This window comes from Gopherus evgoodei, chromosome 4 (genome assembly GCF_007399415.2).
Source record: "Gopherus evgoodei ecotype Sinaloan lineage chromosome 4, rGopEvg1_v1.p, whole genome shotgun sequence".
NCBI classification, from domain to species: domain Eukaryota; kingdom Metazoa; phylum Chordata; order Testudines; family Testudinidae; genus Gopherus; species Gopherus evgoodei.
Window position 1 is genome coordinate 149,092,024 of NC_044325.1, and position 105,847 is coordinate 149,197,870.

Consider the following 105,847-nt stretch of genomic DNA (forward strand, 5'->3'; position numbering starts at 1 on the left):
CTGCAGACTAAACAATCCCAGTTCCCTCAGACTCTCCTCATAAGTCATGTGCTCCAGCCCCCTAATAATTTTTGTTGCCCTTCGCTGGACTCTTTCCAATTTTTCCACAGCTTTCTTGTAGTGTGGGGCCTATAACTGGACACAGTACTCCAGATGAGGCCTCACCAATGTCAAATAGAGGGGAATGATCACATCCCTCAATCTACTGGCAATACCCCTACTTATACAGCCCAAAATGCCATTAGCCTTCTTGGCAACAAGGGCACACTGTTGACTCATATCCAGCTTCTCGTCCACTGTATCCCCTAGGTCCTTTTTTGCAGAACTGCTTCCTAGCCATTCAGTCCCTAGTCTGTAACAGTGAATGGGATTCTTCCGTCCTAAGTGCAAGACTCTGCACTTGTCTTTGTTGAACCTCATAAGGTTTCTTTTGGCCCAATTCTCTAATTTGTCTAGGTCCCTCTGTATCCTATCCCTACCCTCCAGCATATCTACCACTCCTCCCAGTTTAGTGTCATCTGCAAACTTGCTGAGAGTGCAGTCCGCACCATTCTTCAGATCATTAATCAAGATTTTGAACAAAACCGGCACCAAGATCGATCCTTGGGGCACTTGAAACTGGCTGCCAACTAGACATGGAGCCACTGATCACTACCGGTTGAGCCCAACGATCTAGCGAGCTTTCTATCCACCTTATAGTCCATTCATCCAGCCAATACTTCTTTAACTTGCCGGCAAGAATACTGTGGGAGACCGTATCAAAAGCTTTGCTAAAGTCAAGGAATAACACATCCACTGCTTTTCCCTCATCCACAGAGCTAGTTATCTCATCATAGAAGGCAACTAGGTTAGTCAGGCATGACTTGCCCTTGATGAATCCATGCTGACTGTTCCTGATCACTTTCCTCTTCTCTAAGTGCTCCAGATTGATTCCTTGAGGACCTGCTCCATGATTTTTCCAGGGACTGAAGTGAAGCTGACTGGCCTGTTGTTCCCCAGATCCTCCTTCTTCCCTTTTTTAAAGATGGGAACTACATTAGCCTTTTTCCAGTCATCTGGGACCACCCCCAATTGCCATGAGTTTTCAAAGATAATGGCCAATGGCTCTGCAATCACATCCGCCAACTCCTTTAGCACCCTTGGATGCAGCGCATTTGGCCCCATGGACCAGTTTTTCTAAATAGTCCCAAACCACTTCTTTCTCCACAGAGGGTTGGTCACCTCCTCCCCATACTGTGCTGCCCAGTGCAGCAGTCTGGGAGCTGACCTTGTTCGTGAAGACAGAGGCAAAAAAAGCATGGATTTCATCAGCTTTTTCCACATCCTCTGTCATTAGGTTGCCTCCTTCATTCAGTAAGGGGTCCGCACTTTCCTTGACTTTCTTCTTGTTACTAACATACCTGAAGAAACCCTTCTTGTTACTCTTAACATCTCTTGCTAGCTGAAACTCCAAATGTGATTTGGCCTTCCTGATTTCACTCCTGCATGTCTGAGCAATATTTTTATACTCCTCCCAGGTCATTTGTCCAATCTTCCATTTCTTGTAAGCTTCTTTTTTGTGTTTAAGATCAGCAAGGATTTCACTGTTAAATCAAGCTGGTCACCTGCCATATTTACTATTCTTTCTATACATCGGGATGGTTTGTTCTTGCAACCTCAATAAGGATTCTTTAAAATACAGCCAGCTCTCCTAGATTCCTTTCCCCCTCATGTTATTCTCCCAGGGGATCCTCCCCATCAGTTCCCTGAGGGAGTCAAAATCTGCTTTTCTGAAGTCCAGGGTCCATATTCTGCTGCTCTCCTTTCTTCCTTGTGTCAGGATCCTGAACTTGACCATCTTATGGTGCCCATCCACTTTTGCTTCCCCTACTAATTCTTCCCGGTTTGTGAGCAGCAGGTCTAGAAGAGCTCTGCCCCTAGTTGGTTCCTCCAGCACTTGCACCAGGAAATTGTCCCCTACACTTTCCAAAAACTCCCTGGATTGTCTGTGCACTGCTGTATTGCTTTCCCAGCAGATATTAGGGTGATTAAAGTCTCCCATGAGAACCAGGGCCTGCGATCTAGTAGCTTCTGCTAGTTGCCTGAAGAAAGTCTTGTCTACCTCATCCCCCTGGTCTGGTGGTCTATAGCAGACTTCCACCACAACATCACCTTTGTTGCTCACACTCCTAAACTTAATCCAGAGACTCTCAGGATTTTCTGCTGTTTCATACCGGAGTTCTGAGCAGTCATACTCCTCTTTTACATACAATGCAACTTCTCCGCCTTTTCTGTCCTGCCTGTTCTTCCTGAACAGTTTATATCCATCCATGACAGTACTCCAGTCATGTGAGTTATCCCATCAAGTCTCTGTTATTCCAATCACATCATAGTTCCTTGACTGTGCCAGAACTTCCAGTTGTCCGTGCATGTTACCCAGTCTTCTTGCATTTGTGTATAAGCACTTAAAATAACTTGCTGATTGTCCTGCTTTCTCAGTCTGAGACAGAAGTCCTCCTCTCTTGCACTCTCCTGCTCGTGCTTCTTCTCGGTATCCCATTTCCCCACTTACCTCAGGGCTTTGGTCTCCTTCCCCCGGTGAACCTAGTTTAAAGCCTTCCTCACTAGGTTAGCCAGTCTGCTTGCGAAGATGCTTTTCCCTGTCTTCGTTAGGTGGAGCCCATCTCTGCCTAGCACTCCTCCTTCTTGGAACACCATCCCATGGTCGAAGAATCCAAAGCCATCTCTCCAGCACCACCTGCGTAGCCATCTGTTGACTTCCACAATTCGACAGTCTCTACCCAGGCCTTTTCTCTGCACAAGGAGGATGGACGAGAACATCACTTGCACCTCAAACTCCTTTATCCTTCTTCCCAGAGCCACGTAATCTGCAGTGATCTGCTCAAGTGATTCTTGGCAGTATCATTGGTGCCCACAAGGAGAAGCAGGAAGGGGTAGCTATCTGAGGGCTTGATGTGTCTTGGCAATCTCTCCGTCACATCATGACTCCTAGCTCCTGGCAAGCAGCAGACCTTCTTGGTCGGTGTGGCAGATAGATGACTCAGTCCCCCTGAGGAGGGAGTCCCCACCACCATCACCACCCACCTTCTTCTCTTGGGAGCGGTGGTCGTGGAACCCTCATCCGTAGGACAGTGCATCTCATGCCTTCCAATTGGTGGAGTCTCCTTTTGCTCCCTTCCCTCAGATGTATCATCTAGTCTACTCTCCGCATTAGTACCTGTGGAGAGAACATGAAAACGGTTGCTCACCTGTATCTCCATTGCTGGTATATGGATGGTCCTCTTTCTTCTTCTGGAGGTCACATGCTGCCAAATTTCTTCACCATCCCTCTGTGCCCTCTGCACAGCCTGCTCCAATTCTTCAGAACGTTGTGCCTGTAGAAGCATATCCTGACATCTGTCCAGGAAATCTTCATTTTCTCTTATGCAACACAGGGTCGATACTTGTTTCTCCAGACCTTGAACCTTCTCTTCCAATATGGAGACCAGCTTGCACTTTGTACAGCGAAAGTCGCTTCTGTCCTGTGGAAGAAAGACACGCATGGCAGAACCTGAGCAGGTTACATCAGCTGAACGCTCACATTCCATAATTTCTTCCTTCTAAGAGCTTCCTCAGCTGTTGCAGCAACTCACAGAAGCCAGCGAGATGAAAGCCTCAGTGGGCTCTCCCCAGGCAAACTCCCTCTGTTAGCCTCCACTGTTCGCTGCTCAGCTGGTTCACTGCTGACTGCTTTTTTATAACAGTCAGGGCCATTCAAGGCCAACCAGGAACAAACCACTCCCAATTCACACTTCTCAAACAAACAATCAAGCACATGGTCAAACTAACAAACTGACATACTCTGGCTGTGCAGTGCCCATCACAAGGGGAGCCTTTGCATGCTATGGGTCTACAAATAGTAATGATGATGGGGTATGGCAGCAGATCCGTATGTGCTTGATTATGTTCTAACCTTCGTTACGTACCACTGATATGAACAGAGCAATTTCAGCCTTCAGCCACCTAGTGAAAGATTTATTTCCAGACATGACCATCTTTACGTTCTGTGTTTGTGCAGCACCTAGCACAGTGGGGGACTGGTCCATGACCAGGGATCCTAGGTGCTACTGCAATAGAATAGTAGGGGCTGAAGCAAGGCAACAACCAGCACTGATACGATTCCGGCTGCAGTTTACCTTTTAATGGTATTTCTTGTGCCCACTCAACCCAGCCATAAGTCATGGAGATGTCATGATCAAAGTAAGAATTTAGCTAGGTAGATGAGACTAACAGAGAAAGGGCATTTGTGTACTGATGACAGCTGAGAGAGAAAACAGCAGCTGTTTAAACTATTGGGGGGACGGCTCATAGTTGGGATATTAGGCTATCTGTTAACAACCTGGGCTGAGGCTTACAAAGGCAAGGAAAGAATTTGACCATTTCACATTTAGGGTGCTGAGTAACAGTTTCTGAACAAAAACGGACTAGTGGGAGTTAGGCCAGTTATTGGCTACCACCTGGGATTCACTGGCTACTCAATTTGTCTTTCAGTCCAGTGAGAGCAAATTTCTTCCTGTCACTGGCTCAGGGCAACACAGTTCAGCCAGTCCCCCACCCAGACACCTCCAGCACATGCTCATGTGTGTGTGAGAGAGAGTGGAAGCCTGCCAGCTCCACCCTTCCCTGACTCCCATCCATGCAGGGCTGCTATTGCCTTCTGGCCTATTGCTTACATGGGCTCCAAGGGACAGAGCTAGTATAGCCTTGATGTGGTCCTTGTTTGTGCCCCCTCACTGTCAGCACTTGCCAAGAGGGTGGGCGGCTTCAAGCTTTGCAGGGCTGATTCCCTCAGAATAGGCTTATCCACACAATGTGAGCTGGTGCAGTACAGCCTGTCGCAGGGCTGGGAGGTACTTCACATACAGCATTGATACAGCACTTGTAGAAGGCTGGAGCTGAGTCATTTGCTTCTGATTTGTGAATATCTGAACAGTCAGAATTTGTGTTGCCACCTCTGGTGATTTATTCGCCAGTCACAATATCTGATTTTTTTATTAAAGCTCCAGCTCCTGGAGTACTGTGATTAAGAGAGATTCTCACTTTTTGCTTGCAAAAAGTATATTTCCAGCCTTCATGGCTACAGAGAAATACCTGAAAACATGACACCGAGTGACCTAGAAACCACACAGCAAAGAAAAAGAATCCAGCTTTATTATTTGTTAAAAATCTCATGATTTTCAGGGCCTGACTAGTGATTTTTGAACACCCAGGGCTAATAACATCATAGAGAAAGGACATGATCTCCCAGTGCTGCTGCCACAAGAAAGCAAAGTGCAGTCATGGGTGGGGCTCTGGGCTGCCCCAGGCCCTGACAAAGTGGAGGAGGCATCAGGGTCCAGGCAGGTTTGGGATCTACTCCGTGGTTTTCAGCCCCTCTGCAATGAGGTTGAGTTCGTAGCACCAGGTTTCATAGCGATAGGCTATGCGGATCTGAGCTACATTTGTCTTCCAGATGTTGTTGCCTTCGGGCCCCTCCTCACGGTAATTCTCCCCCAGGAATTTGGTCTTCTCCTGGCAGAGACAAGGGAGTAGAATGAAAGGCACTGCATGGATCTATGCCCTCATTTCCCTCTGACAGCTTCCCTCTGCAGGATCCCGGCTGCCCATGCTGTGCACAGGTTAGCGCTGGCAGGCCTCTGCAGCCTCCCAGAGAAGCTGCTTCTGTGTCTCAAATTCCCTTTAGCACCAGGTCTGAGGTGTCACTCTCCGAACAGGCAGAGCCATCGCTCCAGCTCCCCCACCCACTCTGATGCACACATGGAGACAGCTGCAGGAAGGGACATCCTCACTGCCAGGCCACTAGCGAACTGCTGAGCAGGTGGTCCCTCCCCCAGGGAGATGTGGCAGACAGACAGACATACCTCATGGGACAGACCACACTGCAGGACACTGTTCCTGGCAATCTCACACATGTCACAGGTGCTGAGTTTGAAGACTTGGGCAGCAATGGCATATTCCTCCATCAGGGGCTCCTAGAGCAACACAAGAATCAGCTCTTTGCCTATGGGGGTGCAGCAGGCATTCCCATTACTCTGTTACAGCAGTGCCCAGGGCCCTCTCAGAGCAGGGCCCCATTGTGCTGGGTGCTGTACAAATAGCTCCCATGTCCCCATACTGAAGTGCAACGGAAGGACCGAGTGGTATTTCCATGCCCAGGCCTGCCCTGGCACCATACCTTGGTGTAGTGGAACTGCATGGGGTCGTCCGTGGAAAGAGAGACCATCAGGCCTTTCTGGTGGAAGTCCAGCAGTGGGTTTTTGGCGTATTCAAGGAAGAGGCTGTTGTTGCTGAGCGGGGACATAGCAATGGGGATTTGGGCAAGAAAATACAGGTACTGCAGCACAGGACTCTGAAAGGAAGAGCATGGCCGTCTTCAGGACAGAGGTGGGGAGCAGGGCGGTGGCAGATTCTGCTGCTTCTCCACTACCTACAGTCCAACCCTTCCATGCCCTGGCAAAGAGAGCTGGGAGGCAGAGCTCACAGCTGCTTTCCGAGAAGGGGAGGGTCAGTCACTGTCCCATAAAACCACAGAGAGTAGATCTGGGCTTTGCTCTTGGCTTAAGCCAATTGGTTCCTCCATGGTCTGTGCACCCTGCAAGCACAGATTCCCACCTCCTCAGCATTTTCTCCAAGCAGACGGCCCAGAGCAGGGATCTCAGTGCTGGGGAACACGTAGTGCTCCAGGTGGGGGGCTGTGTTTGAGTGACATGGGACAGCATATTACAGTTCAGTGTGTAAAAGTCATGTGGAGTGGGGCTATGGCACCAGACTGGGGCTCAGGAAACCTAGGTTCAATTGCCAGCCCTGTCACACACACCTCCAGGTTGGTCTGGGCAAGTCACTTATTGTCTGCGTGCGGGCCCCAGCCCTGCAGGGCCAGTGGGAGGGTATGAAGCAAGAGCCACTGGCATTGGCTGTGAAGATGGGCCTTGGCCAGACCATCCCCCTGCACCGCTGGAGCCATGCAGCTCATAAGAGTGGGGGCGGGGGCAGGGGGGAATGACATTAAGCGACTCTCCCCCATACTCACCTTCTTTAGGTTCAGGCCATGGGAGATATTATCTGCTGTCATGAAGGCTGCGAGCAGGTGGGTGATGGCCCCGGCTTCCCCGCAGTGGGGTCGGAACAGGAAGGTGTTCATGCCGCGTTCCCTATGTATAGACAGCAATACAGTAACCCCTGTGTATGATGGAAACCTCTCCAAGCCAGGGGCTGCAGCAGCACCTCCAGCACCCCTAGTTCCAGCACCTAAACATGGGGCTAATGCAGGGAGTAGGAGGGCATTGCTAGGTGGGAGCTGAAGCTGAGTTGGAAGCCCACTTCCAGGGAGGGACCCCAAGAGCCTAGTCAGACCCTCTTCCAGGGCCGAGATCCCCAGAGCCTAGCCAGACCTGCTCCCAGGGACAGGACCCCCAGAGCCCAGCTAGACCCGCTCACAGGGAGAGGACCCCCAGAGCTCAGCCCAGCCCAGCCCCAGGCCTCAGTGTTTGCCCTTTATTCTCCCTAGTGCGTTCAGACTGGGTGCAAGGGACAGTCTCAGCTGAGCCCAGGTGTTTGCCACAATTGCTCATGTCTCCCCGCTATCAAGGAAGCTTCAAAAATGGCTGGCTCTGGGCTCCCCCACTGGCCAATCTCCACCCTGGAAGCACAGACCCCAGCAGATCTGCCCTAGCACCACCTGCACAGCACGAACACAGGTCCCTTTGTGCTTCTGCCAGAGGCAACTCACAGCCAGCATCCCCTCCCTCCATATGGGGCGCAATGCCCATGTGATGCATGGCTAGAAAGGGTTAAACATCCTGCAAAATAAATAACCCTCAAAAGACACTGTGAGGAGATAATGTTTGTGTTTTTGTGTAGTTACATATGTATGAGTAAGGTCCACAATGTAATCAACAGTCCCTGTCTATGCTGTATTCTGATAATTCAGAGGTCAAAAGAACATCCTATAATTTAAATGAATTGTAAACACGGGATATCTCTGTATTCATCTCTCTTTGAAATGTATAGCAAATAATCTGTGAATGATGGAGGAACAAGCAAATTGCCTTATATTAATTCTATAGCTAAGTACTGGTGATGGACCTCCTTCAAAGTCATGCTAATTACCTTTCAAATTCCAACTTGTCAAAAGACATGAAATTGTATAAAAGATTCTCGGGTCCCGATTCTAACATTTCAGATCTGCTTAGGCTTCATCAGGGGAAGTTTGAGTCACAAGACTGAGGTCCCAGTTATGCTGGTACGCCCTGAATATGATCTTTGAATATTGGACTATAACCTATGAACTATTTCTGAAAGAACTCTTTGAAACTACAAAGCTCACCATCTATGCGATTAATCTGAACATCAGTGAACTGAACTCATGTCTGTATGTATATTGATCTTTTAACCCCACACTCTCTCTTTTGTTTTTGAACAAAGTTTAGTTTAGTTATTAAGAATTGTCTGTAGTGTGTATTTAGGTAAGATCTGGAATATTCAATAACCTGGGAGGTAATGTGTCTGATCCTTTGGCATAGGTAGAACCTTTTATTTTATATGATGAAATAAGATTTTCAGTCATTTTCATCATATTTGACATGGGTACCCAGATGGAGGCCTGAGACTGGATTACTTTAAGGCAGTGGATCTCAAACTTTTGTACTGGTGACCCCTTTCACATAGCAAGCCTCAGTTTGATCCCCACCCCCTAATAAATTAAAAACACTTTTTAATATATTTAACACTATTATATATGCTGGAGGCAAAACAGGGTTTGGGTGGAGGTTGACAGCTCACAACTCCTCACATAATAACCTCATGACCCCCTGAGGATCCCAACCCCCAGTTTGAGAACCCTTGCTTTAAGGGAATTGTGTTGTTTGGACTTCTGTGTCACCGTTAAGGTAGTAAAGAAGCTGGTTTATGCTGGCCTGATAAATCTAAGTATTGGAATATCCACCAGTTTTATGGGGATTGTCTGTCCCAATCTTTGCACCTTTCCCTAATTGAGTGACCACAGCTGGCCCCCACTAGGACCTGGTCACAGCCCATGAACTAGGTCCCCACCAGAGGGCACCAGCAGCACAGATCCCCCATGCAGTGACCCACCTGCGGAGGTTGTTGAGCACCGTGATGTTGGCGTACATGTAGTACAGGTAGTAGGTGTAGGACGGGTTCTTCTCATGGCTCCACTTGTCCGGCTTGGGGCTCTTGGTGGAAAACATGTGCCCACTGTGCTTGGACTCGTCGTCCACGCTATCAAAGCCAGTGATCTGCTGGCGCAAGCAGACAGGAGTGGGTCAGGCCCACCGCCCTCCCCTGGCTCCTAGGGCTCTCCCAATTGAGTGGGTGCTGTGAGCAAAGCCAGACGTCACCTCCCTCCTCATGGGCTAAGCAACCTCGGACACCCATCTCCCCGACCCAGGACACACGGCACTGAGTGCCTGACACCACCCTCATCCCAAGCACCACAGCACATGCAGTGCAGGAGGGGCCCAGCTCCCCCAGCACATCCCCTGCCCACCCTGCTCAGAACCCCATGCAGAGCCTGGCACATGCAGAGCAGGAGGGGTGCCAGGCTCCACCTGCTAGCCTGGGCCCCTCTTAATGGCCTAGCACCAGGCAACTCAGAAGGGAGCTTGCTCACTCATCTCACAGGCCTCCCTCTCCTGCCACTTCCCAACCCCAACCCATTTTTCTGGTTGAGGCCAGAGCAGGGAGGGTGGAAGGCCGACTTTCCCGACCTGTGAGGGAGGGCTCGGTGCTAATGCTGAGCTTACCAGTATGGCAGATAGTGGTGGGGTCTGAGCCCCAGAGGCACCACCCCTCCCCTCAGCACTTCGTCAGGCCCAGGCCTCTCTGTGCAGCACTCACGTGTCGCAGGAATACGCTCAGCTCCTTGTTGGCCTGAGGACTGATTGTTGCTTCAAACACAGGCACAAAAATATTCTCCAGCATCTTCCCAAAGTGGGGGAGGAAGTTCTTGGCCCTGAACACGTCGCTGGGGACAGAGACCAGGGTTAGCCTCCAGCAGGAGAGCTGCACAGCTCCCAGCATGGACAGAACACCTCCTCCTGCGGCCCCTCTACAGATGCCCCACAGCTGCCACGTCAGTAAGTCAGTATGTTCCTGCTGCCGCCAGCCTTGCCCCAACACCCGGAATCTCACCCCATGGCACGTACTAAATCCTGGGCACTTGGATCATCCACTTCATGTTGGGGGAGTAGACCCTGTGCCTGTTGAACCAGCTGGCCAGCTTGGGCCACTCCTCCGGCGAGCGCCCATAGATGGACAGGCGGGGTTCCGCGTGCTGGTACTTCGCATCCTCCAAGTCAGAGCCGACTTCCTGCAGATGCAAGGGTGCAGGTGGTCACGTGTGCCCCACTCACATGGCTGGAACTTGGCATACTGTGGGCACACAGGCTCCTTCCTGCTGCGTTGGGTGCCTCTTGTGTCCCGCCTATCCCCCCTCCCGCTCACCTTGATCAGTGTGGCAAAGTACTCGCCGTCGATGGTGTTTTCTGTCTTCAGATAGAGGTCACGCAGCTCACTGGCTCCCACCGGGTTGTACTTGTCATTAAACTTGTCAAAGCGCTGGAAGGTCTGGCGTCCCTGGGGTGCAAATCAGGGTCAAAGCCGAGGGCAGATAATGCTTCATGGACCTAAAGGGGCAGGATGCAATGGACTAAGGCCTCGCTGGAGAGGAGAGGTTAACCCCAATTCTAGAGAAGAACATTGGCCACCCTGCCATGGGACAGAGCTGGTGCAGTATGTGCCTGGGGAGGGGTCCCGGGTGACAGAAGGCATGTGATGGAGTGTCCCTAGAAGAAGTAGGTGAGGGTGCCCATGGGTCATGTGAGAACATGGCCCTGCGGGAGGGCAGGCATGGAACGTCTTACAGCAGAGGCCAACAGACTCACAGCGTGAACATCCAGGGAATCCACCGTCAGGTCATAGGGGTGCATGTCGAGCTGCTGGAAGAGCTGCTTCAGGGTGAGTTTCTTGCCCTTGGCGTCATACACGACCCTCTCTGCATCCACACGGTACGACTTCTTGATGAAGTGCAGCAGGTGCTTCTGGTTCATGCAGGCCGCAGCATGAATGTGGGTGTCCACCTGCGAGGCAGAGGGGAGCCATCAGTCTAGCCAAGGGCCAGGTGGTTAGGAGGCCGGGCAGCTGGGCCCATAGAACGGAATGCTGCTGACACTGACTGCAGCCATAGCAAGTCTACCCTGGCATCAGGGAGCACATCAGCCTGGATCCCAGTAAGCGATGGTAACTACTAGGGGCTAGCAGGGGGTACACTCTGTGCCTGCACCCCAGCCACATCTCTGCACACTCATGCCTCCAGGGGTGACCCAGGGTCTGCTCAGGGGTCACAACAGCTTGTGCTGCCCCATAGAGAGGTGCGAGATGGGGAAAGCTTCCTGAGCAGCACCAGCGTCTGCACCCCCTGCCCTATGGCGGAAGGAGTCAAGGCAGAGCCTGCATGCCCCTGGCTCAGCCCATCTGACAGGCCAGCAATGTCTGTGCATCTGTCCCAGGCCCTCACCTTCCTGCAGTTGTAAAAATCCCGATGAGGGTTGTTCTTCAGCTCCTTCAGCTCCTCCATCTCATTCAGCATCTCGTGCACACTGAACTTGGAGGAGAGGAACTTCAGACGCCGATGAGCGTAGGTTTTCCTGACAGAGACAAAGGTTCAGAACCCAGGCGCATTCAGGCCCAGCTGAGTGCACGGGACCTGGGGATGCTGCAGGTGGTGCAAACAAGGGCACGGCTGCCACGCAGCTCACATATGTCATGAAATTCCTGCTGTAATGACCTGAATCCTATAGTGCCAGTGGCTGGGCAGTGTCAGCATCGTGACAAACTCCTCCAGGCCAGGTTTCAGTCCTAGAGGGGGCCCAGCCATGGAGGCCTGCAGCAGGGCTGGGCTCCTCTGGGCACCAGGGGCCTGGCAGGTATTGCTGGGGGCCTGGCCAGCCCCTCTGAATGAAGTGGGAACTGGTGTCCTGCCTGAGGGCTGCAAAGTTCTGCAGTGCACAGACCCTGGCAGTGCTGGAGCACAGCTGGACTGGGGCCCCCTGACATCCCTCTGTGTGACAGGGCGGGGGCCTGGCTGGGCACTTACATGGGTCCCTGTGCAATCAGGGCGAGGAGGAAGTTCATGTCATCGAGGAAGTCCTCGAGGTTGGGGTAGGGCAGGTCCTTGGGTTTCCCTCGTCTGGCAGCCGCTGTGTCGGCATAGACGTAGACCACACCGCTCTGCATGCAGACGCAGTAGCCCAGGTCCTCGGGCAGATTGTCCGACCGGAAAGGGTCCTCACCCTCCTTCACAGGGGGGCTGAACACTGTCCCGAAGGCAGAGTGCAGGTAAGCAATGGGCCTGGCAGGCCAGCCTCTGCCACATGGCTGTACTCCAGGGCTGAGGGAAGAGTCAGCACCGGCCTGCTCATGAACACAGGTAGCACACCCTGGAACCCAAGGCCAGGCCAATGACTGCTCAACATGGGGCCCAGACAGACACAGGCTGCTGCTGCCAATGTGATCCTATGGGGACCCTTCCCTGCCCCAGTGCCTGGACTGCTCCTTTCCTCTCCAGTGTTGGAGCTGACATCCCAGCTCTCTGGCTGCTGAGTTTCTCCAGGCCTGCGAGGCCTGAGCAAGAGCACCGCTTGCCCAGAGACACAAATTGCTGGTGGAGCTCTGACAGCCCTGGAGGGATCTGGGGCATGGAAATGAACAAGTGTATGTGGGGGACCCCGCAGCCACAAGAGATCTGTTTTCACATAGTGCCTTCCTAGCTGCTTTGGCCAAGCTTGCTGCACTCAGCAAGGGACAGATCCCTTCCTCAGCCTCACAGCATCCTGGGAGGAATCACACCAGGCGAGACAGGACAAGTCACGCTCCAGTGTGAGCGCCAGCGGAAGATGGTTCACAAGGCAGCAGGATACCTTCTCACCCCACTGGGAGCGTGGCAGAGTTAAGGCATTCAGAGGGGCTCCACTCCCCTCACATCATGGGGTCAGTCTCTGCAGGAGACTGGTTCCAAGCTGGTGAGGCTGCATTCCTGTAGCCTCAACAACAGGAGTCATTTCCTCCAGATAGATGCAGGTTCAGCACCCCAGGCACTGCTACTGGGGACACCCCCTCGCCTGCACAGCCCTGGGCTCCCCAGCTGTTCTTCAAAGGCTTCCTGTTTGTGCTGGTTGTGAGTTACCCTGGAAGTCATCGCTGCTAGGTACCTGGGCCGTGCCCATCATCGGCTTGCCAAACCTCGCCTTCTATGTTGCGCAGATACTGGGACGGGGTCTTGGGGAACCTCTGAAACGATTTCTGCATGTATTTCTCCCGGATGCACAAAGCCCGGTAGAGGCCTCTGCAGACAACTTCAAAATCCTCAATTGTGACCTGCAAGAGTTTTTTGTTGAGGACATTGGTGTGTGCACCATGTGGGGGCCTGCCCTGGGCCTGTGGGAGCTCCTGGCCCTGCTGGGATGCACAGACAGACATGCTTGCTGTGCACGTACTGGAGAACAGTTGAATCAAGGCAAGGCCTGGGTTCCCCTGGAGCCCGCCCCCACATGCCTGGCCCAAGCAGTCAGCCTGGCAGCCATTCTCCAAGCCCTGCCCTTTCAGCCTGGCTGACAGCATTGTGTGCAGCTCAGTGGCCAGGGCCAATGGGAAAGGTCCTTGCTGAGATAGAAGGAAAGCCCCAGAGGCCAAGACAAGCCATTAGAGGCACTGTCCTGAGGCGCAACTCCCAGCTGCTATCTGACATCTCACTCTGAAGCTGCAGCCTAGGGTGCTGCAGGGGCTATTTTAGGAGCACAAGCTGGTCCCGCTTCAATTTCATCTGATCTGGCACATCTAATTTACTGCAGAAGGCAAGTGTTGTGTGGGCAGCCCCAGGAGGTAAGCCCAGGTCTCTGGCGATCGACAGGAGCAGGGGATTACTACCCAGCAGCTGCAGTGACTGGCTGGGACCATGGCTAGGGAGTGATTCTGGAGCAGCCATCTCAGTGCACTGGGGAGTGTGTTGCCAGAAGAACCTGTAACCCACCCCATCCTGTAATAGCCCCTGCTTTTGTTGCTTGGCCCCAAGCTGATCCAAGATGGTGGGGCTGCACCTGCGCATGGTGGGGCTGAGGTGAAAGGGGCCTCTCTGTGATTCTCCACAGGCAGTCACTGAACCAGGTGCGTGCACGCAATTCACACGGTGACAGAGCTCAGCGAATGCACAGTCACAGCCTTGCATTTCTGCCCCCCTGTCCTGGCCTGGTGACTGGCTGGAGGTACTAAGGGGTCTCAGCAACTGTTCCATCTGCCACCCTCCAGCATCTCTTCTTGAGGGGCCACAAGGGCCCTGTGCCTTCCCAGCCATCCCACTGAGAAGAGCCCATGAGTTTCTCTGCCACATACATTGGCTTGCACCTTTGGGATCAGTAGGGAATTAGCAGGGTGCTGCCATCTACCCAGACTGAGCTGGGAGAAGTGGCCTCTCCTATGCATTTAAACAAGGGGTACTCATGTGCACATTCCCAGCTCCCAGGTGACAGCAGGGATTGAGGCAAGCAGCCAGGAGAGAGGAGTGCAGAGGACATGGAGTGGGAGACCAGGAGAGCAAATGGCGCTAAGATGTGGGAGGGAGCGAGGCACACTGGAGCTTACCCCTGAGGCATAGTCCCCTGTGATCTGCACACGCTGGAAGTCGGGCACAGACTGGTACAGTGGTGAGGCAGCAATGAACTCCTCAATGGTGGATAGTTTGGTTGCAGAAGTTTCAGCAATGGGCAGAGCCAGTGCAATTGTCTTCAGGGAAATCCGCTTCTTCCTGCGAAGGAGGCGGGGACCACCTCAGCCTGGGCACTGGCAGCATCATGTGCCTTGCAGCCATGGCAGGGCCCTGCCCAGCTCTAGGGGTCAAAGGGCTAAGCCCAGGTGTTCAAAGGGAAATAGTGCAATTAGCAGCATGTCCTTTCCTGTTTCAGCGCAAACCTGGGCTGTCTGCACAGATAGGACAGTACAATCCAATGCCTCGGCCATCCCAGATGCTGTTTGTCTCCTTGGGCCAAGCCATGGGATAGCCTGGCTGGCGAGGGACATGTTCCCGCTCCTGTTCCAGGTCTGCCAAAGGGTGGGGTGGGGGAGGCAGAGGCTACAGCAGAAGCTTTGGTCCCACAAACTTGGCTCTCCGGAAGTCAGAGCTTCATGATGTTTCCAGCCATAGCAGGGGTTTGCAACTTTTAATTTGACACTAATCCTAGATTATTGTCTGGAATAACTGGACGCTGTCTGAGTACTTGCATGGCCCTTGTCACCACAGTCTCTGAATGCCTCACAGTCACTAGTGGGGGTTGCCCCTCTGCCCCCGTGCAGCAAGGTTGGTAAAGCTAAGTGACTGGCCCAAGGGCACACAGGGCATCTGTGGTGGAGCCTGGACCAGGCCCCTCATCTCGAGGCCCAACCCAGCACTTGTCTCTGGGGAGCAGTGGCTGAATGCACCAGCCTGTGGGCGATGCTCAGGCAGCATGATGAGACCTGCAGCACAGAGCGACTGGACAGACAGGCTGTATGTATGTATGGCCGGAGTCAGTCAGGTCTTTCAAACACTTTCACAGGAAATACCCATCTCTTACAACAGGACAACACTCCTGGGGCCACCAGACACCAGCATCTACGGAGGAGTGTGTGCTGGAGGCAGGGAGGCTGCTTGGGCATGTAATGTGATAGAGCAGCTGGAAACAAACAGCATGAGCTGTCCAGCAGGCTCTCCATGGCCATGGCCAGGGAACCTCTAGCCAGACAGACAGTGGCCAGCCCAGGTTGTCCCAGGGGGTTCACTGAGATATTCCCAAGCCATAGTTAAAGTTTCCATCCTCTTCTCCTGGTATAAGGGCATACAGAGGCAGGGCAGGGCCCACAGCTGGGGGCTAGCAGGGCCAGGACAGGTGTCAGAGGTGGGAAGCTTTCAGCCTGTCTCTCCCCACAGTGCCCCAGGCCTACTGCCCCCCACCCAGCTCTCACCGCTTGTCAGCCGTGGCTGTGGTCTCCTGGTGGATCATGTGCTCCCTCATTTCATGGTGCAAGATGGGGCAGATTTCTTCTACGTCAAAAGGTGAGATCTCATGCCTGCTGTCCTCATCCTTCACCTCAGAGGCAAAGACCTTCTCAGCGAAGAAGCGCATCGCCTCATCCATCTCTGCAGGGAGAAGGTGCCCTGGTGACCTGGCCAGTCTGCACCCAGCCACCCATGACAAGGCAGGACTCCTCCCACCGAGCAGGATGAGGTGCTCCAACCCCCATACTCACCTGGCAGAGCGAAACTCAGCTTTGGTCCCTTCTGCCTGCACTTCATCTCCCAGCAGGGCTGGGTGTCCCAGCCACCCAGTACAGGAGAGCAAGGGAACAGCAATTGTCTTCATGCTAATCTCTCAGGGCCTGTCATGGGCTAAGTGGGGCGAGAGACTTGTCCTGACTAGGGTGACCAGATGTCCCGATTTTATAGGGGTAGGCCCAATTTTGGGGGCTTTTTCATATATAGGCACCCATTACCCCAACCCCTTTCCCAATTTTTTACATTTGCTATCTAGTCACCATAGTCCTGACTTCATCCAACTCCACAGGCAATGCTTGCTTGGGGCAGATCCAGAGCCGAGGGGAAGGCTGGGGCTGAGCGGGGAACAAGTCCATGGGCAGGGGACTTAGTGGAGGTGGACGCAGAAGGGACAGGCATGTAGGAGAACACACAGGAGGGGAGTGAGAGTTAGCACATGCCCCTCCCTGACCTCCCAGCTGGGTGCTGCTCTCCTCATGTTACCTACACACAGCGTCCAAGGTAGGATGGAGGCAGTGATAAGGATGAAGATGGACATAGAGCTGCTCCCCAAGTGGTATATGGAACATGACAAGGGACTATACGCTCCTGAATGGTGTGGAGAAAGTGACTAGGGAAGTGTTATTTACCTCTTCATATAACTCATGAATCAGGGGTCACCCAATTAAATTATTAGTCTGCAGGTTTAAAACAACAACAAGGAATTACTTCCTCACACAACGCACAGTCAGCCTGTGGAACTCATTGCCAGGGGCTCTTGTGAAATCCAAAAGTACAACTGGGTGCAAAAAAGAACTGGATGAGTTCATGGAGGCTAGGGTAATTAAGGGCTATTAGCTGAGATGGTCAGGGACTCAGCCTCATGCTCTGGGCGTCCTTAAGCCTTGGACTGCCAGAAGCTGGAACTGGATGACAGGGGATGGAGCATGTGATAGTTGCCCTGTTCTGTTCATAGCCTCTGGCACCGGCCACTGTCAGAGACAGGACACTGGGCTACATGGGCCATTGGTCTGACCTGGTGTGGCTATTTTTATATTCACTTGACCCTGAGGGTAGGGCTGGGAGAGCAGGAATTTCCCTGCTGCTGCTCCAGGGACCTTGTCGAGCAGGTGGGACTCGACATTTGCTAAAGACGATCCAGCCTGAACTGGTAGAGCTGGTGCCTATGCTCAGCGCCATGGACATGATTTGGTGGTGGTCCTACTCTGTGCCATTCAGGGCCTTCCACAAATGAGGGATGAATGGCGCTGGCGGTTGGCTGCCCCAGACACCTCATTGCCATTTGGTTGTGCTCCACACTCTGGGGCCAGAAGCTGGGGCCGCTGGAGTTTCTGGCCTGTTTTGCTCCATGGGGCTGGAAGCGCTAGGTGAGGGACTGCTGGCCCCCCACTGACACTCAGTGGGGTTTTTGGTTGGCCCTCGCCAGTGCTTTATTCGTAATGGGACTAATGGAGCACTGGCCCCTCACCCAGTGTCAAAGGAAAGGGGAAGAGCCAAATCAGGAGTCTGAAACTGACAGTCCCCAGGGCCAATGGGGAGAGGTCAGCGTTCCAGGTCAGCCCGATTGACAAGGCAGACAGGCGAATGAGGGAGTTAGGAGCCTGGGTCCCAACCTCCGAGTGCGCTGGAGCTGCCTGAGGCAGCGCAGGGCTGAGCTAAGGGGAGAGCAGGGGCGGGAGCTGGGCCGGGGGCAGAGCCAGAAAGGAGCAGCCCAGAGAGCAGAGCCGGGCCGGGAGCAGAGCCGCTCCGGCCAGAGGGGCGGCCCGGGGAGCTGCACCGGAGGCAGAGCCGCGCCGGGCAGAGGGGCGGCCCGGGGAGCTGCGCCGGAGCAGAGCTGCGCCGAGCAGAGGGGCGCCCCGGGGAGCTGCGCCGGAGGCAGGAGCTGGGGCCATCTGTAGCCAAGTGTGGTGAGCAGCTGGGGAGCGCGAAGGGGGACCCCAGTGCAGGGCAGTGCAGTGCAGAGGGCCCAGTGCAGGGCGAGGTCACCAGCCAAGGGGTGTCACAGGCCGGACTGGGAGGGGGCAACGGTGGGGGAAGGGCCCTGCCACCTAGAGCCTGAGGGCAGCCCCGGGTTGCCAACTTTCTGACCAAACAAAATAAAAAACCGAACACTCTTGCCCCGCCCCTTCCCCAAGGCCCCGCCCCACTCACTCCATCTCCCCACCCCACCCCCACCCTCACTCAGTCGCTCATTTTCACTGGGCAGGGCCCTTTCTCAACCGGGTGTTTGGCTGAAAACTGGCAACCCACCAGCAGCGTCCCTGCCTTTTTTCTGTTTATTGGTTGCTGTTTAATCAATCGTGTTTGCTTTGAACTCTATGTAATGAGCAGTGGTTGGGGACGTGGCCGGGGCGGGGAGAGCACCTGCCATGGGGACACCCTAGCCACTGTCCTAAGTGACCACAACAAGACTGGGATCCAGCCCCCCAGGGATCCTTGGCCCATCCTTGTCGGGGTTAAGAGGACTCTGCCGCATAGGAGGAAGGAAGGGGACCCTCAAGGGCAGGCAGGCTCCTGAGTAAAGGGAATAGGAGTGAGGACTCAGACCCTTTAGCTAGCCAGTTCCACAAGGGTGGTGTATGTGATTGCCAACTCTCCAGGATTGCCCTGCAGTGTCCACAAATTAAAAATTAATTTTCCATTAACGATTTTGTGTTGATGAAACCTCCAGGAACAGGGCAGGCCTTAGGTAAAATGGCACCTGGGGTGAACTAGCATTTTGGTGCTCCTGACCCCTGCGGGCATGGTGCCCCCTTTTGTCCCTGGCCTCCATAGACTCCCCACCTGCACCCCCAAACCCTGCACTCCCTTGCGATCTGCATCTCCAACCCCTGCCCCTCTCTTGCACCCGAACCCCTGCATTGTGCCCCCTTTGCCCCTAAGCCCTGAACCCCTCTGCTGCACCCATGTGGGAAAACTGCCCTGGATGCATGAAGCAGCTGGCATTGCTGCTTGCTCTCCCCCCCCCAAACACTGCTCCTCCATGCACCTGTGGGGGCTGTGAGAGGGAAGCAAGGACCGGCATCACGGCTCCCTGCATCCAGATCACTTTCCCCTCCTGGGCTGTGTAAGAGCTTGGTGTTGCTCCTCGCTCCCCCATTCACAGCCCCCTGGGGCAGGATGCAGCAGAACATCGGGGGAAGTATCTGTGCATCACTGCTTGTCCATGGCATCCCTGGGCAGTTGCTTGGTGGCCTGCCCCTAAGGCTTGCCCTGTCCAGGAATAGGTCCAGCCAAAATTGGCAACCACATAGGCCAGAAAAGTCCCCACGACAGCAGAACCATTCCTTGGCTTACATCTAGAAAAGTGTTTCCTTAAGCTACCAGATGTTATAGCAACAATGGAGCTTGCAGAAACAGCCACCTGGGAGCCAAACCAATGAGCTCCTCTACCCCTCAATGTGCAGCTCAAGATTGCTGGAAGGGAAAGGGGCCTGTGCAGGAGGCCAGCATAACTATGCACAACTGACATGCCACGTAAAGCTGCAAGGCATTAGCAAGGACTCAGCCACTTCTAGGGGGTTGAAGCAGTGTCTGGCCTCCTCATGGCCCACTGCGGGCCACAGCCACCTTGGAACAGCTCCAGAAAGTGAATGTTCCCTGGACCTAACCGCCCCACAGTGAGCCTGGGCAGCCCATGAATGGGAGCTGAGCAGCCCATGAATTTGATGTATGGCAGGAGGGATGTGAACTGTGATGCGCAGAAGGCTGGAGGATGGCCTGTGCTGGGGATATGCACATGCAACACCTCTTCATAGATGTACAATGAGCAGGTGATGAGGTGCCAGGACTGGGCCCCAACTGCATGACAGGAACAACTGAACTGGGGGAGTTCCTGCTCTGAACCCACAGCTTCTACTCGGACATGGCCTCAGCGAGGCAGCAGCATTTTATCCTCGGCATTTGAATTTCAGCTCTAAGGTTCCACCCTTGAGAGACGGCTGCTGAGGCAACCTTGTTCCCAGCAGCTACAAGCTCCTGGGGCAAAGAGGCTCATGCTCAACTCTGCATCCAGCAGCAGCATCACTGTAAATTCAGGAGTTGTGTCCATTTCTCAGCAGTTCTGGTTTTGCTATATAAGCAGCTCCAGATCTATGTGACACAAGGGCCAGGGAGTGGTGAGTTGCCGTGAACCTGAGGGATGACACTGAGTTGTTGTAGCTAGTTGCATTCTCGTTATCAGAATAAATGCAACTTCTGAACCACTACTCTGCTCAAATCTTGCTGGCAGATGGGGACACTGGGTGTGTGGGTTTCCCAGCATTTGCAGATGATCAGTTTGTCCTCACCATGTCCACAGTAGAAGGGGAGGGTGCAAGGGGCTGCGCATTGTGGCCCCCTGACCTGGATAAAGGAGACTAAGGCTCTGCTCTTGGTCCCAGTCAAGTCTGTGGATTGACTGCAGCGAGAGCAGGAGGTGGCCAGAGAATGCTAGGTTAGCATGAGTCACACAGCAGAGAAGTGAGGTGCCTGTTAGATTTGGGAGAAAACTGATGTTTCCTGGCATGTACTGCTGAGAAATGACTACTTCTTGAACTGTTAACATATTGCCATTGTCATTTGTCTATTGGCTATTTCTAGTGATAATTTGTCTGATTCATACCCCAGCAGCCACACAAGGAAGGGCCAGTAATATTCATGTTTCTCGTCTGCTGTTGGAGGTAAAATAAAAACAAACAGATGATCAGCTCTCACAAGTCCCCAGATGCATCTCCCTCCCATCAATATTAGCATTATAGGGACAATCCCGATATTCAGGGCTTTTTCTTATATAAGTGCCTATTAGCCCTCACCCCCGTCCGGATTTTTCACACTTGCTATCTGGTCACCCTACAGTACGCTGAGCCATTAACCTAGCACAGCCTTACACACCTCGCTATACCTGGGATGCGGGCAGACCCGTGTAGCACTTGGTACTAAGGCTAGTCTGATAAATGCTGGAGGCTTGATGAGTGATGGAGGAGCAGGAAGGATTTTCAGTCCTGAGCTACCAAGTCAGCTCCTTACCCTTGCTGCAAACTCTTCACGTTTCTGCTCCACGTTCTCCCCAAGCCACAAATCATTTCTTGCTAGTTTAACGTGAGAAGAGCATCACAGCTTCACTCAGTGTCCAAATCTGCAGGAGCACATTGCTTCTCTACTTGCCAGACAGAACAACAGGGAATCTCCAGTAGCTCCAATTCTTTTTGCCCACCCTCTCTCTCTTCAGATACATTCATGATACAGCCAGACATTTGGCTTCAGCTGGGGTGCTGGCATCAGGCACAACTGCAAGTTGAGTGTTAGGACTGAGCCCAGTTTGCTTTACCACCCCTCTACATGCTCAGCAGGTCCTAGTTCTGGGACCTGTCCACTGGCTTTGCCTTCTGCATGGTGGTATCCACTCACCTGGCCATTTAATTCAGTGCATTTATTTGCAGTCGTGCGTCTCCCTTATTTGGCCTATCATCCTGTACATCTTCTATGTGAAATCCTGGCTCCATTAAAATCAACCGCAAAACTCCCCTTGACTTCAGTAGGGCCAGGATTTCACCTTGTGTCTGTGCCATCTACAATGTAGCATGTAGCTGCCTCTTTATCCCCAAACAAAAAGCAAGAGACCCCCTTTAAGCTTTGGTTGCTGCCATCTGCATCACCAGAAAATAATGGGCACATCAAGATAGACTTTGCAGTTTACAAAGAGAACTCTCTGGCTGCTCACCTCATTGGCTTTTCTTAGACCTACCTGCAACTTTCACTTGTGGCATCTTTGCTACAAGCTGTTGGAGCCCCAAGTAACCACTGCAGTGAGGGAGTGCGGGCGGCTGAGTAAAGCTGCACAACAGCCTAACACAAATTTTACTGCTCTATATCCCTGTGTAACCAGAGTCCCCTCTCTAAAAGGAGAGGAGGGATCAGATGTGGAACTATTTAAAGTTGCAGCCAAGAGCAGTCTCAGTGAAACAGGTGAAGCCGAAGGCCAGCATCAACTTTATTGACCCTGAAGTACCAGAAAGCTAATGCAGAACTTAGAGTCTGTGCCACCAGGAGACAATTCCTGGAATTATTCATCATGCCCTTTTGACTTGGCAAATGTTGACATTATTCCGATATTATTTGACTTAGCAAATACTGGAATTAAAGAGATGTTCCTGTTTAAAGAAACACCTGGAATGCGTACAGCACAGTATGCTGACAAAATCACTCTTCAGCTTCTGACTCAGCAGTGTGGGGAACTGTGCTGCCTGGGCAACAGGGGGAGCAGACAATACTGGTCTGTAATGGGCCCAGCTGCTGGCTTTGTTTTTATTTATTGGGGAAGGGGTTAAAAGAAACTGAATTAAAATTAGTACAGCTCAAGCAAAACATTCATGGCTAAACTTGTCATAGTCACACAGCTTGTGATTGTGTAACAGAGAAGAAAACAGACTGACCAGTTCTCCTGCGAGAAGACCTTATTGTTTTATTATTTGCATTACTGTGGGCCCTAGAGACATCAGCTGAGTTCAGGAGCCCATCGTGCTACACACTGTGCATACACATAGTGACACTACCCCAAGGAGCTTACAGTCTAAACAGCTGGATGGTCTAAAGGAAGTATTATCCACATTTTGCAGATGGGGAACTGAGACAGGGAGAATAAATTATTTATCCAAGGTCACACAGGAAGCCTACAGCAGAAGTGCCACCAGTCCAGCACCTTCACAAATCATTTCCAAGTCACTCAAAGAACCTTTCAGAAACATTTCATTCAAGTTCTGTGGGTGTCACTGCTTCTCATGTTAATCCTCAGCTGGGTTATAATCAAGATACTCTCAGGGGCTCTTGGACTATATCACTGATTTTTACACTCTCCAGTTATCTTCCATGATGGTACATTGGGACCTGCCCTTTGCCAAAGACTCTTGGCAAATGAGTTGCTTTACTTGCCTGCAAATGAACATGCAGCTGGCAATCAGGAGAATGGTGGGATGGTCCGTCTCATGTTATGATTATTTATTTGTATTACCTTAGCACCTGGGAGCCTCATCATGACCCAGACCCTATTGTCAATCAAGAGAGATTTCTATGCTCTCTCCTCGGGCCTGGGCTTTATGATCTTGGTCTAAGACACTGTGAGATATAGAAGACTGCTGACTAAAGCCAGGGCTTGCACTGCTTCCTTCTATCCCTGCTCCTTTGATTAAGCTTTATAAATAATAAAATCTGAGACTTGGTTTTAGGAACCCAGACCCCACATCACCGTCTGGATGATTCTTTTATTTAAATCCTATAAAACCAATGTCTCCTGCACATTATTACCCTATAAAGGCTTCATTTGCTTAAAATCTTTTTGGATTGGATGTCAAGGTCAGAGGATTCACATCAGAAACCAAGAATGACTTTGAAGGCTGAAATTTCTTCTTTTTCCTATGATCTCTCAGTCCTCTCACTGTTTTAAACTGAAAAGTCAGTGCAGCTGAGCTCCGATAGGGTCATCTGCAGAAACATTAGTAGGGATGTGTTATGTGATACAATACTCAGAATTAAATCTTCATTAAGTTGAAACACTGAACATGAAAGTGTGATCTTTCCGTTTTTATCCAGCTGTGAACTTTTTCAGCCTTTGGTCTGCATCACCGGTGAGCCATTTACTCTCAGCATTAAGCAGCCTTCCCAGGCACAGGCCTCAGAAACCCAGCACTAAATTCCTAATAGGCTTGCTTGCTCCTGGCTGCTCCTCAGCACAGGCCTCCTTACAAGGGAGGAGGCTGAAACATTTTATCAGACACTAGGGTAGATCTTAGCTTTTAGCAACATCCTTTGCCCCGGTCTTGCTGCCTCTAGGAGCACCTGTTGCCAGATGAGGTGTCCAAATCTGGACCCTTGGCTGACAGTTTTGTCAGGCAAGCCAAAAGTCAGCTTAAGTTGTCAGAGAAATATTACATTTCCATTAATTTCATAGACACACCCCGGCTTGTGAATGATGTGATGAAATTAGCGCAGTAGGTCCTCACCAGCACACTGGGCCAGTTATTAGCACTAATTCCCGGAGAGAATTCCTCTCAGCCATGCGCTATTCATTGACCAGATTCCTCAGCTATGGGCTGAGCCTGTTCAGTTAAATGGCCTTGCATCCCACCCTGCAACATAAGCCAATTAGATCCCAGAAGGAGGTCAGTAACAGTCAGAGGGCCAGACCAGAGTCCTGCTAGAGTAAAGATTTCTCTATAGCACCAGAAATAAAATGTGTTCTACAGTAAACTTCACCTAAACATGCCACATAGCTCTCTCAATGTCTTATGAGCTTAATTTACACTAACATCAATCCCTGCTGCTTCACTGTTGTGTCATCTCTACTCAGATTGCAACCCTCAGCTCCAAATTTTACAACAATAGTTGCCCCCATGGGAGCTGGGACTTGCTGTGTGATTGTCACATACTCCAAATTCTGTTGTGCCTGTTTGGAGAGTGAGGAAAATAAGTACAAGTGATAGGCCTCATCCGACCTACTTATTTTGGGGGATATCAAATAGCCATGCAGCTAAGCTTGACTTTGCATGACCTTGAAGGCTACAGGGATGGCTGGAATTAGCAGCAAACACTGGCATAAGTCCATTACTCAGAAAGAACTTGAAACCAGCACACTCTTCACATGCAGCGGCCACCACCCAGCAGGCTGGATTTCAGTCTGGTATGAAGCAAAAGGCTGCACAAGAAGGCAAGGCACATGATCCCACTTGAAAGAGGCAGCTTCCTCCATCCATGTCTTCACAACCCACCTTGACTTTAACACTCTGCTAAGGTACAGCGCTCTCAGGAATTACAGTGAACAGTAAGCGTATGGAGGGAGAGCAGTAGACTCCAAACCTCCCACAAAGCTCACAAATGTGATTCCTAAAGATGGAAAAATAAATGTTTTAACATAGTCTTCTTCTGCATGACCAGAGAGGTTTGGGGTGCATTTAGATGGGGAGCTCCGTAGAGTGGCTGTACAGAAGTGAGAATTGTCAGCATTTAAATAATGGCCTAAGTTTCTTTGAAAATGGAACCACACACCAGCACTCTTGCAGCAGTGACAAATATGGCATAAAAGCCTAATCAGGCAGAGTTCAGCCTTGTCTCACTTGTCTGTGATACTGTGGTTTCAGTGATTCATGCTACTTGGTTTCATGCATAGAGGTAATATGCTGAAACACTGAAGTTACAAAAATTCTAATTGGAATTGAGATAATGTTTTTTTAAAACAGCCAAGATAATTAACTCCTGAAAAAGATTCTCAATTCCTCATCAGTTGGACTCTTTAAAACAAGGTTGAATGACTTCCTAAAAGATACACACTAGTTCAACCACAAGTTATTGGGCTTGATGGTGTCACTTATGTAGCAGGCAAAATGAATTCTTCAAGTGCTTGCTCATATTGATTCCAATTAGGTGTGCGCACGCCATGTGCATGATCGTCGGAAGATTTTACCCTAGCAACACTCGGTGGGTTGGCTGAGGCGCCCCCTGGAGTGGCACCCTTATGGCGCCGGATATATGCCCCTGCCGAACCAGCACCCCCTCAGTTCCTTCTTACCGGCCATGATGGTCATTGAAACTGTGGAGTGCAGCTTAGCTGATCTCCACTTCCCTAGCTCTTAGCTCGTTTATACTTGTAGACAGTTGTTATAGAGTAGTTGTTGTTAGTTTCTAATTGTAGTTAATAGTAGTTATTGTTGTTAGTGTACATAGTAATTGGGGGTAAGGGATTTCTCCCCATCCCTCCCTACCCGGGCTCATGCCTAGGTCTCTGGGTTTCAAACTGTGCTCAGCCTGCCTTAAGCCAATGCCTACGGGAGACCCCCACGACTCCTGTTTGAAGTGCCTGGGGGAATCCCATCAATCAGATAAGTGCCACATTTATAAGGCATTCAAGCCTCGGACAAAAAAGGAGTGGGACTTTCGTTTGAAGCAGCTCCTTATGGAAGCGGCACTTAGCCCAATGTCCTCGGCTCCGCGCCGAGACCTGGTGCTGTTGGTCCGAAGCGCGCCTCCGGCACTGGAAACAACAGCTTCACAACCCAGAACCGGCAAAGACTCCCGGCACCGGACATCTCCAGCACTGCTACCAGCGTGACACCACTTGATGTCTCTGGGACCCAAGAAGCAGCACAAGCAACTTGCTGCTCCTTTACAGTTGCCGGCACTGCCTGTGCCTCCCTTGGAGCAGCGTCCTGTCCCGGACCGCCCCGCAAAGGCTCCAACTCGGGCACTGTTGATTCTGGCGCCAGAAGCACCGTTGAATCCGGTGCACATAAGCTCCCCGGTGTGTACTGTAGTCGAGCTCAGCCTACCTTCCACCCCGGAGACTTTCTCCACGACACGTGACCTGATTGCGTTCACTGAGCTGGGACCAGCGCAACCTTTGGTACCGCCAGTGCTGGCTGTTCCCTCAGAAGAGAAGCCCTCCATGATGCGCACTCCGTCGCAGAACAAGAGGGGTTGGCACTGATCTTGGTCCCAATCCAGGTCGCGGTCCCGATCTCAAGGTTGGTCTCATCCACAGCACCACTCGTAGTCCTGGCACTGATCACCATCTTGGTGCCGGTTGCACTTTTGATGCCGCTCTGCCTCACAAAGATCTCCTTCCCGGTACAATTGGTACTGGTCCAGATCCTGGCACCAATCGACTTGACGTCGATCCCGGCAATCACTCCGCCCGTAGATCTTTGTTGAGATCCAGATCTGCCTCTTGGCACCGACACGACTGTTGGTCCCGATCCAGGTTGCGGTACCGTTCAAGACCGTGGCACCAATCTCCATCTGCATAGCGCGAGGCACCAAGGCAGGACAGTGCGACCCAGCATGAGTGGGCGGCTCCATCTTGGCCGTCCCGCCCTAACTTGAGGGCGTCCCAAGTGGAAAGTGGATACCATGTCCATGACCAAGACGTGGACGGCACTAGCCAAAGGCATGATAAAGGGCAGGATCCCGCTCAGGGACCTCCACAATGGTCCTTTTGGACCCCCTGGGCATACCATCAAGCCCAACGTGTCCCCTTGGGGGCTTCTTGCTCTGCCCACTCAGAACCCTGGGTCTTGGAGGCCACTGTCAGTGGCCCCCCCCCAGGGGGGCTCGGAGGCGACAGCCCTACCCTCAGCTCAGGCCCGTGCCCCTAGCATGGTGGACCTAGGGCAGCTGGATCCCCCCCCAGCAAGACTTGCCTCAAGACCCGTTAGTCCCTCCTTGTCTTCGCCTGACGAGGCAGTAGTGGGTACATCCTCCTCTGGTCCCCCACCTCTATGCACACCAAGACTTGCTTCGCAAGGTGGCACAAAACATGAACCTCCAGGTGGAGGTGGTGGTGGTGGTCAAGGATCCGGTAGTCGACATTTTATCTGATGATACCCCAACACATATAGCCCTGCTGTTTATTCTGATCATCCAGACTAATGTCCATACAATTTGGCAATCTCCGGCGTCTATTCCTCCCACTGCCAAGGGAGTGGGGAGGAAGTACTTGATCATCTCCAAAGACTACGAGTACCTGTATATTCGCCCCCAACCATACTCCCTTGTCGTACAGTCCGTTAATGACATGGAAAGACACGGCCAACAAGCTCCTGCTCCTAAATCCAAGAACGCTAGGCGCCTGGATTTGTTCAGGCGCAAGATATATTCTACTGGCGGCCTACAACTCAAAGTGGCTAATCAGCAGACCCTCTTGAGTTGCTATAATTACAATACCGGGAACTCGATGGGAAAGTTCAAAGAATTTATTCCTCAGAAGTCCAGGGGGGAGTTCGGGGCCTTACTGGAGGTGGGCAAGAAAGTAGCCAGGACATCTCTGCAAGCCTCAATAGAGGCAGCAGACTTGGCAGCTAGGAGTCTGGTCTTGGGCATAGCTATGTGCCGCAGTTCGTGGCGGCTGGTCTCCGGTCTCCCGCCGGAACCGCAGCAAACTATTCAGGACCTGCCCTTTGATGGCCATGGTCTATTTTCAGACAAAACTGATTCCAGAGTCTGAAGGATAACCAGGCCATCATTGGGCATGCATACCTTGGTGACGCAACATAGGCCCTTCCGACCCCAACCACAGCGCACCTACCATAACCCTCAGCCAAGACAGAACTTCTCTAGAAGATGTGGCCAGGGTGGTAGGAGGAGACAATCTGGTCCTCAGATGGGCCAGAACCAGGCCCCATCCCCCAACCACTAGCAGGGTCCAAACAAAATTTTTGAAGGTGCGCCCGAGGGCGGAGCACAAATCTCCTTCCAGGATCCTTTCCCATCTTTCACCAACCGGCTGTCCTATTTCCTCTCTGTGCGGTCCTGCATAATGTCGGACCGCTGGGTCCTACGTATAGTGGAAAGTGGGTACCACCTTCAATTTGTTTTGTCCCCCCCCTCCCATCCTCCCTCCCCATCCCTCTTCAGGGACCCCTCTCATGAGCAACTCCTCCTACAGGAGGTGCAAATGCTAACTATCACAACTATAGAGGAGGTTCCAAAGATACTAAGGAGCAGGAGGTTTTACTCCCACTACGTCCTAATCCCCAAGGCAAAGCGGGGGCACTACGGCCCATTCTGGACCTGCCCGGGCTCAACAAATTCATGGTAAAGTTGAAGTTCTGCATGGTTTCCCTGGGGACCATTATTCCTTCCCTGGTACCTGGAGACTGGTATGCCACCCTCGACATGAAAGACACGTGCTTCCACATAGCGATTTACCCGCTGCACAGGCGCTTCCTTCGCTTTGTGGTCAATCAACAGCACTTCCAATTTACCGTCCTTCCCTTTGGTCTATCCACAGCACCAAGGATCTTTACAAAATGTATGGCCATCATGGCTGCCTCACTCCGTCGGCATCGGATCCAAGTGTTTCCGTACCTCGACGACTGGCTCATTCGGGGTTGCTCCGATGTCCAGGTGCAATCTCATGTTCAGTTCACCATGAGCTTGTTCAGACAGCTGGGCCTGCTGCTCAATGTCGAAAAGTCCACTTTGCAGCCGACCCAAAGAATAGACTTCATCGGAGCAGTCCTGGATTCAAATCTCGCCCGTGCATGCCTACTGCACGGCTGCTTCCAGTCCATGGCAAGCATTATCCATGGCCTCCAAAGCTTCCCGACCTCGACAGGACGCACGTGCCTCAGTCTACTAGGACACATGGCGTCCTGCATCTGCATGACCAGACATGCCAGACTGTGCCTCTGGCCACTTCAGGCCTGGCTCTCATCTGTGTACCATCCAGGCCGGGACAATTTAGACACAGAGCTCACGGTACTGACAGAAATCTTAACCTCCCTGGTCTGGTGGCTGAACCCAACTCGGTATTCGGAAGGACGCCATTCCATGCCTCACAGCCCACCCTGGTCCTAACCACTGATACATCATTTCTGGGCTGGGGCGCTCACCTTGTGGACCTTCAAACACATGGCCTTTGGTCCAGACAAGAGATATTCCTGCACAACAACATATGGGAATTGAGAGCTGTACGCCTGGCGTGTCAGGCATTCCGCAAACACCTTCAGGGCTGTTGTGTCACAGTTTTCACAGTAACATAATGGCCGTTTTACATCAACAAACAAGGGGGAGCACAATCATCCCCCACCTCTGTCAGGAAGCCGTTCGCCTGTGGGAATTCTGCATAGCCCACTCAATTGACCTGGTGGCATCGTTTCTCCCAGAAGTCCAGAACACCTTGGCAGATCACCTCAGCAGATCCTTTCTGGCTCACAATTGGTAGACTCACCCAGACGTTAACCATTCTCTTTTTCTGGAAGTGGGGATTTCCCCACATAAACATTTTCACCTCTTGCGAGAATCGGAAGTGCCAGGTGTTCTGCTCTCTCCAGGGGCGCTCCCGGGGCTCCCTGTCGGACACCTTCCCTTATACCGTGGAAAGACCACCTGTTTTATGCCTTTCCTCCATTCCCGTTAGTCCACAAGGTCCTTCTCAAGTTGCGCAGAGACAAGGCCCACTTAATCTTGATCGCCCCTGTGTGGCCCAGGCAACATTGGTATACCACTCTCCTTGATCTGTCGGTGACCACCTCAATTCCACTTCCGCTATGGCTGGACCTGATCACTCAGGAAAACGGCCGACTCTGTCATCCGGACCTGCAATCCCTCCATCTCACAGCATGGATGCTGCATGGCTAACCCAATTTGAGCTACGTTGCTCCTGCTCGGTGCAGAACATACTTTTGGGTAGCAGACAGCCCTCTACTAGGTCCACATATTTGGTCAAGTGGAAGAGTTTCTCCTGCTGGTGTGCCCTGACCAACACTGCCCCTCTGGAGATGCAAGTACCTACCATCTCTTGTCCTTGAAGCAGCAAGGCCTAGCAGTTTCATCCATCAGAGTACACCTAGCAGCGATTTCGGCCTTCCACCTGGGCGAAAATAGGCGCTCGGTCTTCTCCAATCCCATGGTCAGCAGGTTTCTCAAGGGACTGGAACATCTGTACCCGCAAACTCGACATCCAGCCCCTATGTGGGACCTCAGCCTGGTCCTATCCAGACTCATGGGTGCCCTGTTCGAGCAGAGGCCACTTGCTTGCTCCTGTACCTTTCCTGGAAAACAGCTTTCCTTGTAGCCATCACTTCGGTGAGATGTGTGTCAAAGCTTCGAGCCCTCACATCGGACCCACCGTATTTGGTGTTTCATAAGGACAAGGTACAGCTGTGACCACACTCTTCCTTCCTTCCTAAGGTGGTGCCTGCCTTCCATGTCAACCAGGACATCTTCCTTCCAGTCTTCTATCCAAAGCCGCACTCTTCTCGACAAGAACAACAGTTGCACTCCCTAGACATTTGCAGGGGCCTCGCCTTTTACACTGAACTAAAGAAACCTTTTAGGACGACAACCCAGCTGTTTGTAGCTCTGGCATACTGGATGAAGAGTCTTCCAGTCTCCAAACAGCACATCTCATCCTGGATCACATCATGCATCTGTGCCTACTATGACTTGGCTGGTGTCCCAACTATGCACCTTACTGCCCACTCCACTCGGGCTCAAGCTTCGTCCTTTGCCTTCCTGGCTCATGTATCCATATAGGAGATCTGTAGGGCAACAGCTTGGTCATCGGTTCATACCTTTGCTTCCCACTATGCGATAGTGCAGCAGTCCAGGGGTGATGCTGCATTTGGTTCAGCAGTCCTTCACTCTGCGACATCTCACTCTGACCCCACTGTCTAGGTAAGGCTTGGGAGTCACCTAAATGGAATCGATATGAGCAAGAACTCGAAGAAGAAAAGACGGTTACTCACCTTTGTAACTGTTGTTCTTCAAGATGTGTTGCTCATATCCATTCCAAACCTGCCCTCCTTCCCCTCTGTCAGAGTAGCCGGCAAGAAGGAACTGAGTGGGTGCTGGATCAGTAGAGGCACATATCTGGCGCCATGAGGGCGCACTCCAGGGGGTGCCTCAGCAGACCCATCGAGTGTTGCTAGGGTAAAATCTTCCAACGATTGTGCACGTGCCGCGCACACACCTAATTGGAATGGATATGAGCAACACATCTCGAAGAACAACAGTTACAAAGGTGAGTAACCGTCTTTTCTCTTCACTGACAGATTCAATGGGTGAAACTCTCTGCCCTGCAATATACAAGAGTCAGACTACATCATAATGGTTCCTTTCTAACATTAAAATCTATTAATCTGGATTGTTTAACATCAGTGTTCTTTTTATTCACTATCATTTCAAATTGTGAAGCATTCTGTGACTACAAACTCCATAGTATTGTTCCTTTTTAACATATAAGGAACAGTCTAGATTCTGTGTCCACCACCAAATTGCAGCAACATGATGGGCAAAGAGAAACATACACATAGTCTACTGGTCCTAAAAGAGTACTTGCAACCCACTTGCAACTGACGCCATAGAATTTATTAACTCAAAAAGACTGAACAATTGCAAAAGCTATTATTGAACAAGAATTTAAGATGGAATTTTCCCCAGAACAACTGATTTTGCATCAGGGACACTTAGCAGCAGAGAATGAACAGAAGATATGCAAATATTTTTTCACACTTGTAGGAAGTGTCCTTTGTCAGGATAGTGGCCACCAAGAATAGTATTGGTCCCTTGTAGCAGTTTCAGCCCCCTGTGTAATTCACAGATGTATGTGTGTGGCTACTGCTGAGAGACAGTGATGACAATTTGAGGAATTGTTCAAGAAATCTACAATTCTTGCAGAGAAAGGATGGCCAGCATTGTCCAGTGAGCACACTGCAGTAAAGGGTGGGTACCCTTCCCCAGTTAATGATCCCCAACACATATAAATAACCAAAGATTTCACGGTTTATTCTTTTAAAAAATACTTTTATAAGCAAAATAACTGATTTTAAATTTAAATCAGTGAGAGTCTATTGAAAACGGCTATCTTTCCAATGGAACATAAAGTAGCCCCTTGATCCAGGATACAGACTCCTGACAGTTCCCATCTATCCTGCAGATTGCACATTACTATTTTCATCTGGGTTTGGCAGTCCAAAGGCATGTGGAGTGTCATGTGTATACAACTGAGACACCAAAGAGCCCAGAAATTACTTGAAACCAAATCTACCCTTTGTTAATACCTGAATTCTATTACAAACAACAGTAGAATGAACAGTAAGAATAATACATATTGAACTCTCTTAAACATTAGCAGAGTGGGGATGTTAAAGCAATATTGTGCAAGTCACCACTTTGCTATCTAGGATATAAGGGCTATCAGGATAAAAAAAAGTCATGTACACCTCTACCTCAATATAACACGACCCGATATAACACAAATTCAGATATAATACGGTAAAGCAGTGCTCCGGGGGGGGGGGGGGGGAGGCAGAGCTGCACACTCCGGTGGATCAAAGCAAGTTCAATATAACGCGGTAAGATTTTTTGGCTCCCAAGGACACCGTTATCTCGAGGTAGGGGTGTATTTTAAAAAAATATCTTTCCTCTGTTACCATCACCTGAGATTATTAACCAATGATTACCTTAAAAAAATAATCTCATTTTCTTGGTCTCATTTATGCTGCTTGAGTCTGTTTCTCTCAGCTGAGACAGCGAAGGTAGTATTGCGAGTTTCACTTTCAGGCTACTGTGCACTAACAAACAGGAGACGTCCACATTGGAAGACCTCTCTAAACTGAAAAAAGCAACAGAGTCCTATGGCACCTTATAGACTAACAGATGTATTGGAGCAGAAGCTTTCGTGGGTGAATACCCACTTTGTCGGATGCATGTGACGTCAGACAACGTGGGTATTCACCCACAAAAACTTATGCTCCAATACATTTGTTAGTCTATAAGGTGCCATAGGACTCTGTTGCTTTTTACAGATCCAGACTAACACGGCTACCCCGATACTCTCTAAACTTAAATAAAAAAAATAAAAAAATTACATGAAAATATTGTTTGTATTTGGATTTGTGGCCCCCTCACCTCCCAACCAGCCTTAAAAAATTCTTGGGTTTGAGTCCCATCCCCACTACACAGAACTCCTACAAGTGGCTGACGATACGCTGACGGAGATTTGGCCACAGCTACGCATATGCAAACCCAATGAAAAATATATTTTAAAAATAATAAATCAGGTTTTGTAGCTTGAAAAATTCCAGCATACAAAATCATTCACCAGCAAGATGAGTGCTGTGCTGCTTTCACGCTATATGCTTAGATTTTCCCCATTTAGCTCTCTCCCAAATCAACTCAAAACCAGTAAATACATTACACTCTGTAATGGATGTTGGGCATGGAGGATACAGCAGCCTTATTCTTAACGGGTGTTAGAATCAGTCAACTAGCTTGCAGTACCAGAAAGGATTTATGGAGAACAATCAGAACAGCAAACATAGAGCTCAGCCATGAAACTCTTGGAAGGTAAATATGTTTGCTGCGAGTTTTATTGAGATCACTATATGGGGTAGCAACATATGCAAGGGAGGAGGGAGAAGAGAAAGAAGAAGAAGTGAGAGTGCATAAGGATGAGTCCAGTTTCATCATGATCATACACCTGGTTTAGATTTGACATTTGTAGTAACAGAGCTATGGTGGCAGTATTGATGCAAGGAGGAATGAACTGCTGGAAAGCCCTTAGATAGATCAGACTTATCCTAGCAGGAGATCACCACTGAGCAATATGATGTTTGAGAGCCCATGTACAATGGGCCCGATTCAAAGCCCAGTAAATTCAATGAGAGTCTTCCCATGGACTTTTCTGGGCTTTGGATCAGGACCTACGAAATGACTTGATGTGACCTAGACAACAGAACTAAGGAGAACAGACAAAACAGAAGAGCAGGTAGAAGAGAAGAAGCCTTCCACCAACACAGGGACATAGCTCAAGGGCCTGCTCTCATGCTGCAGAGGCAAGGTACAGAATGCAATACTAGGTAAGCGCTCAGCACACAGAGGAACTAGCTCCCAAGTGAGTTTGTGCCTGCACTTGACCATCTCATCTCCAGTCTCTCCAATTTATCTGCCCCAGACTTTTGCCCAAACATGCACTTCCCTGATCAAGCCTGTCACTCTAAGTCTCTGGACTAGGAGAGAATGAGCCTCCTACAGTGGGTTACCCTGAGTGAACGAGGGATGGATGTGCTCAGCTTGGCTTATGGCACTCAGCCAAATAATAGATTAAGGCAGAAGTTCCTAAGGTGAGCAAAGTACCTGTCACAACAACACTTCAGGTGTTGTAACACACAGGGAAGGGGGCTCTTGAGATCTTATGTACTCTGATGTTGTGTGTCTGAGACCTGAGTGCACTGGGGGCTGTTAGAGTTAATGGCCTTTTTATGATTACAGTTAAATATAGCTAGGAGACAAAGTACAGTCAGTTGCTTCACACTGGTCTTGGCCATAGTTTTTGAACCACTTTAACAATACTGGTTTAGGAATACATATAGTTAATATGTGCAACTCCTAGCGTGGATGCAGTTATACAGGAGCTTGTTATAGAATTTTAGAATCATAGATTAGAAGGAAACACAAGGGTCATCTAGTCTAGCCCCCTGCCAAGATGCAGGATTTGTTGGGTCTAAACCATCCAAGACAGATGACCATCCGGCCTCTCTTTGAATACCTCCAGCGAAGGAGTTTCCACAACCTCCCTAGCCAGTCTGTTCCACTGTTATTACAATTAAGAAGTTTTTTCCCTGAGATTTAATCGAAATTTGCTATGCTGTAGTGTGAACCCACTACTTCTTGTCATGCCCTCGGGGCAGCAAGAGAGAACAACTTTTCGCCATCTTTTTTTATGGCAGCCTTTCAAGTATTTGAAGAGCGCTATCATGTCACCCCTTTATCTCCTCTTTTCCAAACTAAACATACCCAGTTCCTTCAGCCTTTGGTCATATGGCTTGAATTCATCCCTTTGATCATCTTTGTCATTCATCTCTGGATCCTTTCCAGTTTCTCTACATCCTTTCTATACATTGTTGGCCAAAACTGGACACACTACTCCAGCTGAGGCCTCACCAGTGCTGAGTAGTACTATCACCTCCTGTGACTTGGATACCTCTGTTAATACATCCTAAAATAGCATTTGCTTTTTTTTTTGCAACAGCATCCTACTGCTGACTCATGCTGACTCCAGCACAACTCCCAGGTCCTTCTCAGCAGTGTTACTGCCAAGCCAGTTATCTCCCATTCTGTATTTGTGCATTTCCTTTTTCTTCTATAAATGTAACACCTCATATTTATCTGTTGAATTTCATTTTATTGTTTATAGCCTAGTTCTCCAATTTATCAAGATCCCTCTGAATTTTAGCTCTATCCTCCAAAGTGTTGGCAAATCCCCCCCACTCGTGTCATCTGCAAATTTGATCAGTATGCTCTTTATTCCTATATGCAGGTCTGTAATAAAGATGTTCCACTTTACTCTGTGCTGATTAGGCCTCAGCTGGAGTACTGTGTCCAATTCTGGGTGCCACATTTCAGGAAAGATGTGGACAAATTGGAAAAAGTTCAGAGAAGAACAAAAAAATGATTAAAGGTCTAGAAAACATGATCTATGAGGGAAGATTGAAAAAGTTGGGTTTGTTTAGTCTGGAGAAGAGAAGACAGAGGGGACATTACAACAGTTTTCAAGTACATAAAAGGTTGTTACAAGGAAGAGGTAGAAAAAATGTTCTCCATAACCTCTGAGGGTAGGACAAGAAGCAGTTGGCTTAAATTGCAGCAAGGAGGGGTTTAGGTTGGACATTAGGAAAATCTTCTTAACTGTCATGCAGTTAAGCACTGGAATAAATTGCCTAGGGTGGCTGTGGAACCTCTGTCGTTGGAGATTTTTAAGAACCAGTTACACAAACACCTGTCAGGGATGGTCTAGATCAGTGGTTCTCAACCTATTTACCATTGTGGGCTGCATCCACTACTACTTATAGGGTCCTGAGGATGTCACATGGACCACGGCTCTGTGCTGATTGGGCCGCAGGTTGAGAAGCACTGGTCTAGATAATACTTAGACCTGCCTTGAGTACAGGGAACCGGACTAAATGACCTCTCGAGGTCCCTTCCAGTTCTATGATTCTATGTTAAATACCACCGGATCCAGAGCAGATCCCTGTGAAACCTCACTTGAGACCTTGCTCCACTTACTAGCTACTCTTTCAGTTATCAGTACAGCTTATTCCTGTACACATACACCAGCACATTGGGATATTTGTGGCCACGCTAGACGACTGAACTGCTTTAACTGTAGCTGTTTCTAAACTCATATGATAAGAATGATACAGAGATTGTGTAGATCAACCTTTGGGTGTGTCCTACAGATCTCCCACTGAATCCCCTGTCCAAGGATCCTAGGGTAAAATCTACATTACACAATCCTTGTCCAGTCTCATTAACTTTACGATTTGGTATTTCCCAACAGGAAGGGTTCTACTTAGGGAGGCTATAGAAAAAGTAGATGAGAGTTTGCAAGCTCAAACATTAACTCCAGAGCCTCCCAGAAGCTGGAGTCATAGTTAGTGTGTTTTTAACAACAAATAGCATGTGTTACACTGTTTTAACATGGAGAATGCTTCTCAGATGCACTTTCAGCTACTTAACATGCTGCAGACCCAGCCAAATAGGATATTTAATCTTCATATGGTTGAACTCATGACCTTTAAACATCAAATACCAGCTGTAAAGGAACAAGATTTCTTAATACTTTCCTGTGAGTGTGCTCTGATAGCATACTTTCTAAAGAAATCCCTTAAACACTGCACTTGTTGTCCCTTTTCCCACACAGTCTGGCAGAAGAAAATAGTTCACATTTCCAGGTAATCTAAACAATTTGCACAGACCTGACTAAAATAATCTTAGTGGCCAGAGATACCTGCCTCTCCTGCACAGGGCATCCCCAGGCCACGATCTTTCTAGGTTGGCTCTTACTTTCAATAACCTGAGCAGATGCAAGACACAAGACCCAAAGTCCTCACAATAGGGCCACCTCAGAACACAATCATGGTTGCTTAGAGAAAGCAGACAACACATTATGCCAGACTCACAATTCTCATGTCCCCCTGCCAACCCCAGACATATAACCAACTACCAACACAAGGTGTTAGGAGCGTTTTTGCGAATCAAGAACCACATCTTGTCACGTAAGAAAATGTACAAGTTTCCAGTTACTGACAGACAAGACAGTACATGTTTTACTACCAAGGGTTTTCTTGGACCTGTCCCAGTAAGGAGGGACCTGTAACTTCAAACAATGGGATCAAGAAACCACAAGACAAAAGGACCCTTAGTCAAGAATCCAACATGCAGATCCCAAGCAGCACTCTCCATAATGCTACCCATCCCTGCGCATGTATGTGTATCATTGGAAGTTTTATGTACAGAGATTTTACTCTGAAATAAGGTATCAGTTTCACACCAGCCAAAAGCAAAGTTATTTTAGGAACTACACTTGTATATAATGTCACTAATGATTATTTGGGGGTATACAGTAATTAGAGTAGCATTCCCAACATTTTCTAATTGGAGGAGGAAATCTCAAAGTAAAATCTATGGTCCTGCTATCAGCAAGCTGAAACAAAACCCTCACCAGCCGCTGTGTGGGGTCCATGTTAAGGCTCTGAGCTCCCTCTGTCAGGGATATACCAACTGCTCTTCCTAGAGCAAACACACTATCAGATTGGATGGGATTTGGAACCATACTTTGCTCTGGAATCAACAATATACTGCATGGCAAAGGCAGGGATACTCCCTGTAGCTTTAGACCTAGTTTTTCCACTGTCAACCAGATCTTTACCTTGAGACAGGTTTTTGAGGTGTCTGACTTTAATAAGCCCTGAACAACACTTTTTATAGGCTTCTGTCAGGGCTTTGATTCAATGCCTCAAGCAAGTGCGTGGATCTGATGAAGTGACTTAGCATCCCTAGGAAGATAGTGTCATTGACAGAAGAGCTCTATAATGGAAAGGAAAGCTGCATTTGAGTCAATGGCAGATACACAGCTTGGTTTCCTAGCACCACAGGAGTTTGGCAAGGCTGCGTTCAGTCATGATTGTTGTTCCGTTTTGGCACTATTGGTTGATGGATAAGCTTGAGGAGGCAGCTGTTGGCGACGTTGAGCTGAACACCATTGCGCTCTGAGATCTTGAATACGGTGATGACGTCTTGTTGGCTCAGTCTGGTGCATCTACAGCTGATGGCTGATCTGATCAGGCGAGAAGTAGCATGCATTGGTCTGGTTATTAATCCAGCTAAAATTAGGTCCCTGGCCATTACCATCAAGCAACTTCCAGCTCCAGATTACAACCAGTTTACTATTAATTTGTTTGGATGAGATACTGAAAAGATGGGAGCTGTCAGATAATTGGGCAGCGTCACACAGTGCTGGAGGATGCTTGAAAGATGTGGACACTTGTACAGCAGAACGTGACACCACATTTCAGCTCCTTCAGTGGCCGCTGTGAGGATATCATAATGTCAAGCTTGCAACAAAGCTGTGGATCCATAGAACATGGTTATATCAACTCTGTTGTACAGAAGTGAAACATGGAGTGCTGAGGAAGGCTGTAGAACATAGGCATGAGTTTTTCAATTCTCATCATCTTCATCGGCTGTTCCGTATCAAAACGGCTGAACAAGATCAGAAACAAAGACATCCGGAGCTGAACCCAGCAACCACGTCCTTCAGCACTGGTTTATTTTCAGCAGCTTTCTTGATATGGACATATCATTAGTGTGAAAAAACAACTAATTCTGAAGCACGTTTACTAAGGAATGCTGCTATATGACCAGTGATCATGTGGGTGTCCAAAACTTTAATGGTGTGATAAAACTGCCAGTGATAGACCTAAACTGAACATCCAGCCAGACCACCTTAAGTTCCTATCCAGAGATTGATCCAGGTGGCACTTGATCTGCAAGGAGGCCATGTCCCTTTGGGATTTACCACGACGATGATTACTGGTTTTGAAATATTCTACTTTAGCTCATCTGGTCACAGAGTCCAATTCCAATGGTACATTGGCTAGTGAAGGACCCAACATACCACAGAGTTGTATAACTGGGAAAGTATTACAAGAGTGTCCTTACTTCTGAGGCCTAGCTCATGCCAACTAGCAAATGGTATCTTGCTCCAGGAAGAATCTCCATGATTTGTGCACGGATTCACTCATACTCTGCTGGGGGTAGAACAAGCACCAAAATCCCATCAGCAAACCAAGAAAACTTCTCTATGCTGATCACTGAATTTCCTCATTCTGCCAACCACTGCCACAGATGATTCTGAAGTCAGACATAATCAGAAGCCAGATCAATTTTCTGTGCTATATTTTATTGCCAGCTTTGCCCTTGCTTTTGGAGAGACTGCATGCACTGCAGTCTGGAGCAAACACTACACACTGTGCAAGCCAGTCAGAAATCCAAGACTCCTTTCCCATTGAGAATGTTCCCCAGCTACTCTTCCCAGATATTAATTTGACAGAGCTTTATTTGAAGTCTGGTGATGAGGCAAATAATTTTAAAAATAGAATTGCAAGTTCTAGACAAATCTGAACAATTAATAGTCACCCAAACCGGTAAAATCCACTGGAGTGGTGACCTGTCAAGTAGCTGACCACGTATATTTCCAGCCAACATTAACAAGAGCAGCTGATTAGTTTGGTCCTACCTGGAGATGAAGGAAGCCATGGGCACAGTGACAAAGCTAGACGGAATGTACATGAGTTTCCCCACTAAAACAGATCCATTGCCTTGTGCTCTTTAGACATGGAGAACTCCTCCCACATGTCTACTGGAGCTTCCAGCAGGAAAGTTTCTCTAGATGAAGAGGCAGAGTCCAGTCACGCCAATAAACTGACCACGCGCATTTCTCGAAGACATGATCATTTACAAGGGCACCAGCTCTCAAGGGAATCTGAATCCTTGGTAATTCCTTCAGTTCGACAATGGGGAAAAGCTCTCAAGCTCCTTTGCAAACAGGCACTTAATTAACAAAGATCTCTTCTTTTTATTACAGAAAGATAGAGAATCGGCGTAAATGGCATGACACAATGGTGAGCTGTGAGTAGGCTGTGTGGTGCACACAGAGAGCAGATACCAATCTGGAACAGGTAGCAGAGTATTAAGAAACAGTGGCAATGCCATTTCTGACATTATCTGCCAGTCAGTGATTAGTGACATTTCTCAGATAGCCTTGCAGGTCTTAATAATAATAATAATAATAATATAATATATGGAGATATACCTATCTCATAGAGCTGGAAGGGACCCTGAAAAGTCATTAAGTCCAGCCCCCTGCCTTCAATAGCAGGACCAAGTACTGATTTTTGCCCCAGATCCCTAAGTGGCCCCCTCAAGGATTGAACTCACAACCCTAGGTTTAGTTGGCCAATGCTCAAACCACTGAGCTATCCCTCCCCAGGTCTTAATCTGATACAAAGGAAACAAACATCATTTCTGGCATCTATTCTAGAGGTAAAAATGTTGTCATCTTTTTCACAGCATTTGGTGTTTAAAGTTTTCTTGTGACCAGTTTTCTGTTTGAACCTACCCAGGAAAAAAAAGAAAAAAATCCCAGTGCATCAACAGATGGGGCTTTCTCTGCTCAGGCAGCCGAGCAAGGAGGTAGCTGTTCAGAGATGTTCTCTTCAGATGGAGCACAGAAAAGGACTTTATACTGCTTGGCTGGCACCAGGGTACTGGCAGGGCATCATCATGAGATGCTTTACAGTGGCATCAAGACTTGTCCTCCAGCTACATCTGAACCAGGTATTCTTGGTGGCTAAAAGGGAAAAGCATCTCTGATTAGCTTTTATACTATTTTGTGATGGACATGTGATATGTAATGAGTACTGAGGTAACCTACCCACTTTATTCAGCAGGGCAATGCTTTCGGAACAGCTGTTGGAAAGAATCTAACCCTCCATCACAGCATTCTTCATTTGTTTGAATTACTGCAGTTTTGTTTGAGCCGCCCAAGAATGGCACATGGTTCTCCCTCTGTTGCCTGTGAAGATGCAATTACAAACCCCTCTTCCCCCCAGAGCTGTGCTTCCCATGTTACCTGTACAGAAGCAGGTCACAAGCAAAAGCTAATCTTAGAGCCATGAAGATCCTGGGTGGCATTGGTGTGAGAATAAGGTGAAGAGTGTGCTGGGCTTCTCTGGATTAAACCAGTGTTTCCCAAAGGACAGAGGCAGCTGGCAAGGGGTGGGGGAAAGGGAGGAGACCACAAAGGGACATACAGACCGGAATTGCCAGTCCAATCTATAGAGACCATGAACAGACCATCCACTTTCAAACTTTGCTCCTAATTGATTAAACAAACTTGGGAGAAGTAACTGGTTCTAGGTCTGGTTAAATCCATGGGACACCAACCAACAGGTTCTATGATATCGCAAAGGCTGTGGCAACTGGTCTATTATAATATACTTTTTCCAAGGCTTATAGATGCATTCATACAAGTTAAATGAAAGATTTAATCTCAGTTTACCTTATCACATCACAATGCATGACAATCCCATGCAGCCTTGATTCCCATCTTCACTGCTGTTGAGCTTTTTCATCCGGTATTGGCGGATCTCTCTCACCAACGTGTAAAAGGCATCTTCGACACCCTGAATGCAAAGAGTCCTGGTCAGGTATTCTCTCCCCCATGCGCGTGGACATCACTCTGCACTCCATCCATCATTTTACTATTCCACCAAAAGATTCTTTGACATACTTACCCAAAATGCATCCCTCTCTCCAGGGCAGCTCCTAGCCAACTGGGAGCCTGTAGAGCTCAGGGGCCAGCTTATCCCACAATTCATTAGAGCAGGGAACCAATACTATATGCCCATATTTCCCACAATTACATTCTTGACTTTGACAATTCTCCCTCTGAGGAAACCATAAACAAGCAGCCAAAGCAGCAGCCTTCTAACAATGGAAGCAATGGTTGACTGTAGCTATAGGAGGAGGAAGTTTCTGAAGCTTATGTCCTCAGTAGGAAATTGGGTTATTTCGTGGCAAATAGCCTGAAAATGAAACTTGAAAAGGGAGGCAATTTCTTAGCAATTTATTGCCCCTTTCCAGATTCAGTCTGAAAAGTGATGTGGATGGAGCAATGACTTGGGAGAGCCTACTGAACAGAGGGCGGTAAGTAGAGAATGCTCTCTATATAAACACACACGCTCTGAGGACATGTCACTGACTTAGCTTCAACACTGGCCTTAATTAGAAGCAAAGGGAAACTTGGCAGATTGAGACAAAATCTCATAAGAACAGCATTTGCTCTTACTAAAAACTACTCCAGAAGAGAGGGATGGCTGAACTCTCATCTGGTTGGTAAGGACATGGCATTTTTAGAATCTAGCTACTGAGGCCATCAATGTCTGACCTCCTGCACAGTGCAGGCCACAGAATCTCACCCACCCCTATAACAAACCTCTAACCTATGTCTGAGTTATTTAAGTCCTCAAATCGCGGTTCGAAGACCTCAAGCTGCAGAGAATCCCCCAGCAAGTGACCCATGCCCCATGCTGCAGAGGAAGGCGGAAAACCTCCAGGGCCTCTGCCAAATCTGCCCTGGAGGAAAATTCCTTCCCGATCCCAAATATGGCGATCAGTTAAACCCTGAGCATGTGGGCAAGACCCACCAGCCAGACACCCAGGAAAGAACTCTCCGGTAACTCAGATCCGACTCCAGCCAACATCTCATCACAGACCATTGGGCATATTAACCTGCTAATAATCAAAGATGAATTAATGCTGTCTTGTATTAACACTAAGATGGAAACAGGTGGTGCCTCATTTTCAGTGGCTCTCTGAGTTGCTTCCTTACAAGACATATTCAAAAGTCTATTAGTGGTAAATATACCCAATGGATTGTGATGGGATGTTAGATGGGGTGGGATCTGAGTTACTACAGAGAATTCTTTCCCGGGTGTCTGGCCGGTGAGTCTTGCCCACATGCCCAGGGTTTAACTGATCGCCATATTTGGGGTTGGGAAGGAATTTTCCTCCAGGACAGATTGGCAGAGGCCCTGGTGATTTTTCGCCTTCCTCTGCGGCACGGGGCATGGGTCACCTGCTGGAGGATTCTCTGCAGCCTGAGGTCTTCAAACCACAATTTGAGGACTTCAGTAACTCAGACATAGGTTAGGAGTTTGTTACAGGAGTGGGTGGGTGAGATTCTGTGGCCTGCATTGTGCAGGAGGTCAGACTAGATGATCATAATGGTCCCTTCTGACCTTAAACTCTATGAGTCTATGGAGCCACTGAGGTTTTGATGTTGTCCAGAGCAAAAGAAATTATATAAAGACAGAAAATATTATATTGCCTCTATATAAATCAATGGTACGCCCACATCTTGAGTAGTGCATGCAGATGTGGTCCCCATCTCAAAAAAGTTATATTGGAATTGGAAAAGGTTCCGAAAAGGGCAACAAAAATGATTAGGGGTATGGAACGGCTGCTGTATGAGGAGAGATTAATAAAACAGGGACTTTTCAGCTTGGAAAAGAGATGACTAAGGGGGGATAGGATAGAGGTCTATAAAATCTTGACTGGTGTGGAGAAAGTAAATAAGGAAGTGTTATTTACTCCTTGTCATAACACAAGAGCTAGGGTCACCAAATGAAATTAATAGGCAACAGGCTTAAAAACAAACAAAATGAAGTGTTTTTTTCCACACAACACACAGTCAACCTGTGGAACTCCTTGCCAGAGGATGTTGTGAAGGCTAAGACTATAACAGGGTTCAAAAAAGAACTAGATGAGTTCATGGAGGATAGGTCGATCAATGGCTATTAGCCAGGATGGACAGGGATGGTGTCCCTAACCTCTATATGCCAGAAGCTTGGAATGGGCAACAGGGGCTGGATCACTGGGATGATTACCTGTTCTGTTAATAACCTCTGGGACACCTGGCATTGCCCACTGTTGGAAGACAGGATACTAGGCTCGATGGACCTTTGGTCTGACCCAGTATGGCCGTTCTTATGTTCTTAAAGTTCTACTCTGCATGTTCCGGTTGAACTCACAGGTAAAAATGGGAAAGTGATTTACACATCTCCATCTCCATCCCCCCTCAGCCATTAGTACCACACAAAAGATGCAGGCTGCTCCCATATTTATAGCACCAAGGAGAGAAATCACACTGGAAGAATGGAAGCTCGTCACCTGTCTTGTTTTGGCTGACGTCTCAATGAAGGGGATCCCATAGCTCTTGGCTAGTTCTTGAGCCTGTTTTGTATCCACTGTCCTTGTGGGCAAGTCGCACTTGTTTCCCACTAGCACCATAGGCACATCATCTGAATCTTTCACTCTCTTAATCTGCTCTCTGGAGAAAGAATATATTAAAAACCAGCTTTTCTTGTACAAAAAACTGAGTTTTAAACCGACATCTTATTACAAACCAGACATTAGTGCTGGAAAGGACCTCACAGGACTTAGCCCCTAACCCATTAACCATATGTTCCTCTCCTAACCCCATCAGTGTATCCACCTTGATGTGCTCCCCCTTCGCTACTATTTCAGGTGTCTTGTCCTGTACGCTACGCCACTGAAATACTATCTAATCTTCAACACTCTATCTTGGTGGCTCTTCCATTCTCCATTTGCGGACAATTTATGCACCACTCTAAAACACTGAATCTGATTTTAAAAGGCATTTTGAAACCCAGTATGGAATTTTTCCAGCATTTATTATTTGAAGATCACTGATTGTCTTGCAAGTTTGGTCTCCACTAATTCCAGTGGTGAATAATGTTCAATGCCAGTTGAAGGTTGTGCCACTCCATTCTTGCCCCTCCAAAATAAAACTAGGAAAAACTTCCTCCCAAAGAGCAGAACGTACCTGTAGAGATTGATATCAGCAAATGATTTGCTGTTGTTAATGGCAAAGACACAGAGGAAGCCTTCCCCAGTTCTCATGTACTGGTCTCGCATAGCACTGTACTCCTCCTGCCCTGCAGTATCCAGAATGTCTAGCAAACAGGTCTCACCATCAATAACTACCTGTTTCCGATATGAATCCTGAGAGAGATACAAAGACAAAGACTTAGTTCTGCTGCTGCAATCCCTTACTTCAGACTCTATTAGTGAGTGTCTCAAAGGCACCTCCTAGTCCAGGGGTCGGCAACCTCTGGCACGTGGCTCACTGGGGCCAGGCCAGTTTGTTTACCTGCATTGGCAAGTTTGGCGGACCACGGCTCCCACTTCGCCCTCCCAGGCCAAGGGGGGCGGTGGGAAGCGCTGCGGGCCGGCCCGCCAGGATGCTTACCCTGGCAAGCCGTGTGTCAGAGGTTGCCAACCCCGTCCTAGTACAAAGCCTAGAACTGGCAGCAGTTCCATGTCTTGCTCCACTTTCTCTTGAACTCTAACGGAAGAAGCATTTCAAGTGCAGGGTGTATTGCTAGTGACCTTAACACAGCATGGATTTTTGTGACAAAAAGGCCTTTCGCCTCTGGAAAGGCAAAATACTGCTTCCTCCTGCACTGTTGCTGCAGGGGGAGGAGGAACCTCTGCTGTGATTCATTGAATATAATCTACAGGAAGTTACAAAACTATATATCAGCAAAGGAAACCCGAATATCTCACAGAATAGCCCCCATGATGTACCTCTGTACCATACATCAAGGAGAGTATGCCCCCAGATACAATGGACTCTATAATCCCCAAACAGAATCCCAGAAAGATGATTCTGATATTGAGCATGTCTCAGAAGAGGTTTCTCCAGTTTATGTCCTTTTTAGAAGGAGCAAGAGTCCAACATTTGGAGGCTGCTTTATATATTTAGATCTATTTTTATTTTTTATGCATGTCTCACCTATATAAACAAAATTAAATGCTATTTACCTCACAAAACATTACTCAAATGATACAACTAATGATAATTTTACTGCATTAACTTCAGGATCATCCTGGCCAGACCAGCACCAAATGAAACCCCATTAAATCATCGAAAGCCTGTCCTGGGAACCAAGTCAAACCAGTGGTGTAGGACACAGGAATGTGCTTCCCCCAGATTTATGACCCTACTCATAGTTACTTTTATTAGGTGTACTACTGTTGCAACTAGGAGATTTAGTCATGGACCAAGATGCCATTGTGCAAGGGGCCATACAAACACAGAAGAAAAAGCTGGTCCCTTCCTCCACAGAACTTACTCAGTGGACAGTGCAATGGAGAGGATGCCTCCCCTTTTCAGCAAAATAGTAATAATGAAAATACATGTAGTGATTGATTACCAGCACAAGCAAAAAAAGGATATATGAATATGGGATGAAATGCACACAGGTGCCTACCTGTACTGTAGTGCACTCAACAGATGTGTCTCAAAATAGTCCTTCAAAAGAGGCTCAAACTACACTTATACACACAACACCCATTGTTTGCCTCATGATGGATATATCAGTTTCCCAAATAGTTTCATAATCAGATAGGGAAAAGACAAGGGAGAGTGCTATCTGTGGGACAAGAGGAGGAGATGACAATCTACACTGTAAAGCATCATGTACAGAAACAAATAGGGAGTACATTAAGGTACATGTGACTGACCTGCCTCAGCTCAAATGGCCATAGTCTGATTTACCCGCAGTAGTGGACATTCAAAATAAACTTTTTGTAGCTCCGAACATAAGACCAATAAAAAAAAAACTGGGAACTTTTCAACCTGCAAGTCCAGCATGCTGTCAGCACTTAGCTGGGCTGAACAATGTGGCATTGCCTGGAGAGACCAAGTAATAAATCTGTGTGAATGATACAGTCGAGAAGGGTGAGTGAAACCCGTTGTACAGAAGTGCATTACAGCTTAAGTCAGCCTCACCTGGAGAGCTAGAAGAGGGATTGCTAACCTGCTGCACGTGTGTACAGGAACTACAAATGCGTTTGAACCTTGTTAGTTATTTCTGAGCCATGTCACTTCCCTGAATGGGTTCAGAAGCTGCAGTGCAAACACAGCCTAACCGCAAAAGGTGACTGTACGTCAAATCAGCCACAAGAATAAATACGTCTGTTTCAGGAGCGTTGTACAGACCAAGCTTTGCCTTCATAGGCCCAGCCTGCCACGGGGCCGGGGGCAGGCGAGCGCCTGCCTCAGGGACTCACCTCTATGGTCGGGTCGTACTCGTCCACGAAGTGGTTCTGGATGAGCTGAATGGTCAGGGCGCTTTTGCCAACGCCGCCAGCTCCCACCACCACCAGCTTGTACTCTGTCATCGCCCTGCTCGGGAACCTGCGGTCACAGCACAGATGTCAGTGGGGCGAAGGCCCCGGACCCGCTCACCCTGAGACACGGGGCGAGCCGGGCCTCGGACCCCCACCCCAAAGAGCCGGGGGGCAAAGGCCAGCCCTGCCCCCCCGGCCCGAGACACGGGGGGGGGGCCCTGGCCCCAGTCTGGGCAGAGCCCTGCGGGGCCTCGAACCCTCCGAGACAGGCTCGGGCTGCCAGTCCCGCGGGGTCCGAACCGCTGACAGCCCCGGGCCCAGCCGGGGCGGGGCGGGGCACCTCGCCTCTCACCTTGCGGCCCGACAGGCTCCGCGGGGCCCGAGAAAGCGGAACACCCCTGCGAAGTGGGTCCGTCCTTCCGGCCCCCAGCGCTCACGTCATCAGGCGGCGCCGGAAGGCTGGCAGGCCGGTCGGCGCACTACGGCCCAGTCGCAGCGGAAGCCGTAGAGCCCAGGGAGGCGGGGCTCAGGTTGGGGAGCGTGGCAGGGGCCCAGGGCGGCTGGTGCCTAGCGCGCGCTAGGGGCAGGCGGAGGGCGCGCGCGCGCTGACATGCCCTGCGTAGTCCTGTTACCGACCGCGAGGAGACTGGGGGCTGTGCAGGCGGGGCCGGCCTCACACAGCAACGGCTTTAAAGATCCCCTCTCAACCTGAACGCCCTGGGCTGGGGCGAGGCTCCACCCCCTACTTCGTAAATCCAGCAGGCACTGCTGGAAGCTGATGCAGAAACAAGAGGGCTAACTAAGCATTAGACTTGGGAATTAAGATACCTTGAGCACAGACGGTGTACTTAGAGACAAAACTGGAGACTCTTTCAAAATCAGTAAAACTTTATTCTATTTCCAATCTTTGCCATTAACAGAAAATTGGAGAAAGCAATGTTTGTTTCACAAAAAGATAATGCATCTCCCAGAGAAGAAAAACCCTAAATTGAGAATAGAGGTAATATGGAGGGGGAAAAAAAAACACAGTACTGCCCTCTATTCAAAGAAAATAACTCCTGATCTTTTTGGTTAAAGTAATACTTAGACCAATCATTCCGTTTTCTTGCTTGATAAAGTGTGACTGGGGGAAAAAAAAAGCACACAGACATTAACTATTTCACCTTGATGAAAATCTCAATACAGCTATGGAAAGCCTAAGTATTTATTCTTTTACAGTACACTGGGTGCTGGCTGCAAAAAGAAAAAATGTATTCACTTCAGGCACAATTTTTAAATTTAAATCAGTAAAAGAAACTGGGATTAGAAGCTGCAGTGTTCTAAGCAGCAGCAAAATTTGTGCATTGTTTTATATATTTAAATCACACCAATGGCACACCTCATCCTTCTGAAATTCTGCACTGCACATACTATTTGCAGAAAGTTACAAAAACAGATCTACTCTGGAAGGTACTTTCACTGAGATCTAACAGAACTTTCTTACATGGACTCAAGTTTAAATGAGATATGAAAACATTGTAACATTTGGCCATCAACTTAATAAAGTTATCTGAATGCTCATACAGATTTATATAAAAAAAGTTCATATAGTCCACCCTCATATGGTCCTCAGAATTAGATCTGAACAACAGGAAATGAGCCTCTCACATGGAGGGGAAAATAATGCAACTGAGAGCTAAGGCATACTAACACCTTGGCAAAAATAATGAAGGTAGAGTATATATATATATATCTTTTTTAGTGCAGAATTTCATAAGGTCTACCAGAGTAGAACTGTTTATAATGTTCACTTACATAGGCAATGTAGATTTGCAGTTACCAGTTGCGTTAAATGCACCATTCAAAAAGCGTCTAAAATGTGATACTATAAGGCGCCACCTTAAGTCTTCAGGATGCAACTGTGCATAATTTTAAAATGGTTTCATAAATTTTTTAAACATAACATGAGGAAGGTGTTAAAACTGGTGTAACAGCTTCTTAGAATTTGGAAGGGATGAATAGGGGGATATTCAGTACCCTTCACCAGCTCCCACTGCTTGATCATACTTAGTTATGTGCTTTATGGATCACTTAGTCAATAACACCAGCTTGACGAATCTTTCTCTCTGCACCAAATCCCTGTAATGACATAAAACCTCATTAATCAACCATACGCATTATTTCACATTGCAGTTAACAGACATGGAGAAATTGAGAGAGCTGGAATATTCAAGTGTAGCCCACTGTTCATGTTTTGTTTCTAACAGGATATAGTATTAGGATTTCTGATGAGCCAGCTTTGTCCCCAAATATGAACAAGTTAGCACAGAGCTCCCATGCATTTGTCTGCAGTTCTACCTAGGCTCTGTGTGCTATACCATTTTCTTTAACCCTGAAGAATCCCCTCTACACACCTGGAGGGGTGAGGAGCACTGTTCCCTCTAATTTTTTCCATCAATGTATGGAATGTATTTTATGTGCAGCACCAATATTGAGGTAATATGTGGATGTGTGCCATCATCTCTGTACTTTCACAACAGTCCTTATCCCACCAAGAGCTTAACACGTCCTACAGCTAGTACCTAGCTGGGTCTTAGGCACTGCTGAGATCACACAGACCTTTCCTATCTGTTCATTCCTACAGCCTCCTTCCACAAGGATCAGTGCATGCTTTGCAAACTATGCATATAAATGTACCACTGAAAGGCAGCCACCTGGTGAGGAAAATCAACAGCCAGCTAGGCCAGCAGCACAGAGCATTGTGCAGTAGTTTGGAAAGAGAAGGGGAATTTTGGATAGGAAGAATCTTTTCCACTTATGCAAAATGCTTGAGATATTTAATGTTCAGACAGGACCTCATCTTTAAAGGTCTCGTCAATGTAAAATATAATACCGCAATTTAGAAATCAAGGTGAATGTTTCTTTTTAAATCAGGACATGAAGGCTCAAAATTAAAAAGACACTCAAATGCCCCATACCATCCTCTTGTATTAATACAAAGCACTTTGAACAGTCTGTATGACTTTCAATCTTCATGTGGTTTATATTTTTACACTGGATCAGCTTGGACAATTAAAGTAGCAGTCAAGTTCACCTTCAGAGTCTCATGCACACATGCGTTTCAGTGTCTCAGTTACTACAGAGAGACACATATAGCTCTGTAAATTTGCATAGCACTTTACAAACACATGAGCTCAGGCAAACTTTCACTTGACATGAAAGTTCTTCTACTTTCCATGAGGCCACTCACATAACAGCTACATGAGTAATAGTTTGCAGGATCAGGCCCCTAGATAAACTAGGTGTCCTCCTGCCCACAAAAAGCTTTGCGAACATTGCTAGGGGAGGTTAAAATCCACAACAGGGAATTGTCATTATTGGAAATCAGACAAAAACCATTTTCATTAGTCCTAGTTTTGGTAATTTCCTTTTAAAACAAATCAAAAAGCCAACAATATTTACTGCTTTTCACTTATAAATATCGTGTTTTTACAGAGGAAGATCAGCATCATTATTCCCATCTGGAAAATGGGGAAATAGAGCCACAGTGGGGTGGGGGTTACAGAACAAGCATCCCAACCTGTGGCCAGAGTAGATACATGTCTTCTTTCAGTTGCTGTACCAGACCCTGTGATTCCTGCACACTGGTCTAACATTCCTTGCCATGCCCACTAGATAGATACATGTACCATGGACTTTTTCCATTCCTTAAGCCCATTTCTATAGTGGCCTATGCATAGCTAGTGTGGAACCCAGCTGTGCCACATACAAGAGGTACAGTGTCCTCTGTGCACCCAACTGAAGCTACCCATTCACATGTAGTGCAACCACAACAGTTCTGCTGCATTGGGGGACTTTCTGTGGCCACCCTGGGTGAATTTCAAAAGAGTGGCCATACTGGGTCAGACCAAGGTCCATCTAGCCCAGTATCCTGCCTTGAGACTGACCAATGCCAGTGTCCCACAGGGAATGAACAGAACAGGTAATCAAGTGATCCATCCCATCACCCATTCCCAGTTTCTGGCAAACAGGCTAGGGATAACATCCCTGCCCATCCTGGCTAATAGCCATTGATGGACCTATCCTCCTTGAACTTATCTAGTTCTTTTTTGAACCGTGGTATAGTCTTTGCTTTCACAACATGCTCTGGCCAAGAGTTCCACAGGTTGACTGTATTGTGTGAAAAAAATACTTCCTTTTGTCTTAAACCTGCTGCCTATTAATTTCATTTGGTGACCCCAGTTCTTGTTGTTTACTCCTTTCTCATAACACACTTCCTTATTTACTTTCTCCACACCAGTCATGATTTTATAGACCTCTATCAGATCCCCCCGTTACCTCTTTTCCAAGCTGAAAAGTCTTAGTCTTATTACTCTTCCTCATATAGAAGCTGTTCCATACTCCTAATTTTTGTTGCCCTTTTCTGAAGCTTTTCCAATTCCAATACATCTTTTTTGAGATGAGACCACATCTGCACGCATTATTCAAGATGTGGGCATATCATGGATTTATATAGAGGCAATATGATTTTTTTCATCTTATCTATCCCTTTCTTAATAATTCTCATTTTTTTGACTGCAGCTGCACACTGGATTGTTTCAGAGAACTATCCACACTGATTTCAAGATCTTTCTTGAGTGCTAACAGCTAATTAAGACTCCCTTATTTTATATGTATAGTTGGGATTAGGTTTTCCAGTGTGCATTACTTTGCATTTATCAACACTGAATTTCATCAACAAAAGTGTGCACAGCTGACATTCACCCTAATGAGGTTGCACATAGTAACCATCAGTCCCTGCAGTTTCCCCCAGGGGAGCTCAACCAAAACACACTTACCAGAATCTCTCAACTGTCTTACCTAGAGACTGTTCTTTGCAATCTATAAAAGGGAAAGGCTCATTCCTCCAGCCTGATACTTAAAGCTTGATTTCAGCTTTGAAATGGACTGGAATGCTTGATACATGCTCTTACTTCTGAATTCAGAGCACAGTTGAAGTTGAGGGGCAATGTTATATTGATCCACTGACTAACCTCAACAAAAAAATTTCTGCCAGTTGAGCCAAGTAATTGGTCTATTATGCAATGGTAAGACAGGGACTGTGAAATACTATTTTTGCCATTTTTTAAATGAATGAAAAAAATAATGTAGATAGGTAATGGCCAAGAATGTGGTTTATAAGACTTTTACATGAAGTTAAACTTATCAACCAGTATGGAGCTTGGTAGAAGCATCTCTGGCATTCTTGACTATTTTGAGGCATTATTTCCTGGCTATTCAAATGGTGACTGTGACATTGCAGTCTATATGATTTTATATAAATTTGATGAGTGAATATAACGTAACTGGAATATGCTTCATGCAAAAGACCTCTTGTACGGTATCATTACAAAGCTTATTGTCTACTGATTGTGGTCATTCTATTTGTATAACTGTATCACTCTTGTATCTGAAACTAGAAATATGAAATAACTCTGAGGGCCTATTGTAATTATGCAAAGTATGGGCCATTAATGGTGGTTTGGATTCTTAATGGCTCATCAACCAGGACAACTGACTGGATGGCTCTGTTTGCAGGCAAGCCTTGCTATGAGTCAGGCTGGGGAATGAAGGCTTGAGGTCTTACAGTTACATGTGATCATGTCATATGAACTGGAATCCATCTTTAACCTGGTGCTTTTCTTAGGGGGAAGTGGAGGAGGGGGGTCTGGCTGTGGAAACCCATAGGGACAAAGGATTCCCGCCGTATGCAAAAGATATATAAATGGGTTGAACAGAACAGAGAGGGAAGGAGCCATCATGAAGAACCCCCTAGCTACCACCTGAGCTGAAACAAGAGCTGTACCAGGGGACAGAATTGTGCTCAGGCCTGGAAGGCGTCCAGTCTGAGGGGGGAAAAAAAACCTTACTGAAGCATCTCTGAAGGTGAGATTATCTGTATTCAGTTTGATTAGACATAGATTTGCGTATTTTATTTTATTTTGCTTGGTAACTTACTTTGTTCTGTTTGTTACTACTTGAAACCACTTAAATCCTACTTTCTGTATGTAATAAAATCACTTTTTACTTATTAACTCAGAGTCTATTAATACCTGGGGGAGCAAACAGCTGTGCATATCAGTGTTATAGAGGGTGAACAATTTATGGGTTTACCCTGAATAAGCTTTATACAGGGTAAAACAGATTTATTTGGGTTTAGACCCCACTGGGAATTGGGCATCTGAATGTTAACGACAAGCACACTTCTGTTAGCTGCTTTCAGGTAAACCCGCAGCTTTGGGGCAAGTAATTCCGACCCTGGGTCTTTGCTGGAGCAGATGGGAGTGTCTGGCTCAGCAAGACAGGGTGTTGGAGCCCCGAGCTGGCAGGGGTAGAAGTAGTCTTGGCACATCAGGTGGCAGCTCCCAGGGAGTGTCTGTGAACCAACCCCTCACAGTGATAAGCAGAATGTGTTTTATCAAGATACTGTGCTCATCAGGAAAGAGACAGAGCTGGGGAGGGGAGAGAGAGGAGTCTCATCTCCCCCCACCACTGCACATCCCAAGCTACCATCGCTACCCCGCATCTCACCCCACTGTCCCCATCCATGCTCACCTGTGTGCATGACCCTTTGATGGCCTCCTGTGTGGCCATGCAGGCACACACCTTAGAGGGAACGCAGGTGAGGCATGAGCTTGCTGGGCTCCCTCAGATTCCTCCATGCTAACAAAAGTTCCTATGAAATTCAATGAGCTGAGGCTCCAGCTCTTTCCCCTTTCTCCTAGATGGATTATTTCTGCACAAAGGAGAATAGGCTCTTTCATTAGGAAGCTGTTTCTCTAGAGGAGTTTTAAATGGATTGTTGCAGAAGAGTACATTTTTCCTTCTAGCAATCAATTTGTCATCCTTAAAGACAGTAAGCATCACCTGCCAGCTGAGGTAACTATACACCCAGCTCTGAAATTTGGATTAATCATGTTAGTGCAAGGTGGGCATGCATTACAGTCCTTTCCGGGATAAGCAACTTGAGTGGCAAACACAGCAAGACAGGAAGCCTTGATTTTTGACTTTTACATTTAAATGGATTAAACAAATTAAGAACAGACTTAGCATTACACAGGTTACAAAAAGAACGGTTACTTACCTTACAGTAATGTGGTTCTTCGTGATGTATTGTCCACACCCATTCTACTCTTGGTAGATATATGGCCAATATAAACAGGACCAGATTTTATCCAGTAGTGTCCACTGCGGATAGCGGTGCACCCTAATGTTCTTGCATCCCCATGCCAGATAAAGAACAGAGCAGGCCCAATCATCTCCATTTCCTTCACCAATACAGAATTCCAGAGGAATAGGAATCCATAGTAGTGGAGAAGGAGGGTGTATTGTGGAACCCATGAGGACAACACAAGAGCCAGTTACAGTATGTTAAGTAACCCTTTTCAGAGATTGTCCACATGGATGCGCTTCTGGTGACTCAAACCAAAAGTTACGCGTTTCCTTGGCAGGGAGGGTAACAGGACTCATACTTAGATAATGACTGTAAGACAACCCTATCAAAGCAGGCATCCAATCTGGAAGCCTCTACCAAGGAACAGTACATTGTAAGTGTGGGGACTGTGCTCCAAGTAGCTGCCCCAAGATTTTAGAAATAGGAACAGTCTTCAAACACAGAAGAGACCAGGGGGGGAAAAACGCAAGTTTAAAAAAAAATCTAGGCTTTGAAGGGTGGCAAAGTATAGTATGGCCCTGAATAGGAGTCGGATTTACAGATACTTCCGCCAGATGGACCCTCGGAAATATTCCACATTGTTTCAGGGCTAGTCAGCAGTCCACTAGTGCTGAAATGAGCAGTCAAGGGCACTAGCTGGGGCTGAGATGCTCCAATATAAAACTAAGTGGAAGAAGTAGTTTTCCAAGTCAGTCTAGTTAAGGCTTTCCTGTTCTGGAGCAGAATGTTCTGAACTTCAGCTGAAAAGCTTCTTTCAGTGGATGTCATCCCATCAAATAGCCAGGCTGTCAGATACAAGAAAGCAGGGTCCAGGTGCATAATCTGATCATTGTTCTGCAAGACTGCTGGGTAAGGCCAGTAAGGTGATGGTAAAAGGTGAATAAGGTCCTAATACCAGAACTGGCTATAACTTGGGCTATCAAGATCAGTCATGCATCTTGCCTCATTTCCCTCAGTATGAGTGGAGATTACCTACTCCTTCCCGTCGTCATAATGCGTAGCTGTGCTGCTGTCTGTCAACCTGGCCCATGGATCCCAGGAGTAAAGGCAGAAATGCTTTGTATGCCAGGCAGATGGCTCTGGGCTGTAGATGAACTTCTGAGGGGACCAGAGATCTTGTGTTTGAAAGTGATCTAGATAAGCTCCCTCCACCCCAAAGAAGGATTTGCCACCAGTCTTGGTAGGCATAGGTGCAGAGAAGGGTATTCTGTTACACACCTGAAGAGGGTCTATCAAATTTAACAGGGGGAGGACTGATCATGTCTATGCAGTGTCTGCTGGGTAGACAGATTTCAACCCTCCTCCCAGGCATGTAGTGTAGGTGAAGTCTGGCAAACTGCATCACATCGGTGTCGTAGATTTTAGTAAACCATTTGACAGTTGCACATGATATTCGCATAAGCAAATTAGGGCAATATGATCCAGATGAAATTACTATAAGGTGGGTGCACAACTGGTTGAAAGACTATACTCAAGAGTAGTTATCAATGATTTGCTGTTACTGGGAGGGCATATCTAAACTGGGTCCCACAGGGGTTAATCCTTGGTCTGCTCTTATTCAATATTTTCATTAAAGGACTTGGAGACTGGAGTGGACAGTATGTTTATAAACTTTGCAAATGACACCAAGCTGGGGGGGTTGCAAGGACTTTGAAAGGTAGGATTAGGAATCAGAACCGTGACAAATTGGAGAATTGTTCTGAATTAGAAGAGATGAAATTAAATAGAGAAGTGCAAAGTACTTCACGTAGGAAGGAAGGAAAAAACCCAAATACAAATTCAAAGTAACTGACTAGGCAGTAGCACTGTTGAAAAGGATCCAGGGATTACTGCTGACTCGATTTGCGAGCCAAGATATAATACAGTTGTGAAAAAAGCTATTACCGCTGGATGTATTAACATGAGTGTTGTACGCAAGACACTGGAGGTAACCATCCCTCTACTTAGCACTGATGAGGCCTCAAATGGAGTACTGTTTCCAATCCTGGGCACCTCACTTTAGGAAAGAAGTGGACAAATTGAAGAGAGTACAGAGAAAAGCTACAAAAATGATGAGGCAAGCCACCTTTGTAATAGATGGTCCCTTACATCGGGGGGCGGGGGGGAAGGGAGGGAGGAAGAAAGGAAATCACAATATTCAGGTTACTCCTAGTCCCAAAGGACCAGTCACTTACCACAGGTCAATTGTACCTTAAGGTTTCTCAAAAAACACAATACTTGTAACCAATCCTGAAGTTTAACTAAAAATTGTTAGCTAGGGAAAAAATGAGCTACTTAAAAGGTTAAAGCAGGTAAACATCACACACAGAAGAATTATAGTCTTAGGTTTCAAAAAGTTATAGAAGTTGCTGTAAAGTGCAAGCTTTGTGTCCTTGAGGGTTACCCCAAGTGAAGCAGTGTGGGGATCTCTTACTTATACTTAGAAATATTGTCCTCCCCAAATTCTAAGCAGCATAGTGATATGGTTCCTTCTGGTCAAGGACTTATTCCCATCACAGTCTGAACTCTGGTGTACAAATCTTTGTACCTTCCACATCCCCTCTTCAAAGGTGTAGGAGCAGCAAATCAAGGTCTTTTGTCCACTGATGTTCTACAAATGGTTCATCTGGTGTCTATAGATCTCTATTAATTGGCAGAACATGACTTGTACTAGTTTACTACAAGTTCACACTTGGTAATGCTTCTCTCCTGATTGTGGGGATTTCCAGTCTCATAGTAAACACTTTTATAGTTACAAAGCAAACACACACTTAGTGTTCTTATAACATGGGAGGCAGATATGAGATCAACACATTCAGCAACCCAAAAGCATTTCATAAGAAGTCGAAACACTAAACATTCTTATAAACTTAAGATCTATTTTGACAATTCTAACACAAGTGAACTAGACTGGTTTCCAGTTATCAATTTGTCAGTGTTCGTTGAGGCCTGGGCATGAGCTGGCACCTGGTCTGCTAGCACTCATAGTAGCATGCATGCATGCATGCATGCATCTGACGAAGTGGGTGTTCACCCACAAAAGCTCATGCTCCAAAACGTCTGTTAGTCTATAAGGTGTCACAGGATTCTTTTTGCTGCTTTCACTGTTTTAACAGTATCTTAGGAGAAGGATCCATGAAAAGGGATGAGAAACAGGGATAAGAAGTAGGAAGGGATTGGAATTGGCTTGGTTACAATTCCTTGGACCCACAGGTCTGGGATGACTGAATCCAGATTTCTCAAAAATAAGAGGTGGTTGGTAAAGGGGGCAGAAGCGACTAGATCCTCTGGAGGTTCTGCTAGGCTCATGACAAATGCATCGAACTGAATGCCAGGGGCAAGACATTGTGAAGCACTAGAGAAAGAGTCAGTCACTGTTGCTGGAACCTCTACTACTTTCTCAGCAACTCTGAGGTCTCTCGAGGCTGGTAACAGTAATCAGAGAAATGGTGCCTGAAAGTCTGGTCTTGCTTTCTTCTTTCTTGGGGCTGAAACAGTGGCTCAGGGAGCACAGAATGGCCCTAAAGTCCTTCAAGGAATGTATGGCCTCATCCCCCTTTGGATTAAGGAATTTGCTGCCATCAAAGAGAGGACTGTCAGTTGTTTGAACCTCCTTGGGAATCCCTGATGATCAGAGCCAGGGAGTTCTCATGGCCACCAACATAACCATAGTATGTGCTGCTGTGTCATCCACATCTGGCACAGCATGTAAAGACATGTGGGCTATCAACTGTCCTTCAGACAGTCTTTAGTTACTCTTGGTGTTGAGGTAGCCTATTCACATATGGAGACAGCTGGACAGGAGAGCTTAGTAATCAGTGACATCTGGAGGCTAGTACATGAGGTTGCATGTCCAACAGGTCCAGTCTCGTGTAGGGTTGGAAAGCCACTCCTATGACTTTTCTTAGACCACAGCTATTACACAAGCAACCCTGATAGGAGGTGACAATACAAGTACTCAAATCCCCTTGTAGGGACTTGACGCCTCCTGTCAGCTCACTTCGATATAGCCAGAATGGGCACTGGTTTGTGCCACAGGTTTTCTGAAGCCTCTAACAGTCATTTATAGGCATTGCAAGGTGAGAGATGTCCTTGAATCTGAGGTTTCTTCTGCACCACTTCCAGAAACATATCTAGAGTGTCTGCCATGTGCTTGATGGCGAGATACTGAAACACCCTGAAACTATTCCAAGGAAAGGAGCTGAGGGATATTTACTGCCCAGATGGAAGAGGATGAGGAAGTGGCAGCAGGGACAACTTCTTCCCATTCTAGATGTCGTTCCTCTTCACTCTCCTCCTTCTGCAGTCTCAGATCCTGGAAAGGCACTAGCTGACCTGGTTGTGATGGTTTATATTGCCTCTTTGGGGACAGTGAAGGGGCCGATGATCCAGGCTTATGTGAATCTGGCTGCATTCCACCTGCCCACATCATCCAGTACAGCCCAGGAAAGTACCAGAAGTTCACCCTGAGAGTCTTAGAATAGCAGGAAAATTTGGAGACTCCAGTACCAGGCCCAGTGAAAAGTCACGTAGTGTGTTGGGTACCAAAGGCTCAATATCAAGAGACATTGTTTGCAGGTCCACTGGATGCCAATGGTGCTCTTAACAGTTGGCATTAGGATGCCAGAGGGACCTCTCTTTAGCCTTTGGGTGCCCCTTCACTGCTGAGAGCCCTGAAAGAGCAGGGCAAAATCCTTTTTTCTGGTCTTGACAAATGAAATCTTGCCCTATTCATATCCATTCAGAATGCTGCTGCAAAGATCATTTTCCTAGCCTGACACTTTGCCAATATCACTTTTCTTTGCATCACTTTACTGGCTCCCCTTCTCTATGGATCAAATGTAACCTGCCTGTCATCATCTTAAAGACTCTTCACAGCCTATCCCTGCCTTAACTCTGTCTTATTCATCTAGATACCTCAACTCTGATTGGCCTATAGTACCAGTCTCACCCCATCTATTTGTAAAGTTTTCAAAACAAGCAAGCAATTTCATCCTCTCTCCCATGCTGTCCCTTGTGCTTAGGAGAAGTGCCCCATAAGCATCCACAAAGCTGCCTTACTACTCTCCATCTTAATTATCTGCCGTGATGCCTCAGAAAAACTTGACAATGTTTAGGCCACTGACATACAACTGCCTATCATGCTTACCAACATTGTCCTGTTTTCTTGTACTCTTCCCCAGGCCCTGTCTATATCCATCTGCAGCTTCTTATCCTATACATTCATTGTGAATCTTTGTGGCATAGACTGTCTTTGTACAGCACCTAGCACCATACTGTCCTGGTCTAAGACTAGGGCTTTTAAACACCGCAGCGATATCAATAACTTGCTCAGTATGGACAGGTGACCTGCACTTCAGCTCAACTCTGACATGGCACTCCTTCCTATCTCAGAGGTTGAAGCTGGAATGGCTGCAGATGCTGGAGTCTCTTGGCTGACAGCTCAGGAGCTTGGGGTGGATCCCTCTTCACCAAGGTGTTCATGGACGACTGAGGTCGAGCTGCATCCTTCCTTTCACTGTCCAGCAAGGCTTCCACAGTACACTCCAGGGGGAACAATTTTCAGTCGGCTTTTCTCCAGTTCTTTGAGTCACTCAGATCTACATACATATGACATATTGTCCGCAGTAGACTGCTCTCCCAAACAAAATAGACGACAGGTGCCCATTAAGCAGCACTGAGGCAGATTTTAAATCTTGGAGATTTCACTTTGGCTATTTTGCTAGAGCCCTTGTACAGAGGGGAAGGTTTCTGTCCTTAAAAACAGAAGCTGATTAAAATAAGGTTTTTTTGTGTACTGCCAACTGGCAACAGGCCTAACACAACTACATACACACAGAAGCAAGTGGATACTACAGAAGTCTCATCTCATTGCTATCAGCAATAAAAAGGAATTAAGATAGCTGGACCTATTCCCCCACTTTACATCCTTTGATAGGCCATGTCTACATCTAAAATTTTGCAGCGCTGGTTGTTACAGCTGTATTAGTACAGCTGTATAGGGCCAGCGCTGCAGAGTGGCCACACTTACAGCAACCAGCGCTGCAAGTGGTGTTAGATGTGGCCACACTGCAGCGCTGTTGGGCGACTTCAAGGGGGGTTCCGGGACCGAGAGAGCAAACCGGGAAAGGAAACCAGCTTCGCCGCGGTTTGCTCTCTCGGTCCCGGAGCCAGCCAGCAAACCGCGGGGAAGGAGACCTGCTTGCTCGGGGTTCCGGGACCGAGAGAGCAAACCGGGAACGCCGCGGTTTGCTCTCTCGGTCCCGGAGCCAGCCAGCAAACCGCGGGGAAGGAGACCTGCTTGCTCGGGGTTCCGGGACCGAGAGAGCAAACCGGGAACGCCGCGGTTTGCTCTCTCGGTCCCGGAGCCAGCCAGCAAACCGCGGGGAAGGAGACCTGCTTGCTCGGGGTTCCGGGACCGAGAGAGCAAACCGGGAACGCCGCGGTTTGCTCTCTCGGTCCCGGAGCCAGCCAGCAAACCGCGGGGAAGGAGACCTGCTTGCTCGGGGTTCCGGGACCGAGAGAGCAAACCGGGAACGCCGCGGTTTGCTCTCTCGGTCCCGGAACCCCGAGCAAGCAGGTCTCCTTCCCCGCGGTTTGCTGGCTGGCTCCGGGACCGAGAGAGCAAACCGCGGCGTTCCCGGTTTGCTCTCTCGGTCCCGGAACCCCGAGCAAGCAGGTCTCCTTCCCCGCGGTTTGCTGGCTGGCTCCGGGACCGAGAGAGCAAACCGGGAAAGGAAACCAGCTTGATTACCAGAGGCTTCCTCCTTCCACGGAGGTCAAGAAAAGCGCTGGTGAGTGTCTACATTGCATTACCAGCGCTGGATCACCAGCGCTGGATCCTCTACACCCGAGACAAAACGGGAGTACGGCCAGCGCTGCAAACAGGGAGTTGCAGCGCTGGTGATGCCCTGCAGATGTGGACACTCTCAAAGTTGCAGCGCTGTAACTCCCTCACCAGCGCTGCAACTTTCTGATGTAGACAAGCCCTTTGATGGAAAAGTGTATGTTCAAGGACATTAGAGAACAGGCACTGCCCCCAATGGATACTGCTGGCAAAAAAGATTCTGATCTCCTGTATTCGGGGTACCTGTGCACCAAGAGCGCAAATCATATGGACAATACACCTTGAAGAATCAAAATTTTATTACCATTTCTAGATACTTATAGTAATTTTGCACACTAGGCTATTATCATAAGAGTATACCTTTGAGTTATCCGGTCCCCTTGGTTGACGAAGAACTGTTAGGCGAGGAGCACTGGCATCATCTAAAGTAATGCTCTTTAAACGATTAACAAGTCTATCTGGCCGCGGAGCAGCAACAGCCTTTGCGCCTTCACTGTAACAGAAATGGAGCTAGTTACTTGGAGCACCAGACATTCCCTGGACAATGTACTAACGTTTGGGAAGAAGGCACATGACGTGACAGGGAATTGGATAATTTGTACCAACACAAGAAGGAAATTGAGACTAAAGAGATCATCTCATTTTGAGATGGTTTCTGGAAAGTACATTATACCAGCCTCAAGGTCCTGTGATATCTACTGCAGCCTCTGGATTCTCAGATAGCAGCAGGGGGCCACAGGGCTTTATCCTCTACAGCTAGCCAGGAAGCTACAATCTTTCCTCTCAATGCAAACCTTCAACAGTCAGTCCATGTGTTTGTCACATCCCAATTAAGCTTAATGCCAGTGCTCAGGAACCACATGTTGTGGTACAACATGCCAACAACTCTCCAGAATCTCTGGAAAAGCAGCTGGCTATTACAGTTGCAGAGATGACCTCAAAAACTTAAACTAAGTGTAAACTGCATGAGTCTGCAGAGCTTGGAACAATAGCTCTGACTAGCATGAGCTACCTATTCATCTCAGAAGGGGTTAGTGCAGATGCCCAGTGATCTTGATATTTAAAGTAATTCCTCACGTAAGAATTAGGGGGGCATGTAAATTTTGCACACAGTCATAGGTCCCCTGAGCCAATGGCTCCTCAGGCTGATGCAGTTAAGGCACATCAATTTCGTAGCCAATGGTACAGGAATCACATCCAACCACCTTTCACTGCTCTCATGATGGATCAGATAGCCATACTGAAGCCAGGTGAACTGGAGGCAGGCTTTTACAGTATGAAGTTAAGTGAGACAAACCCATGACTTTCAGGATTGTAGTTGAGTACCATAACCATTCAGCCACTTCGTATGCAGAGCCTGGAGAAAGCACCACTCCCCCTAATATGGCTGCTGCTTAATGCCCTCTCTTTAGGAATATGCTTGAACTACATCTGGAAGATCCAGCAGAAAGCCTGAATTGCCTGCTTCCTGAGTGGGGGCAGGCCACTGTGACTGCATAACTCCTACATTCAAGTCATTACACTGGACAAGCAATACCTGAAGTTAATTGAAAAACAAAGAGCCTGTTGTCTGGGACCTGGTTATCTAAGACTGATTGGCCCATACCTCTCACAGCATTTAAGAATAGCTGGGAGGCTCTTGCAGGCAGCTTCTTTGTTAAACATTTTGCAAATGGTGGCAGTGTTCTCCCTGGTGGGGCCCTCACTTCAGTGTGACAAACAAAGGCTGATTAGCTCTAACTCAAATGCAAGCAGCTTTTTGATTTAGCCTTTGCCCATTTTTGAGAGTGACCATGTGGCTTTAAAGTTTGTGTGTGTCTAGCTGCTACTGCAAAAGGCTTTTTAAAAGTAAAAACTGATGTATTAACGGTCAGCCATTCAAAAAAATCAAAGCAATTTATTCAAACGTCTACAAATCTCTACTTTGATTTGTGCACTCTTAGAGAGCGCAGGGCAGGAAAGTATCTCTTCTCTCCGTGTTCTACACTTGCTTCAGGGTGATTTCTCCCCCAGTTTGACATAGTTTTCAAAAGCTCCCTCAGTGCATAACACTCAGTTTTCCAAAGCACCCAAAATAAAAGTTGTCTGCCTGACACATTTTCTTGCAGTTAATGTCTACCAGTAAGGGATTAGTGGAAAGGGGTTCTAATATATCAGAGCTACAATGAAGTTTTTTGAATATCAGTAAAATGCTAGTCATAAACTTTGACCCCAACCCTTGTTGAACTGCCACACATTTTGCATATGTTGTATGCAATGCTGTTGTAGCTATGGTGGTCTCAGGGGATTAGAGACAAGGTGTTTTACCTGGACCAACTTCTGTTGATAAGAGAAGCTCCGTAAGGTTGAAGAGCTTTCAAAACTTATGTGGCTTGTCTCTTACCAAGAGAAGTTGGTCCAATAAAAGATTTTACCTCACCCACCTTGTCTCATACTTCACTGAGCCCTGTGGCCCATTCTATTAAATCTTGACTTCTAATTTCCTTATTTTACTTGATTTACCTGTGCTTCCCATTGTAAATTACAATACTAATCCTTTCAATAGGCAGGAATGCTGCTGTCCATCAAGTGGCTATTAAGAACAGGGTTTATACAATGTTTGATAATACAGGAGGCAGTCATATACCAAATGCGCCAGTTAACACATTTATATGACATTAAGGTCTGTCATATAAAACAAGCATCACTTTCCCACACAGGAAACACTGTGTTCCCCCACCCCAAATGCAGAGATTTGATTATATGTTCCTGATTAAACCAGATAATCCCAATTCCTCACCAGACACGCCATACATTACAGGCACTGCATTTCCCTGTGCGCTGATTCAGGATCACTGAGAACTCTACTTCATCTCCAGCCTGAAGTTCTACACCATCCTGAACTTCTTTCACATGAAAAAAGAGCTTTTTGCTGTCACCCACTTCATAGTTAATGAATCCAAACTGAAAAACAGCAGTGCAATTTAATTCATTTATGTCATTTCAAATGGACACACTATTGCATTTCAACTCCACTTTGTTTATATGTTGTATTAAAAAGGGACAGTATAGGCACGGTTTTCAAAAATGAATGCCTAACATCAGGCTTCTAAATCCATATTTAGACACCTATTAAGCCAAAGGGCACGGTTAGTGTTGCAGCATTATTGGAAGTTAGGCCTCTTATGGTCCTAACTATGGCCTTAGAAGCCTAACTTTTACATATCCGTTTTTAAAATCGGGGCCTAATACTGATACTGTCATCTTTCTTTGTGGGAACACTTATGTGGAATACTGAGTTCAACTGCAGACACTCCATCTTAGATGTCTGATATCAGAAAGGGTCCAGAGAAAGCAAATGAAAGGAGGCAGGAGGTAAGATATTCAACTCTTGAGAGTAAGTATACACAATAAGTGGCTGAAAACCTCTATCAGGTGCTCCTATCTACTCTTAATACAAGAAGTGAATGCCCCGTGAAATTAAGGTGGCAACATATTCCATCCTTCCACCTCCTGCACTCATCTCTTCCCAAGCAGATTGTGGATTTTACTGCCACAAGATACTTGCATACAGAAAGTTTAGTAGGAAAAAAAGGATTAGACATTTATACGAATAATCTATTGGCAGTGACATTAGCTATGATAAAAACTGACGGGATATCAGCCCTCATATTTCAGGACACCGTTACCACTAACTACTTCAAATTGGAACAGACTTCTCCCATAAGAAAATCATGCATATCAAATTTGAAAGCTTATTTCCAAGATGAGGGAGGATATGGGACTGTCAAGTGGTGCTGTTACCATGGATATGGGTATGAACAATGACACCATCAACATGTTAAAAAGACCACTTCCAATTGTTTGCATTAATTTGTGTTAATTTAACGTGTATTACTTCAAGACAATGGATTTCTTTGGGACTTGAAAGCAACAATCTAAAAGCTAAAAATAGCCAAAAGTTTGTACAGGAATCACTGAAACGTAATAGTGCTGGTGACTTTTCTAGTTATTCCATGTGCACATGACTCATACCAGGGTCTTCACTGTCTTGGAATGTACACAGTTCTGTGCAGAGAAGACTTAACTACAGATAATTAGTTGATTGTGCCTAAATAGTAGCATTACTGCAAAAATAAAGTCCTGCAGAAGCTCAAATGCTATTGGGCCCTCGAAGAACATAGAAAGTAGTTCATCATCCACATTTTTTCACCTATGTTGCAGTGGTGATCTAATATCCAAATCTTTGTTTGCCAAGATGCTCTTCTGACATGCTCTCAGAACAGTCCTCAGATGGGGAGAGTTTGGCCAGCGATTTGTCCTCTTTGATGGACAGACCGAGGTGCAAACAATTCAGATCTCTGTGGAGCTCTCTTCTCTCTCACTCTGGTCATGCAGCACTGCTACTAACAGCCCTGCTGCAGAAACTGTGGCTGGGTTGTGCTCTCCCCCAATTTGGTAGATCTCTGAAGCAGTGAGCTCCATTTGTTTTGACAACATTAAAAAAGGTTCCCTCCTAGCCCCCGCATACAGCAAACAGGGGTATCACAGTCACATCATTGGGGGTGGGGAAGAGGAGAAGATATGCTCCTACACTCAGGTGCAATAGTCAGAAATTTTTACAACTGACTGCTTGCTGGATGCCACTTTAGTTTAGAAACTTTCTATGGAGACACAGGGCATCTGCCAGTCAAGCCACTTGTTGCATCCAATCTTAGATCCTATCCAGTGCTGTCTTTCCAAAGTTTTCAGAGTTACTGTTGTCATATTTGTCAAAGATTTTGATTACAGAATTAGCTTTGTCAAGTCCTGTTAGGACCTACTTCAAGTACTCAGCAGCCAATTCAGTGAAAGTGTGGAATGCGTCTCCAGCCATTTGTATGACAGCCATGGGCATTTCTAATGTACACCGTGGTTTCTTTGTTGCATGCTCTTGGATTCTTTCAGCTTGAGCTTCCAGGTGATGCCCTAATTCAGTTTAGTCTGACCTTTAAAGGGCTTGTCTACACTTTGAGCATTGCACTATGCTGCACCACAGTTGCGCTTAGTGGAGACCCTACCGACACAGATTCTCTTGTCAGCATACATATTCCACCTCCATAAGAGGTGATAGTTATGTCAATGGGAGAAGCCCTCCCATCAACACAGCACCGTCTACACCAGGGGTTAGGTCAGTACAACTACGTTGCTCTGGAAAATCTACCCCGCCCCCCGAATGACAGTTATACCAATGTAAGTTGGTAGCGTGGACCAACTTAAGTATTCCATCAGCATGGAAGAGGGGTAGGGGCACAGGTCAGTCTGTGACTAACAGTTGCCATTGAAACATTATCTTTCCATCTTGTGAAGGACAAGGCTCTGTGGAAAACAAATTTCTGGACTGAAAGCCGCTGCGATTAAGTCCTTCTCTTGCTAGACTTAAATTCAGTCATCTTGGCCATGCCAGCAAGTGTTTTAATGACAGATTTATTGACTGGGCTGAAGTGGTGTGTCTCATCAGAATCAAGTACACCTCTCACAAATCTCCATTTGTTCTTCAACATCTGGTATTTTCAGTAGAGACTGTTGTAAATCTGAGGTTACATGCAGTCCAGTACATAAGTTAATAAGCACCTCTGGATGTGATTCAGAGTCAAATGGGTTTATCATATTGTTGGTGACATGGCTGGTCAAGAACTATACCATGCTCTTCATCCCTCTTCAATGCAAAGGTAAGGATTTGTTTGTGGACTATCCTCACTACTTCCTGTTAGGCCACTTCTCTTACCTTTCACACATTCAATATATGAAGTTGTGTACTGTCATTTCTAACACTAATGACTTGTGCATAAATGTCACAATTAAAAAGCTAGTTTCTAGAATATTTCAAAGATTAGTACAACATGCCTAGGCAAATTACAAATAAAAACCTACCAAGCAGGCTAGAAACTACATTGTATATATAAAAGCTTACAAATGGAGAAAAATTACATTAGGAATTCTCACACATTTACATCTATTCATTATACAGTACAAAACTATGGTTCACAACCTATAGCTACTGGTGCGCAATCTTAATTGTGAGACTGATCTGCTCAGCATACGTCAATTGAAAATATAATCACTTGGTCAGAATATTATACAACTAAGAATGATGAAAACAGTTCATGTTATCAACATTTGCAGTATTCTATTTGCCATTTTTGCCACATGCTAAAGTTCCTTTCTGGAAAAAAATACTTGCCCTTGCAAAACCAATGTAAATCTTTCAATACACCATTGTTTGGTAACTTTGATCACCACACACATTAAAGTATTGAAATAAACAACAAACTGCAATCCATCATGTTGGAGGGTTTCAAGAACTGTGCACAAAGTCACTCATTTTGGGTACTGTTGTTTTATCTTCCCCAGAGGCTTATGACACCACTTAACAGCTCTACATATTACCTCATCTAAATGTACTCAAAATAAGCTTTCAAATGATGTGATATGGGTGTGTATTGTAGATACATTAAACTCCAAAAATATGGCCCCTTTTAGGCAATTGCTGCATGCGTACTGAGGTGGAATGACGCAAGCTCCTATGACTCCTTGGCACAGGGTGACCACATGGGTTAACAGAACAAATGTTTGTGTAATTTTGTTTTTCTTCAAATTCAAGTCCCAGTATTTCAGATCTATACATGTTAAAACCATTTGATGATTACTCATATAGTAGTTAATTATAAGGGTAGTTAGGAAGTCTTTTCCAATACAAAAACTAAGGTCTGGAATTTGTTGACTGGGAGGCTTCGGAATCCCCATCATTGGGAATTTAAGAATAGATAGGACAAAACATCTGATGGGGATGGTCTAGGCTTACTTAGTCCTGCCTCAAGGTGGGGGCTGGACTTAATGACCTCTCAAGGCCCTTTCCACCCCTGCATTTCTAGGATTATGTGAAAACTCTTGTCTCAAAGAAGAATCCACCAACCTGATCTTTCACACATTCCACAGTGGCTCTGCGGAAAGGTGTAATGTTACAAGCCATCGTCTGTTCATTCTGACCAAGGACACAGAGCTGGAACTTGACTGTCTCCCCCTTTTGCAGGCAATCGCCCTTGTTTGCCATCCCCACAATTCCAAATGGATAGACCTCTCCTTTCATCTCCCCTAGCAGAGAGGGAAGGAAAAAACACAATTTAAGATCTATTTCTGTTCTTTCATTTTGAAGTGTTTCTAACATTTGACACAATGGTTTTTCTAGCTAGAAACTTTAATTCAAGTTTACATAAGTTGCTAGTTTATAGTTTACTAAGCTATAGCCAAAGCTCATTGTCAAACTACACCAAATGTGAGCTGAACAGACTCATTAAAAGTAATTTCAACTCTACAAACAGTATGTTGGCACTTTAATGCAGAGAAGTGCCAAGTTAGGTTTGTTTCTGCTTACCATCCTCCATGACCTCAATCATTCCCTGGTATTCAGTCTGCGTGGGATCTACACTCCGCAGGGGACGAATTACTTTACCCGTGTAGACAGTTGGATCCGCTTCCTCAGTGGCACCATTCACTGTAAAACACAGATAGTACACTGTTTAGATTACATAATTTGGAGCCTAGCCCAATGAGACCTTTACCCCGATTGGGGTTATTTGGTAACACTGCAATATTACTAGCAGTTTCTGTATTCAGCACAATACCCGAGACACACAGAATCTAGTAGAGGGATGGGCAAGCGTTAATCAAGAACCCAGAATCTTCTAGAAACTGGATAGCAAACCAAAGAGACAAAGGATTTTCATTCTATCCCATAGCAGCCTATTCAGGAAGGCTGAGTAGATTAGAGCATCCTGAGCCATTCTAATTATTCCCATTGTAGAAGACAGGAATCTGATGTCTCCACAGCATCATTACACTTAAAGCTTTGCAGACACTGATGTCTGAACTGGCATTCCATAGTTTTCATTTCATTTCAAATTCTTCCTACAAGAGCAACGAACATAAGAACGGCCGTACTGGATCAGACCAAAGGTCCATCTAGCCCAGTATCCTGTCTTCTGACAATGGCCAATGCCAGGTGCCCCAGAAGCAATGAACAGAACAGGTAATCAAGTGATCCATGCCTTGTCCCTCATTCCCAGCTTCTAGGCTTACAAATGGAGGGAAAAAAGGTTACATGAGGAATTCACACACATTTACATCTATTCATTATGCAGTAGAAAAAAGTTATGGTGCACAACCTATAGCTACTGGTGCACAATCTTAGTTGTGAGACTGGTCTGCTCAGCATGTCAATTGAAAATATAATCCAATTCCAATATCTCTTTTTTTAAATGGGCTGACCACATTTGCACACAGTATTCAAGATATGGGTGCACCATGGATTTATATAGAGGCACTATGACATTTCTAAATACTCTTCTGTAAAGCATTCTTTATTCTGCTTAACACAACCATGACCTCTTACTCCCATGTTCTTTCCACCCTGATCTTCTATTGCTCATCATTCTCTCTCTCACTCTTCTCGGCACTGAATTTCCTCCCACTTCCGATACCAGGGAAACAACCCTTTCCTCAAATCTTTTTGAGAGATCTATTTTTGTTAGGAATCAGCCCCCCAAAATAAGTGATCAGAATTGAAAGTTTGAGGAAAGTTACCCAAGCAACTCTTCCTCAGGGGCCTCACACAATCTACTTTCTATGTCCCTCTTAGACTAAGCTTTTCATAGCACAGGTTGCCAATTGTCTTGTACCGTCACCAGCACGCTGTCTGTATTTGGTAGACAAGAGTAATCCAATCACGATACAATTCAGCATACTCTAGAAGCTGGAATCAGGTAAGGGCCACTATCTTTGAGCTGTTGCTGTCTACAGACTGTTCTTGCTTGATTAGTTCCCACCTCTCCTGACACAGCGAGCAGCTCTTTGAGGGATTTCTCCCCTCTTCTTAGAAGTCCTAAAGTGCCCAGCCCAATTCTGGTCTGCTGTGCACCATTATCACAATTTCTGTAATTGTGTTCCTAGGTGTTCTTTAGACTAGAGTTCCACTAACCCAAGACTCCTTACAAAACTGCAAGTGCCTTTTTGCTAAGAGAGAAGTTACTGAACATAGTTTTACCTGCATGTATTTTGTTCACCTTTTCCGCACTGACTTTATTTCCTTTGCCTTTTGACAAGCTGTATTCCACCATGTCCCCAAGTTCCAGGCTGTCAACATCACCAGAGAATTCACTGCATGAGAGAAAAGTTATACACGTTCTGCTTTAGTTAGATGATCAACAAAGCCACTCACTCAGCAAAGTGGAAAGGACAGCCCCTTTACACTTCCGCTGGCTCACCATTTTCATTACTACAAACCTTACAGTCTGGATGCAAGCATTTTGCTCAGTGTTTACGATTTAAGTCTACCCAATAGCCATTTTTATCTCTTCATACAAGAAGTTTACAGTAATCCATTTGGCTCTTGGAACAGAGTGAAATAAATTATGCTTCCCAGGAAGCAGGTCACTGTCAGTAATCCAAATTCAGAGCATGAATAACTAGACTTAATCTGAACCAGCAACTATTAAAATAATGCATTAAATTCTGTATGAAGGATAGACCAAAACTGAGCATCCCTTAAATAAACCCATGTTAAATGAAAGGGCTGTTCCAAATCAAGAGTTTCCCAGCTCGTTAGAAGTCAGGAATTGATCAGAGATGCAGTCCTAAATTCTCTGCTGGGCAATTTACCTGACTTGGGATATTGGTTCCTTACCATTACATATGCTTGCTAGAGTGTCTTCAACCCGCTAGCAGGCAATTAGGACTGATTCAGAAAATAAGTCTGTCATCCCCATTACTCCTAAGGGAAGTCCTCTCACAGAATACTGAAAGCATACCTTGCCCCAGGAGTCTCAATCTGCATAAGCCACCATCAGTGAAGCTCTAAAAAAGTACAATCCTCTAGCTGTAGACAGACTACTGATCTACGATACAATCTCTGAATACTTAAGATATAGGATGTTAAACAGCAAAGTCTGCAGCAGCCCTGTGGAAGTGGTTAATGAGAAGTTTCTCAGGAATTTGAATTTATGCACACTATGCGTAGAAAACAGATTAACACTCAGCAATATAAAAGGGAGTCACTCACCTGTAATGGAAGAAGATCTCCTTATCATGATTGGCTGTTTCGATAAATCCAAAGTTATCTTTCAGGGTTGCCACATATCCCACAAGCCTCTTGGAGCTGTAGTTGCGACCAAGCATTCTGACAGAAACTGCTGTCTGCGAACCTGTTCTCTTCACTTCACAAACACTGAATTCAACCTGTTTGAGAGAAAGACTTGTCAAAATGAAGAAAAAAGTAACTGTCGTATTTATTAGAAGGGCTAATGAAATGTCTGCACTCTGGGGAGGAACAGAAAGCAGCGTTACTCCAGCCACTGCTCTTCACCCAAATAAGGTAAAGTTATAACATCACACAATAAATGAACTAAAATAATTGGCCACAATACAGATGTGCAGATTTATCAAACCTTTGCATTTCTGATCTTATACAGATCAAAAACATGGACACTGCTTATAGAAGACCTCAGGAAGCTGGAAGCATTTCAGTCACTACTATGCATATGATGATTTGATTTTTATCAGCAATAGGTATGTACTACTCAGACTTAAAGACCAGAAGGGACCATCATGATCATCCAGTCTGACCTCCTGTATATATTGCAGGCCAGAGAACCTCAACCACTCACTTCTGCAGGAGGCCCATAACCTCTGGCTGAGTTACTGACAACTTCCAGTTACAGAAAATCCACTATTTACTCTAGTTCAAAGCAACAAGTGATACAATGCTGCAGTTCCTCCAATATTCCTGGATGGAGATTATCCAGGCCTGTGGATATGGTCCCATTAAGTGTTTGGCTTTGGTTTTGGCTTCCACCTCAGATGTGATAATTTCTACTTCCTTATCCTTGTCCCCCATTAGTCACCCTGGCAATGTCCCCAAGCTCCTCACTATCCCTGTTAAAAACTGACAAAGTATTTGTTTAGCAGTTGGTCCAAACCTAGATTATCTATGTTCTCCACCCCATTCTCAACGCTTAGCACTCCCATTTCTTTTTCTTAACTATGGCTAAAGAATCAATTTTATTTTCCTTTGCAAGGTCCAAAGATGCTTGGCTTTTAGCAGTTCTCACTTTCCCCCTATATTTTAAGGCCTTCAAGAGGTAGCGTTCCTTGCTGATCCATCCATTCTGCTTTCTCACAGTAACTTGTTTCAGATGCTTTTTCCATCCAGTTTGATCTGCAATCCATCCCTATGAACTTCTCCTTGCTTGGGATATTTTTAAGTTGCAGAAACTAAATTTGAAGCCTCCTTCAACATTCAGATTCTTGAGTTTTTCAAAATCAACTCCACTTCTCTAATTCTCTTAATTTTTTTAAGTTTGCCCTTTCAAAATCAAAGACCCTAGTTGGAGACCTATTCCTGTTTATCTGTCCACTTAAACTAAATTAATGCATGATCACTCAAACCAAGTTTGTCCTCTACAACCATTTCTGAGGTCCTCAGGACTTACCAATACTAACCCTAAAATGGTTATGCACAAGCACTATGCCAGTGGAACCTTGGTTACCATTCTCTCAAGTGATTTTGACTCAGTTTCCATTTTATCCATTCCATCACTTCTACATTTCTTTAGTCTACCTCATCATTAACAGTGCTGCTCTACCACCCTTGCCTTTGTCTTTTTCTGACTAGCACATACCCTTCAATACCTATATTTTAGTCTGACTACTATTCCACCCTGTTTCCATTATCCCCATGATAAATGGTTTCAATTCCTGAACTAATAGTTCTAGTTCCTCCGTTTGTTACTCAAGCTCTTTGCACTGGCGTACAGACACCTTTGTTGTTTCTGCTTGGCCTCACCCATATTCCCCACCCAATTACATAGTCATTTTACTGCCAGTATTGCCTACCTGTTACTGTCATCATATTTCCTGTTATCCATTTGCCCATCCTCTGTTCCTTTCCCCATTACTGTATCATCTGAGTTTATTTTCCTTCCTCTCAATATTAGCATCTCCCAATCATCTATCCTGAACTCCTAGTTTAAAGGTGTTCTGCCAACGTCCATCCCATAAGAACAGTCCTCTGTCCAGAAATGCTTCCTAGTGGTCAAACATTCCCAAAAACTCTCCTTATACCACCCTGCCTGAGCCATCTATTGATCATCAATCTTGTCCCGCCTTCACACACTTCCTCTAGGGACAAACAGAACCCCAGTGAGAACAGGCCTTCAGAAGACTGAAGTCACTGTCCGGCACTTTTTGACCATATAGCCTGCCTTAGAGATAAAATCCCACACATTCAGCCCTTAAGACTGGACTTGAGCTCAGGAGAAGAAATTACTGGGCCACGGTCTGATGGCAGTCACATAATCGTCCATTAACTTGGTTGCATCGAATCAGTAATAACCTTGTCAAGCCTTTAGACACCTGGAATAAAGCTACACAGTGTAGCCACTGACACTAAGTGCTACGGACCTTTGCTGTTTAAGTGAATTCTTGATGACTGCTCTTCAAACATTTGCCCATTACACTTATATCTACTTCAACAGGTTCCCTTTGGACTTCCCTTACTCCATCTGAAGCAGCAGTTGAGCAGTAAGCAGCTATTGCTAAAGGCAGGCTAACCATGTAGCATGCTGTATCAATTCTCTTACCCACATACAAGGCATGATTTCCCTGTAGTTCACCTTTCTGTCCTACAGTTGTCTCCATGCTCAAGAAGCTCGAGTGTCACAACATTGTCCATTTCAGTTTAGGTCTTGTGGGAAGGAAGAGGGTTATCAGCTTGAACAAACAATATCTTCGTAGTATGCCATCCGAAGACCACGCACTCTCTGTACCTGGGCTTCCTTCCAGATCTTCATTGGTCCCTGCCTTTTATACTACCACTCACAGTAAGAATAGATTCCCACACACCATGAACAAGCATTCCCCCTCTCCTTCAAATCCACTTTGCATAAAGTCGTCTTTCATCCATCTCCTCTTGGACAGTCCTCACAGGAAAACATGTAGACAATTGTCCCATGCATATTAGACTGTTCCTGAAGAGCTTGTACTAATTCAATCTCTTACCATTTGAGCACCCTTTACATGTATGATGCCATATAAGTACCAGTAAAGCAATGTATAACTCTTAAATGAAGCACACCTCAAGAGCTTCAGAAATTTCTGTATAACTGGCAGGGGAGGGTGGGGGGGAAGGCTATTCACCAGGCCTGGTTGAAGAAGTGTTCTGAATACCAAAATGGGAAAGGGAATGCATTACAGAAGAGTAAAGAGGAAAACAGTTCACACATTACTCTTCACTCCTTTCTGAACTAGTCTTTGACTGCAATAGCTAGGAAAAGCAAAAGAGATCACACACTGTAGCTCACAGCAAGATCATATATATTTTGGGAACTTAATTATATTGCCTTATCTCCTATCTGAGGGTTAGTAGATCCTTCCACATCCTTCGCTTGATAAGGAACAGTCAGTTTCTCTCCACAATCATCATACGCGATTATTCCCTCTTCAGGTTCCTAAAGAAAAATAGCAAGATCCATTATGAAGCAGAGACTAATTGGCAGATGCATGCTTTAAGTGCCTGAGTCAATACAAATGCAATTTATGTAATATGTTTTACAAGATAGCTGTCCAATAGTCGGTACAGGCAGTAACCAAATGGTAGACATAAGTCAGAACCTGAAAATAGCATAAAATTTGGGACTATTCCTATGAGTTAAACATGGTTTACCTATACAATGTTTCTGAAATGGGTGTGTGCCACTATTTCAAATACGCATTTAGCTGAAACTTAAGTAGTAAGCACTGTCACTTCTGATGGTGCAATTTTAAATACTTGGAGGCATGGATATACCTACTCTACTGCTAGGCTATGTTTTGGCAAATTCACGCATCTTGGCAAACTACTACCAACAGAGGAGAAGTTTCCCACAAGGCTCTTAAGACAATTATCCCCACACAAAACTGGAACAATGTTTTTCAGCTACTACATCTCTTCTGAGAGCCAGAAGTTGCACTTCTATTATTCTGCTTCAGACAAATACCATACCAGCTGTTTGGCTGATTTTTACTGTTAGCCATGCAGTAGTCACTCAAACAGGCAAATATTTCCAGAAATTAAGTAAAATACATTTTGTAAGTGTACCTTCAGTTCAAGGCAGAAAACTAAATAGCTAATGCACACCTAGAGAAACAGCATTACCTTCTCTTTGCTTTTATTTGGGCTAGTGGCTTTGGCAGGAGTGGCTTCTTTTTCTATAGTGCCCACAAAGCGGTGATCTGACTGGGTGTGGAATGAAACTGTGCCCTTAGGAAGCTTCTTAATCCTTATAGCATGATTTCTTTGGGCAGACAGCATATCCTGGAAAACAAGACCCACAGTACTTCAAAATGAACACAATACACCTCCACCCAGATATAATGCGGTCCTTGGGAGAAAAAAAAAAATCTCACCATGTTATAGGTGAGACTGCGTTATATTAAACTTGCTTTGCACACCTCCCCCTTCCTTGTTCCCTGACCACCCCCTCTAGAGACCCCCATCCCTAATAACCCCCAGGACCCCACCCCCTACCCAGCCCCCCTGTCCTCTGACTGCTCCGACCCCTATCCAACCCCCTGCCCCGCCCAGCGCTCACCAGCAGCAGAGCAGCCTGGCCTCAGTCCATTCCACTCCGCCGACTCCGCTTCCCACCACCGGTGAGTGCAGGGAGGTTGGGGAAAGGACGCCCCCTGTACTCATCTGCGGCAGGAAGTAGAGCTCTGCAGCTGGGAGATGGCGGAGTGGAGTAGGTTGGGGACAAGCTGCTCTGCTTTCTCTGCCAGTAGTGGTGGTGGTGGTGGTGGTGTGTAATCCCTTCCCCCGAAGCCCTCTCCCCCAAACGACATGGCTGGGGCTAGAGAAGCCAAGCGGGCTGCTCCTGCCCCCCGCCAATCCCCCTGGCCACTCTGGGATTGCGGGGCCCCCAAAAGTGCCCTCCCACATCTCCTGCCCCCTAGATCCTGGGGGGAGCCCCTGACCACCTCTAAGACCCTCTGCCCCTTATCAAATCCCTCAGCCCCAGCCTAGCCCCGTGCCTGTAACATGCTGCTCAGAGCAGCATGTCAGAGCTTTACTGTGTTGTATGCGAACCCGTGTTATATCGGGGTAGAGGTGTACTTGTATTAGTATTTTAAATAGTAGTAATTTCACTCACAGGAACTACAGTAAACTCTACTTCATCTGAAATGTGGAGCTGGTTTCCATCCAGAATTTCACTGAAGTGAAAAAACATGCGGGCATCCCGGTCAACACATTTAATGAAACCAAAGCCATCTCTCATTGCTGCAATCACACCCTGGGGACACACAAAGATACAGGACACCTTGTCAGTTGCTGCAGCCAGTGAAAAGTAATTAGAGTTCTTAGATGTCTGTCTGAACAGAGCTGCACTTGTGGGATGTATAATATCCTTAGTGCATGGCCAGAGCATTACAAGAATGATTGCTGGTACATGCACATGTTCCCTTGTAGATCATAGTACTCAACCCCAGGGACAAGAGGAGATGCAAAACAGGTTCAACCCAGTTTCTTTTGCATCTCAAAGTATTTGAAAAAAGGGAGATGAGTAAGTATGGATCTTTATATGCAATCACCTAGAAGAGTTACAGTATGAAGAAGCATCTTTCTCCTTTTCAGAACTGCTGATATAGATCCCATTGTGGGAAACCAGCAGTAACAACTCAGAGGGTGGTCCAAAGGACAAAAGTAATCCCAAATTTCCAAGACATCACCTCAAGGCTCAAAACCTGTCTAAGCTCTGCAAGCAATGGACAGAAGTCCTAAGACTCAAGTGAGGAAGGATCAGTAGTCCGTGTACGAACTTAATAGGATGTGCATGAATCCTCTAATAGTACAACCCCAGTTGTATGCAGATACAGCTACCAAGCGACCCTAACAGAACTCAGGCAAAGTCTGGAACATTTGACTGAAACCAAAGATTATATTTTCAGCTTTAAAGCATATGCTTCTCTTGTGAAAGATTTATGGCTGCCTAGAAAGATTAGTTTATTTTCTCATTAGCAATCAGTATCTGACCTCATGACTAATGCCTTGATCCCAGCTGCCAGAAATATTTGATGTTGGTGAAGAACCTGCCTGTGACAGAACCTCCGCATGAACTGGCAGAAGAACCGAAGGTTTGATGCTAACAAAACTGAGAAACCGAAGTCGGAGTTTAGTATGTAGCTGGGAAGAAGAAAAAAGATATCCCACAAGAGACTAGATCCCCACTGTCTAACGTAGTAGGGGCTCAAAATACCTTGTTTTTACAAAGGAGAAATTTGAAGACAAACATCAATACCTTTGAGAGACTTCATATTCAACATTGCATTTTCAGCTTAGTTAGGCTCCCAAGGTATTTTCTTTGCTTGAGCTGGTCAAACAGTATTTGAACACAAATAATTTAGGTCTTTCTGTATGTGAGTAATCCCTGATTTCTGCCAAATAGTTTGGACTAAGTTCAGATCTTGAATACGTTGTGAATTGTTCATTACAACTATCCACTCTCTGCAATAAACAGCATGCAACTGGTCACGTGGAATCATTTCTACTCTGTTACTAGAAAAGAGACTAATAAGCCAATGGTGAGTAATCCAGATCGGGGAGAATTTCAGGAAACATGAAACATTTGTGAATACTTTCATGAGTGCCAGTTGCCATCCAGCTACTCAAACAATATGACCAACAAAATAAGAGTGAGTTATTTAGCAGCAAATATTTTTTCTTTAATAAGTCAATTAGTTCCAGGTCTTTGCCGAGTTAAAAGAAGCTGTTTGGGTAGCATTTTAAACATGCATACCGAGAGCAAGCTCCTCCTTGCTCACTTCTATAATATATGGAAAATGCATGTCAGGACTTACAGCAGAAGAAAAGATCTTTAAGGCAGATCACCTAGAGTTTAGTACATTTTATGGTGTCTGGTTGGATTTGAGATGCTGAATTACATGGTGGCCCAAGCAACTTGCCCAAATTATGCTGAAAACCAGAGTTAGTTCTTTTTCAACTGTCTATAGGGATGAAAGGCACCCCCCTCAGCACACATCCTTTGGTGTTGTCCACCACAGAGTCTGAGCTTCTATAATTACTAGGGTGTATAAACTGTCCTGCGAAGAAAATGAAGTCTTTTAACCAGTTTTCCATTACACTACACTAAAGGTGTCACATGTGCAGTAAGCCTTAGGAAGAACCTTTTGTAGTACTCGTCAAGTAGATCCTGCAACAGCTTTTAACTTAAGCTTCAGGAATCTGTCCCTTGGCAAGTATGCTGTTAAAGACTTTGCATCCAAAACAGCTCTATGAATTCCACTGTCAATTGAAGCAAACATGAAATTTTTTATGCTTAATTCTTAGACTAGAAGTAGAGAGCATGCACAGTTTGAAGAGCTAACAAGTCCTTATGTGGATTTAGAGAGGAACAATTGGAGTTATCAGTTTACAGAGTTTGAACCTCAGGGCGAATGGATTGATTTAAAAGTCAGCAAGCAGGAAGCCTTAATTTAAAAACACAGTAGAACTGCAGCATTATGAATGGACTAGTCAACCACATACATCATCTGGAAACAAATACATAATCAGGAAGCAGTAGAGGGAAAAAGCAAATACAGTACAGTATCATGTTCAGTGTAAACTACTAATAAAGGGAAATAATTTCTTGAGTAGTTTTCAGTGAAGATGTCAAGAGATGCATTAGAATATATCAACTTCAAGCAAAAAACCTCCAAAACAATCCTGATTAAGCCATCATACCTCTCTCCCCGAGTACATGCCTACGTAGACAGATTTAAAAAAAAAAAAAAAAAAAAAAAAAAAAAGAGACTTGCCATTTCTCTAGCTTCAGTAGTAAACTGGAAAGTATTGTGAAGAACTTCAATATTGGTGGCTCGTTCCAATTTGTCACGTCGATCTGTAGAAATGTTGAATCTAACATGGTCACCTTCCAGTAGTGTCACCTTGGATTTTGTATCTTTGTCTCCAAAAGGAAGTTCCTTAGGAATCACAAAGTCAACTTTGATGCGTCCAGGCAATGGGTCATTCTGGTGGCCATGTGGAAAGGAAGAGAAATTTTTCATGAACCAGCCATTCTTTCCAGACTGTAAACTGAGCCTTGTAAGAAATTATTTAGTTGTACTTGAACTGACTATAAACTGATCTTTGAGTTTTCCCAGAAGTATTGGTAGGTTACTATTTAGGACTTCAGACCGCAGATTTACATATGGGAACACTAAGACAGATATTAAGTGACCTGCCCAGATTTACAGCAATTCAGTGGCCTATGGTGCCTGCCTCCTACATAAAAAACTAATAAGACTTCAGCTGTTGCCCCCAAACAGAATTAATGTTTTCAAGCACTTGTTGAATAGGAATGTCTACCTGCTTCTATATTCAGTCTTCTGACCTGCAGATGGGGTGGTATGTCTAATATAGGAGTCCTTTTAGCTTCAAGATAATAGTAGGAAACGGAGATACTGAGAGTACTTTCTTGAAGAAACAGGGACACAGCAACACAAAAACTGTTCTGAAAGGTGAGGCACCAAGCATACTACATCTATTAAGCTTTTCTCAAACATCAAATCAAACGATGTCTGCATTTAGGACCTTGGATGTTGTCTGGGTTATCACCCACAACAATCCTCAAGGAGAAAAAAAACAAAAAACCCCAACTCCCAAACTTTTTAACCCAGCAGCAGCAGCGCAGCTCTTTCTCCCCTATTGTCTCTATCCTTTTAAAAGGCAGGATTCTTCCCCCATCACAGCCCCTTTCTTTAGTTCACATTTCCACAACAGTTTGTAACGTTCAGATGATAGTTTTTAACGTTCACATAAATATGTGGAGTCATCTTAACACGTGTTCTTCAACTTTCCCCATTGGTAGCAGCCACTGCAGATACATGCAGTGATAATATAGTAACATAACAGCCATAATGTAATAATTTTACTTTGAATAATATTATGGGACTAAGATGCCAGAGTCTTAAGCGGTGCTGTTGGAGAAGCCCTCATTCATACCACTCTACAGCAGTATCTTCATGTTCTAGCATTTGTGCTAAAGTATAAGAGTAGCACTATACAATTTGGACTAAATGAACACCTGTCTTCTATTTCAGACATGCAAATGTTGAGAAGGAGACCTCTAAGAAATATTTAGGTTTACCTGATTTTTGTTGGGTACTTTTGGGATTACTTTGGTTACAGTCCCATCAAAATGTTCAATGCTGATATCTTCAAAAATAACAGTTCCTTGAGGCAGTAGTCTTACATCTGTTGCAACTTCTTTACCCTACGAACAGAAAGTAAATCAACACAAAGATGGAGGTGGTATAAGTTACTAGCAGACTCATCTTTTATATATATTTGAATCTTGTCTTCAATTTTACACGATTTGATCTTACATTTCTGTCTTTGATTGTAAACTCCACATCATCACCAGGCTGTAAGGCTTCTAAGTCACCTTTAAATTCACTATAGTGGAAGAATATCTCCTTTACGACATCGCCCCTTTCAATAAATCCAAAGGCCTCCTAAGGGAACATACAATGTTTAGCAAATAGTCAACTGTCTAAAACACCAAGACAATAGCTTGTACTTTGAACTCTGATAAAAAGCAAAGTTCTCAGATAGAACCAAGCAATGAGAAAAAGCCAAATAAAATGTCAGACTGTGTGTGCCCCCCGATGATCTACAGTAGGGGTTTCTCAGAACAAATTTTTTGGTGGACTCAGAGTGCAGCCTTTAACTCTTTCTGGTGGTCGCTCTCATAGTTTTTCTTAACACACTTAAATATGTGCATATACACGTCCAAATCATTGTAATTTATTTATTGCTAGCTAATAAGTCTGTTGTGAAAAGTGATATTAACAAGCATAAAAGTATCATAGATGTATCATAGATTATTAGTGTTGGAAGGGACCTCAGGAGATCATCTAGTCCAACCCCCTGCTCAAAGCAGGGCCAACCCCCAAATAGCCCCCTCAGGAATTGAACTCACAACCCTGGGTTTAGCAGACCAATGCTCAAACCACTGAGCTAGCAGACTCTTGTTCCCAGGCTTGACAGGGCTAAATTAAGCCCTGGATGGGAGGGTCGGTGGAGGCAGCGGGAGCTGGGGTAATGGGGGTGGGTGATGGGAGGCAGGCCTGGAGCCCAAAGCCCTGTGGCTAGAGCCTGCCTCCCCTCTGCCCTGCCACCCCAGGGCTGAAGCCTAAAACCTGAACCCCATCATCCCAGAGAAGGTGGGGAACTCACCAACTGCCTGGGCCTCCAACATTGTGCCCCAGGTGTCTCCACAGCAGGAGCAGGGCCCAACCACTGCTGGCAGCCTCAACAGCTAACACCAAAGCAGTGCATCTAGGAGCAAAAGGGCGGGGCTGCTACCTCCCTGCCTCCTCCCATAACAGCCTAGGAGCAGCCCCTGGTGGCCACATTTGAGAAACTCTGACCTACAGCTACTGAACCACTCTTATAAAGATATTTGAAACTTAAGACACATAATGGGAAAACACACATTACCAGAGCCATCTTAAAGAAAAGGAATAGTCAAGAAGAGTAATTGTGTTAAACTATTAATGGATCAAGTTCTGTAGCGTTTGTGCGCCCTGTGCCCAACCTTTACTATGTACAGCATAGACATATATTGCTCCTTTCAAACAGCTTTTTAAAAGCTGAGTAAATTCTGCTTACCTTCATGGCACAAACTACTCCTTGACAGCGGGCTTGTTTCTTTTTCAATAGCATAATGTTGCGAGCACTTACAGCACCAGTACTAGGAAAAAGGGTAGATTATGATGACAAAGTAGATATAAGCAGTGCCTCTAAACAGACAAATTTAATAATCATATCAGATTTAATGCAGCCTTCTTATTTGCTATTTGACTGGGCAAGGTAGAGAAAACTAGAACATGTTAACTAGACCTCTCTACCAAATAAAACCTGGAAATTTTAAGTATAGGTCTATTAGCTAATCTTTTCTTGCTTTAAATATACACCCATTTGCAATTTAAGATCTTTGAACTAAAGCAAGAAATGCTAGACTTATGTTTGAGATTTGATAGATCTTTACAGTACTAACTAAATACTTTATCAAGTTTAAAAGTAATTACATCAGACATATAGCAACTTTGGCCAACACTATAAAAAAAGACAGTTTCAGGAATTCTGGTACACAAGTTTTGATTTCTAAATCTTGTGTGCAACCACTAACTATGATAAATTGAAGAATTGATCTGAATTTAACTAGACAAAACAATATACATACAGAGCTAAGTACTACATTTAGGAAGGAAAAAAATCAAATGCAAAACTACAAAATGGGGAATAACTGGCTAGACAGTGTTGCTGAGAAGAATCTGGAAATTATGGGGAGGGGGAAATCAGAGTCCATGTGATACAGTTGCAAAAATGGCTAATATTCTGGCATTTATTAACGTGAGTGTCATAAGTAAGGCACGAGGTAATTATCCCACTCTGCTTAGCACTGGTGAAGCCTCATCTGGAGTAATGTGTCCAGTTCTGGGTGTCACATCAGGATACATGCGGACAGTTTGGAAAGAGTTCAGAGGACAGCAACCAAAGCGATCAAAGGTTTAGAGAACCTGACCTATGAGGAAAAGTAAAAAACCAGGCATGGGTAGTTTTGAGAAAACATGACTGAAGGAGGACCTGATAAGTCTTCAGATATACAGTAAGAGCTGATTCAAAAAGGACTGCGATCAGTGTACGTGGAGAACAACTGAAGGTCAAACAAGTAGTAACGGGTTTAATCTAGAGTGAGGAAAATTCAGGTGAGATACAGCTCTACCCCAGTATAATGCGACCCAATATAACAAATTCAAATATAACGCAGTAAAGCAGTGCTCGGGGTGGGGGGCACTCTGGCGGATCAAAGCAAGTTCAATATACCGCAGTTTCATCTATAATGCGGTAAGATTTTTTGGCTCCTGAGGACAGTGTTATATAGGGGTAGAGGTGTATTATGAAAAACTAACTATAAGAGTAATTAAGCTCTGTAATAGCATTCTCCAAGGGAGGTTGTGGAATCCTCATCATTGGAGGTTTTTTAAAAACAGTTTGAACAAACATCAGGGATAGTCTAGGTTTACTTGGTCTTGCCTCAGTGCACGTGACTTCTCAATGTTGCTTCCAGCCTCGCGTTTCTGAAACGCCACATTGTTAATTTGGTGCGTAATCAGGAAATAGAAGTATCAACTTACTGTTTATTTGTATCAATTACAAAATTTATTTTATCTCCAGTTTCCAGCTGTACATTTCCATCAACATCCTCAGGGGTGTAAGTCAGGTAAAACACTTCCTGCAAATTAAGGTTCACTAGCATTACTCTATTTGCAAAATGCAGCCTTGCTTTAAACAAGATAAAATGTCAATGTGGAATTAATTTAATAATTATTTTCCATTTCAAGTTACATTTCAACATTTGTGAAAGAGTTGGAAATTGTGAAAACGTTGCATGCGAGAACGTTTTGGTCCCTTGGTGCTCGTGGTTTTGCTGAGTCCATACCCAGCAACTTGAGGAGTTGAAAGGTTTGTACACAGTATTGCCATTACTTTTAAGTTGATTTCCAAAGGGCAAAAGAGTTAAGTCAAAGAAAATAAAGATCTTATGAACAGTTAGTTGTTAATATTAACTGACATTAAATCATAATCATAACTAATAAGAATCTAAGTATTTAGTTCTACATTAAATTCTTTAACAAAGCTATTATGGCAGAATAAGTTGTCAAAAACATATGGAAGTCAACAGAGGTTTCTATATTTGTGGTAATTAGTGTTTGTAGTTCTTAGAAAAAAATTAAGACTGGGTGACAACTGCAGTTTAAACTGTCTACTTCAAAAACAGTGCCAATTTTTTAAATTTTTTTCTGTGTACAGATCACACTGGTTGGTCACTCAAAAGTTTAAGTAAAATACATGAGTTTTACCCCATTACGTTCGTAGCATACACTCCCTGTTGGACTCTGACCCGGGGCAGCTGGAGATTTACTCTCTAAATTGTGAGGAACAGCGCACACAACCTACCAGTCAAAAAAAAAAAAAAATATCCATTGCTAATCATTTCAGGAGCAGCACTGTGCAATACAAACTGAACTTTAATATCCTCTACTACACACTCAGGGATGCACTTTAAATGTAATCCACAAGAGGATGCCATGCTGCAAAGTTTTAAACTCACAGTACTTCTGTTGACTGTAAGAAGCGTTTGGGGTTAAATAAAAGCCCAAACTGAATCTTCATATTTTTGCCAAAGTCAGATAAAAAACACTTGCAATTTAATTGAAAAATTTATGCAACTAAGATTATGCGTGCAAAAATGGGATTTGTCCTTTTGTATTAGAGAAAAACAGATATAAATTTGCATATAGAAGTTAAGACATCAAAGCAACTAACTTGTCCATTTATTCGCTCTTCAGGTAAAATTTCTGGTTTTATCTTCACCAATTTAACAGCAATAGGTTTTCCAGTTCGGCGGTCAGAAGATACTTCAAATTCAACATCGTCTGCAAGAATCAAAAGCACAATAGTAACATAAGATCCTCAAGCGCTATGTTTACATTTAAAAAAAAAAAAAGACAAATAAGCAGAGAACAAGAGGACAAAACAAAAAAGGGGAGAGAAAGGAGAAATACATGCATAAAGTAATGACAATTATCAGCTCTACACTCTGCTGTCTGACCACCACAAGTGAATTCTCAACTCCTTTAACTACTGTTGGTGGCCATTTTGCTTGTGGAAGTTTGTCCTGATAATATTCAGTTTATTTGCCCTTTTTGCTAGTGATCAAAAGCGCTGTGTTTTAAAGTCTTGCCACCTCCAACCTAATTCTAATACCTTCAGTTGACTCAATACCAAATGACACCAGGTTCCATGATAGATGTGTTGTGAAATTCGGTTTTAATCTTTACTGCCAGATCAAGCAGAATAGTGGGGAAATAATGTCTCCCTACTGAAATAAGGTAATCCATCCCTAGTGCAACTCCACTGAAATTAATGGAGTACATCTGGGAATAACAGCCAATGGACTCAAGAACAGGGGGAAATAAAAAAAAACAAAAAAAAAAAAAAAAGCCTTTTGCCTAACATATAGTTTCCCTATACCTACCACTTAAATTTGTCCCAGAATGACTCCTTCTCAAAGGTAGCAATAAAACAATCACTGACAAAAGGCAAAAGCCTTAAATTACCCAGAATTTTCTCTTTGGTTTTCCTTTCTACTGGGAGATTCCTGATTCAACTGTCAGTTTAGCCAGTCAGAAGTAACTGTATGTGTTTGTAGGGGTGGTTAGATGTATCAGAACTTTGTGTTACAAGGTATAAGATTGCAATTCTCAATTTAGAATGCAGAAAATCTTATTGGTTGACTTATTACCTCCTACTTTAAGCTCCTGCAGGTTGCCATTATACTGTGAACAGTGGAAGAACAGTCTAGCTTGCCGTTCTGAACACTGAATGAATCCATACGAGGTCAGCAGTTTTTCAATAACCCCAGTTTCACGCAGTGCTGCCGAAGTACCATTAGGGTACCCGTTGTGTCCATTGTTGTGAAGAAGGTTTGGATCAAAGCTCATCTATTAAAGAAATGAAAGGTAAGCTATAACTATTCCAAAACAAAAAGTTTATCTTCCCAACCCCTGAAAATATTACACCAGTGCATGATAAGTATAATAAATATGAAGTGAAGAGCTTGTTGAATGTTATGAAAATGCAACAACTGACCAACAGGCAAACAGAATTTTGGACAATTCATGATAAAACATCTCCAAAGTAATTTAACTTAAGATGATAATACTCAAATTTAGAAAACTAATAGACTTAACAAAAAACATGCTGTAATCACTACATAAAAATAAAGTTTGCTTATCAAGTCAGATTTCATTCTAATATACCCAGACATATTTTGTCTTTTTTTTAATTAAATACTGTATTAAGATCATCAGTAGAAGAATTCTTACATTCACTGCTTTACATTTGACAGTCTTTAAACTAGAATTAGCATCCAGGTAAAATATAACCTTTCACTGATGAAGCTGGTCATTAAGGAAATTAGGCAACGTTAAGATTCTTCCCACATGGAACTAATAAATATTTAAAAGGCTTTTAAATAGCCAAATTTTATTTGTGTTGTGCATACATTTGGTGACTGTCAAAGTTAAAGTTTTAGATAACCAGTGAAAAAGTTTAACCCAATTGTAATAGTAATTAAATATTGCTTGGAGCCTGGCAGAGCTTTTAAAAACTTAATTGAATAATGGAGTTAGAAGAAGGAAAAAAAGTTAGATTAATTCAACCATCCTTTAATGTTTCTCTATAATACTCTTTAGAGACATACAAAATTCTGAAATGCATTAAAAGAACTATTTCTTTAGATTTATAAATATGCAACATGGGAGCCCTCCATAAGAATCTCTTATTCTTAACACTTTGATACTTGGAAGCAGAAGTGTGCTAGTTATGTTTTAAAACAAGACCAAATTAGTATCTATTATAAAGAGGAGGTCCTAACATTACAAGAAACCATGAACATTGTGCAATTCACAGAGACCATTCGAGATAAAGTGCCATCAACATGCAGTTTGAGACACTACATTTAACGTTTTCAGTTGTTGCAGTTTCCAACGTATCTGTTTAAGAAACTGATAGTGGGTTTTCCTTTTGTTCTCAGATACTCATATATATATTCTGATCTGTTACAGCACCAGAGTAACATTAAAAACCAGTTAACATTCATAGGGTTAAAAGGCTTCAGAATAGCTTGTATAATGGCAATACTTTTTAACTATAGAACAGAGAATTAGGCACTCGTGTACTCAAATCTATGGTTAAAGCCGTGCATATTAGAGTTTGCCGGCCAGAGTGATGTTATTGATCTCGAGGCGGGAAGCACAACTCTGGCTGTAAATTTCTTAAGCCACAAAACAGTAACGGATTTCCTGCTAAGTAGGATGGACAGAAAGCCTAGGGCAATCAAATGCCTGCAAAGGTCAGGTTCTGATTCTTTCTCAAAGAGAAACTACATCAATGCTTTGGGTGGTGGCATAAGAGGAGAGAGAGACATGATTTCAAGTCTGGAAGTTATTGCTGAGGGTACTGAGCTTGTGCTTCTCAACAGGACTTCACTTGGAACATATTTGTTACATATTGGCTTTTTAAAAATGGAGTGTCATGTAAGGGTGTCAACACAGACCACAAGTGCTGTTTTAGTTCTATGATCCATCCCAGCCCCTCATTTTACAGTTTAAGATTAAAGGCAGATGGGGTAGCTTATACCAGGAAATAGTCAAAGTCAATAATATACAACCCCACAGGATGCACTTGGTCCAAGTGGCAGTTACACACACAGCACCAAAAAAGTGGGAGGGAAGGAAGAGAAATGACATTTTCATGTGGTAAAAGTTTCTGAAACAGATACAGGAAAACAAAAAACAGCTAGGATTTCTAATTGGCTCAGAAAGAATTGGATTCTTTAACTTGTTAAAAGGTTTGATATTAGAAAAGTTGAAAAGGGAGAATGTATGTGCAAAGTTGTTAGCCCCTAAGACTCGCCATGCTATTAAAACGCAGAGGTATAGACTACCGCCCTGACTTACAGATCTCTGATACAGGGGGGTCCTCTTCTGCTTTTTAGACCCAGATGAGGTAGAAGATGAAGAGAAAGGTAAAAGAAGAGAAGGAGGGGAAGCTGCAGGAGGGGGGAGAGGATCTGATGACACAGTATAATGGTTCTCCATCTCATACAGCTGTGATAACATAGTACAATATTATAACTAGTCAATATTTAGCACAACTTTAAACACACAAGTCACTGTTAGTCAAGTCCATATCCTATAAGAGGTTAAACTAATCAGAACTTCACACAAATATTAAACCCACATTTCAGTTGTTTGCACAGGTTTACTGAATTCTTTTCAAGAAAAGCATACATGGCTACATTTCTAGTCCTGCATTTCCATTTTCTTTCCACTCACAGGCTTGCTCAAACTACCAGCAGCATAGCAGCATAGCCAGATCCTACACAAAAGCTAGAGGCCAAAAGGCAATAAACATTGGAAGGAGAATGTATAGAAGTACCTCCAGAGCAGAGGTAGTTACTACAGATGTTATACATAGACTAATTTAAAATCCTCTAAACTGCAATTATAATAGCAGTTGCTAAAAATCAATTCAGGGCCTCTTCCATCTTTAAACTTCTTCCATTGTATAGTATGCTCCACACTGAGAATAGGATATGTGGTGTTCTATTGTTCCATTTTAAAGAGAGAGCAGAATAGGCTAGGTTAAGGGAAGCAGTAGTTACCACTTCAGCAAGATTGAACCTGACACTACCAACAGTTGTCAGGGGACCTGACATGGCTCCCATTGAAACCTGTGGGAAGATTCTCATTGATTTAAATGGGTACAGGATCCGGGTTTTGCTTTGTATCTATGCCAGTGAAGAGCTTCTCCAAATTAAATTCTGTAGAAATCTTGTGTCTAGCAATACAATACTCATAAATTGGAATATCTGAAAGTTGAAAGACTAGTTAAGTCTGAGAGAACCTTCAATTTTAGGAAGGCTTGAGTGTTTCACTTTTCCCATTTTTAACAACTTGCCATGTCTTTCATTACAAGAGCTTCTTTGTGAGTGAGAGGGCAGAACACAGACAAAGACAAATCTTGAGAGGTGCCGAGCACCTGAAAACTTTCATCTATTCTTACTGGGAACTGCAAGTAGTACACTTCCTGCAGGATTTGGTCCTTCATGTAACAGCAAGAGCAAGCTGAACCTTCTACTGCCCAGGATTTTAACTGTTCTCCATTTGGTATAGTACAGTGGCCAGCAGCTTTGCTACAAGCCTTAGTTTAGGCAGTTGATTTCTCTTCAGCCACATTTAGCATTTTATTCAAAAGCCTTGAAATATGTCATAGAAAGATCTGTTCTTCCATGGAGCTAAGATACAAGTGAAAATACCAAAAACTAATCTAGATAAAAACTAGATAAACTAGATAAAAATGCAAATATTGAGTTTTATAAACAGTTGCTGTACAGTCAAGTTAACTATCCCAGGTTTTGTTGCCACATTATAACTTGTAACTGAATAAAAACAAGTTTGGATCAGTAAAGTTATGTGGGGCAAGACACTTTCCGTCTCCTGTGAAAACAGTAACTCCACCAAGCTGCTTCAAAACCATTTTTCCTATTTTCTTGGGACATCCCTAGTGAAAGGAAACATTTCATATCCAGTTACATCAGAATAGGAGAGATTTTTCTGCTACACTGGAAATTTTAGAGCTTTCTGATAGAATAATGAATTCATACATCATTATGACTTAAGTAACAAACAAGAATGAAAAGCTTTTAAGAAACCTGACCACTTTACCTGAGTCTTGCTCAGACTGATGCAATTTCTCAACTCAGTAATAACCAAGGTTTGTAACTTCTATGACTGGATAAAATGTTTCAAACAAATCAAGCATCAAGAAATGCATCAACTAAAGCTTAAATATTAGCAAGTAGTAGAAGCTTTAGAGAATAGCTAAAGAATTTCTAGTAGCTATGCCAAAATGTACTAATATATATCATATCATGGAGGTAATATCAAATGCACTTACCACTAGAACACTAGCTCCAAAGGCAAAATTCTAAAATTACAAGAAGCTTCAAAACCATAATCTTGGTATATTCAGACAGATGCTCAAAATATCTTTATTCCTTAAATGTTACAATGACCAGAATGCCCTCCACAGTTCTACACTGTAGGAGAGCCTTCTGCCATAAGCCTAAACCAGACCAGAATTTCAGGCTTTGGGATACCCACCTTCAAAGTGATGCAACCCCTAGGGCACCTTCCTTTGTGAGGCAGACAGCATCAAGGGAAGGTAACACCTTGAAATACTCCCTGTTGATTGGTTTTAACAGGATCAACGCTAAAAATTATTTAAAAAAAGAGGAGCTGGTGTCCTGCAAATGGTCTACAGTGAGGAAATGGCTTTCAAACTGAAAAAAGCTCAGCAACAGTATGGGTGAAGCAACTAACCTACTCTGAAAGAGCTATAGTGAGGGTGGCAGACACCTCACATTGATAAAAAAGGTCCCAAGTTTTATGAAATCCATTTGAAAAATGGCCTCTGCATGCTTCTGAAACAGAACTGCCAGTAAATGCCATTGGAACTAGAGGTATTCAAGTGTTACAAATATGCAAAAAAATTAAAAACTACATTCAAAAAACCTCAACTAACAAGGTAAAGGCACTTTGCTGTAATTTCTCTTGCCCAAAGGAAGTTTTTGCATTATACCATTTGAGCCAGTTTGGGTTTAATATTAAGACTATTTCTAGAACGGTGAAAAAAATTTACTGATTGGCCGTAATATGATAATTTCAGTCCAATAGGAGATACATTGCCCAGCTTGGCACTAAGGTATGCAGTAGAGGGAGAAAAACAGTAAGGAAAATTTAACAAGTTCTTTCCAAGTGCTTGACATATTTCTACGGCTATTTCAACTGAATTTTATAACGCTGAATATAACAAAATCAAACAAGAACCTTGTCGATTTACATGTGCCACTTATCCAGAGTCCCATCACAAAAAGATGCTCAAGGCAGCTTTCAAAGAAGAAGCCAGATTAAAAAAAAAAAAAGTTGGAATTGCTGCACTAGTCTACAGAAGCTTGGATCGTTTTTTGCAATGCAGAAGTCAAGATGCTTTTTGCTAGACTGGACCCATGGGTACTCTCCAACTCAGGAGTCCACTACCAAAATAAGTCATCTGGTACATTTAACCTGCCAGTTTACAGAAATGGGGACTATCAACTGCAGCAATATCAGTATTTGAGGAAAAATAGGAATTTTCTTTACAAGAGATACCGATATAAAGCATTAAAGTAAACGGATATTTCAAGAGAAACCTGGAGAAAATTCTAGATGCTTTGAGAAATGATTGCATGCATTTACAAGATTGCTTTCTGTTACTGGCCAAGTGACCACAAGCTACAAGTGACAGTTCTTAAAAAGATTCCACAAATAGTTTTAAATGGAAGCTATCAGGTTCTATTAATTCTACCCTCATACATTTGAGGCCAACAAACACTAGTCTAGGCAATAGTCAACATTTGTTAACAAGTTATGTGTTACATTCCAAATAATTGAAGGATTTCGTTCAGAACCATTTATAACTGTTTAATACAGTACATGCACCAACCTCGCAGTGATATTCAAATATTGCACTTTCAGTAGTATTTGCTGATTCTTCTGTTTCAGCACACGTTTCAAAGTATGAAGACTGCTATTAAAAAAAAGACAGCGAGAGGAAAATGATCTATGAAGCTAATAAAGAATATAACTGCTGCTGCACTGGGGAGTTTCAGTGCAGCACTGGAGAAAACAAAGACTACTAGCAGCGTTGGGACGTGCTCTTTTGAAGCTGTTGAGTAGGCACAAACTTCTTGTTTCAGATCAAGTGTTGTGTCTTCAGTATAGGTTTACTCTTCTTTGGTCTTGTTTTGTTGTTACAATGTGGCGTTTTCCTTTCCTGATCTGAACTTGAAGCAGCAGTTTCAGGTGGTAAATTCTGTTCTGTTACACTTCATACTGGAAAACAAAAAACACACACACAGAGTAAGTATAATTGGGATAAACATACTATAAACCATAATTTCCTACCACCAAGTACTTTGCCACTACCTTAATGCTGCAGGTTTGTCCCATGTTGGGCAAGATTATCTGCTTTTATAGATACACTAGTTTTCCCATTTTTGGTCTTAGATTTCCAAGAGGATCCACCTCCAACCAAGGAGGGAACAGAAACATTTCCAACTCATGATGGTCTCTGCAGATATACATATAAAAACACTGCAACAGTAACCTTGCTTTGATCAATACCAAGTGAATGAAAGGGGTCATTTATGTAAAATTTGAACCTTTTCTCCTAAACTGTTTATATGATCCATTTAACAGCACTTTATGTCTAGTCAGTTTCACCATTTAATCAACAAGCCTCCCCTGCTGTTGGTATGGGTCTTTGATACAACCAGAAACCTTAAAAAAAACAATATGGTCAGGGAGATGTACGGGCAGGTCTAGTACCTAGAACTACTCTCACTTTGTATAAAACTGAAACACTTTGTGACTGATGGTGTTCCTTGAATCTGTTATTGCTGTAAGCGAACAGCCTGCATACTCTGACAACATAGACAAGTTGTACCATCATTTGTCATTTTATGACATTTCAAAACCTCATTATGCAACACCTAGAGCCAATGAAAAGCATCATTATACTATTAGACTATTCCACTCTGTAATAATGACTGGTCGTTACAACCCTTTCCGAATACATACTGTTTTAATTTCTACAAGCAGAGGACTTGAAACAGAAACTGACATCTAATGCACTGGACTACTAGGTGAAAGAAACCATTGAGGGCATAAGTATATCCTGTACACAAGCCTGTACAAGTGTGTTCCCTGGCTAGGAAAACAGTGAAGTTACATATCACAACTGGTTGAAACACTATTCATTGAGTAGTTATCAATGGCACACTGTCCAAACTGGGAAGGCATATGTAGTGGCATCCCACAGGGGTCAGTCCTGGGTCTAGTATTTAATATTTTCATTAATCTGGATATAAACGCTTATAAAATTTCCAGACAACACCAAGCTGGGAGGAGTTGCAAGCATTGTGGAAGACAGGATTAGAATTCAAAAGGACCTTGACAAATTGGAGAATCGGACTGAATTCAACAAGATGAAATTCAATAAAGGCGGTGACGTAATTTGCACTTAGGAAGCAAAAACCAATGGTACGACAAAATGAGGAATAACTGGGTTGGTGGTAGTACTGCTGGAAAATATTGGGAGGAGGTTAAAGTGGATCACAAATTAAATGCGAGAACAACTGATGCAGCTGCAAAAAAGGTTGATATTCTGGGGAATATTAACACAAGAATTGTAAGACAGACAAGAAAATTATCCCACTCTGCTCAGCACTGGTGAGGCCTCAGGTGGAGTACTATGTCCAGTTCTGGGTATCGCACATTAGGAAAGATGTAGAAAAACTTCGAAAGAGCCCAGCAGACAGCAACAAAAATGATCAAAGGATTTAGAAAACCTGACCGATGAGGAAAGATAAAAAAAATCAGGCTAGAGAAAAGAGGACTGAGGGGGTAACTGATAACAGTCTGCAAATATGTTAAGGGCTGTTAGACAGAGGAATGTTGTCAATTGTTCTCTTATGTCCACTGAAGGCAGGACAAGACATAAAGGGTTTGATCTACAGCAAAGGAGATTTTTAGGAAGTTCTGGAATCCCCATCAGATGTTTTTAAGAACAGGTTAGACAAACATCTGTCAGGAAATGTCCAGGTTTACTTGGTTATGGCTCAGTGCAGGGGGCTACACATGACGACTTAGAGGTCCCTTCCAGCACTATATTTCTATGATATTCCCCACATCTGGAGGCTGAGGAAAGCAACTCAGCCTATGAGTGCCTTCTTTGCAGCATCATTCCCCCTTTCTCCCAGCAGGACTTGAGAAACCATCATCCACTGTGAAGAATAATACTGACTGAGTTCACACTGATTTAAGATTCCTCCTCCATAATCTGAAAAATACCATACCAAAAGGGAAATTTTGATCAGAAACTTGTAAGACAATTCTTAACACAACTATGCTACTATGGAGACACAAGAGGGTTTCAGGTACTGCAGAAGCACAAGGCCTCCATGCAAATAGCTCTGATTGAGTGGATCCCTGAAATAATGGATAAGTCCACAGAGTCAGATCCACAAGGACAGACTCACTGTTTTGTGGCTAGAGCCCCCACCCCCCACAAGATGCTAAAGCGCACACACACACACCTTAGCATGCAAAATGAAGGGTTTTTTCCAGATATACACAGTCCTAGTTTATTAAAACACACCAGCAGTACAAGTTTGCATATCTCTGCATGATCCAGCCTGGAAAAAAGACTTGATTTCTGATGTTTCTTGAAAGTTTAAGCTTATGGCTATTAATGCTCTGTGAGGAACAGGGAATTTAGCCTGTCATAAAAAGCTGAGAATGTGCACCAAATTTTGAAGTTATTTACAAATGTTTCCAAAAGCATTAGGTTATTAAGATTTCTACCCTCACTACACCCACACAGCACCCGCAACAAATCAAGCTATTTGAGAGATGCACAAGAGAGTAAATTGAGAAGCTTTACCAAAATCAAGCGACAATATCCACTTGCCCATAATGTACACAGACCATGTCATCTTAAGGAGGGCTAATTGTTACTATATAGCATCATCAGTGCAAATGGGGCATCATGTCTCAGTATAAAGATTATAAACTGACTTGCCACAGAAGACAACGGGAAACTTAAGGGATACAATAACAATGGAGAGAACCTATTGAGGTTTTTTTTTTTGAGGTGGGGAGGGGAGAAGGGGAAGGGATGCCTTGCAAAAAAAAGAAAGGATCCCCTTATTAAAATATTTTTTTATCTAAATTGCCTAGCACACTATTGGTACTATTAAATTAATGCTACATTATACACTTTTTAGCCCTGCAGGAACATGACTTAGTTCTTTCATGAAGTGATTCAAAACATTTCTTATCCTAATTACATGTCTGCCTAGGGCTAATTTAATTAGATACAGAAATTTTTTTAGCACATACTTTCATTTCATAATTTTGGTTTGATGTAGAGATGAGTTTACCATTCGTACAGTATTGAAAAAGGTTTGGTGAGTCAGACAGAACTTGACTAAAATCTGAATGTGTGTCTGCCTCAAATTCTTTACTTTTCAACTCAGCTGCTATAAATACTCCTCCCAGCCATAAACACAGAGAGCAGCTGCCCAGCCCTCAAGTCACACTGGTCTCTGCATTTGTATATTTACAGCAGAGAGGATTAACTTGGAGACAAAGCTAAAGCTATGCATGTTTCACAGTTTAAGGTCTTTCAAGTTTTAATTAATTTAAATAAGAGGGTTATTAAATGTTTTGCACATGCATGTTTTCAGTTCATCAGAATCAAAAAATTGCCAGGCTGCAGCCACAACCATTTTCTGTTACATCCCAGTTTGAAACAATGGGTATTCTCATGTAGTTTCACACAAGGCAACAGATGAGGTTAAAACACCATTTGTGCAACTCAAATGTGTTTATTTTTAACATATAGTTTAAGAGAATGATGCTGCCATGTTTAATGGAAATGGGATGTTAAATTTTTAGCTAGCAAGTCATTTTTAGCTAGCAGCTCTGAAGACATACTAATTATTTTATAGTAAGGTTTCTTTTGGAGAGCCTCCAAATATTTCATTGTTTAAGCATCTTCTATCAGCTAAAGGTAATAGTAAGAACTCCAGAAAACTCAATATGATATCCACAAACCTGGGCCAATGAAGCAGCAATTGTTAGATGCCATTACTCTGAAGCTGAGATTGTTTAAAAGCATTTGGGGAAGCGGCTGGAAATCAAAGTAGAGATTGAAATGACAAATTTGTTAGTAGGCCATGCAAGTTAACAGATGTATTTAAAAACAATTCAAACTGAAACAAGGGTAAATATTAAAAAGCGAAGTTAGTTTTATCCTTTAAACTGGTTTAGAGCTAGCTGGTGTATCTTGTGGAATGATGTTATTATACCAGACAAAGAACAGAATCTGATGCATCGTTCTCATTAGCAGGGAAACCACTGGGAGCAAACCAAGTGGCCCATGCAGACAAGTACAGTGCACTGAATATTAAGAAACACTATTTCACTAGGAGAGTGAAACATAGGAATGGGTTACCTGCGGAAGTAGAGGAACCTCCTTCCTTAGAAGTTTTTAAGGCCCAGCTTGACAAAGCCCTAGCTGGGATGATTTAGTTGGGGTTGGTCCTGCTCTGAGCAGAGGGCTGGACTAGAAGACTTCCTGAGGTCTCTTCCAACCCTGATATTCTATGATTTTATCGTATCCAAGCACGTTAGGTTGGAGGGAGCGGCACCCTCCCCATTCAGGCCTCCAAGCTGTCTACAACACGTTACTTTGCAGCAAGATGGTGGCGGCTGTGAAAGACTAAGGAGAAAAAACCCTGGGACGCCCTAGTTTGGGGTGGTGCCGAACTCCTCAGTACCGGACGCGAGGCGCCGAGCAGAGAAGTAGCGCAGTCCTGCCAGGGGCTTAGGGGCAAGGGACTGGAGACCAGAGCGTGACAAAGCATCGGCCCAAGAGGGAGCCCCTCCCCGCAGACCCGCTCAGGTAGGCCGTAATGCTGTGAGTCCGCCGGCCATGACGGCTCCTCGACAAGTCAACAGAGGCCGGACCTGCGACCCTCGCCGCATACAAAAGGGGGGGTGGGAGAGAAGAGAAAGGAAAATGGCGGCTGCTCCCCCCCCCCACACACACACAAAGGAAGAGAGGCCTGCGCTCCCTCCCGGGCGGGGCTGACTGCGCGCTGCATGCCGGGACCTGTAGTTCGTCCCCGTTCCAGCCCCGCAGCTACCCACACTCCGTTCCCAAGAGCCCTCGGCGGACCCCTCATAGAGCACCTTGGAACGTATCGTCCTCCTCGCGCCCAGGCCCCACTATCCAGCACCGCCCAGGCCTCCATCCCCCAGCAGCCCTCGCAGGCTGCCCCGCCTAGTGGCTGTGGGGAATTGTAGCACTGAACCTGCCTAGGCTCCCGGCCCCACGCAGCTCGAACTACACCCCCAGCAGTCCCCGCGGCGGGCCGCCGCCCACTGCACGCTGGGACTTGTAGTGTTCTCGCTACTCAGGCCCCATCATCGGCCCACAACCCCCGGGACTCCCGCGGCGGCCGCGGCCTACCGCGCCAGGCCCCATCAGCCTATCCGCGCCTCACCACAGGAAGGGCGGGGGAGGGGCTCCGCCAGCTCGGGACCGTTGGACGGAGGAGACGATGGAGACGCCGGCTCTCAGGCCACCTCTGCCCCTCCCGCCGCCCCTCGGAGCTCACAGAGCCCGACCAGGCGCGTGCCGGCGCTCCAGGGCCGCTCCTCGGGCCGCACTTACCCCAACAGCTCAGCGCCCCCGCTCCAGCGCCGCCATGAGCAGCACGGCACAGCACGTAGGAATAAATCCCAGCCTCTCGCGAGAGACCCGTGGGGAGGGGCTGGCAACGGAGACAGGACGCGCGTGCGCGCGAGGAACCCGACTCACGGAATGAGGGGAATGCGCAAGCTCATAAAAGCCCCTCTCCGCTGGGGACAGTGCGCATGCGCGCATCCCCCCCCTCTCCCGGGGCAGGGGGCAATGTGCGCCTGTGCGAGAAGCGAAGCCAACGGGCGAGGCGTTAGGGCCCTAAGCCCGTGACAACAACTAGTGGTCGCGCGTGCGCAGCCCCGAGGGTTCCGTGTGCTCAGGCCGCTGCTAGGGGGCGCGGCCGAGGGACCCCTGGGCCAGCCCGCAAGGCGAGAAGCGGCGGCGCCCCCTCGTGGCGGCACGGGACTCGGGAAAGGCAAAACAACACGTGTTTCCACGTGCGGGGCGTGTCTCGGCTGAGTGGCAGACACGCTGCCGGTATGGGCACGCCGGCCCGTCTGCATCCCGCACCAAGCACGCATAGGAAGGCAGGGCTGGTGTGTTTTACACCAGCTCAAGACTCGCGCCAACAGGCTTAAACCAGCATTAGCTCTATATTATGGCTTCCAGCTGTGCTCACAGCAATGAAGTTAATCAGTCTAGTTTTGCTTTTCTAGAAAAGAAGAGTCAGCTGCAGTTGTGTAATCTCTTATTTTTAACAGCATTCAGTTCTAAGCCTTTGAAAATTATTTACAGTAACTTACAAAGCCACTGAGTGCTCTACTATCCAGGATGAAAGTACTATTTCAAAATAGCCTTTCAGTGTCAGTCATGAGATGTTAAAGTGCAGATCTTGTCCTATGCAATAGATCTATTCCTGGACATGCCCATACTGTGCTACAGGCAGCTGTTCTACTTTTTTGGTTTGTTAACAAGGACAGGAGAAGCAGCACAGCAATTAAAATGCAGGATTCCTTTGCTCCCATAACAGTTTGAAATAACTCCAAGAAATGAAGCATCAGAAAGAAACCAAAGATTCTGATGCTGCATGAATTTGCCCTGTTACTCTGTTAAGGGTCAGAAAAGTTCGGTCCTGAAAAGTGTGTGTGTGTGGGGGGGGGGAACTAAACAAAATTATTAGGAATAGAAATAAGTATTTGATAGCTGTTCTTTACAAGTTTTTTCAGTTAGGTCCTACTTTGTCTGAAGAGACATTTCAAAGTTTTGGGAGAAGGGGTTGTATCCTTTCTCTCCATGGATTACAGTGCTAAGTAGAAAGCAACAGGAAGAACAAAGTGGTCTTTCAGATGTGGATTGCCCATGTAATCTTGTGTTGACAGGGAGGGGAAGCAGGGCTTTTCCATTGTTGGCGCCCAGTTACAGAACTTCCACTGCCAATAGCCATAAGAGCACTTCACTCTTACAGCAAAGCTACAGTAGGGGAGTATATGATCTCATACAATATAAACATATGTAATTTTACCAATTCACAGCCCTGGTATTACAGTAAAACTCATCATGTGCTAGAGGTTACATGGAGACATAGGAATACAGGCCTGTGCCCCAGAGAGCTTGCAATGTAAAAGCACTCAGAGCACGTTCCTCAGTCAAACCTGACAGACAGCTGGAATTCTTCAGGAGATATTGCTACAGATACAATATGTCATCCTCGCATAGAAATCAAAGGCCACATTAGTGGAACTGTATCAGGTGGTAGCCGTGTTAGTATGTATCTACCAAAAAAACAAGGAGGCCCATGGCATCTAAGAACTGGGTTTTTTACCCAAGAAAGCTTAAGCCCAAATAAATCTGTTAGACTTTAAGGTGGCACCAGATTCCTTGTTGTATTAGTGGAACTAACTCCTTTTTTCTCTTTTCTCATGCAAACTGGATGTTTATGCACAGAGCACTCACTTTTGTTTTGCCTCTGTTGTAACTTCAATAGTCAAAGTAATTATATTGCATGGGGTTACAAGTGTTGGTAGATAGCCATCTATACAAAGCACAGTCACATGGTAATACTTTGAGATTTATTTCAAGAAAAATAAAAAGCCAATATACATACTTGATAAACCTGAGACGTAAAGAAAACTGTTTCAAGTCAGCTGACCAATTACAGCAGGCAAATGAGAATTATCTTAGCACACCACAGTAACACTAATTTATTTATAGTATCTCATCCCTTAGAATATTTACAGTATAAATCAGAATCAAACAAACTGAGCACATATCTGCTCATTACAGGAACTCATTTGACACTGAAAGTGGCACTGATGGCATATTTAAAGGCATAAAGCTATGACTGGTGCTAAGGAAGTTTCTACTAAACTTGAAGCAGTTTCTACTAATTAGTCTATGTCTGTATAGCACAGAGTAGCAGCAGTTTGTGTGTCAATTCCACATTCTGTATTCAGGATCCCAGTTCCTGGTGGTTGCAGTATGGTCATACAGGACGTGGAAAGGTGCCAAATTATTCTTCAGCACTTCCACAAGATAAATTGTGGGAAGTGAAGCAACACGGAGGTATTTTGCTCTTGGACTGAAGTTCAGGTGCTGTGATGAAAGGTTGGATTTTCAACAGTAAGGGATCTAATTCACTGACTTCATTGGGAGTTAAGTACCCTTACGCTCTTCTGAAAATCCCTCCAACAGCAATAAGTCACACTCAACAATACATTTAGGCTCTCAGATTCTACAGTGAACATTTACTTTTAGAAAGGTGGAATAGCAGAAGTACTCATTAAAACAGCACCCTCAACTCCTCTTCCTAGTAAGGATTTCAATGATGACTTTCTGAGAAGGTGACTGCTGCTCAGCTTCCAATTCCTTAAACTCCACATCTTAATCAAGCTGCTGTACAAACCAGTGTGGTGTCATGAGGTGGAATGCATTTACGCCAATCTCACAGCACACATTAACATAAAAGCAAGATCCATGATAAATAATCACTCTGTTTGCATCTCTACACTGAAGCACTATGATAAAAATGACCTTGAGGTCGCCCAGCCATGAGAAGAATGCAGAAAATTGCTGTCTGATCTCAAAGCACTAAGTTATTTCATTTATTCTTCAACTGAGATGGAAGAAAGGAGAAGAGAATTTTTCTCCCATTATTTTCCTTTCCAGAAAGCCCTTGTCTCTACCCAACTCACACTTGCCAAAGATGTCCTGGTGTGAGGGAAGGAATTCTCTCCCAATCAAAAACACACAGCCTATATCCGTGTCCAACAAAACCCTCACTCACAGAAGAGGATGAAGTAATAACTACACTCTTCTTGCAACTGAGACATTTAGTATTAATTCATGAAAAGAAATCTTTTGAATACTTGCTAACAAGGATAGAAAGCCTGCAGTTAAAAACTGATCGTTTCTGGATTAAGAGTGATGCCTTTTAAACATTACCTAGTTTTCTGGGCTTTGGGTGTGTTCACTTCTTCCAACACAAGAGCTAGAAAACACGCTAAACTACAGCTCTGCCATTCTCTGGGCTGTTTACAATAAAAAGCAGAGGGTCTGTATGTAAGTGACATTGTTAACCCAGCCAAATGCTGTTTGGAGAATTATTTAAAGCAAAATTAAATGTCTGATGTTTAATATTTACAAGACAACTACTCCAATAAATGCTTTCACTCATATCTATTAGATAAAAAAAAATATCACAACTTGTAAAATGCTCTGTAACCACCGATGAAGTAAGAATGCTAAAGTGGATTTGAATTGCTGCCTACAGAATTAGATGTCTCCCATTGGGGCTGATCCAGAAACATTCTTCATGAGAGGAAACAAACAATTGCAAGGAGTATAGCTGCATAAATACCTCATTGTTAAGCTGCTGTATACTGTTAAGATTGAGCAGCAATGCAAACCATTGCCATCAGAGGGTGACATCTGACAGGGATATCAGGAAACACATGAAGTAATAAAACATAACTAAGATAAAACGTTTTTCTGTACAGTGGTTGATTTCCATAGAGTTTTAAAAGTCAAGAGTTTGGGGGGGGAGAGAGAGAGAGAGAGAGAGTTATTTTGTGGCTTGAGATGCAATGTCAGGCAGCTCCTCTCGCCTCATCTCGATAGTTTCTTTGCTGATGGATAACAGCTCCCGCAGCTCTTTATTTTCAAGCTGCAAAATCGACATTTTGGCTAGAACAGAAATGAACTAATTCATAATTAAATGACAGTACTATATAGCTCTAAAATACTGAAATTGTACAGTGAGGAACATCTCTGCACTGGCAGAGAGGGGAACTAAATTCTTTTAATTCTACACATACAGAGCCCCCTCCCCCCCACACACACACACACCACAGAAGAACCTTGGGTGAATGGAGAGGCATAGTGGCTGTGCTTTTTATTCCACTTTTAAATGTTTTATTTTGGTCCCCAGACACAAAAATAGTGAGCACAGATGGGGTATCCCTCTGTCTCTTACTTTCTGCTCTCCATGAATCGAAGAAGCATTTCAGAACAGGATTAGTGCATACTATACAAAACAGCAGCATCTATGAAGTAAAATCCTAGTTGCTGACTGCTACAGAAATATTAAATATAGAAAGACGTGTCTTTCTAAAGTTGTTTGCTATTTGGTGTGTTTTTTCTAACATTTACTTACTGTATGCAAAATTTAAAGAGATTGTTAGGATTTCCCTTTAAAAAGCCAGCCTGGGTCATATCCCTCTATGAAGTAGAAAAGATCTCTCTGAATCAGTCAATATCCCAAGACCTAGATTTACCCTTAGTGAGTACGAGTAGGCAACAGGTCCATCTCACAGCCAACTTCAAAGTCACAGCAAAGTCTTACCTCCAACTGGGCTAGTTTTTCCTGAATTTTACAGAATTGATCATCATCCACCTGAACAGCTTTTCTCATTGCTTCCCCCATCTCACAGATTCTGTCTACGTGACTCTCAATTTCCTGCAAATACATTGAAGCAGGTCAATATTATGCTCAGTTCACAGTGACACTGTTTTACATCTTCCAAATACTTTTTCAATAGCTACAAGTAGGACAAATAGTCCTACTTGTTCCTTTTTAAAATATAGATTTTATTAAGTTGAAGTTGGCATGGAACTCTGGGTTATTGTTGCAGAGTTTATAGGAAGTAATGGAAGGTGCAGGAGGTTCCGTGGCTTATGGAATCAGGAAGGATATTTCAGAGCAGAATTGTTTGTGGGGAAGGATATAAAGCAAACAAAGATAAACAATACTGGCAGAGCACAGAGTTTTTGAAGTACAAACTTTATTCCCAACACTTGCCAGAAACAGGTAAAATCATGTAAAAGCAGCAAAGAATCCTGTGGCACCTTATAGACTAACAGACGTTTTGGAGCATGAGCTTTCGTGGGTGAATACCCACTTCCTCAGATGCATGTCGTGCATCTGAGGAAGTGGGTATTCACCCACGAAAGCTCATGCTCCAAAACGTCTGTTAGTCTATAAGGTGCCACAGGATTCTTTGCTGCTTTTACAGATCCAGACTAACACGGCTACCCTCTGATAGGTAAAATCATGAGTACTGCCCTCCCCAACTTACTGAAGAGTGAGCCTCATGCACTTTTAGGACTGGCTCAGCATCCACATCTTTTCTTCCCATTATTAAATGTAACATCTGCTTCCTGTACTTGCTCATGATAAGTTCCAAAGCATCTTGATGTTCCTCCAAGGAAATCCACAACTCTACAACACACAATACAATACAATCATCATGAAACAACAATCTTGAAGGGCACCTTCCTCACTAGTTACATGAGGTTACCTTCCATTATACACATAGACTTAATAAAGGCAAGTTCCTAGCAGGTGTGTAAAATCTCCCACACTTCCTGTTAAATTAAATTACTTTAAAAAGAACATACTGTAAAGTTTTCAAGCAACCCAATATCCCTCTACCTAGAATTGCACATTTAATTACAATCTAGAGACAAATAAACCAATACATTACACTACGATGGAAAAGTTGCTAGGCTCAGGACCCTTATGTTTTATTTATGCAGCAAACATTTTATTCAATATAATAGACTCCAGAGAAGAAATAGCTTTTTCATAGAAAATGGATGCCTTTATTTTCATTGTTCCTGAAGTCATTACAGGTGTTTCCAAAATGCATGTTTCTAAGCTCCCACCTTTAACACACTTTCTTCACAATAAAACCCCATCAAGAAACTTCACTGAAGGGATTCTTTCTTCTGGGACCTTAGTGATAGGGTTAAGAAAGTTCCAAATCTTAATGACTTTCCCTCAGTTATACCACTTAAGAATTATAAGAAGCTACTGGGTAAAATGTAAAGTCATATTTGTTGGTGATGCCTTACCTTTGCACAAACAGTTAAGCACAAGATGCTAGGTATTTTGGTGAATCTGCATTCCTTTCATGTTATGCTGCTCATAGATATATCATTTACTATTCTAAAGGTTCTAGGCATTCAAGTGTGAAGAGCACCCAAGTAGATCTAGACTACTAACCTCTGTTTTCCTGTTGCAAGTCTCTGATCTGTGTGTTTTCTTGCGATAACAAAATGTGAGGTTTGTATTTAGATATGTCCTTCAGATCAGTTGCATCTTCTTGGTACTTGCAAAACAAAGGGATGCTTTTACCAAGGATAACATACATTTGTATAACTCTTTTGCATAGAAGAATGGTGTCTCCTATACTAACCTTTTCTGATAGTGACGTTCCAATCTCCTTCATGGCTGCCACCCGTTTATGGAGGACAGTAGACTGATCAATGAGAGACTCTGCTGCATTATCATGGTCTTTCAGTCTTTCAAGCAAGGTCTTGGCATCTGTTAAGATCTTCTCTATTGTGCAGGTCATAGTGAGCACTGAGAACAAACAGCAGTAGTAGGCACCTGCTTCCCATGTGGGAAACATGCCCTCCTGTGCCGGTGAATTAACAGGAGATTAGCCTCTAACAGGACACGTTTGGGGAGGCCGGGGAATGCCAAGGACGCTATACTGGGGGTGTCTCTCCCCAGACTGCTGTGTAGGGCTTGCCCCTGACCCTGCAGCACAGCTGGGGAACTGCCCTAGCGCTGCTGGCCCCTGGGTTGCCAACTTTGGTTGGATGAATTCCTAGAGGTTTCATCACATAATATTATCTTTAATTAAAGATTAATCTTTTAATTCCTGGAGACTCCAGGACAATCCTGGAGCGTTGGCAACCTACCCCCAACTCCAGCTATCCCCAGCACAGCCCCCCGCCCAGCACAGCTGCACTCGCCCGCCCCCCCAGCACAGCCACACCACAGCGCTGCCACCCCCCGGAACGCCCACCCGCACCCCCAACGCAGCGCGGCTACCCAGGCCGAGCGGGGCGAGATCCGGTCCCGGCCGCAGGGCGCTGAGGCAGTGGCAGGTGCTGCGGCCGGGACCGGGGCCGGGGCCGAGCGCTCACGCGGAGACAGGCAGGGGCTCGGGCGGCTAGCCGAGGCCGCGGCGATGGACGCTACTTAGGCCCCGCCCACGGACGTAGAGCGGACTGGCGGCGGGGCGGGGGCAAAGGAAACCCGGCGCGCGGACACTCACCTCCTCAGCCACCGCTTCCGCGCCCCCACCTGGTCCCGGAGGACCGCGCATGCGTGCTATCTTCCTAGGACGCGTCTTAGCACCCCCGCGGGCTACCGGCATCTGCGCATGCGTAATACCCGCCCCTGGCTTGAGCGCAATTGCGCATGGGCAGATCTTTCCCCAGCCCTTGCTTACGGTGCAGCGGAGGCTCCACGTGGGCGGGATTCTCCCATGATAACTAACCTCCGACCTCACCCCGTGACCCCGGCCCTCCCTGCCGCCTGCGCTGCTGCCCAACCACTCTGGCCTGCGGCTCAGCCCCCACCTATGAGTCCCGGTATCGGGGCTTTTATTTACCTAGCGTGTGCAGAGTCATCCGGCCAAGCCCTCA

At 45.4% G+C, this 105,847-nt stretch overlaps 4 protein-coding genes across 16 annotated transcripts; all 4 read right to left on the minus strand.

Annotated features, from left to right (window-relative positions):
* Positions 1-5,172: 5,172 nt before the first annotated feature.
* AMPD1 (adenosine monophosphate deaminase 1) lies at positions 5,173-42,281 on the minus strand. Of its 4 annotated transcripts, XM_030561790.1 has the most exons (16): positions 22,086-22,253; positions 16,336-16,474; positions 16,051-16,225; positions 14,695-14,857; positions 13,269-13,434; positions 12,155-12,374; positions 11,576-11,705; positions 10,944-11,138; positions 10,504-10,635; positions 10,206-10,369; positions 9,898-10,024; positions 9,133-9,296; positions 7,070-7,190; positions 6,215-6,388; positions 5,901-6,011; positions 5,173-5,550 (listed from the first exon to the last, which is right to left on the minus strand). In XM_030561790.1, the coding sequence occupies exons 2-16, from the start codon at positions 16,379-16,381 to the stop codon at positions 5,392-5,394; spliced, it is 2,247 nt and encodes a 748-aa protein (XP_030417650.1). In that variant the 5' UTR covers positions 16,382-16,474; positions 22,086-22,253; the 3' UTR covers positions 5,173-5,391. The 4 variants fall into 4 exon arrangements, with proteins under 4 accessions (XP_030417650.1, XP_030417652.1, XP_030417654.1 ...); XM_030561792.1 differs by lacking the exons at positions 16,336-16,474; positions 22,086-22,253 and adding an exon at positions 42,234-42,281; XM_030561794.1 differs by lacking the exons at positions 16,336-16,474; positions 22,086-22,253 and adding an exon at positions 35,691-35,722.
* On the minus strand, positions 16,207-48,366 carry NRAS (NRAS proto-oncogene, GTPase). Of its 3 annotated transcripts, none has more exons than XM_030561798.1 (6): positions 48,246-48,366; positions 47,834-47,960; positions 45,582-45,760; positions 44,906-45,065; positions 42,234-42,357; positions 16,207-16,225 (listed from the first exon to the last, which is right to left on the minus strand). In XM_030561798.1, exons 2-5 carry the CDS (start codon positions 47,942-47,944, stop codon positions 42,238-42,240), a joined length of 570 nt encoding a protein of 189 aa, XP_030417658.1. In that variant the 5' UTR covers positions 47,945-47,960; positions 48,246-48,366; the 3' UTR covers positions 16,207-16,225; positions 42,234-42,237. The 3 variants fall into 3 exon arrangements, with proteins under 3 accessions (XP_030417658.1, XP_030417657.1, XP_030417656.1); XM_030561797.1 differs by lacking the exon at positions 16,207-16,225 and adding an exon at positions 22,782-23,818; XM_030561796.1 differs by lacking the exon at positions 16,207-16,225 and adding an exon at positions 41,192-41,522 and having other exon boundaries at positions 48,246-48,362.
* A 395-nt stretch (positions 48,367-48,761) lies between these two features.
* Positions 48,762-98,200, minus strand: CSDE1 (cold shock domain containing E1). 4 transcript variants are annotated; one of them, XM_030561785.1, is made up of 21 exons: positions 97,940-98,200; positions 92,141-92,529; positions 88,552-88,701; positions 86,334-86,532; positions 85,355-85,464; positions 84,889-84,981; positions 84,163-84,260; positions 82,634-82,715; positions 81,346-81,474; positions 81,108-81,233; positions 79,777-79,989; positions 77,112-77,252; positions 76,118-76,276; positions 75,324-75,431; positions 71,987-72,162; positions 70,973-71,085; positions 69,305-69,424; positions 68,846-69,024; positions 64,691-64,854; positions 62,272-62,404; positions 48,762-50,011 (listed from the first exon to the last, which is right to left on the minus strand). In XM_030561785.1, the coding sequence occupies exons 3-21, from the start codon at positions 88,690-88,692 to the stop codon at positions 49,964-49,966; spliced, it is 2,532 nt and encodes an 843-aa protein (XP_030417645.1). In that variant the 5' UTR covers positions 88,693-88,701; positions 92,141-92,529; positions 97,940-98,200; the 3' UTR covers positions 48,762-49,963. The 4 variants fall into 4 exon arrangements, with proteins under 4 accessions (XP_030417645.1, XP_030417649.1, XP_030417646.1 ...); XM_030561789.1 differs by having other exon boundaries at positions 88,552-88,643; positions 97,940-98,194; XM_030561786.1 differs by lacking the exon at positions 84,889-84,981 and having other exon boundaries at positions 97,940-98,196.
* A 1,759-nt stretch (positions 98,201-99,959) lies between these two features.
* On the minus strand, positions 99,960-105,576 carry SIKE1 (suppressor of IKBKE 1). Of its 5 annotated transcripts, none has more exons than XM_030561799.1 (6): positions 105,475-105,576; positions 104,605-104,826; positions 104,412-104,517; positions 103,483-103,625; positions 102,750-102,863; positions 99,960-102,071 (listed from the first exon to the last, which is right to left on the minus strand). In XM_030561799.1, the coding sequence occupies exons 1-6, from the start codon at positions 105,574-105,576 to the stop codon at positions 101,970-101,972; spliced, it is 789 nt and encodes a 262-aa protein (XP_030417659.1). In that variant the 3' UTR covers positions 99,960-101,969. The 5 variants fall into 5 exon arrangements, with proteins under 5 accessions (XP_030417659.1, XP_030417660.1, XP_030417662.1 ...); XM_030561800.1 differs by having other exon boundaries at positions 99,960-102,091; XM_030561802.1 differs by having other exon boundaries at positions 104,605-104,771; positions 105,475-105,563.
* Positions 105,577-105,847: the final 271 nt, after the last annotated feature.

Excerpts from the sequence above, each read along its gene's own strand:
- NRAS (XM_030561798.1), bottom strand. The coding sequence starts at position 47,944 with ATGACAGAGTACAAGCTGGTGGTGGTGGGAGCTGGCGGCGTTGGCAAA. Across the intron at positions 45,761-47,833 it reads AGTACGACCCGACCATAGAG|GATTCATATCGGAAACAGGT; the intron begins GTGAGTCCCTGA and ends TATCTCTCTCAG. Across the intron at positions 42,358-44,905 it reads CGTCAGCCAAAACAAGACAG|GGTGTCGAAGATGCCTTTTA; the intron begins GTGACGAGCTTC and ends CTTTGCATTCAG.
- SIKE1 (XM_030561799.1), bottom strand. The coding sequence starts at position 105,576 with ATGCCGGTAGCCCGCGGGGGTGCTAAGACGCGTCCTAGGAAGATAGCA. Across the intron at positions 104,827-105,474 it reads CGGAAGCGGTGGCTGAGGAG|GAGGGCATGTTTCCCACATG; the intron begins GTGAGTGTCCGC and ends TCACCGGCACAG. Across the intron at positions 102,072-102,749 it reads AAAAACTAGCCCAGTTGGAG|CTTGAAAATAAAGAGCTGCG; the intron begins GTAAGACTTTGC and ends TCGATTTTGCAG.
- CSDE1 (XM_030561785.1), bottom strand. The coding sequence starts at position 88,692 with ATGGAGAACCATTATACTGTGTCATCAGATCCTCTCCCCCCTCCTGCA. Across the intron at positions 84,982-85,354 it reads AAGAGCGAATAAATGGACAA|GTTGTGTGCGCTGTTCCTCA; the intron begins GTTAGTTGCTTT and ends TTTGACTGGTAG. Across the intron at positions 82,716-84,162 it reads GTAATTGATACAAATAAACA|TACTGGTGCTGTAAGTGCTC; the intron begins GTAAGTTGATAC and ends CCTTTTTCCTAG.
- AMPD1 (XM_030561790.1), bottom strand. The coding sequence starts at position 16,381 with ATGAAGTGCAGGCAGAAGGGACCAAAGCTGAGTTTCGCTCTGCCAG. Across the intron at positions 14,858-16,050 it reads ACAGCCACGGCTGACAAGCG|GAAGAAGCGGATTTCCCTGA; the intron begins GTGAGAGCTGGG and ends CCTCCTTCGCAG. Across the intron at positions 5,551-5,900 it reads AGTGTGGTCTGTCCCATGAG|GAGAAGACCAAATTCCTGGG; the intron begins GTATGTCTGTCT and ends TGTCTCTGCCAG.